Consider the following 118,927-nt stretch of genomic DNA (forward strand, 5'->3'; position numbering starts at 1 on the left):
TATCCGGGTGACTCCGGGTAACGGAGTCTTAGTGACCGGCTGATTCTCAATTTTCTGTTAAAATCCAAAACTTGTGAATTAGTTTATTAGGAAAATTCAACCACCGTCTTTCAAATGATTTGTTTTATAAAATTTACGGGTTGATACATTTCACACTAAAATAACAATTTGTTTAATCATTTACAGTATATTGGACTATATTATGATTTTATCATAAATCTATTACAGTAATATTTTCTTGGTCAGCACACACACAAAATGCTGAAGGAACCCAGCAGGTCAGGCAGATGGAGCTGAACAAAAGTCGATGTTTCGGACCGAGCCCCTTCTTCAGGACTGGAAAGGAAGAAGCCAGAATAAAAAGGGTGGGTGGGTGATGGGAAGGAGGACGAGCTAGAAGGATATAAGTGAAGCCAGGTGGGTGTGGGAAAGGTAACAGGCTGGAGAAGGAGGAATCTGACAGAAAAGGAGAGTGTTCTATGGAGGGGGGGCACCGGGGGAGGTGATAGGCAGGCGAGGAGAAGTGGTAAAATGTTGACTGGGGAATAAAAGAGGGAAAAAATTACCAAGAGAATTCGATGTTCATGCCATCAGGTTGCAGGCTACCTAGATTGAATATCAGATAATGCACTGAGAGTGGCCTCATCATGGCTGAAGAGGAGGCCATGGATGAATATATCAGAATGGAATTGGGGATAGGAATTAAGGTGCTTGGCCATTGGGGAAATTCTGCTTTAGTTGGATGGAGGGAATGTGCTCGACAAAGCGGTCCACAATTTACATTGCACTTCACTCACGTAGAGAAGGCTGCACCAGGAGAACTGGATCAAATAGTCAGCCCCAACAGATTTACAGGTGAAGTGTTGCCTCACATGGAGGGACTGTTTGGGGCTCTGAATAAAGGTGAATCAGCAGGTGTAGCATTTCTGTCACGTGCACAGGTGAGTGCCAAGAGGGAGATTAGTGGGAAGGGATGAATAGACAATGAAATCACAGAGCAAATTACCTTTGTCGAAAGCGGGCGGGGGGGGGAGGAGGTAAAGATGTGTTTGGTGGTAGGAACCCTTTGAAGATGGCAGAAGTTGTAGGGACTGATGTGTTGGATGCAGAGGCTCATGGGGTGGTAGGTAAGGATAAGAGGAACTCTATCTCTGTTATGACTGGGAAGATGGGGTGGGTGCTGATGTCCAGGAAATGGAGGAGATGCCAGTGAGGTGGAACAAAGGAAATCCCGTTCCTTGAAGAAGGAAGACATCTCTGATGTCCTGGAAAGGAAAGCCTCATCCTGGGAACAGATGTGGAGATAAAGGAACTGAGAAAAGGGAATAGCATTGTTAACAGGAGACAGGGTGGGAAGAGGTATCGTCATAATAGCAGCGGGAATTGGTAGGTTTATAAAGGACATCGGTAGACAATGTGTCTCCAGAGGTGGAGACAGAGAGATTGAGAAAGTGGAGAGAGGTGTCAGAAATGGACCAAAAGAATTTAAGGGCAGAGTGGATGTTGGAGGCAAAGTTGATGAAATTAATGAGCTTAGCACGGGTGCATGAAGCAGCACCAAAGCAGTCATCAATGTTGTGCAGGAGGAGTTGGGGAGCATTACCAGGGAAGGCTTGGAATATGGACTGTTCTCATAGCGAACAAAAAGGCAGGCATAGTGGGGGCCCATGGCTACCCCTTGAGTTTGGAGAAAATGGGAGAAATTGTTGAGGGTGAGGAGCAGGATCTGTCAGACGGAGGAGGGTGGTTGGGGCTTATGTCGAGAAAGAAGTGGAAGCTTCAAGGCCTTCTTGATGGAGGACAGAAAGGTAGAGACAGGCCAGCCATGGTGAAAATAAGGCGGTCAGGGGCAGGGAATTGTTGAGGAGCTCAAGAGCGTGTGCATTGTTGTGGATGTAGGTGGGAAGGGACTGAACCAAGGGGGATAGAATGGAGTTGAGGTTTGCAAACACGAGTTCACTAGGGCAGGAGTAACAGAGACAGTAGGTCTATCTGGACGGTCAGATTTGTGGATCTTGGGCAGGAGGTAGAAACGAGCAGTGTGGGGTGAGGGAACTCTGAGTTTGGTGGCAGTGGATGGGAGCTCTCGAGTGTTGGTGAGGTTAGTGATGGTAACTGAGACAATTTTCTGATGGTCTGGAGTGGGGTCCTTTTCAAGGGTTAAGTAAGAGGAAGTGACTGAGAGCTGCCGCCGGGCCTCAGCAAGTTAGAGGCCAGTCCGCCGCACAACAGCACCCCCTTTTATCCGGTGTTGGTTCAATTGAATATATGCATATTTTAACAGTACCATAACGATAAATGTAGCCACTTGAAAAGACTGTTTGTTTCTCTTGGGAAAGACAATAAACATACAATAACACAAGAAATAATTACATTAAATAAAACCAAATCTTGACATCACTTGCATAACTGTTAATGTGAGCTAGAAATTGTACTAGCCAAAGGAGCAAGCACTGATATGGTAATGTACTGCTTAAGGAGCTGATTTAAGAGATGTGTCCCAGGTTCAGCTGGGGAAGCTGGAGTTCTTTGATTTGGAGCAATGACATTCCAGGCAAGATTTGATTTGCGAGTTTAATACATCAGCCAAATAGGGCAGGTTTGAAGACAGGGGCCATAAACCTCTTTCTGTATACCGTCCCAACAAAGTACCTCAACATCCGCTGGACACGTAGCATACCTCAGGGCTGAATATTGTATTCAATAATTTCAGACAACCTGCTTTACCTGATTGTATCAGAAATGGCCAGTTCTGTTCTAAGGTTATCTATTTGTAACAACAATTCGCTTGTCTTCTTTCTCCACAGACAGGAGCCGACCTTCTGGACATTTTCAGTTTTCAACAACAGCCCTGATATGCACTTAGAAATTTTTTTACATTCCTCTGTTTTATTGCTTTCCAAAATCTCTTGTAACTTATTAGCATTTAGAGAATTTAGACTACCCTCTCATCACCCTAAGAAGTTCCCTTAACGTTCCTTTCTTACCTCCGCCATTGCTGTAACTTGTCTTCTCACTTCTGAAGAAAGATCTCTGACCTAAAATATTAACTCTTTTTATCCATAGACACTGCCTGATTGCCAAATGTGTTTACCATTTTAAATTTTGATTTACCACAGACAGAACTTTGGGCAAAAGGTGCAAAGGGGATGCAGGGTTCTGTGTACAGCATAGTCAGTGTCTATAAGGGCAGTGAAACAGAATTAATCTTAGCTTTCAACAGTGAATGGGATAGGTGTTTGAGAGAAGCTAACTTTCAGGCTTGTGGGGGAGGGAAAAAAAGCTCAATAAATCTGACAGATTACCTCTACTGAGCCAGCACAGTTTTTAAGGGCAAAATAGCCTTCTTCAGTGTCATAAAGATTCTATGATTCTCTGTAGATATTTAAATTGTACTTCATGTACATAGGTCAAATAGGTTTGTGTGTATCCAGTTTCTGAAATTCAGATCCTATATCAATAATCGTGATTATGGAACTATGGGATTGTCTTAAAAGTCGATCTGGTGCATTCATGGTGCTTAAGGAAAGCCTGCTTTTGAATGTGGAGCCATTTATGCAGCTGAGTTAATTGTCTCTGAATTGACAAGACATAGATGGCCAATATATGTTGGTTTTGCCAGGATGTACGCATCTAATAACTTAATAAATAAAACCTGCTTATTAGCTGTAACTTGTTGAAAAACTGTTCACTGTAAGAACCACTACAGGAAGTTCAGGTATAACTTCTCAATTATTGTAGAGTTATGACTGCATTGAGCAAAACACAAGGTGTTGCCTGATGGTCACCGTAGCATCTTGGTCAAAGAATTTAATTACCATAGGAAATAGGTCCCATGTGCCAGCAAGCCCAGGATGTTCAGAACTGATGGTTGTAGTTGTAGCAGCGAACAGGAGAGGGCGACTTTCCAGATGCAACAGCTCAGTTGCTTAGAGTTGGCTTGGTTGTCACAAAAGGAGGATATCTCAACTGAGCAAAATCTGGGTGCAACCACCACTTGGATAAGTTTTCCTGGCTTTGCCCCATCAACTCATATGATAACCATGACTACTGCTTTAGTGGATAAATCTAGGTTGTTGGTTATCCATGTTTCACATGGTGCTTTAAATTATTGCAGAAAATAGGTTTTAAAATGCTGATGTTATTTAATTGTGCAGATTTTGAAATGCTTGAGATATGGAAATTGTAGGGAATAAGTAATATAAACAGGCTGTAAGCAAAAATGTATGTTTCCCTTCATCCTCTCACACACCCAGTATTGAAAGATTAAAGCTGTTTCCAAAAATATTATTTATTTTTTAATATTAATATAACATTATAGTCTTCCACAGTCAACATTAAATTCAACGATTCAGCATATCAATTTAAAGCATTCATTTGCTTATCTTCTGAAAATTTCAGATTTTGTTCAATTTTTCTTATTTACATGCCCCTAAGGCATAAGCATTGTCATTCACTAGCCTTGATTTCCCCTTTCAGTCTACATCTTCACCATCATTTAATCTGACATGGTCTCCACCTCAGCACAGACCTTCCTATATTCTCCCTATTCACCCTCCTTTCCCAGTAATTTCATTTTTCCTTTAATTCTGACAGAATATCTTCAACTTGAAACATCAGCTCAGTTTCTCACACCACATATGATACTTGACCTGTTGAATATTTCCAACATTTTCTGCTTTTGGTTTCTGGTCAACCTCGACCTTGAAAATGTATCTCAATGAAAATGCCTGCCAGGGAATGAACAATGCATAGTCTGAGATTCTTGCAACGTTCTTCTGTTCTTCTCATTTTCTTGTTATACGAGAATTAGAATAGCAGGTTTCATCATTTTGCATTTCCTGAGTTCTTCAGAATATGCTTTTAAATGGCTTGTATTGAACCAGATGAATACAGTTACATACAAGGAATGAGATTAGTGAAAATTAATGTGAGTGTACAGAAATGGGAGAAATTGTGATGGAAAATAAATGGGAGATAATTGCAGTATTTTGTATCTGCCTTTATGGAAGCCACAGAAAACCTCAGAGTGATAAAGAATCAGTGTTTTCAGCCCATCATTTCCATTACTATCCTAAAGAACCCATCCATACCAATCCCATTTACCAGCGCTTGGTCCTTCGCCTTCTGTGATTGGGTGAATCAAGTGCTCATCCAGATACGTCTTAAATCGCCTAGACAGTACCTGACTCTATCGTTCTTCCCAACCTGGAAGCTGTAAACCAAAGGTCCAGCATGAGCACGGAGCTAAAAGAAACCAGCATTAGTTTAAAAAAAAATTGGAAAAAATTAATGGGACTGAAGGCTTATAAATACTCAGGACAAAGTTTTGAAAAAGTTGGCAATCTAGATACACTAAATACAATCTTTAAAAAATTGACAGATTCTAGAATAGAGTGGCATCTTTTTTAAGTATATAAAGGGTAAAAGAGAGTTGAGGGTAGATATAGGACCAATAGAAAATGATGCTGGAGATATTGTAATGAGACAGACAGAGATGGCAGAGGAACTGAATGCGTATTTTGCATCAGTTTTCACAGTGGAAGACTTCTGCAGTATACCGGACATTCAAGAGTGTCAGAGAGTATGTGCAGTGAAAATTACGACTGAGAAGGTGCTGAGGAAGCTTAATGGTCTGAGGGTGGATAAATCTCCTGGACCTGATGGAATGCACCCTCGGGTTTTGAAGGAAGTATCTGGAGAGATTGCGGAGGCATTAACAATGATCTTTCAAGAATCGCTAGATTCAGACATTGTACCAGATGACTGGAAAATTGCAAATGTTACTCTGCTGTTTAAGAAGGGTGGGAGGCAGCAGAAAGGAAACTATAGACCTGTTAGCTTGACATCAGTGGTTGGGAAGTTGTTGAAATCGATTGTTAGGGATGAGATTACGGATTACCTGGAGACACATGACAAGATAGGCAAAAGCCAGCATGGTTTCCTGAAAGGAAAATCCTGCCTGACTAACCTACTGCAATATTTTGAGGAAATTACAAGCAGGGTAGACAAAGGAGATGCAGTAGATGTGATGTACTTGGATCTTCAGAAGGCCTTTGACAAGGTGCCGCACATAAGGCTGCTTAACAAGGTAAGAGCCCATGGAACTACAGGGGAGTTACTAGCATGGATGGAGCATTGGCTGATCGGCAGAAAACAGAGAGTGGGAATAAAGGGATCCTATTCTGGCTGGCTGGCTGCCGGTTACTAGTGGAGTTCCACAGGGGTCCGTGTTGGGACCACTGCTTTTTACGATATATGTCAATATGGGATTGATGGATTTGTGGCTAAATTTGCTGATGATACAAAGATAGGTGAAGGAATGGGTAGTGTTGAGGAAACAGAGAGCCTGCAGAGAGACTTAGGTAGTTTAGAGGAATGAGCAAAGAAGTGGCAAATGAAATACAATGTTGGAAAGTGTATGATCATGAACTTTGGTGGAAGAAATAAACAGGCAGACTATTATTTAGATGGGAGATAATTCAAAATGCAGTGATGCAAAGGGACTTGGGAGTCCTCGTGCAGGATACCCGAAAGGTTAACCTCCAGGTTGAGTTGGTGGTGGTGAAGGCGAATGCAATGTTGGCATTCATTTCTAGAGGTGTAGAATATAAGAGCAGGGATGTGATGTTGAGGCTCTATAAGGCACTCATGAGACCATACGGAGTATTGTGTGCAGTTTTGGGCTCCTTGTTTTAGAAAGGGGATGGGAGAGGTTCCAGAGGATTGGAGGGCTGTGGATGTTGTTCCTTTATTCAAGAAAGGGAGTAGAGATAGCCCAGGAAATTACAGACCAGTGAGTCTTAATTCAGTGGTTGGTAAGTTGATGGGGAAAATCCTGAGAGGCAGGATTTATGAACATTTGGAGAGGTATAATATGATTAGGAATAGTCAGCATGGCTTTGTCAAGGACAGGTCATGGCTTCCGAGCCTGATTGAATGTTTTGAGGATGTGACTAAACACGTTGATGAAGAATGAGCAGTAGATGTAGTGTATATGGATTTCAGTAAAGCATTTGATAATGTACCCCATTCAAGGCTTATTGAGAAAGTGAGGAGGCATGGGATCCAAGGGGACATTGCTTTGTGGATCCAGAACTGGCTTGCCCACAGAAGGCAGAGTGGTTGTAGATGGGTCATTTTCTGCATGGAGGTCGGTGACCAGTGGTGTGCCTAAGGGATCTGTTCTGGGACCCTTACTCTTCGTGATTTTTATAAATGACCTGGATGAGGAAGTGGAGGGATGGGTTAGTAAGTTTGCTGATGACACAAAGGTTGGAGGTGTTGTGGATAGGTTGGAGGGCTGTCAGAGGTTACAGCGGGATATTGATAGGATGCAGAACTGGGCTGAGAGTGGCAGATGGAGTTCAAGCCAGATAAGTGTGAAGTGGTTCATTTTGGTAGGTCAAATATGATGGCAGAATATAGCGTTAATGGTAAGACTCCGGGCAGTGTGGAGGATCAGAGGGATCTTGGGGTCCGAGTCCATAGGACACTCAAAGCAGCTGCGCAGGTTGACTCTGTGGTTAAGAAGGCATATGGTGTATTGGCCTTCATCAATCATGGAATTGAATTTAGGAGGTGAGAGGTAATGATGCAGCTATATAGGACCCTGGTCAGACCCCACTTGGAGTATAGTACTGTGCTCAGTTCTGGTTGCCTCACTACAGGAAGGATGTGGAAACCATCGAAAGGGTGCAGAAGAGATTTACAAGGATGTTGCCTGGATTGGGGAGCATGCCTTATGAGAATAGGTTGAGTGAACTTGGCCTTTTCTCCTTGGAGCGACGGAGGATGAGAGGTGACCTGATAGAGGTGTATAAGATGATGAGAGGCATTGATCGTGTGGATAGTCAAGAGGCTTTTTTCTCAGGGCTGAAATTGTTGCCACAAGAAGACACAGGTTTAAGGGGCTGGGGAGTAGGTACAGAGGAGATGTCAGGGGTAAGTTTTTACTCAGAGAGTGGTGAGTGCATCAAATGGGTTGCCGGCAACAGTGGTGGAGGCAAATACAATAGGGTCTTTTAAGAGACTTTTAGATAGGTACATGAGCTTAGAAAAATAGAGGGCTATGGGTAAGCCTAGTAATTTCTAAGGTAGGGACATGTTTGGCACAACTTTGTGGGCCGAAGGGCTTGTACTGTGTTGTAGGTTTTCTATGTTTCTAAAGGATATACTGACATTGGAGAGGGTTCAGAGAAGATTCATGAGAACGATTCCAGGAATGAAAGGTTTACTTAATGAGGAACATCTGGCAGCTCTGGGGCTGTATTACCTGGAGTTCAGGAGAATGAGGCCTGAACAGATTAGATATGGCAAAGTTATTTCCCATGGTGGGGGAGTCCAGGACAAGAGGGCACGACTTCAGGATTGAAGGATGTCCATTTAGAACAGAGATGCGGAGAAATTACTTTAGTCAGAGGGTGGTAAATCTGTGGAATTTGTTGCCACAAGTGGCTATGGAGGCCAAGTCATTGGGTGCATTTAAGGCAGAGATAGCTAGATTCTTGATTAGCCAGGGCATCAAAGGGTATGGGGAGAAGGCAGGGGAGTGGGGATGACTGGAAGAATTGGATCAGCCCATGACTGAATAGTGGAGCAGACCCGATGGGCCGAATGGCCTGCTTCTGCTCCTATATCTTATAGTCTTAAACCCATTACCTCAGAAAGGAGGGATAGATAAATTGGAGAACAGCAGACCTATTAGCCCAGGTACAAATGATACAAAATGGCTGACCTGATGATGAAGCTAATTGCTTAATAATGAGTAATCAACAATAGCTGTGAATTTACAATTAAGTAATGAGATCCAGTAATTAGAGATAAACAAATCACACCAGGAAAGACATAACAAGACCACTTAGCCCTTCATCAAAGTGAGAAAAATTCTGGAATCAATTATTAAGGAAGTAGTAACTGGGCAGAAAATAATGTTAGGATTGGGTAGAGTCAATATGAAGTCATGAAAGAGGGAAAAAAGGTATCATAAGAGATTTTTGAGGTTGTAAATAACAGAATGAGGGGAAAAGCATTTCATGTGGTACTTTTGGAATTTAAAGCCTTCCCTAAGATGCAAAATAAGGTTATTAAAAATATTGGAGCACATGAGGTGAGGGTTAAAATATTGGATTGAAGGTTGGGTTAACAAAGAGAATAAATGGGTTATTTTTGAATGTTATATCACAAGCATATTCCAAGGGCCCCAATTATTCACAATCTATACGAATGATTTAGATGAGATCAAGTTTAACAAGTTTGTGGAAGTACAATGCTGGGTAGTGTTGGAAGTTGTGAGGATGATGCCAAGAGACCTCAGAAGGACATGGACATACTATGAAAGGGCAAAGAAATGCAGATGAAATAAGCAACAATGTGAGAGCAATTACTTTGACAAAAAAAGTAGAAAACCAGAGTATTGTTTGAATTGCAAAAAGTTGAAAGGTGTTGGTGTTCAGAGGAATTGTGCATCATTGTACACTATTATTTAAAGTTAATCTGGATGTAGTAAGCAGGAAGGGGAAGAGTATCTCCTTTCTTGGAAGATTTGGGTACAAGGGTAAAAATTTGGGTACAAGGATAAATGGTGCGCGCGGCCGTTCCGAATGAATATCGATATGTGTAACTAGGGGGGCCGTGTATCAATCCGGATTTGATGGGGACAGCCGTGAGAAGCGCAGAGGAACATCTGGAGTAACTTCTGAAATGCCTGCTTCACTGCCGCTGCTACTGTGCAATCGAAAATCTCTGGAGACGAAGGCCCCAAATCCTTGGCTTTGCGTATCGCCTGTTGCCGGGGCCAGGGTTGAAACGCTCAGCAGAGATGGTGCTCGGTGTTGAAGAGGTGGTCGGAGGCTCGGAGTTTTTCGGACGGACTTGGAGTCGGACTGTGCTCGGATGCTTCCGGGATGCTGCATCGGCAAGTTGGAGGTTTACTGTCTGCGTGAGATGATGGGACTTTCGAGAGACTTTGAGATTTTTACTGTGCCATGGTCTGTTCTTATCAAATTACGGTATTGCTTTTCACTGTTGTAACTATATGTTATAATTATGTGGTTTTTGTTAGCTTTTAAGTCGGTTTGTCATGTGTTTTCGTGATATCATTCTGGAAAAACATTTTTATCATTTCTTATTGCATGCATTACTAAATGACAATAAAAGGGGACTGCGTGTCCTCATAATCATAATCATATCATAAATGTCAACGTAATTTTAAAAAAAGCCTTGGGGCTGCATCTATCATGCTATGTACAGATCCAGTCTCCCTAACAATGAAAACATGTACTTGCTATCGTAGGACTGCAAATGTGGAGAGATTATGCAGGGCAGACCTAAACCTTACAGCATTCTTCAGGGTCATGAAGGGGAAATGCATAGATGATGTTTATGGCTCGTGTTTCCCAAATCAGGGATTACAGTTTCAGGATACAGTGTTACTTAAGACTGAGATGAGAAGGAACTTCTTCACCAGAGTTTACCGAATCTTTGAGGTTCTCTTTCAAAGATGGTTGTGAGGCTTTGTCATTAAGCACTTTCAAGATGGATCGACAGATTTCTGGAAATTAAAGAAATCATGGAATATGAGTTTTCTGTTTAAAAAAAAGTGATGCAGGGGTAAAAGATCCCTTGGGCGCCATGGTAATGTAGCGGTTCACGCAACACTACTGCATCTTGCAGTGACCCTGAATTTGGAGTTCAATTCTACTGCTGTTCTGTAAGGACTCTCGGGTACGTCCTCCCTGTGGAGTGTGTGGGTGTTCTGCAGGTGCTCCAGTTTCCTCCCATAGTCCAAAGATGTATGGGGTTGGTTAATGGACTTTGTAAATTGTCCTATGATTAGATTAGGGTTAATTGGGCTTGTGGGGTTGCTTGAAAGGCTGGAAGGGCCTACTCCACACTCTATCACTAAATAAATAAAATCAAACACAGGAGAGGAGATGGTGGCGCGACGCAGCGTGCAGCGGCTTTTCCGGTGAATGATATCTGTTATCTGTCAAGTAGGGTGCTGTGCACAATTCTGATTTGATGGAGACAGACTTGAGAGCACGGAGGAACATCTGGTGAAACTTCTGAAATGTCTGTTTCGCTGCCACTGCTACTGTGTGGTCCAGAATCTCCGGAGGGGAAGGCCCCAAGTCCTCGGCTTTGCTTGATGCTCGGCGGCTGGGGTGGGGTCAAAGTGCTCGGCAGAGATGGTGCTCGGTGTCGGAGGGTCGAAGTTTTTGGATGGACTCAGAGTCGGCTGGTGCTTCCAGGGTGCTGCATTGGCAAGTTTGCGGCGCTTTGGAGGTTCATGGCAGGGAGAGTTTCTTCCTTCTGCCGCCTGCGTGAGATGATGAGGCTTTTGGGACTTTGAGACTTTTTTTTTACCGTGCCCATGGTCTGCTCTTTATCAAATTACGGTATTGCTTTGCACTGTTGTAACTATATGTTATAATTATGTGGTTTTTGTCAGTTTTAGTCTTGGTCTGTCCTGTGTTTCTGTGATATCACACTGGAGGAACACTATCATTTCTTAATGCATGCATTTCTAAATGACAATAAACGAGGACTGAGTGTTCTCATAATCTAATCTAATCTATAATTGAATGGTGAAGTAGATACAAGGGGCTGAAAGACCAACTCTTTTTCTGTTTATGTTCTTGTATTTTAAAATTCCCATCTCCAGATGATACCAAGTGCAATTCTTGGAAATCATGTTTGTTTTTAAATAGAAACCATTGTCTCTACCACACCATTAGCCACACAGAGATCAAAATTGTAATATGTCTGAAAATCAATCTGTCGATAATGGGCCAATGATGACATGATTACAATGATTACAACGCATGACAAAAAATTATCACAGCAGATATTGAGAAATTTAAGATCAGGGAATGATGTGATAAATTCATTCACAAAACTCTGAAGGGTATGCATACCTGGATATCACACTCTTATTTAAATCTAGTTTTGTGACAAATCACAAAAGAAATTCAACTTAAAACATTATCCACTTTTAGGCAATCATTATTATTCTCGTTGCTGACTTAAGGTTGGCCTTTCATAATTCTCTCTACTCCTTCTGCAGCCGGTGCTAATAAGCTCTTTGTAACAGAAACTATAGATTGCTCAAGCATTCATTACCTTGGAGAAGAATGGTTGCAATGAAGTACAAGTATTTTTCCTATTTTATTAAGTGTGGCAATATGTTTATGGATTTTCTTTTTTTTAATTATTTCATACATTTAAAAATATTTACTTTTAGCTAAATGCAGAGCATGTCAAAATTTTTTTTTCATCCTTCTTGGGGGCAGAGTTTGTACAGTATTTCCAAGGATTGTAAGACATACTCTAAATATGATGCTGTATACAACAGCAAAAGCATGGTATGGAGTACAAAACTGCCCATGACAATGACAATGCTTACATTTTGAGACAATGAAAGGATACATCTTTAATGTTAGACAAAGATTCATGCAATTGTCAAGTAAATATGACAGAAAAGAAAACAACCTTCACACAACCTAAGGCCATTGTTCACTTTCATCCTATTAGCTGCTACTCCCAAAGCCACTGGTATATGAGGCTAACATTTTTTATCCAGTGAGCAGTGACTCTTGCCCTCTCTCTGAAAGAAGTGCATTGCTGATCAGGCTGGCCTTAATACAGATATTCCACCATACAGACTCTACAAGAATGTGTCCACATCTATTGCATCAATTCAATTTTCAGCTCTCAAATTCATTTGAATACATATTAAAAAGTGATGTGAGTGGAACACAAAGTTCCAGATAAGCATTTGGTTTTGGAGTGCAGATGGTTTACATGAAAAATATTTGTCTATTCTGGGAAACTCACATCCTTTTAAAGAGAAAAAAGAAGGGAGAAAGTCCTTGGTAAGGGAAGTGTAGCAACGCTTTTGACTCCCTCCTTGGAGATGGGTGGAGTAATTTAATGCAGTATCACAACTGGCATTTAGCTTAGATCATTTTGGGAACAGATGTTTTATGGCTTGGAAAAGGTTCAAATCTGCAAAATGTTGAGATATGATTTGTAAACATGGTTAGAAAATTGAAAAGAAACAAACACATACCACTCTATTTCTTTCACGTGTGTGATCATACAAACGGCCACCAACAATTTTGGTTTTCTTTTGAAGTGGGTGATCTGGTAACTTTTAAACAACCTCTGAAATAATAATAAATAAAACTATAATTCGACACAGATGCACGATGATTAACAGGGTAGGTTGTCGGGTTAAGAGTCCAGTTTACTGCTCAAAAGTCTGACGACAGGGTGATTGAAGCTGTCCTTGAGCCGTGTGGTATGTGCTTTCAGGATTTTATACTTTCTGCCAATGGGAGAGGGGAGAAAAGAAAATGTCCACGGTGGGTCGGTCTTTGATTGTGCTGGCTGCTTTACTGAGGCAGTGAGAAGTGTAGATAGAGTTCATCGATAGGAATCTGGTTTCTGTGATGCGTTGAACTGTGTTCACAAGTGTCTGAAGATTTTTATGGTCATGGGCAGAGCAGCTGCCACACCAAGCCATACTGCATCAGATCGGCGGCTTTGCATGGTGCGTCAATAAAAGGTGACAAGGATCAATGGGTCATGCCAGATTTCTTTAGCTTCCTGAGGAAGTACAGGCGTTGGTGAGCTCTCTTGGCCATGACATCAGCATGTATAATGATTAAACCAGCCATACATTGTTAGAACTAAACTTTGTTTGCAAATACTGCCCAGGTGATTGGTGGAAGATACAGTCAGCAGCTTGTGAATTAGGGCATCATTCTCTGCTTTGGTTCATTTGTGGAACAGTGGAATGTGTAAATTATATTTAGTTATATCTAACCCAGACACAAGATATTGGGCAAAACAATGGTACAGGCCCAAGCATGGACAAATTGCAATTTAATCAGTGAAAATATTTAATAATTGTTGCAGGTCATAGAGCACAAATGCCAAAACATCACAGTGAAAAATATATTTGATATACAGTATAGAATGCTAGAGTTATAAATAAGCCATACTTATTGATTGTTTTCATTTAGGTAAATATTGAAACTGTTTCTTGTAATTTATCTCTTAAAGTTGCAAGTTAACCAAATTGCTATATAACTGTCTTATTTACACAATACTCTTGATTGTATCTGACTTAATAATATCTTACATGTACACAGTAATACTTTTCACATACATATATAAAACAGACTACAAATTTATTATTTTATTGCCTTGCAGCTGACAACAGATGTATATCTGGCTGCCTTTTGTTAAATTCAAACTCTTGGGCTGCATCTGATGCTCTGCACAAGTGCTAGCAAGTTGACATTTGTATTTACACATGTGCTTTGTTCACTAGTAAAGGTTGATAAAAGTATTCTGGAGAACGGATGCTGCAATTTGGAAGCATCATTTTAAAAAAGCTGGTTCAAACTGCAGCTTGATTTTGTTCTACTGCAGTCACCTGAGTACCTTGTTCAGAAGAAATGCTGGTGTCGGTTTCAGCTGAGCTTTTCCAGAACTCATCATTCGTAAAAACTAAAAAAAAAGGAAAATTTAAAAAAAAATAAAAGAACTCTAACATTTATATCTAAGGACTAAGCAGTATTTACCTGGTTTCTACATTTTACTGCAACAACGATGAGACAGCATAGAGAGGACAGACAGCGGCTGGTAGAATAGTGCGAGCACAACAACTTGCATCTCAACATGGACAAGACCAAAGAGATGATTGTGGACATTAGGAATAAGCAGGCTGACCACTTCTCACCGCACTTAAATGGCTGCCCTGTGGAGAAACTTAGGAGCACCAAGTTTCTTGGAATGCACATAATGGACGATCTCACCTGGTCACTCAATACCATCTCTTCAGTCAAGAAAGCACAACGGTGTCTCCACTTCTTGAGAAGAATGAGGTGAGTGAGGCTCCCCCTCCCCCCACCTCTCACATCTTAACCAATTTTTACAGGAGCACCATTGATAACTTGAGTTGTAGAGTCCTTGAAAGCGAGTCCAAAGGTTGTGGAATCATAGTGTTGGTGTGAGTGAAGTTATCCCCTCTGGTTCAGGAGCTTGATGGCTAAAGTTAAAGTTAAAGTCTGTCCCGAGCCTTATAGGCCCACCAGGCCGGTGTTTATGCTGGTTTCCGTGGCGTGAAGCAACTGAGAGTACGAGACTCCCCCCGCCCCCCCCCCCGGATAGGACGCCAGTCTATCGCGAGGTTAACCCCCCAGCATTTTGCTGGTACTCATTTTCAGCTGGGTGAACTGGAGCAGTGTGTTGTTAAGTGCCTTGCTCAAGGACACAACATGCTGCCTCGGCTGGGGCTCAAACTTATGACCTTCAGATCGCTAGTCCAACGGCTTAACCACTTGGCCACGTGCCACACTGAGCCTGATGGTTGAAGGGTAATAACTGTTCCTGAACTTAGTAGTGTGGGACCTAAGACTCCTGGACCCCCTTCCCGATGGCAGCAGTGAGAAGAGAGCAAGGCCTAGATGGTGGGGATCCTTGGTGATGGACGCTGCTTTCCTATAGTCCTTGTTGCACTCAGTTTTAATCTTTTTTTTCCTCACTTATTCTCATAACTAAATTCGTTATCTATAATTTTTTTAATGAAAATTAGTGATATTCATCACAAAATACAAGGGACCTAACATATGCTGCAGAACCCCTACACTTAAATCAGGCACTGAAATTTCCAAGGAACATTTTTCACATTTGCTTAAATAGTTCTTTGTACTCTGCCATCTTTCCAGTCTTCCTCTTTAATATTAATATTCAGCATTGATTCCGTATTTAATATTCAGTATTGATTCCCTGTTTTGCAAAGACAGACACAAAATCAAACAGATCCATATTCATGTCTTTCACCTCTATATTCAAGATGTGTTTTAGTCTTTAGTACCCCTAATTTTTCTCTTTATATATTTATATAATTTCAGGGCATGTAATATGAGTGCATTGAGATACAGCACAGACTCCTGTTTATTTTTAAAGCAACACACAAACTATTCACTTTGAGATTTTAGTTTTTGTTCCAAACTGATTTTGGCAATTTTATGTTGGTAAAAATCAAGGATATTACATGACTCTTCTGATATAACTTGAACGTAAATGGACAAAGAAGATCAGAAAGATTTTGGTTACTGCCCCTTTTTAAAAGCAGCCTTTTGAATTCTCATCAAGAAATCTAATCCAGCATTGGGTTTCAATGCCTTTCTGACTTACTTACATTTTGGTGTTGAATCAACTTTTGAACTATTTGGTTTTGAATTTGAACTCAAGGAAATGTTTGTTTTTGTGTCAAATATGTCTGGATTATTTCAATTTGCGAGGTCTGTATCACATTCAATTCAGATGCCACTATCTATTAACTCAGACTTAGTTCATCTCAAGCAAGGATCATATACATATACAAGGATCATAACTCTTTTATCACTAATCAAATCCAATCCTTTCTGAGTTCCTACCTTATACAAAAGCACAACTTGTTAGTCAAGCTAAGAAAAAGAATGTGCTCATTTTGTCTTTAATGGCATTCTTTCTGATTGATGTCTTGGTGTATATGTTTGACACGTTTGCTTTGCTTCTCTTCAGTCCAAGTAATCTCATTTGTTTGACAAAGTCTCAAGTGTGTTCTCACCCTTGTTCATCAGATATATACCTGCAGTAGCTTGTGGTGTTAATCTATGCTTCAGCAAAAAAAAATGTTTCAAGTGATATTTCCCTTTGAATTTCGAGTCCCTTGCACCACTTCTGCAATCTCTGATGAAGCTTAAGAATACTCCAGGATTGTGGTGGGGAAGTTCTCATGATGCATCAGGCTAACTTACCGCTATAGCTCTCTCTGATCACTCTTGTTGGATTGGTCAGGAGGGTCAGCATGTTGGGCTTTCCTCATCTGGCCAGATGAAGAAAGATGGGTGGGAAGTATGGATGATGAGGTAAATCCAATTCAATTCAGCAAAATATTTAAATCTCTTTGCTCCTCAGTTTCTATATTTGAACATTAAGGAAACATTCCAATTTGACTTTGACTTTATTTTGAGTGGATAACTTCATGTGCGCTCACAATTAAATGCCATCTGTTACATATTTTTTCTACCAATTCGATATTCCTTCAATGGATTCAATACATTTCCTTTAATCCTTCAATACATTTTAGTCTAATTTTATACATTAATATCTTCAACAACAAAAAAAACTGTTGATGCTGGAAATCTAAAGTAAAAACAGAAAGTGCTGGAAATACTCAGGTCAGGCTATTTCTGTGGGAAAAGAAACAGAGTTAATTCAGATTGAAGACCCTTCACCAGTTCTAAATGTCCTCAACTCCTTTACAGGCTCCTGAGGAAAAACGCAACAGAACCAAATAATATCGCTCATCCAGTTGTATAAAGATGTTATTCTTGCATGCTTGAATTTACACTGGACTAATTATCTTAGAATCTGAAGACCTTTACTCATTGATTCATTAGTATTCAAAAGTCTTGTATTAAGAACCAATATTTCTTCCAACATCATTGGATGTTGTGTACATCTAATAAGTTCAAGAAGTGAACCCTGTTTTATAGTGCAGTAAAACTACACTCCAGTGTTCATCTAATGTAAACTGTAACCTTGGACAATAGCAATTTATAAAGGAACAGAAAATAATGGCTTACCTGAAGAAAGGATTCTTTAAGTCTAGCAGGTTCCCAGATTTGAACCCTGTTTGTTCTACCATTGCCATAATGTGAATATCATAACTTTGTCTGTAATTTGAAGGCAGAAGAAATCCTAAGTAAAACAAATGTATTTACTTTTTGAACAACAGTCAGAGAATAGGGGTTTATTACAACTGGGATATTGATGGAAATATAGAACTAATACCAGTAAGTTTTCATGAATAGTAATTTACTGTCAATTATCACCTCCTTTGAATACCTACTCATGGGTATAATGCACATTGAATCATTATGCCCATGTCTACATTATAAGACATCGCAATAAAGGACCCAAGTAATTCATGCCAACAATTTATTCCTCTCACAATGATGCAGTTAAAAATGTTGGATGATACATTCACTGCAAAGGAATTTTCATTATTACATAAAGGTCTGCATTTTTGTCACCCATTGATTAGTGGCCAAGATGTCCTCTCCATGAGCTCTCATGATTGTCAGGTAATGCACAATAAGCCCTTTCATACAGTTTCCCAAGACTGACCTAAATACTCTCTGGATCCATCACTTATTGAAAGAGGGAAATAACAACATTCTTGAAGGTAACATAATTGTTAAAGCCCTATCTAAATTGTAATTTTGTGCAAATCAATGATTAGGCCTTCAATTGAACATTTTGGTTTGAATTGTCAGAGTTGCAATCAGAAACTGGAGACTGGAATTGGGAACTGGAGTGCAATCAGGAAGCACTGCCAGAAGCCAGGGATGGAACATGGCTGCGATTGAGAAACAGACTGAAACACGGATGGAAATGTGAGCAGCTGTACCTAGAGAAAGCACCTCAAATGCAATGGCTACCCAATATTAAAAGAACCCACATCAGACAACATCCACTCTGGTGCTGCAAACCTCATTAGAATGTAAGAACATAAGAAATAGGAGTAGGAGTAGGCTGTCTGGCCTGTCAAGCCTGCTCCATCATTCAATAAGATCATTACTGACCTGGCCATGGACTCATCCCCACCTACCTGCCTTTCCCCCATTACCCTTAATTCCCCTACTATGCAAAAATCTATCCAACCTTGTCTTAAATACATTTACTGAGGTATCCTCCACTACTTCATTGGGCAGAGAATTCCACAGATTCACCACTCTCTGGGAAAAGCATCATCTCTGTCTTAAATCTTCACCCCCGAATCTCGAGGCTATGTCCCCTAGTTCTAGTCTCACCTACCAGTGGAAACAACTTTCCTGCCTCTATCTTATCTATCCCTTTCATAATTTTATATGTTTCCATAAGATCTCCTCTCATTCTTCTGAATTCCAGCGAGTACAGGCAACACAGTCTCTCCTCATCTCTGGAATCAACTTGGTGAACTTCCTCTGCACCGCCTCCAAAGCCAGTATATCTCTCCTCAAGTAAGGAGACCAGACTGCAGTCAAGACAAAAAAGTATATCTGTTCTTTTAATAAGGACCTTTAAAAGTACTTAAATTTTAAGGAAAAATGTATCAACTACTGACAATAAAAGCATAATTTATGAGAACTATGGAGAAATAGTTTCATTCTATTATCTCAGGTGATATCGTTAAGCATCTTTAAGCAAAATAATACACGAACACTGAACAAAGTAATTTTTTTTTGGTAAAGCAGGATACAGAAGATGAATACACTCATATGGTTCACAGGAGCTTGAAGACACACACTGAACGTTTCAGAACGGCTCCTTCCCTTACACCATCAGATTTCAGAACTGACAATGAACTCCGGAACACTACCTCATTGTTTTTACTCTCTTTTTGCACGACTTACTTAATTTATATATTTCTTATCATAATGTATGGTATATTTTATGTATTGAACTGTATTGCTGCTGCAAAACAAATAATTTAACATGTCAGAGATAATAATTCTGGTTCAGATGTCAAGAGAGATGGTGCTGTAATAGAACTGGGTAGACCAACTCTCTTGAGAATGTTTGGGATTTTTTTTGAGAACCATAATGAAAAGGAAAAATTAACCTACAGTCCTAATTTGCATATTAATCAGCTCATGTCAGATGAGAAAAATACTTGCTCATTTACAGGACCACTTGTAAATCACATCAGGCAAGCTTAGGCATCAAGATACATACAGTGGCCACTTTATTAGGTACATAAACTCGTTAATGCAAATATCTAATCAGCCAATCATGTGGTAGCAACTCAATGTATACGGTATAAGCATGCAGACATGGCCAAGAGGTTCAGACCAAACATTAGAATGAGGAAGAAATATGATATAAGTGACTTTGACTGTGGAATGATTATTGCTGCCAGATGGGGAGGTCAGAGAACCTCAGAAACATGTTGATCTCCTGGGATTTTCATGCACAACAGTCTCTAGAGTTTATAGAGAACGGTATGAAAGACAAAAAAAACATTGTGAGTGGCAGTCCTGTGGGTGAAAATACCTCATTAATGAGAGAGGTCAAGGAGAGTGGCCAGACTGGTTCAAACTGACAAAAAGGTGACAGTAACTCAAGTAACCACGTGGTACAATAATGGTGTGCAGAAGAATGCACAACACATTGAACCTTGAAGTGGATGGGCTACAGGAGCAAAGACAACAATGGACAGAAATACATTCAGTAGTCACATTATGGGGTACTTCCTGTACCTAATAAAATGGCCACTGAGTGTAAATTTCACTCCTTTGGCCAAGCTGAGGCAAACTCTCTTCCTGTCTACACTCCCCACTCCCTTCATTTCCCACATTTAAACTGATTATAACACATTTTTACCTCACTACTAGCTAAGATGAACACTTTTTCATTTGTTTCTTGTTCATCTTAAATTATGTTCTTACCAAATAGGAACGAGACACAAGGGAGTTATTAAAATCTGAAGCAGTTCAATTCTCACCGTTTATTTGCCACAAGTAAGACTTTCCCTGAGAACGTCTCGCCTTCTTTGGCAAACAGTGGGGTCTGTAGGAGACAGCGTACCTGGTACCAGTGTGTCAAAGGTTCAGCAGGAGAAGTTGATAGCCAGACTGTTTTTCTGGAAAAAAAAATCAGTTAGGAGTTTTTTGAAAATATGTTTTGAACATATATTTCCTGTTTGGTATCCTGATTGCAGAGAACACCAATGAATGAAATTTGGGAAAAGAGATAAAGGGCTTTAAAGAGCTTCATTTGAGGAGTTTACACAGACATCGGTAATTTAGTTGTATGATAGCTTTGTGTGTTATAATTTCCACATAAAGAATGAGAAAAAGGAGAATAAAAGAGATAAATGATAGGCCAAAGGTACAAGTGGGAGTTGACATAACATGGAAAGTGATGGACAGCATAGAGGAAAGTGTAGGAAGAGGAAATAAGTCCCTCCTTAGATTCTAATTTATTCGGATCTTTCTGTTCTTTGGAGTATAACTTTCATTCATTGGTTTTAAAAAAGACATGAGAAAAAAGTAAAACAAAATATGCAAATGTCAGATGGAGAGAAATAAATGCATAAAAGTGCCTTTTTGACCATAGACATGCCATACGATTTCACTGTTGAGTACATCTGAAGTGTAGCCACTGCCCAATCACAGGTTATTGATGAAGAGCATGGCTAATGTTCCTCAGCTCCAGCCAAATTGTAAGGAAATATTTTACTCAATTCATGCTTTGCACTAATGAATATAAATAAGGGCAAAACTTTACCACATCAGATTCTGCAAGTCCTTCAATATATTGTAACTTTCCATCTTTCCTGTACCTACATATCTGAAAATCCAATCAAGTTTTTATACATGGCATTGCATTAAATACCCATAAACAAGGTCATAAGTAACTATTGACTTTATCCTTCTTCACATCTGCAATCTTTGATGAATTATTCTGTTTTGACTTCTTCCAAATGTTTCCTTGTTATCCAAATTAATGGAATTTCCTTCGCATGTACAGGTGCACATTCCTTTATCCGAAATTCTGAAACCCAAAAAGCTCCAAAAACCGTTTTTTTTCCGCCAACAGCTGACGTCACTCAGGTGTGACGTGGCAGCACTAGCAGAGGCCGCCAGACATCAGTTGTGGCTCAGCGCTCGTACTGGTTACGTGTGCATTTGCTGTTCGCTGATGTCTTGTGTTCACTGTTGACTTTGTGTTGAATTTCACTGTGAAAGTGTCAAAAAGAGCTGCAGATACCCCTATGGGTAACAATGAGAAAAAGAGAAGGAAGCATCTATCGTTATCAATAACACAGAAAGTGGAGTTATTGCAGAAGCTTGATTGTGGTGTGTCTGTGCGGCGTCTTACTGAAGAAAATAATGCCGAAACTACCACTGTATATGATTTAAATAAACAGAAAGACAAGTTACTGAAGTTTTATAGTGACAGTGACGTTCTACATTTACTCCAATAGGTCATTTACCATGTGTTGGATTCGGTTCCTTTGAAGCTGTATATTTTTATGTTTTATTGAATGTTTTTGTTGGAAATAAAATGTTTTCTTGTCATTATTCCCTAAACAATACAGTATAACAACTATTCACATAGCATTTACATTGTATTAGGTATTATAAGTAACCTAGAGATGACTTAAAGTATACGGGAGGATATGCATAGGTTTGGTGTGCCCCGGGTCCTAAAGTCCACCGTACTAAGCCAGGTTAAATAAGAGACTTGAGCATATGTGTTTTTTGTTATCGGGGGTGGGGGTGGGGTCCGAAATCTGAAAAATTCTGAATTCCAAAATGCAACTGGCCCCAAGGATTTCGGATAAGGGATTGTGGACCTGTACTAATATCGATAAAACCTGAAACGATTGATCATGCCTTCTAATATTTTCTGCAAAGCCACTTGTTATGTTTTTTCTGAAGATATGAAGTGAATACTATTGTTATTAGAAAGAACTTTTAAGGTCCTCTCATAAATGATGCATTGAGAATAAATATAAGCTCCTTGGGATATAGGGAAAAGCAAAGTATACTTACTGTGAACCTACAAATGCCACATCAAACCAAAATGCCAAGCCATGGACCTGCCCAGACTGCAAAATTCGGAAGGCAAAGGGAATCTCCATTCTACATGGGCAAATTTAAAAATTGTTACCAGTGCTACGATAGAAACTTGTTTATTATGAATCTAATGACCTCAAGAAACATAGGTGAAATTTCTGCATTTTCATATCTCACACAGCATCAAAGAGTAAACTGATCATGGCTATTGAAAAAGGATCTACTGCTTTCCTGGCGTATATGATGAATAAACTCTTCTTGGGCTTCCAGCTGGGTACAGGTATCGATTTTAACTGATGTTTCAATGACAAACTCTGTTTGCAATCGAATTCCAGTTCTTACTTAAGAGTGAAACTGTACAAGGTGGGACAGCGGATGAGGACTAACCAATCAAGAGGGACAAATGATGGGAGTATAAATACCACTGGATTAGATACGCCTAGACATCATTCCTGATGACACTGGCAGAGTTTGTAATTGAAACATAGGTTAAAATTGATACTTGTACCTGGGCCGGAAGCCTGAGAGGAGTTTATTCATGATTATGGCTGGTTTTCCACTTCACCTTAAGTGTCTTTGGGCTCCAGGAGGAAAAACCTAAATTTCAGTTGTATGATATAAAGTGAATTTCTGGCCACTCACATAATGGCTTTTAAGTCTTCTGCAGCTTAGTTACAATTTCATCAAGACATGTCTGGCCAGAAGACTATCCACCGGAGAATATAACCATATTTAACAGGAGTTCAGTTTAAGACTGTGCAATTTCTCTTTGAAATTGCACAGTCTTGTACTTAATCCCTGGTTAGCATGGACTTGCAGAATAGAAAGGCTTATAAATGTCTTTAAACTGATAACCTCCCTCATACACAGGTATGGGTCATCAAGAATAGCAAGGTAAAAGGATCATGTTGCATCTAATATTAAATTTCGACAATAGCTGCAAATTATGGATAGCACCATTGATGAGATTATCTGTGAGGAAGACATCAAAATGATTTCTATCATCTAAACCTGGTAACTCACTCTCATGCATACAAATCTCTTATGCTCATTCTATCTCCGACTTTTCCTATGATTATGGCTAATTTCAACAAACACTGGAGAGCAAGTTAGAACTCCAACTATATTATCGACTCACCTATGCAAATCATTTTCTTTAGCTTCCAGAAAGTTCACAGTGTACTTGACAGATCGTGCCATCAAAATGACTACATCAAAGGTATCCTAAGATAGGAAAAATTAATAGACGTTAACCTGGTGGCCTGACATTTTATTCAAATCCTTTTGAGCATTTGAGAAAGCGCAATTTACTTCTGAAATCTACACGGTACTAAGTTTTTAGCAATTTGTAGTGTTCAGCAATCTAACTTCTGACTCAAAAATAATGATAGTGAATACAACTTATTAGGAAAGAAAGGCTAGCAGTGTGGGAAACACATGCTTCAGCGAACAGTCATGTGCACTGGCAGAAGGCTGTGAACTGTGTCCAGATGCAGTTGAGCATTCGAGTAAAAACAATCTATGCCCCTTCACAAGCACCGACCCCCCTCCCTCACAATATGGCAATTCTTTAGCAAATTAGTGCCATCACCACAACAACTTTCATTGCCCATTCATTTGCCCCTCTTTTATTAGATGCAGGCTAACTTCAAAGAGTACAAATTGTTTTGAAATGGTGCAAATCGCTCAAAATTCAGGCTTGATTTGACAGGCTAAAGCATACTATTGCATGGCTGGCTCTGGCTGCACTTCAAGAATCATTAAAATTAACTCAGATTTCAGGTCAAACTGATGACAAGATCCCTGGCTAATAACTTTAACTCACCCATACACTTTGGTTTTGTCAATGATTAATCCTATGTTTCCCAACGACAAATTTAATTCACACTTTAGCCAAAAACTGTTCAAAATTTCAGCGTACTTGATTTAAAAGAAATGCCTTACAACTGGCTACACTTACTACAATTGGCTGTCTGAAGTACTCGTCCATAGCTGCACTGGAAAGCCCAGTCAGATTAATTCCATGGAAACACTGCTGGTACCTGGAGTGAAGGCAGATCAATAGGTTAAAGAAAACACTGTTTTCAGTGTAATTCAGTGTACAGAAAAAACTGTAATTCAACCAGTAAATACACGCGTTCTCCCAGGAATTTAAAAATGTCCAACATACTTTGCTGAGGTGTTATGATAAAGGCATGCCTTGCAAGGTATTTTCATGACTGAGTTGAACCAGGTTTTGAGCTCAAATCTCACAAAGCAGCTCAGCATTCAGCATCTCAATTTGGCAATGAAGCAATAAGAACTGCAAAGCTGAAAATCATTTCCATGATAAGACATCCATTCAACCATTTATCCTCTTTTCTCAAAGTACTTTTCCATTTTCATATGATCTTTGCTTTAAGAGCCGGTACAGTCTTGAGCTGGATCATGTCCAGCAGACAATTCTGTGTGAAGAAGTAAGTCGTATGGTTTGTCCTTCATCCCTCAACAGCCATGAACTCAAGTGAGGCTGCTCTGGAATTTCTGATTGAATGGTCACTATTTCAATAAATCTTTGAGATACCTCCTTTCAAAGTTGAAAAGCCTTACAGATCTTTCTTTTTAAGAAGAATACCAACAACAACCCCAAAGCTCCTAGTGCAGCACCAATACTGTCCCCACTTGGATACAGTTCTCTTTGTGATGATCATAATTTTCACTCCCTTAGCTAGCTACAAATCCACATCCAAAGTTTTATACTCAATTCTCATTTGAAGTGCTTGAACTCACTTGGCCCAGTAATTATATTTTACTTGGTTCCCATGTCCTTTCCTAGTTCTCTCTCAGCACACCTAATCTCCTTATATACAATTTTCTGTCAGTTGTGTAGATAAACAAACCTTCATTTAGGCATTGTTTAATACCATTTCACCAATTGCTTCCAGCTTCACACAGAATCTTTCAATGCAATTGCAACCTGCACAGCACAAGCACATTTGCGAACAGTCGGCACATCATATAAAATATTAAAGATATGGGAGTTCTTTCCCCCAAAGTATTTTCATCACTTGACTTCAGACTCACAAAATACTAAAGCAGTTTTAAGTCATTCATAACTTCTCCATGAGTTCCTTTTACCATGTCCACCTCCTGTATGATTAGTGTGTATCTTATTACATTTTAACAAGAGACGGTGGAATGATTGGATCGTTTACATACCTATTGATTCACAACTTAGTCCTTGCTAAAGACTGCTAGAGGAAATTTTAACTCTGCACGGCAGAGTAAGTTTGGTGGAAGTCAGCCAGCAGCCTAGTTAATATCTTCCCCCAATCTTTTTTATTTCCATCATTTCTTTTACATTATTACTCTATGCATTTTGGACTTTTGAGATAGGAAGAATATCAGAACCCTTAGTGTTCTATAAAAGAGCAATAGTAATAGCTGGCCACGCATACACAGGATAAACTTCATTAGGGCAAAAATTGCTGGCAATGATGAAAATTCTCTTCTAAACAGATAATCTAAATGATAAGTTTGTTCTATTAGCATTTCTTAGTCATTTCTGTTGCCGATGACACCAATGAAGTTGATTCATTTTATTCCCAGGAATAACTTTAGAGAATGGCATCAGTGTTGAGCATTAAGTATGAACAATATCAATGATAATAAGATGAAAACTTATTTGGAATCTTGACAGTGCTGGAGATCTCTGCTCCAGTGGAAACAAGTGATGTGGAGCTTACAAAGCTCTGAATCAGAGAGAAACTGAATTCCTGTAATGGATTACTTACCCTGCTTCACTCTCATGCAGCCTTAGCAGTGTTGGCAACTTAGCAAAAGGAACAGTTTTTTTAGACAATTTATTATTTTATAGTCACATATCAGGCTTAGTGTTAGATGTTAGCATGTTAATAATAGATAAAATAAACTGTAACCTACATACCATGGGATTTAAATCACCTTTTACTTACAATGAGCAAAAGTCCGGATTTTCAACCCATTCCTTAAAGTAATGAAAATGTTCCTTTCATTAAAGAAAAATACCACCACCATTCACACTTCTTCTCTCTGTTTATCCCCCAGTTCTCACAAGCTGAGAGCTAACTTGACATTCCCTTCCCACAATGGTCCACAGAATAGGATTTGAAAAAAAAATGCTTATTCCTGTCTCCCATGTTGATGAATCCATCCCCTAGCACTGTCCTCAACAGATTTGTAACAGACAATGTGCCTTTTCCAATCTCTCTCCCACATGCAACCAAAGTATAAAGTACCTCACTCTAGTATTCTCCCTTCAAGAAAGCAAATTTCCTCTCCCCATGACGTTAATAAAATAAATGGAACTTAGCCTTTATACCACAGCTCCTATTCCCAATGATTGGAAAGGTATCTTTGCCCAGCAACGCTCCACTCTTTCCCACCTTGCGATGTTCTATCTTCACCCTTCACACCCTCTTCCTCAGACATTCTCCCCACCTCCGGCTGTAAACTAAAATAAAACATAGCCCAAAGCCATGCACCCAAAAAATTGCTGGAAATCCAAAATAAAACCAGAAAATGCTAGAAGCACAGGACAACTTGGGTGCATTGGTAGAATATCTGGTACATAAGCTTTGTTTCACTCTCCACATGTGCTGCCTGATCTACTGCATATTTCCACATTGTCTATTTTTATACCACCTTCTACATTTCCAGGCTATCCACCCTCTCCTTCTGAACTCTTATTCCTGTCCCCTCCCTCCATGTCCACCCTCTATCCTTCTTTTTGCTTCATCTGAATCCTGCTGTTCCACTGGTCTCGAATCCTTACAACTCGAATAGTCATTATGGTCTTCACTCCGTGTTTATAGTGCCACAGGACTATTAGTTCAGTTCGCTAAATATCTTGGTTCAATATGTGTCAGTTGTCAAATGTTTCTGGTTTAAGTGGTCAGAGCTTTCTGGTTGTGCAAGGAGGGCAGTTTCATGCAAAAAGTGAAAGCAAATCACATGGGAAACTAGTCAATATCATAGTATAGAGCAACTTCTAAATTATTCAGATTATTATGTTTTAAAAATATTTTTGTAAATACCAGATTCCAAAATAAAGCAAACTATAACATAGTCTGCTGAGTTGTGATGCTGGAAGGCCTCCTCAAGCCTGCTGTCACAAATGATCCACATTATAACGTGTCCTCATTAAAAAGACAAACAATAACTGCACCTTACCCTCCAGGACCATTACATTATACATTTGGGTGCAGTAGATTTAAAAAAGAACATTTTTCCATTTCTCTCCAGTAATCCATGAATATAGTAACTTTCCTTAGAAAACAAGTTGTACCCAAAAGGCTTATAGATGGTGATACCAACGATTGCCATAGTTTCTTGCGAGGACATACCAGAAATTTGCCCTCGTGTAGTGTTCCATGTAAAGCTGCTCATCAGAAAATGGAGCTAGATGAACATCACCAAAAGTAGGAAACATCATCCCTAAGAAAACATACACAGCAGTGGGGTAAACACACTGTCTTAAACAGGCCTATAATAGCGACATAATAAATAGTGCTTTACTTTAAAGGGATGGCTAATACTTTCATTATTTTCACTAAAGCGTAAAAGGTGTAGAAAAGCAGTCAGAATGTCTGACACTCCGATCCCTTATTATCCATGAGCAGGATGCTTGGCTTTTCTCCATGGCCATTACAAATGAAAGATGGAAGCATGGGTCCTGTTACTGAGTACTAATGTCTTGTACCACAGCAGGACTCATTCTAATTGAAAATAAAGAAATTTCACTTTCATTAAAACAGAATCCTTGATAAACAAGGATTTTATGTCCTGCAGAAAGTGGTTCACTTTTTGAAGAGTTGACTCTGAAGCTAGCATTGGTCAGAATATGCTACTTTCACCTGTGAGATTGATGCTTTAATGAAGTCAGGAATTAAATGACCTTTGCTATCCACTGTAAGGGTCCTAGATGAATTGAAATTTTATGACTTCAACAGTTTTAAAACTAGTAACTTTAAAATATGTGTATCTTTCTTTTGGCATGCATACCAGTGGCTGATAGGTAAGGAAACCACTGCAGGTTTCTTTCTTCTCAGCCATTAAAAAGATAGTTATTGTGACAAAACAGGAAACTTTGCAGCTAGCCTGAGTCCTGACATGATTTCAGAGCTCTTAACACTTGCAATGGGTGTTAAAAATACAATAACATTTTTCAACCAACATCCCTTGCTACTAAATAAAAACATGTCCCTTCAGAGTATTGCTGCGTTTCTCCATGATATGCAGACCATCACTTTTCTTGATTACAAGAGATAAGTTATTTTGATTATTCAACTCTCATTACCATTGGCAGTAACTTCATAGCAACTGATCTCAGATGCTACCCAAGACAGGATTGTGAAGTCTGACTACAAGCTGTATGCAGTTGCCTACCATTTGGCTTCAACCATTTCTTTGCGTGGAGGTAGCTTTCGAGCATCCTTTCATGAAATAGCAAATACCCCATCGGTTCTGAAACAATGATGTCCACTTTCTCAGGAATAGCAATTTCCTCAATTTTCCCTTCCAGGACCATGACCCGTTCCGAAAGATTGTTACTTTTCACTAGAATCTGAAGGTATAAACAGAAAGCAATACCTTAGCATAGAGATATCATAAACATTCTGGCTTCTTGTGGGTCACGTGACATTACAGTAAAAAAAACCCAGAAGAATAAAGTTAACTCATGCTACCTTAACACAACTGCAATCATTACTGAGCTACTTCATGCATTCCTCCTGCACTGCCACTGAACCCCCTGCTCACTTTTTTCAATTAAGTAAGAAACATTCCCATTACCTCGTTCAATGCTGCAAGGAAGTTTACTTTAATGGTATTTAGGTGGATCAGCTCGGCGGGGGGGGGGTGCTGGGAGCGAACAGTTGAAAGATGAGAAAGCTGGTGGCGAAAATAAGTCATTGAGGACGAAGTCTTTCTTCATCATGACATTCAATGCTAGCGGAGCCCAATGCCAAGGGATTACTCCTTATGGTCACCGCTTACCTGACTTAACCTCAGTCGAATCTATACGGCTGATATTTTTGCCGGGCTTGGTAGCCCCATTTTCAGGTGATGGGGCCCTAAGAAGGGTCATGGAGCCTGAATATAACGTTTTCACACTGAGGGACTGAATAAGTCCCAACTATGAAACTGCTCTAGAAACCTTGAACAGCCAGCAAAGCCTTGTCACCAGTTTGCCTGTTGTCAAAGCATTTTGTAAATGAGATAAAAAATTGTTTAAAAACAAACTTTAAAAATCAATTAAAACAATCAAAATATGAAAATTATTACAAACTTCGAATAAACACATAATTACAAAGAAAAATTTGCCTTTTTACCGTTTTTCCTACATCTACTGAAATCAACATCCTTGCAAACCCTGTGTTTGGTCTAATCTAGTTCAGAGGTTTAAAAACGGGTATCCCAATATAACTACTGGAGACTTAGCAAGTTTCAACCATTAAATTCAATATTAAGTTTAGACTTCTGCTGGGGACATAGCACTGGAAATGTGAGCATATACATTGATGTGTGCGTTCCCAGTGCCGTTTCTCAACACAAGAAGTGGAGGAATCCCACCATTATGATTATCTGCAACTGAAATTGTTGCTTTAAATTACAACTGGCTAGAAGCTTCAGTGGTTTACTTTAATAATCTTCACTTTTCTGTTTGCTTTAGATTAGCTTGACTTTGTCTGGTCTTACTGATGTGCTCTGATGTTAGCTGTTGTACTAAATGACACACTATTTTAAATATTAAAATTAAATGTTTCCAGTATCACTCCAAGAGAGTTTAACAGATAACATCTGTTACTGCCATACTCCCATCTCCTACACCTCTCCACCTCTCATGTTAACATTTCCCAATTTACAGTGGCCAACTAGCTTATCACTTGCACAACCTTAGATGCAAAATGGGTGCACTGGGTGAAAATCCATGCAAGCCCGTCACAGACAGTAAAGGTCATTACTGAATCCAGGTTGTCCATTTGAGGGAACAGTTTTACTGACTGCATCACTATGCCATCCAGGCTAATGCAACCTACTTTTGAAGGCTTGAGAGAGAGTCGACAGTCAATATAAAACCCAGACTCTTGTTACAAAAGGCTTACTATTCTCAGAGCATACTCCTAGCCTGGAACAATTTTTAACCAGGATAAAAACCTTCACCCTTGATCACTGTTATATAAGCATGCAGTGCACTCTGCTTTCAAAATTTGTTACACTGAATTTTGCAGAACCTTTTTTGAAAGGTCACTAACTGGAAACAAATGTTACCCGATCTGCTAGGAAATGTACAAAATGTTAAAGAAGAAAAATGAGAAAAAAATATGAATTTATATTATTCCAAAGGTTATAGGAATACTCTCTGTTTTGCTGGTTCAAAGATAACTTACCCACAACTCCATTTGTGTGTTTCTTCTCCATCCATGAGCTCTTGCTCTATTTTTAACTTTCTGCTTAGCTCAAAACCAGAGAGGAACTCAAGGTTCAAATAAATTCTACCTAGCCTACTGCAATTGATAAATGCTCAAGCACATCCTGGGCTTAACTCAATATCCTTTATTTTGCCATGGTTGGCCAGCATTCACTTGCAGCCTTGTATCTCTCTCATCAACCAACTTCCCAGTTCTTTACTTCACCTAGTAAGGAACTCTTCCCCCCTCCTGGTTTCACCTATCACCTTATGTTTCTCCCTCCCCCCCCACCTTCTAAATCTGGCTCCTCATCTTTTTTTCTCCAGTCCTGCTTAAGGGTCTTGGCCCGAAACGTCGACTGTCCACTTTTCCACAGATGCTGCCTGGCCTGCTGTGTTCCTACAGATTTCCAGCATCTGCAGATTTTCTCTTGTTACAGATTGGGTGATCACTTTGTGGATCATCTGCAGTCAGACAGAAGGGGTGAGCCTGAGCTTCCTGCTGCCTGTCACTAACCATCCATCCCACTCTCACTCAATCCTATCTGTCATATTACCATGCAGTGCAACACAAATTTCAGGGATAACACCCTCAGGAAAAATGCAGCTTTCCAAACACAATATCAAATTCTCCAGTCTTGGGTGACTGCATCTGTATTGTGGGCCGAAGGGTCTGTACCGTGCTGTCATCTTTTAAGTTCTAAGTATCAGAATTGGCCACTTATGCTGCAAGTCATCTACCTGTGAGATAAACTCAATTTTCTTTCTTCATTAGTATAGTATTAGCTGCTGGAGATGTTCTCCAGCCCTGCTATCAGCAAAGAATAACATAAACAAAGGAACATATTCTGTCTTTAACTGGCCCAGTACTGCAGTTGACTTAATATCCATCTATTACAGATATTCCCTTTGACATATCCATCCCTGCCACCACCTTCCCTGGAAATTCTTTTCCTCACTTCTGACAAAAGATTCAATCCTGAAACCGTTAGCTGTCCCTCTTTCTACAGATTTTTTTTTCCGTTTTTTGCTCTTTTTTTATCCCAGATTTATAGCATCTATATGTATCATTTGGGTAAATAAATCAAAAAAGATGGGATTATTGCTTGTGTAAAAGAATTATTCAAGGTCACAAGTAAATAAAGATGAATAATTTCTACTGGTAGTGACTCAAGGTGACTGAAAGATGAGCTGGAAAAAACCTTAACATATATGATCAGCAATTCATTACCTGACGATCATAGTTTTCAAAAAGAAATTGGATAATACAAGAGAAGCCTGTACCGCCACAGGGAAAGAGTCAACCAAATGAACTAACTGCCCTGCTCTTGCAGCAGACACCCTGCAGAACTTTCTGTAATGATTCTATGATATTTCTTTACTTTTAGCTGAAGAAAATTTCTAAACTTTGTTACCATTATATATACTTCAGATAAAGTTTATGTTGTTTTTATTTCTATGTCAGTAAATATCTCCTGGGCAGTCAGGTTAAACCTCACGTTTCCATTTCCTGTTTATTTCCATGCGTACGTTTTGTTCCGTGTAACTTGGCTCTTTCATGAATGCGATGATTCATAATACCAATTCATTCAAGCAGCACTTTTCAAGTCATGAGGAAAAGTATGGGGATAAAAGGAATCAGAAAATAAATACAAGCTGCTGGTATCTAGTAGGTGGGTCAGGATCAATCATAAGAAGCCATTGCTTGATGTCTAGTTCATTATTAATTGGAAGTCAACATCAATCATTTAAAGGTTTCCTTGTAATCCATGATAAACTGTTGCTTTTTTGTAAAAACCTGAATCTCTAAAGCAAATACTTTCTTTTCTAAAAAAGAAAATCACTGAAGCAAGTTCTTTAATTGACAGCAAAAATGGAACTGATTTTTTTTTACAGATATTGATTTTATTTTAATAAAATAATGTTTAAGAAAACATAGTTGCTTAGGTTATTAAACCCCATCTACTAGAAACTTGCAGTGAACTATTGAGATTCCATTTAATTGAATGAAGATACATCAGCATCCACAGATGATTGTTTATGTGTAACTACTGGACCAGCATCTAATCTTCACAAAGACAGTGAATGCAATTGCTACTCTCTGGGAGGTCTTAGAATTCAATATCTGCTTCAGATTGAAAAATAAGTCAATTTATAAGCCCAACACCCTGCACTCTATGTGGAATAAAATCGTTGTTCAGTAGTTTGCACTTTTACGATCCACTCTTTGAAATAATGCAATCTCCAACACATTGCAGCAGAGGGAGTGATTAGATTTCTGCACAGCATGTGCTTGGCAACAATTACTGGAAAATTGCACTAGTGAGCAGTCTGGTGAATGCACAAAATGTTACATTTCCTCCAAGAGGACCACAACCTTGTCGTAGGGGTTAGAGGCTTGCATGCCTCAAAGATCCAGAGAGCAATATCGGCTCAACCCAGGGCGTTATACTTTGGCTCTTGGTAGGGTCACCCATGCCAAACAGGTTAAAGGGTAGAAGCCAGACTATGAGTGGTCCACCGCTGCTCCAGGTTTGGGGCTTCAGCTCAGGGGTGACAACCCTGACTGATAAAACAAAATTGTTACAGAAACAGCAACGAAGTATCCCTCTACAACTGAGTGTGATAGTATTCCTGAGTCTCCAGCTGGGACTTGCATGACTGAGAATAGTGAAAACTGAGAGGAAGCTATTGACATGATGAAGAAAGCCATGAACACCGCCAGAGATAGGAGACATACATTGCCAGTGGTGTAACGGGCAGTAAGTCTTCCATGTGGTATCATGAAAAGAAAACAATATATCTTTCAAGAATGTCAAATTAGAACTTTAATAAAATGGATCTCTTGATTAGTTATTTTTCAGTATTTACGTTGTTTTATCTTCAGATTACATTATTTTATTGTTATCACACTCTACAAGACTGTGTTTTCTCTTCCATTTCACATTCCGAGCAGTTGTGTTTAGGATAGGGAATGGAATGGGCAATATTTATGGGCAGAATTTCATGTAGAGGAATATTTAAGGAAAATAAGACTGGAAGACATTCATGGCAGAATTTACACCATCACATATAAAAAATTGCTGGTGAACGCAGCAGGCCAGGCAGCATCTATAGGAAGAGGTACAGTTGATGTTTCCGGCCGAGACCCTTCGTCAGGACTAACTGAAAGAAGAGATAGTAAGAGATTTGAAAGTGGGAGGGGGAGGGGGAGATCCGAAATGATAGGAGAAGACAGGAGGGGGAGAGATGGGGCTAAGATGAATTCACACCATGCCTTGTTTTGACAGCTAGATCTTTTTTTACCCACTTGATGCCATCAACTTTCACTTCCCTCCCTGCACATTACCAAGAGTCCAACAGCTCTTTCTCTATCTGCTTTAACTTTATGGGTTGGTCCATCTGTAACACTCTGACATCTTCATATTACATACTGGACCACTTCTATTGTAAGCAGCTAATTAGTAATCCTATCTTAGTGAGATCATGGCTTCCATGATCCCAAACATCTATATCTTGTTGCCCAGAAAGAACTACAGTCTGCAAATCAGTGAATTCAGATGAATCAAGGACAGTAGGAGTAGATGAACCAGTTGTCTTTGTTTTTGCCATGAGCTTGAAGAAATATGGAGGTGGCCATTTTGTGAGACTGTCCTTGCAGCTCCAACTCTTTGAACTGATTTTTTAACTGGGATAATTTAATCAGAACAATTAAATGTGGACACGAGGAGTTTCAGTTAATAACCTGCTGAACCTGAAATCATTCTCAGATAAGTAGCTATGTAATAAGTAAAGTGGCAGGCTTGCTGGAGAAGCAATCTGTAATCTCGATAGACTCAGTGCCTGGGTCACCTAGTTTGACCGAGTTGAAAAAAGAACAAAGGCATAGGGCTGGGGCAGAGACCATAGAACAATGCTGCTTGTAGCCTTGGACCAGAGCCAATAAGGTGACCTTGAGCCAAAGGAATGGAGATGCATCATTTGAACTGATGGGGAACACCATTAAGAGTGAAGAGCTTCAAATACGAAGGAGTGGTATCTCTCCAGATACCAACCATCGTGGATGTAGAGGACCCCACAGACACAAGGAACGCCTGGCTAGCATAGACTCCTATCCCAGGTAATACCTTTTCTCTTCCTTTACTGTTCATAGAGAGTCAGGGAATCCTAGTGGTCGTGCACACACGTAGTTAGTCTGTGAACCGATGTGCTTTTTAGTTGAGACAATAAAGGTTACTTGTTGATAAATATAGATTCTCTCTGTGCCTCTCAGTTCATTATTACTAAGGGGTAGATCCTTGTAACAATCTCAAATTGCCTTACTATCCTTTAAAACACGATGCACAAGAAAGATGCCAACATAGTTGAAATGAGAACATTAGGATCTGAAAAGATCCCAGAGTAATGCAGTTGATTAAAATTGAAGGGTTTACAGTCACAGGGTTATTGATTCCAGTACATTCATTTAGCACACACCTTTTCTTTCCTGTTCAGAATTTCCAGGGTCTCTGAGCACTTATAAACTTACAGCCATGAACACTAAAGAACAGCTGTTTTCTATGTAGCTGAACGTTGCCAGCATTGATTTACCTGGTGGATTCACTTTACACTTCAGGCATCAAAGGAGCAGCTGTGAAACTAAGAACAGTTCACAAGAATGAAGCTATGCATTAGTGACAGGTTTTTTCAAAGCCTTGCTGTAATGTACACAATTTATTTGGAAAAAAAGCACATCCCAGCAACGTTTCAGCGGGAACTGTCCATTATTCTCCATCTGAAAAACAAACATATCACAACATAGCTTTCTATCCTTGGGCCATTTTTTCCAGTCTCTGCCACCATTGACGTCTTTTCCTGATGGTTCTTACCAATTATGCTCACCAGCTTTCTACATGCTCTCAAATGCTTTCTGAAAATCCATATGGATGACAAGTACTCCCTTTACTAATCTTCCCAGTTATCTCAACAAAATGTAAAGTGTGCAGCAAACCCTCTATCGGTGTACCTGTACATTAATAGATGCTTCTTCAGGGTTGACATCTATGTTTAGTACACATTCCTTAATTTCATTTAATGGCTACATTTCCCTTCTTGGATAATACTACAAATATAATGCCAAATCACAACTCCTGGAGACCTCCACAGCCCTCCAAACCGATTTTGTAAAGATTCCTCCTATCCACTGGTTAAAGGAAATTTTCAGCTCAGCCACTTTTTAAAAAAGGATATAGGCAAAAATCGGACAACTATAGGTCAGTTAGCTTAACATCTGTAGTCGGGAAAATCCTTGGAGCTGTCATTAAGGAAGAAATAGCGAAACATTTAGAAAGGAGTGGTTCCATTAGACAGTCGCAGCATGGATTCAAAATGGGCAGGTCCTGTTTGACAAATTTACTGGAGTTCTTTGAGGACATAATGAGTGCAGTGGATAGAGGGGACCAGGTTGATATCGTATACTTGGATTTCCAGAGGGCGTTCGAGAAGGTGCCGCACAAGAGACTTATAAATAAGATACGGATGCGTGGAGTCAGAGGAAGTGTATTGGCTTGGATGATGGATTGGTTAACCAATAGAAGGCAGAGAGTTGGTATAAATGGGTGTTTCTCTGGTTGGCAGTCAGTGGTGAGTGGGGTGCCGCAGGGGTCGGTGCTGGGCCCACAGCTGTTTACCATTTACATTGATGATTTGGTAGAGGGGACTGAGTGTAGCATAGCAAATTTTGCTGATGACACTAAACTGAGTGGAAAAGCAAATTGTACAGAAGATGTGGAGAGTCTGCAGAGGGATATAGGTAGGTAAAGTGAGTGGGCCAAGGTCTGGCAGACGGAATACAACGTTGGTAAATGCGAGATCATCCACTTTGGAAGGAATAATAGAAGAGCAGATTATTATTTAAATGGTGAAAGATTGCAGCATGCTGTTGTGAAGAGGGACTTGGGAGTGCTTGTATATGTATCACAAAAGGTTGGCTTGCAGGTACAACAGGTTATTAAGAAGGCGAACGGAACATTGGCCTTCATTGCTAGAGGGATTGAATTCAAGAACAGGGAGGCCACGCTGCAACTATACAGGGTACTGGTGAGGCCTCACCTGGAGTACTGTGTGCAGTTCTGGTCTCCATACTTAAGGAAGGATATATTGGCTTTGGAGGCAGTGCAGAGGAGGTTCACCAGGTTGATTCTAGGGACGAAGGGGTTAACCCATGAGGAGAGATTGAGTCGCCTGGGACTGTACTCTCTGGAGTTCAGAAGGATGAGGGGGGATCTTATAGAAACATCCAAAATTTTGAAAGGGATAGATAAGATAGAAGTAGGAAAGTTGTTTCCATTGTTAGGTGAGACTACAACTAGGGGACATTGCCTCAAGATTCAGGGGAGAAGATTTAGGACGGAAATGAGGAGAAACTGTTATTCCCAGGGAGTGGTGAATCTGTGGAATTCTCTGCCCAGGGAAGCAGTTGAGACTTCTTCACTAAATATATTTAAGAAACAGTTAGATAGGTTTTTACATAGTAAGGGAATTAAAGGTTATGGGGAAAAGGCAGGTAGATGGAGCTGAGTTTACTGACAGATCAGCCATGATCTTATTGAATGGCGGGGTAGGCTCGATGGGCCGGATGGCCTGCTCCTGCTCCTATATCTTGTGTTCTTGTGTGTAACAATGTGGATGCTTGATCCATTTTGACCAAATTTTCTTCAATGACATTGGCAGAAATACACGATGGCACATATCTGATCCTTCTTGGAAAGCTCCACAGTCATTCTCTGAAGTGCACTATTTATCTTCTCTTTTATTTGACTCTGGACAAGTTATTCACTTTAATTGGAGGGCATGACAGTAATGTACCCTGCTGTCACAAAACATCTCTGTACTTCCAATTACCTCAGTATTTTTTTCTCCAGACCTTGGGTAACCTAGCAATGCTCAGAAGCAGAGATCAGAACAAAGGTAATATAATGACTCATGCTTTGATCTAGTGAAGTTATACATTGAAAATAGTGCTTAATGGCTTTGGGCCTCTACTCGCTGGAGTTTAGAAGAATGAGGGTGGCTCTCATTGAAAGGCCTAGATAGAGTGGATGTGGAGAGCATGTTCCCTATGTACTCAGAATAGAAGGTCATCCTTTTAGAACTGAGATGAGGAGGAATTTCTTTAGCCAGAAGATGGTGAATCTGTGGAAGTCATTGTCACAGTCAGCTGTGGAGGCCAAGTCATTGAGTATATTTGAAATGGAGGTTGATAGGTTCTTGATTAGTAAGGTGTCAAAGTTTATGGGGACAATGGGATTGAGAGGGATAATAAATCAGCTATGATTCGAGCTGATTCGATGGGCCAAATGGTTTAATTCTGCTCCTATGCCCTTATGGTCTAAAAACCTTTTTTAAATTATATACTCTAAAAATACTTGGAACACTGGAGGCTTACTAGAGATGGCACATTGTCATCTTTGAGAAATTCCATGTACACACACACACACTAATAAATAGCTATTCAAAAGAAATCTTTATTTCTATGCATGTAAAATCAGCACCATTTTGTGCACTGTATGTCATTGCCTTTCCTGCATGAAACCAACTAGACTCGTTGTGAATCGGCGTTATATTTGTAGTATTATCCAAGGGGAAAGTGGCAATTGGATGAAATTAAAGAATGTGTACTAAACATAAAAAAAAAAGATGTGGTTCAAGCCTAGATTGGGCACAGGGTTCATACTACCCTGATTCAGAAATGAGAGATCATCATATGAGCCAATCTAATAAGTGCAAGGAAATTTGTAGAAATATTTCCATTAAAATACAAATCCTCTGTTAAATCTGCCTTTTGAAGACGATTACAAAATAGCAGTTAAATCATTAAAGTCAACTGCGCATCTATTAATACATAATCCATGTAGTATATCCGTACTGTACCTCTGCATACTTTGACATCGAGCTGGCTTCCACAGCATAGACCTTCCTAGCTCCTGCTTGAACTGCAAAGAATGAAAGTATTCCGGAGCCACAGCCAACATCAAGAACAACCTTTAAATAACAAAAGTCAGAACTCATTTTTTCCCCTATTGTTCGAAAGTTTAGTGTGTGCTGAATAAGTTCCAAACACCCTTTACAAAAGCTAATGCAATGTGAATAAGTCCTTCAGGATTAGTCAGATGGGTACATAATTACAGGTTTCGAGCTCAGCCAATGACTGACAAATAATACGGTTAAACTATGGGATTCTGCGGCAAGTTACAGTAGAAAAGACACAAAAGACATACACATCCACCAATGAGGAATGCAGTTAGGGAGAGCTTTATGGTAGAACTTACTTAATAGAATTAAAGTTATGTACTTTTATAAATATTAATATTTGGCATGAATAAACATGTACATGAAGAAACAGTTGCCTGTAAATTCATTGGACATAGAACAGAAAGGGATCTGTGTTTCTATTCCTAAAATTCCACTCCACTGAGCTCAAAAGAATCATTGTTCAACAGTGGAGTAAACCAGATGTTCGCTGGTATGGAATATACATGGAGCACTATGGAGCAGAGATTAATTTTTTGGACGGTTTGTTTAAATTATAGTTACACCATATTCCTTTAACATGTTAATCTTGCAGGAGGACATTTGTCAAGTTCTTGATTAGATTAATGGATAAAAGAAAACCTACAAAATTCCAAGTGATTTTTTTAATTCCCCTTTTACCACATCTAAATTAATCTTTATCTTGTCCTCCCTATTTTGCACTTTGCCTCTTTTCTCATATAATCCCTCTTGTAATCTGATATATTGCAGGAATTACTTTTATCCTCATCCCCTTTCACATTGAAGAAAGTCATTGCTTCAGCATCGATGAAAGTCATTGGCTTTGCTTCTAATTCCTGCAACAAAGTCCCAACATTTCAAGACATTCTGTGTTTGTTACTCAAGTATTATATATTTTTTCAGGTTGAAGTGGGGGAAAAGGATTATCTCCTTCAGGTAATGGGATGGATGAGAAATGGTTCTACATCCAAAGCCTGGAAATTCTATCACATAACGGTATAGTTATGAGCTCTAGTGGAAAACCACTGGCTGGAATGGCCAGATGTCTAATTTACGTTTCATAATGGTTGCCAAATTGCTCCCAGATCATCCACATGCATGGCAAGTGAACTGGTGGAAGTCCCAGAACTTCCTTCTTCCACAAAATCCACATGCAACTCAAGTTTGTCTATTTACTCTACATTGTCAGACCAAACAAACAAAGTCTCCATGTGCACTGAGTGCACAAGATCTGTTCAATGCCCATGAAGACTTGGGGCAACCACTTAAGGAAGGCTCACTTTTCGTAGTGTTTTACTGTTAAGATATGCTTATTGACTTCAAAATGTGCACGTTAAGATCTAAGTCAACCTGAATGCTCATGACCAGCATTTCAAATGGTGCGTATTGCATTTAAGACTATTAAGGCTAGAACAAGTCTTAGAATAAACATTAAAACAAATAGTATAATTACCTAAAGTAGCAAATTTGCAGAGCTGGGTTTTAGCAGAGGCTATTGCTCATTTGCAATTGTACTGTATCAGAATTTGAAAGTAAATTTAGGATTAGGAAAATTGTATTAGCCAATGATGAGAGATTCAGTCCTGTCCACTCCATCCAACTCTAACTTTTGAATACTCACCTTATCCTTAAAATCAACATGATTCTGCAGTATTGCTCTTTGATAAGTGGCAGTCCTTATATAATCCTGCATCATGTTCTGCTGTTGTGATAGGCTGCCATAAAACTGAATGGAAAACACAAACATTTGACTTTAGTGAAGAGCTGATGAATCCAGTATCCTATTTTTAAAAACAACGGGACTGCTGTGGTGTAATCTGGACACTGTGGTGAAATCACCTGTTTTCACCAAGTGTTGGCTTGATGCTGGATACAGATGCCAAGGAAAGCAATCAGGTCCTCAGCACATCATAAAACAAGGCAGCTCTCCTCTTACACTGCAGCACAACACTTGATCTGTTTAGGAATATTGCTGATAAAGGAGAGATGTAGATTTTCAGTTTTCAGTATGATGCATTTTTGTCTTGGGAAAGTGCTGAGAACAAGGATCATTTGAGCATTACAAAACATTCAGCATTGAATACAGCAAGCTTTTCCAGTAAAAGAGCTAACAAATTTGATTCCATATCACACCCACCGATGATCACAGAAATTTACTGTAAATGGTTTAACTTTCTGGAAAGCAAGTGCTTAAATTTTTGCTGCTTTAGGCTTCCAATCTCCACATGGAATTTAAAAGAAATGATTGTTATTTTCATTTCAAACCCTCAAGCATTTATTCTGCATTAAAGACAGCAGAATGAGCTGGGGAAACGTTTCTCCAGGGATGTAAAAGAAATATAATTATAGTTGGATATTGCAATCATATCCAGAACTTTGTCATAATCGTGTAAATGTTATAATTAGATCTAACAATCGGTAACATGGCTCTGCTTAAATAAAAATAGGAAACATCTTAAATATTCAGCAGTCCAGGTGGAAAGACAAACTGTTAACATTTCAGATCCTTATTCAGAATAGCTCCCAGATGCCTAACCCAATGTTACAAGAAACCACAAATTACAATGCTTTTCATGACATGCATTTGGCTTGGGCATTATGAACAGGGTGCAATGTGCATGAGATCATAAATCTGCCAAATTCATTGGTGTGCCAAATCTTATGTAGTGAACTGTGCAGCTTTAATTTTGCTTTTTTGGGCAACTTAAACACTGAACTTTTGATAATCCAGAACTTAATTTCTGCCCTACTCAAATCTCTGTGCTTCTCTTGGTAAATCAAGAGAGAGAACATTTAAAAGCTAAAACAAATATGCTGAAATAAAGTAGTCAAGCAGCATCAGTGGAAAGAGAAGCTAACCAACATTTCGGGTCAGGGACCCTTCCTGTTTGTTCAGATTCCAGGATCTGCAGTTTCATTTGTTATCCATTACAGGAGAAAACCCAGGCTGGAAGTAGAAGATAGCAGTTATGGTGAAATTAAGAATGGTATCAATTAAAAGGACACAGAAGTATCAAATTAAAAAGGATTTTGAATTTTGCACGGATTAATAATAAGTCAGACGACTGGGATATTTTTTAGTAATCAAAAGTATGAGTAAAAAATAACAGAAAGAAGATGAAGTATGAGTGTAAAGAAGCAAATGACATATAGCATTTAGCAAGAGCTTTTACAGTTAGGGAAGAAAGCTTAAAAAAAAACTCTGATCCCAGATGTGAATAATGGGAAAACTGGAAAATGTCTGAAATTCTAAGTATTAATTTGCAATTAGACTTCACAGTAGAAGCTGAATCCATCTCAATAATTATGGACAATTATGGGGATACATAAACAAACATGAATCACTGGAGAAAAAAAAGTACTAGGCAAACTAATGGTGCTGAAGATTGATGGGTCACTTGGACTTAATGGGCCACATCTGAGAGAAAATGGATGCACTAACAATAGAGTTATAATCAACCAAGATTCATTGGATTCTGGAGAAGTCACCTATTTTGTTACATAGGAAAAAAGAGCTGGAATAAATAGGCCCTTTGCAGGCTAGAAGGATTTAACTAGTGCGATATGCCAGGGATCAGTTCTTGACACTCCGTTGTTTATAACATACGTTAATGACTTGAATGAGGCAACAAAGTACAGGGAGTTTGCAAGTTTGAAAATGATAAGTGGAAGAGCACTTGTGACGAGGACATTGTGATTCTGCAATGGGATATATAGTTCGAATGAGAATAAGGGAAGAGTTAAATTTGATTCCTCCTTGGTATATGCTAAAATTTGTAACAAAAAAAAATAGAAGTTTGTGAGACAGAATGGTGTTAGCCTGTAATGTGGGCAAGTGCTGAAATCTATTATTGAGTTAAATGGCCGGATAATTAGGAAACTATAAAAACACCATACTGAGTTAACACAGTTTTACAAAGGGAAATTGTATTTGACAAATTTGCTGCATATGTTTAAAGATGCAACAAACAGGATGAAAATTTTTTAAAAAGCCGTCTCTCTTCGACAGCGTCAGCCTGACTTCAAAAGATTCAAGATTCAAAAAAATTTATTGTCATTCTAACCGTACATTAGCTCTGCAGGGCAGAATGAGACAGCGTTTCTCAGGAGCAGTGCAATCATAACATAACAAACGCAACACTAAATAATAAACATAACAATAAATAGTAAAACACAACAGCCACATGTCAGTTAAAATCAAGTTATAAGTGAAACTTGCAGAGCTTCCAGCGTTTTTGTCCTTATTTAAAATGAAACAAGGTATGAAACAAGGCCTGAAATTATTGATAAAGTATCACAAAAAAAAAGGTTGCTACATAAGGAATGTAGAGTTGATGTGGATAGAGGAGTGGCTAATTAACAGAACAGTTAAGATAGATACAGTGACATGCAAAAGTTTGGGCACCCCGGTCAAAATTTCTGTTACTGTGAATAGCTAAGCGAGTAAAAGATGACCTGATTTCCAAAAGGCATAAAGTTAAAGATGACACATTTCTTTAATATTTTAAGCAAGATTACTTTTTTATTTCCATCTTTTACAGTTTCAAAATAACAAAAAGGGAAAAGGGCCCAAAGCAAAAGTTTGGGCACCCCGCATGGCCAGTACTTAGTAACACCCCCTTTGGCAAGTATCACAGCTTGTAAACGTTTTCTGTAGCCAGCTAAGAGTCTTTCAATTCGTGTTTGGGGGATTTTCACCTATTCTTCCTTGCAAAAGGCTTCTAGTTCTGAGAGATTCTTGGGCCGTCTTGCGTGCACTGCTCTTTTGAGGTCTATCCACAGATTTTCAATGATGTTTAGGTTGGGGGACGGTGAGAGCCATGGCAAAACCTTCAGCTTGCACCTCTTGTGGATTTTGAGTGTGTTTAGGATCATTATCCTGTTGTAGAAGCCATCCTCTTTTCATCTTCAGCTTTTTTACAGACAGTGTGATGTTTGCTTCCAGAATCTGCTGGTATTTAATTGAATTCATTTTTCCCTCTACCAGTGAAATGTTCCCCGTGCCACTGGCTGCAACACAAGCCCAAAGCACGATCAATCCACCCTCATGCTTAACAGTTGAAGAGGTGTTCTTTTCATGAAATTCTGCACCCTTTTTTCTCCAAACATACCTTTGCTCATTGCGGCCAAAAAGTTCAATTTTAACTTCATCAGTCCACAGGACTTGTTTCCAAAATGCATCAGGCTTGTTTAGATGTTCCTTTGCAAACTTCTGCTGCTGAATTTTGTAGTGAGGACGCAGGAAAGGTTTTCTTCTGATGACTCTTCCATGAAGGTCATATTTGTGCAGGTGTCGCTGCACAGTAGAACAGTGCACCACCACTCCAGAATCTGCTAAATCTTCCTGAAGGTCTTTTGCAGTCAAAAGGGGGTTTTGATTTGCCTTTCTAGCAAACCTACAAGCAGCTCTCTCGGAAAATTTTCTTGGTCTTCCAGACCTGAACTTGACCTCCACTGTTCCTGTTAACTGCCATTTCTTAATTACATTATGAACTGAGGAAACAGCTACCTGAAAACGCTTTGCTATCTTCTTATAGCGTTCTCCTGGTTTGTGGGCATCATTTATTTTAATTTTCAGAGTGCTAGGCAGCTGCTTAGAGGAGCCCATGGCTGCTGATTGTTGGAACAAGGTTTGAGGAGTCAGGATATTTATAAAGCTTTGAAATTTGCATCACCTGGCCTTTCCCAGTGATGACTGTGAACAAGCCATAGCCCTAACAAGCTAATTAAGGTCTGAGACCTTGGTAAAAGTTATCTGAGAGCTCAAATCTCTTGGGGTGTCCAAACTTTTGCATGGTGCTCCTTTCCTTTTTTTCACTCTGAAATTGTACAAAACAAAAATAATACACTACTCTTGCTTAAAATGTTGAAAAGAATGTTTCATCCTTAACTTTATGACTTTTGGAGATCAGTTCATCTTCTACTCACTTAACTATTCACAGTAACAGAAATTTTGACCTGGGTGCCCAAACTTATGCATGTCACTGTAGATCATTTTCAGATTGATATCAATGGAATGCCATGGGAGTCAATGCTGTGGAGAGGTTGTTTATACGTGCGGAATAACCTAGAACTAATGGTCATTACTTAAAAGTAAGAGGTTGCCCCTTTAAAGCAGAGATGAAGCCAAGTACTCTCTCAGGCACTTGTGAATTTTTGAAATTCTCTCCCTCAAATATTTAAAGATTCTCCTTTCATTTTCTTTTATGAGCTAAAAGTAGATAAATATATGATAAGCAATGGTGAGAAATATGAATACAGATAGACAGGAGTGTCAGGGCCGATTTGAGAGGACAAGGGACCTACTCCCGCTCTTAAATAATGAATTTATATGTGGGATCATTCCGGCCTCATCCGCTTTTCTTTAAGGTAGTAAACTAATGTGATGCATGCAAAGTTTCCTTGCCTAGTAAATGGACACAATTGCACAAATTATACATACGTGTATAAAAATCGCTGCAAAAAGTGCACTCTGCACATGCTTTGAAGTGCTTGTAACCATTTGATCAGTTGCTTCCTGGGAAATTGGATGGGTTGTCTCCTGCTGCAATCTTACCCTAGGCAGGTGTGGAATCATTCTGCATTCATGCATGTGATACCTTTCTCAATGTGCAATGTGGCCTTTAATTAACTCCGACAAAAAAATTCATTTAAAAGATCAAGACCCATGATTTGCTTTTAATTTCTAAATAAAAAGTAATGAATTATCCTTGACATCCACTGGGCCATTATTTCCATCTGTTAAAGAACACCACCACCAATTCTGTCCCCCACACCGCCATTCCAATGTATTAAAGATGTCATTGCTGGCAGTTAACATAATTTGAATCATTGGTGTGCTTATCTTTTCATACCATGGACGATGAATTGTAACAATTGATACAGAGTGATCAGCTCACTCCGTGTGTTCGCAGACCTCCATCTGAGCGGCTATGGTATTAAGTTTCCCCCCAGGCTTTCACCTACTATTATTTTCTTTCATTTCCAAGTCAAATTTCTTAGGCATTTGAATGGAGTTTTAGCATTATTAAAATGGAAGAAATTATAAAGCAAACTTTATAAAGGATATCCAAGTTTATTTGGAATTTTGAAATTCCATTGGTCTTTTAGCGGTATTTGGATATGGAGTCAGGGCAAAACACAGCTCATTTAGCACACCAAGTACGAGTAAAATCAAATTCCTAGGCCTATGCTTTCCAATGCTTTTCTTCATTCACAGACCGAGTGTTTCAGTCACTGAGAAGGAATGATCAATGACGAAGCTGACTGGTTCATACCTGGAAGTACTGTGCTGCAGAAGCATCTTCTGTTCTTTGGCTGAAAGCTGAGGGAGCTTTATTGGAGCTTCTAAAGGTCTTTAAAGAATTGTAAAAGGTAAGGAACTCTGAAAACAAGATAATAAATGTGTCTGTGAAAATATGTTCGGACATTCTAAAAAAAGAAGAGATAAAAACCTTCCAAGCTAACAAAACACCCATATTCTTTGAAACACCCTCCTGACAGCGCTACATGACACAGCGTGACCCAAGTATTAATGGTGTTTCTGATCTAGATTAATGATGCACCAATCTTTACATTGTTTCCGTGAAAACTCATTTATAAGCAATTGTGGTGCGATTCAAATGAAGAAAACTACTCAGCTGGTCCTCAGATGTTTGCAATAATTTACTTATGCTGCTGAAATGATGTCTGAAACAGCAAATATTTAATATAAGTGAACATATGGTGCCTTGAAAAAATATTCAATCCCCACAACTATTTTCACATTTTACTGGCTCATTTTCTAATTTTAAAATGTATTGAGGTGGGATTTTTGAGCAAACTAAAAAACATTGTGCATCATGTCAAATCAAAAGAAAAATTCCAAAACCTGTCAACAATTTATGAAAAATTAAAAACCAAAATTGTGAGACTGAAAAAGTATTCATCCCCTTCGTAATTACTAAGCTAACTTTCCTCAGGTGCAATTACCTTACCAACCCACCCTATTTGTTGATGTAAAAAAAATGGAGTATCACCTGTTTTCAATGTCTTCATAAGAATAAATACCCCTTCTCTCTGTAAGGTCCAACAGTATGGTAGATTTTCTTCAGACCAAACCAAAATGAAGACAAAAGAGCATTCAAGACAAGTCAGAGAAATGATAAATGATAATAGAGAAGCACAAATCTGGGGAAGTTTGCAAGACCATCTCAAAGACACTAAACACACTGTACTTCAGAGCTCAGTACAGTTCATTGTGAAAAAGTGGAAAAAATATGAAACCACATCCATTTTGCCTAGGTCAGACCGCCTCTCTAAACTTAGCTGCCAGAGAAGAATGGCACTTGTAAGAGAGGCTTGTAAGAGATGCCAACAGTCACTCTGAGTGAGTTACAGAAGTCAGTGGCTCCAACTGGAGATGAAGTTGATGGCTCCAGAATCTCTAAGGCTTTGTAGAAAAAGGGTATTTTTGGAAGAGTGGCAAAGAATAAACCCCGGCTAGAAGGAAGCATATGCTTGCTGGTGAAGACTTTGTGAAGCATCACTTAAAAGATACTGTAAAGATGCGGAAGAAGCGTAAATCTAATACTGCACATCAGCCAGGTAACACCATTTCTGCTATAAAGTATGGTGAAGGTAGCATCATGCAATGGGGTGCTTTTCAGCAGCAGGGACTGGAAACCTGGTCAGGATTGATGGGAAGGTGAATGCTGCTAAATACAGAGAGATTCTGGATAAAAAACCTGCTGGCCTCTGCCAGAAAGCTTAAACTGGGAAGGAAGTTCATCTTTCAGCAGGACAATGGCCCAAAGAACACTGCCAGAGCAACCATGGAGTAGCTTAAAATGAGGAAAATCGATGTCATTGAGTGGCCCAGTCAGGATCCTGACCCTAACCCAATTGTAAATCTCTGGCAAAACTTCAAGACTGCTGTCCACCACCACTCCCTATCTAAACTGACACAGCTTGAGCAATTTTACAAGGAGAAATTGGCAAATCTTGCTCCTTCATGTTTTGCAAAGCTGATAGAGACTTATCTGGTAAGATGGTGGTGCGTTCAAACGCAGGGCCCCTTGTGGCCAATCCATGGTGCACTTTTCTTTTTAAAATGTGCTTTTTTTTATGGACTCCAAGAACAATGGGCACAGCCGGTCTACCGCATCAGTGATCGTGTTGTTGTTCGGAACCACCAGCCGGGGTGTTGAAGGAGCCGGCAGGCGGGCCAGGAGAAGAAGAAGCCAGCAGTCGGCTGGGAGAGGAGAAGCTGGTGCTCCACAGGCAGAAGGAAAAGGCCAGAGAGGGTTCGGAGGAACTGACCTGGGTGCAGACCGTGCTGCTGCTGGCTACTCGAAGACATTGGAATTAGTGTATGAAAGCAGCGTGCGGTGTAACCGTAAGTGACTATCTCGGACGTTTCTCTTGCAATCGCAAGACCATGTTGGACATTGATAAAGTAAGATGCTGCAGGCCTGTTTCCCTTGTTTGGTGGAAAGACAGGCGACGAGACAGCAGCGTGACCTCGGTTGAGGTGAGGACAAGGCCTCAAGTCAGCTTGCCTGTTGCTGCAGTCCAGGTAGGATGTCGCTGGAGGCAGTATAGCATGGAGTCTGTGCTCGGTTGGGAGTTGGCCTCTCCCATAAGTGCTGCCCTCCGGTGTTCAACAGGCAGAAGGACAGGCTGGATTGTCAGGAGCTGTACCATCAATCTGCATGTCGCTCAGGGACTTGGACTATACACGTGATTTCTTGCGTAACAATGTTTTTTTTTCTCTCACTATTTTGAATGTATGCTGTGCACCTGGGCCCCAGAGGAACACTGTCTCAAATGACTGTATCCATGTATGGTCTGAATGGTAATTAAACTTGATTTGATTTGATTTTGATCCAAAAAGACTACTGGCTGTAATATCTGCGAGAGGTGGTTCAACTCAGTACTAAGCAAAGGGGGATGAAAACTTTTGAACTGCTGACAGTTCAGTTTCTGAATTTTTAGTATTGCATGCTTACAATTTTCCCTGTATTTGGCCTCTATTGTGAAAAAAGAGGCAGCGTGTGATTTAAAAATCAAAATTCTCAGTTACAATTGATCAAAATCTTTGGTTGTGTTACTCATTCATGTGAACAAAGGGATGGGGGCTGAATACTTTTAGAAAGCACTAAATGGACAAAGTGGATAACTCAGGATGTCAAGAACTGGAAGATTTGAGCTGGAGTCACCAGAGCTGCAGAGATAAGGATTAGCATTGTACAGAACATTTAAAATCTGCATTGCACTATGATACTATTCTGGAAGAAAACTAATGAAGCATTTGAAAAGAAACCTGGCAAAACTGAAGGGAGTAGATAAGAAAAGCAGACTGGAGTGCATCTATTCTACCAAGGAGCACAAACAAAAATATGACAAAGATTCAGTGATTCAGTAAAATTTCTCTCATTAGCTAGAATAATAAGATCATGCAAAATGGTATAAAAGTATACCAACATTGCTCCTGATCAAAAAAATATAAATAATGCACCAGAAACAAGTATCAACAACTGGCCAACCTTGGTCGTGGAACTCTGTTGGCTGTTATACAGCATGGCACACAGACAAAACATGTCCTTCAGCCCATCTAGTCCGTGCCAAACTTTATTCTACCTTGTCCCACTGACCCTAACCTGGACCTGTTGCTCCAGGTGTTGTCCCATGTTTCTCTCCTAGCCACAAGTCCAATGAGGCCATAACTGCACTTCGGCAACTCTGATCACCTGGCTGTACATCTACTCCCAGGCTGAGGACCGCAGTATCGGTGGGGAGGACCATGAAGGTAAGGTAAGGAAAGGAAAGGAAGGCGGAGAAGTGCTGAAAGGGCTGCTCTGAATCCGGAGACTGGACAATATTCAGGGATTCCTCTTCAAATCTGAATGAATATGCCACAGTTTTCATTGATTTCATCAAGACCTTTGTCTGTGGATGAACCAAGAGATTTGCAGTCGCTGAGGGCTATATTTATGGTGTTCAAGACCGGCGATACAGAATGCCCGGATAAGTTCAACGCTTTTTATGCATACTTTGAAAGAAAGAATAAAACTATAGCTGTGTGAATCCCTGCAGCATCTGATGACCCCTGTGATCTCTATGTCGGAAGCCGGTGTCAGAACATCTTTCAAGAGGGTGAACCCTCACAGGCCCCAATTGTGTACTTGGAAGAGCACTGAAAACCTGTGCCAGCCAGCTGGCGGGAGTGTTCAAGGACTTCTTCAATCTCTCACTGCAGCAGTTGGATGTTCCCACCTGCTTCAAAATCATATCAGTGCAGGGTGAACTGTCCCAATGACGGTCGCCCAGTTGTGCTCACATCTACTGTGAGGAAGTGCATTGAGAGGTTGGTTATGGCCAGAATCAACTTCTGCCTGAGCAAGGATCTGGACAATCTGCAATTTGCCTACCACCACAATAGGTCTACAGTGGATGCAATCTCACTGGCTCTCCACTAGGCCTTGGACCACCTGGACAAAAGCAATACCTACATCAGGCTGCTATTTATTGATTATGGCTGGAGTTCAACACCATCATACCCTCAGTAACAACCAAAAAGCTTCATCACCTCTGTCCCTGTACATCCATCTGCAAATGGATCTTTGACTTCCTCAATGGGAGACCACAGTCAATGCGGATAGGAAATAACATCTCCTCCTCGCTGACAATCAACACCAGTGTACCCCAAGTCGTGTGATTAGTGCACTGCTCTACTCTTTCTAAACCCACAACTGTGTGGCTAGGCAGAGCTCCAATGCCATCTACGAATGCGTCAATGACACAGCTGTTGTTGGCAGAATCTCAGATAGTGAAGAGGAGGCATACTGGAGTGAGAGATCAGCTGGTTGAGTGGTGTCACTAAGTCCGTAAGACCACGAGGTTGCCTGTGGATTCCTGGAAGTGAAGTCAAGGGAACACACACCAGCCCTTAATGAAGGATCAACAGTGGAAAGGGTGAGGAGTTCAAGTTGCTGGGTGTCAACAGCTCTGAAGACCTATCCTGGGCCCAACATATTGTTGCAATTACAAAGAAGACATTACAGCAGCTATGTTTCATTAAGAGTTTGAGGAGATCTGGTATATCACCAAAGACTCCAGCAAATTTCTACAGATGTACCATAAGGAGCATTCTAACTGGTTGCATCACTGCCTGATATAGAGGGACAGGATCAGAAAAAGCTGCAGGAAGTTCTGATTCAGCCAGCTCCATCATGGGCACAAGCCTCCCCAGCGTAGAGGGCATCTTCAAAAGGCAAAGTCTCAAAGTTGGCATCCATCATTAAGGACCCCCATCAGCCAAGATATGCCCTCCTCGCTACCATCAGGGAGGAGGTGCAAGAGCCTGAAGTCACACACTCAATGTTTTTGGAACATGCATATACATACACACACACACACACACACACACACACACACACACACACATATATACATATATATAAAATGAAGGTGATATATTAAATAATAGACCAGTTTTCATCTAAAACTTTGATTACTTTGTAGGTACAGTATACAGCCCAGTGTACAATGAAACACAGATAACAAACAGGATGCTAATGATCAATGAACTAGTGAGTTGAATGAACTAATCTGATTAATTGAAACAGAAATGGGTGTAGAAGGACCCTGTACTGTAAAGTTTTGTGCTAACAACTATGCTACCGTGATATGGCTTTTAGGGTTTACTGCTCTTTATAGTAATTTTTTTGATATTTAAAACTTTAAAGCATCTTCACTTTATAAAAGTTTTTACATATGCCTAAAATTTTTACACCGTTGTGTGTGTGTGTGTGTGTGTGTGTGTGTGTGTGTGTGTGTGTATATTAATGTCTTATTGTAATTTATAGCTTTTAAAAAATGTATTGCACCATACCTCTGCTGCAAAACAAAAGAATTTGCGGCATATGGCAGTGGTATTAAACCTGATTCTGATTGCTGGTCAGGATTTATCCATTTATATTGAGGAGGAAACAATCTAAGAAGTCTGTACTGCTCTGCTTTTCAATTACAAATTGTTTTTGGGTCCCACGATTCCCCAAACTCCCACAGCATCAGCTGAAAGAGTCAAGCTTCAACCCAAACTGAGGATTTCATGGCAAATCCTAGAAGGGGTGCTGAACAATTTATAGAAAGTCATCCATTAGAAGGTACACAAGCTCTCCATTACATACTCACCATTAAGCAAGTTAAACTGAAGTAACACACTGGTGCATCCCACTGTGATGAGGAAGGCCTGTTTTCCCACCCGACAGCTCTCCGTCTCCCGGCTTATGGAACATTTGAACACACAAACACCATTTCCTGAAAGAAAGCAAGCTCATATCAGAACACCAACACCACTTCTCATTGGAACCTGTGACGTGACTCCAATCATCCACTGAAGTTCTTACTAATACACAATCTTAACAACAGTGCAAACTATTTCCTTTGCCTCCTCACAGCCAACTACAGTGTACAAATGCTCTCTTTGCCAACAACAATAGCTGTACTTCTGTAATCGTTTTCTCATGTAATTCTGATTTCATGGATGACTTGGGATGTTTATTTCCGTGCATGGGTTAGTACATCCTTACTCAGCAGATGTAGCTGCAGAGTCAAAACAATATTTGCAAATGCAAAAATAATCCTTGTGAGGTTTCGCAGTCAGCTTCAATTTAAGTACAAAATACATAATTGAGAAATTACTGCAAGGAGGAGAAGGTTCAGAGGCAGCTGAATAGAAGCCTCTGAGATTAGGAAATGGTGAGTAAAAATGAAAATGTTTCCTCTCAGGGAAATCAAATATAGTGGTGATAAATACAAAACAATCAGCTGTAAATCCAATGAAGGATTCAGCAGAAACTTTTTAATCCTGTATAGTTAGAATGTGGAATTCACTACTACAGAGTAACTGAAGAAAGAAAGCTCGTTAAACGAGACAGCACAGTGGCATAGTGGTTAGCACAATGCTCTACAGTACCAGTGACCCGGGTTCAATTTCCACTGCTGTCTGCAAGGAGTTTGTACGTTCTTCCCATGGCCACGTGGGTTTCCTCCCACAGTCCATAAAGATGTACTGGTTCGTAGGTTAATTGGTCATTGTAAATTGTCCCGTGATTAGGCTAGGATTAAATCGAGGATTGCTGGGTGCCATGGCTCGAAGGACCAAAAGGGCCTATTCTGTGCTATATCAAAATAAATATATAAATAAATTTGTCTACGAAGAAACCAAGTTAGCATGTGAGGAAGAAAGGAATGTATCAGATAAGGACTAATGTATCATGCACAAATATTACGTTACACCAATCGTGGACCTGCCTTGGTAAGGCAGAAAAAAACCCATAGATTCCAATTATCTTCTTAGAACTCCAAAACTTAGCTAATTAGGACAGAATAGCAAGAGTTAAAAAAATTCTCCACATGTGCACGGGCCCCTCTCACTGCAGCACACCCCTCATTCAATACGCAGTGCCGTTTGTGACAAGCCCATCGGCGACCGCTCTACTTTTGTACTATTTTCCACTGATAGAAAATGCTACAGTAACTGGACCAATTCATTAGCACCAGCTCAAAACAACGAACCAATCATCACTTGTCACCACTCTTCGTGAGTCCCAACCCTGTGTTCACCTAACTTTCATATTCTCACTGTTGTATTCCCACGGTTATAATCGAAGCTCCTGTAGCCAGTCACATATGCCCAAGGCCGTGGTGGTGAAGACATTCGACGCACACACACACACAAAGATTAATCCTTTACAATACAACTTACCACAATGTACCAGAATGTATAGTTAACGTAGCTTTATAACAGTATACCTAGTTCTCACTAATGCCACAGATGAACAAGAATGGAGACAATCCAGTTTCAGTAATACAAAAAGATCCTCAGCTATGTGCCACAGGGAAAGTCAACAGGTAGGTCCTCCTTCATCACTTGTCTCCAGTGACCAAAGAGCTACTCTTTGAATCACAATATAGATCTTATTCCTCAAAAGATTTTCATTGCATGATAACTCCCAAAAGAACAATGCAAGAAACAGGATTAACCTGTAAACACTGCCTTCTGTAATCTTACAAAAGCCTTTAACTCTATCAGTTGACAGAGACTGAAGAAATCTGCCTGTCATCAAACATTTATCTTTATTTTACTTCTGAAATATGGGTTCAGCATAAACCCAATCCCATACAGAACAGGGATAATCATTGTTCCAACTCACTAAATCTTTCTTGTCACAATATTACACATAATGACCATGAAGCTTTCTGATGGAATGAAGCCTTAGCGCTAATCTGGCTCCATGGCTAAGGCCTGCAGCCACTGGGCTCCTGGACCGGTTTCACTCGCCTCAGCACTAATCTGGCTCAGTGGCTGTGAGCTCACTTTCAGGGACTCTGTGGTTAATCTTTTGTGTGTTATTTGTTTACTTTTTAAAAATTGTTTGCACAATTTGTTCTTTTTCCCCCACATATTGAGGGTTTGGTGGTCCTTGGCGTGTAGGGTTTTTTAAAAATGGGTTCAAATATTTTTCTTTGTTTTGTGGCTATCTGCATGAAGGTGGATCTCAAGATTGTATACAGTATGCATACTTTGGTAATAAGTGTACTTTGAACTTTGAAACTGTTAAATAAATAGAACAACATTCAAGTTACATCCACTTAAAAATGTCTTGTTGACGCATCACGTCCAGCTCCATCAGTGAGCTGAAGAATGCAAACAGGGCAGGCATACCAAAGGCACAGAGCAAGCATGCAAACTCTACACAAACAGCTCCTGAGGTCAGGGTTCAGCACAGAGCAAGCATGCGAACTCCACACAAACAGCTCCTGGGGTCAGAGTTCAACCTGAATCCCTGACAGCAGCACCACCTACTGACAACATTGTGCCACTAACTGCTTCTGAACACTTTAAACCACTTTTTATAATGTTGTTTACATTGTAAATGTGTACATGCCGGTATTTATGCAGATTTTATTCCACATCTGTACCTCTGACTTTATTTTTATATAATTCTTTATTCTGTATAATTAGTGAACGTTGTTGTTTTTTGTTGCATGTAGCACCAATGTAACACAATACTTTCCTAATATTTGTAAATGTATATGGTGAAAAAAGTTACTCTTGATACTTGATCCTTAAAGAGAGAATGCTAATTTTTTGGCAATAGTCAAGAGAAAGTTTACTATAATAATACTTCAAAGTAGGTGTGGTTTTTTTTAATGAGAATAGTTTCCACAGGCTAGGTTTATAATCCAAATGAAGTTTAGAAGAGGGAGGAACTTGACTGATACATGCAAGATCCTGGAGGTTAGAGTCACAGAGCTGTATGCAATGGAAATAGGCCCTTTGTCACAACTCATCAATGCAAAGCTGCCAAATTGAGCTAGCCCTATTTGGCCCCATATCCTTCCAAATGTTTCCTCTCCATGTAACTGTCCAAATATATTTTAAGTATCATAACATACCCACCTCTACCACTTCCTCTGGCAGCCGCTTCCATGTACCCACCACACTTTGCTTGAAAAGTTGCCCCTCAGGTCCTTGCTAAATCTTTTTTCACTCACTTTAAACCTACGCCCTCTATTTTGCCTGTAGCTTTCTTATAAATACAATACTGGCCACTCTGCAGTATTCTGGCATCTCACCCATGGCTATCGAAGCTCCTTCTTTTCTCTTGTGATGGAGTCTAGAATTGGGAGGCATTGTTCAAAATGAGGGGTTTCCATTTAAGACATCCCAATCAAACATTAATTAAAGCCTGGCTTTATGAAGATGAAATTCTTCAAATAGATGATGCAGTGTATTGATGAAAGCAATGCAGTCTATTTGGACTCCAGCAAGGCCTTTGGCAAGATCATACATGACACACTGGTCCAAAAAGGTTAAAGCTCATGGAATAAATGGCAAGTTATTAAAATGTTTCCAAAATTGGTCTGGTAATCGGAGGCAGAGGATGATGTAAGACTGGAAATTACGGTGTACCACAGGAATTCCAAACTTATAACCTAACAATATGGACGTGAATGTAGTCAGTATAATTAGTACTTTGCAGCTGACACAAAAATTGATGATGCCATGGGGAGGCTGGTTTTAGTTACAGGATAATACTGAAGAATTGGTTATTTGGGCAGAGTGCTGGTTGATGGAACTTAATCCCCATAAGTACGAGGTAATGCATTTCAGGAGGACCAATAAAGCTGGAAAATGCACAATCAATGGTAGGGTCCTAGGGCATACTGAGGGACAAAGTGACTTTTGGTATATTATATTCAACTTTATTGTCATTGTGCCGAGTACAGATACAAAGCCAATAAAATGCATTTAGCATCTGACCAGAAATGCAAAGAATAGTGTTATTTACAAAATAACTGCATATAAAAAAAGTGCTACAGCACACAAATATAAAAGTACTGAGACAGTGCAATACAGATGCAATACCGCTTAGTGCTGTGATGAGAGGTTCAGCAGTGTCACAGCCTCAGGGAAGAAGCTCTTCCTGTGCCTGCTGGTGCGGGAGCGGAGGCTCCTGTAGCGCCTACCGGATGGGAGGAGAGTAAAAAGTTCATGGTTAGGGTGAGATGCATCCCTGATAATGCTTTTTGCCCTGCCCAGGTAGCGCTTATGGTAGATGTTCTCAATGGTGGGCAATTGGATCCCAAGGATATACTTCCAAGGATCCCAGAAGGTGACAGCACAGGAAGATAAATGGTTAAGAAGGTATATGGAATACCTGTCTTCAGAGAAGGCAAGAGCAGGGAAGTTATGATACAACCACAGAACACGATGATTAAGATGCAGCTTGGGTACTGCATGCAGGTCTGGTCGCAACCCTATCTGAAAGATGTGATTGCGCTGGAGAGTTTGCAGAGGAAATTCCCCTGGATGTCACCTGGGATAGAAATTTCGGTTATGAGGTGTGACTGGATTACTTTTCCATGCAGCAACGGAGGCTGAGCCATCTGCTCAAGGTTACAAAATTAGGAGGTGGTGCAGATTTGGAGAAACATTTCCCCTAAGAACAGAGGTGTATACAATCATAGGGCATAGGTTTAAGATAAGGGTGGGAGGCTTACAGGATTCTGAGGAAGAAATTTTTCACTCAGAAAATGGCAGTTCTCTGCAATTCATTGCTTGAGGGGTACTATTTAAGTATCAAGTCAAACACCTGAATCACGGGCCAACTATTGGAAAATGAGATTGGTATTCATGGATAATTGGTGGTCAGCAGCAAAGGCCTGTTTGGCTGTTATATGACTGATAAGAGTTCGGTGAGGGTTGTGACACAAACCAAGCTATACAAATTCCAGCTCATTATTACCAATTGACTAACCGCACAAATCATTGTACTGTCCAACGAAATGGATGCTGCTTCACAGTAATAGCTGTTAAGTTACCATTACAGTAACATAGTCAATCCTGCTTTAGACAATCCTGTATTTCAGAATTCCACTTCAAGAGCACTCCAATAACTTCCAAATGTATTCCAAAATAATCAATCAAAGCTTGCATTCAAACTAAGCAGGCATTTGTGACAGGCAACACACATACAAGTTGCTGGTGAACGCAGCAGGCCAGGCAGCATCTCTAGGAAGAAGTGCAGTCGACGTTTCAGGCCGAGACTGCACTTCTTCCTAGAGATGCTGCCTGGCCTGCTGCGTTCACCAGCAACTTGTATGTGTGTTGCTTGGATTTCCAGCATCTGCAGAATTCCTGTTATTTGTGACAGGCATATTTCCCTTCTGAGGTCAGCCTCTCTTTTATGGAGTTTCATCCCTCTTTGGTTTCTGTCCAAATGAAAGGGGGTAAAAATTCTGGACCACTTGAAAGGCCAAGCTCACAGGATAAATGTTACCCTTTCCTACCATGATGGATAAATTCAGAACTCCTGCCACTGATCTTCTCCTACTGTGGAAAATAATGATAAACTAGGGAGACTATCCCCTAGTTTCAAAGCTACGTCATTTTGATTGCACTCAGACTCCACAGTTACCCTTGGATGTATTGTTCTGACCGAATGAAGCAAATCCAATATCCTTGAATGAGTTTGCAAAATATATCATCCATTACAAATGGAGTTAGAAACTACCTCAGTTTAATTCTAATGAAATTAATATAGTGCATTTTGTTCTACAGAAAATAATTGAAAATCTTTAAATTGTTAATATCTATCTCTGTGGGTCTTACAACATATTGCATCATCACTTATTAAACCACAAGTACATTCAGGGACTGAATATTTTCATCAAAAATTTTGCTGACATTTTTAAAGTGTCCTTTTAGCATACTTTACTGAAGAAACCACCAAAGACATGAATAAGAAATAATATATCAATTAAGTTTATACATTTTAAAATTTATTTCCTTTTCAAACTTTAGCAATTTAATTATGTTCCTATCCTTCCTCTGAAGTTCTTGATCATATTACCGTGAGAATTACCTTAATGTGGTTAAACTTAAGGTTCAATTGCACATTGTCATTTAGCACAGAAAATTACTGGAAACTGGGGAAGTCACTGATAATTATAGCCAAGTTACACATTCTCAGGATTTACATATACAGACTGCCTCTGGGTATGGGTTCATTTTTACAGACATCCACAAATAATTTCTATCCATAGGGCAGAAAATACACAGAAGTCACTCAATATGATAACCATACTTCTGCAGTACTGTATTGAATATCACTGGAAGCACATAAGAATGACAAGAAGGAACCAACTACTAAAAGCAGAGGTAGGAAACAAGTTCCGTCGTTGGTAGGAATGAACTTGTGTACATACACTGGACTTTTGAATTTTATATTATGGAACTTGTTCATATGCAAAGCTGTCAATAAATCAGACATCTGTGAACATGGCGTGGCCTTTATACACAGCTGCGTCTTGACATTCTTGTCCACAAAACCACGTTACAGTCGAATGAGCAATGAATAAACAGAGCTGAGGGGAAGGCAGTGTGATTTTTTTTTACTCCTGGTATTTTGAAAATGTTCAAAGTAAATTTATTATCAAAGTACATAATTCACTGTATACTCCCCCGAGATTCGTTTCCTTGCGGGCATTCACACTAGATACAAAGACAATAAAATCATGAAAAACTACGCACAAAGGCAGATGATCAAACAATGTGCGTAAGACAAACTGTGCAATGTCAATAAATAAATAATATCAAGAACACAAGTTGTAGGGTCCTTGAAAGTCAGTCCATAGGTTGTGGAACAATTCAGTGTTGAAGTGAGTGAAGTTATCCATGCTGGTTCAGGAGTCTGATGGTCGAAGGGTAATAACTGTTCCTGAACCTGGTGGTTTTGGACCCAAGGCTTCTGTAGCTCCTTCCCAATGGCAGCAGTGAGAAGAGAGCATAGCCCGGATGGTAGGGGTCCTTGATGATAGATGCTGCTTTCCCGCGAATGTGTTCAATGGTGGGAAGGGCATTTCCTGTGACGGACTGGACTGTATTCACTACTTTTTGTAGGCTTTTTAATGGACATTTGCGTCTCCATACGAGGCCATGATGCAACTAGTCACAATACTCTCCAATGTGCATCTATAGAAGTTCATCAAAGTTTTACATGATATGATGAATTAGCACAAGTTTCTAAGAAAGTAGAGGCACTGCTGTGCCTTGTTTGTAATGGTATTTACATGCTGGTCTCAGGACAGAGTCTCTGAAATGATAACGCGGAAGAGTTTAAAGTTACTGACTCTCTACCTTCGATCTCTGGTGAGGACTGGCTCATGGACCTCTGGTTTCCTCTTCCCATAATCAGCTCTTCGGTTTTGCTTACACCAAATTTAAATTGCTGGGCTTGTGTTTAAAGGCCCAAAAATAACCTATAAATAAGTATTTTGATGAGCTTGACTAGAATTTTAAAAATTCAGGTAAAATGTTAAAACATTTTATGTTCCTTCCATTCTAACAGAAGGCAGGATATTTTTTGCAATGAGAACAAAAACAAGTGAGTTGACCCAAAAAGGTGGGTGAGATTTCTGACCATCATTCCTGAATTCTCAATTTTCCTGTTTTTCATAATCCTCAACAAGAGTAATATAACACATTTACAGCAAAATAATTTGAATTCACTTGAACAAAGGTGCACAGAAGCAATCATATCTCTTCTACTTTTCTTTATCAAATGGCTGAATTATAGCTTAACACTATTTACCCTCTTATTGTCCTCCCTTTCTCTTGAAGCATTCACCTAACAAACAATTCCAACTACAATATTCCGAAGAATTCAGAGCACACAACTATTTCAGTGGTACTAAATCAAAACATTTACTGATTTCATTTACAAATGGACAAGTTCCATTATTATTATTATTATGCCCTTCTGTTTAACCACATCTTGGTCTGTCAAATCCTTATACCACTTTAAATGCAATTAGGGTGAAGGTGTGAACTTGGTAGAACAATACAGCCATTTCTGTATTGTCTGACTCCATAACTCTCAGCTATCGTTACTGATTCAGCTTTCAATCTCTTAATACATCACAAATTTATTCTGTCTGTCTTTAAACTTTGAGCCTCCATACCTTGATATTTCTCTGATTATTCTGGTGAATACTCCAAGGTATAGTATTTTCTGTGAAAATTCTTTTTTTTAAAAAAAGCAGCAGATGCTAGAAATCCAAGCAAATACAGAAAATGCTAGAAATAGTCAGCAGGGCAGGCCATACTGTGGAAGGGGAAATGGCGTCAATGCTTCAACATGGAGACCATTCATCAGAACAGTCTTTATATCTTCATTTTGGCTTGATACCCAATTCTGAACTCCAGACAGAGTCTGACCATGGGTCTCTGCAATACTGGGTAGCCACGTTCTTTCTTTGTATCAGTTAGGTGAACATCAAATTCTTTCAACTTCCTCAGACTCGTATTTTCCAAAAAAAAATCCTATTTATTACTCTCAGACCAACTGAGTGGCCTTGACATCCCACATAATGAGCAATCACCCTGCTCATGGACTGCATGTCCCACTCCCATCATGGAAGGTGCTCAGAGCATCCACATCAGGACCACCAGAATCAAAAATAGTTATTTCCCCCATCAGATTGGTCAGCACCTTCACCCATTAACCCACCCCTCCACCACTACTTTATCACTTCCTGTCAATGTCACCTTATGTACAGATACTCCTGTACCGAGCAACACACACAAAGTGGTGGAGGAACCCAGCAGGCCAGGCAGCATCTATGGGAAAAAAGTACAGTCAACGTTTCGGACCCAGACATTTTGGCAGGACTGGAGAAAAAAAGATGAATAGATTTAAAAGATAGGGGAAGGGAGAGAGAAACCAGGAAGGGGGATGGATGAAGTAAAATGAAGTAAAGTGCTGGGAAGTTGATTGGTGAAAGAGATACAGGGCTGGAGAAGGGGGAGTCTGATAGGAGGGAACAGAAGGTCATGGAAGAAAGAAAAGGGGAGATGAGCACCAGAGGGAGGTGTTGGGCAGGCAAGGAGATAAGATGAGAGAGGGAAATGGTGGAGGGGGGTGGCATTACTGGAGAAATCGATGTTCATGCCATCAAGTTGGAGGCTACCCAGACTGAATATAAGGTGTTGTTCCTCCAACCTGAGTGTGGCTTCATCACGACAGCAGAGGAGGCCAGGGATTGACATATTGGAAAGCACCTTTTATGTACATACAATCAATCTATATATATAAATTAGTCTTACATAATTACTTTTATTGCATTCTTTATGCTAGATTCTATCTCACAACTCCAGAACTTTTCCCACTCGCATAGTTCCCCCGCAACTTCCTTCTCGCTTTCCTGCAACTCACTGTTCAATCATGCACATATAAATCTTTAGTCATAAATATATAATGATGAAAAGCCGAGGCTACATGAACCACTTTTCACACCCTCTGTTCGTGCCATCCTACTTTCCAAACACATTTAATAACATTACTACCAGCAGCTAAACTTTCATTGTTTGTAATTAATTTATTGTTTGACACCAGCACAAATGCATCCTGAAATTCCACGGAGCCCTTTTCATCATACGATCAGCCTCTGAAATAACTGTGTTAATCAGGCATGACCTATATTAATATACCCACGGCAGTAATCTTTAATCAGCTGACACCCACCTGTTGTGTGTGTGGGTGACGGGGAGGTGTGGAGCTGGTAATAAAGGAGCTCTAAAGCAGGATACCATAACTATATAGTTTATCGGTGGTAACAGTATTCAGAAGAAATCTTTTACTCAGTTCCACCATCTCACTCACTGCCACAGGGAGTAACTAGAAAGAACAGCAGTGAGTTAAACCAGATGAATTGATGACAGAGAAAGGAATAGAAGGATATTTTAATTGAGTGGCATGAAGGGAGGAGGGCTGTGCAGCAAAATCACTTTCTGGGTCAGTAGGTTCTATGTAGTATTGATTCTATTAAAAGTTAAGTGATCTCCAGCTATCAGCAAACACAGATTTGGCCAGGAACCTGATGTCAGCTTTATGCAAACAGCTTCATTTTTTTAAGCACGCGCCTTGGGATTTTGATTGATGAAGGAAAACTAACCATTGTGCAAAATAATTTATTGTACATACTGGCTGACATAAAGGTGAAGAATCTGAATAATATGGAAGTGGGTCATTCAGCTCTGTAAGTCTGTCCAATAGTAAATTAGATTATGGCTCATCTAGAATTTAGTTCCAGCTGCTGATCTTGTTTTAGTGAATTGTAACACCCTTCCATAACAAAACTACCATCAATCTCGAGACTGCAGCTTTCAATTGGTCTGAGGCCTTAACAGATTACTGAAGGTGAGGATGATTTTTCTCATTCTCCCAGGCATCATACATGAAGAGCTTGTCATTAGATTTAGATTTATGGTCTCTGGTCTGTCCACCAAAGGAATTGGTGTCTCTGTCAACTGTTTACATTTCACTAACTATCTCAACTAGATCACCCTTTAATCATCTGCATGGAGGATAGTCTGTGTAAGCTATATCTATGCCTTTAACTTGTTTAGCCCAGGTAACACTCTGGTGACTCTATATTTCATTCCCTCCTATACACCCTTGTGAGGTGTAATCCCCAGTCCTGGCCCCCGTGGCGCTTTATACAGCTTTGCACACTCTCCTCCCGTCCTGCTGAAGGGTTTCGGCCTGAAATGTCGACTGTACTTTTTTCCATAGATGCTGCCTGGCCTGCTGAGTTCCTCCAGCATTTTGTGCGTGTGTGTTGCTCCTCCTGTGTGTTCTAGTCCCCTTGTCTTAAATGTGAAAAGGCCACCAGCATTTTATACGTATTTGTATTAGTTTATAATGAAGGCTTTAATAATTTTCTGCTCATTACAAGCCCTTGGCTCCTCACTAACTACAAAATACTCTGATATGCCTTATGTCCAAACTCTAAGCATACTGTTCAAAAAGAGAAAAGGAAAAGCAGGCCAAAATAAACCAGTTAACCTGAAATCAGTCATCCAGAAACAGCTGCAATGTGTCAATAAGGAATTTGCTGCAGTGCATTCAGAAGATACATTGTAGGGTAGTAGCGAGTTGCATGGAGGATGGAGAATGGCTTCAAAGAGTAATAGACAGAACATGAGAAAGGATGAGAACATGGCAAATAGAATATAACAGAGAAAAGTGAGATCATTCACTTGGTAGAGAAAAAAAATTAAAAAGTGAATTTAAAAATGGTGAGAGAGTAAGGAGTGTTGTTCAGTGTGTCAATGGACAATAATTATTGGAAGTTAACATGTAGGTACTGGAAGCAAATAATACATTGGCCTTTACTGCAAGAGGTCTGGTGTGAGAGGTCAAATGGCCTCCTCCTATTTGCATTTCTCATATTCTTAAATTAGTAACCACATACTTCCTTCCCCCTTAGCTCTCCACCTTCTGTACCCTAATGAATATCACCCATTCATCTACTCACATAGCCTCTCAATATCTTTCTGGAACTTTCCATTCCTATCTATTTAGTTTATTTGGCCATTTAATTTGATGTCATTAGTAAACTTGACTATGTGGCTCTCAAGTCGCTCATCTGTTAGGAATTACTTCCCTCTTATTCTGCCCTCACTCAAGAGTATTCCCTGCTTTCTTAAACTGGACAGATAGACAACGCCAGTCCCGGCATAGCTGTAGCTGAAGACGGTTTTATTATTCCCCAAGACAGTACTTCCCAGTGCTATAACAAAAGGTAGGTTCAAACACTGATCACAACTTACAATGGCTTCTAACTGACTGAAACAAACAAACAACATAAAATGGCCAGCCTGATAACAAAAGCTAATTGCTTAACAATGTGATAATGTGCAAACAGCAGCTGTGAACTAAACAATTAGTAAGAACTGGTAATTAGAGACAAACCGCATCAGGGAAGACATAACACCATTCAGGTGTACATACAGTTGTCCTACTCTTATCTCCTAACCAAATACTTATCTGGTCAAACACTGCCTCTAATTTTAGGTAGAACATTACTGAATACATTCTAGAAGCCCGTGGAAACACTATCTTTTTGAGAAATTTCAAATATACTTCCCATTCTGTCAGATCAGAAGCCAAGGAGGAGTACAGAAAGGACACCACCACTGAAGTACTTCTCCGGGCAACATTAATTTTGGGAGTAGAGCTCCAAGACAGTATCTGTCTCTGGAGCTGTTCAGTAATATTAAATATAATTCCCTCATCTTAATCTGCTGTTGAAATCTTAATTCACACCAGCTGGATCCCACAACTCTATATCAATTATCTACTGGCCTGCCTCTCTCATTCATTTCTGAATAAATGTGAACTCCTCCAAAACTTCCCCAACAAAATGGGCATAATTTTAAGGTGACTGGAGGAAAGGATAGGGGGGATGTCAGAGTTCTTTACACAGAGAGTGGTGGGTGTATCCAAAGGCAGATATATTAGCGGTATTTAAGAACCTTTTAGAAAGGCACATGAATGATAGGAAAATGGAGGACTATATAGAAGGGAAGGATCAGAGTCAGGAACACCTTTTTTTTCTAGCAAGTCCACATCAAACATGTGGAGGGTGTTTAAAGATGAAAGTTCAATGAAAGGAATGTTCCTGTTAGAAGGAAGGACAGGGATAGAAAGATAGGAGAACCTTGGATACCCAGAGAGGGCATGAATTATTTAGTCAAGAAAAATAAGGAAAAGAATGTAAAGCTTTGAAAGTTTGGATCAAACAAAGCACATGAGGAGTTTAAAGAAGACAGAAAAGAACTAAAGAAGGAAACTAGGAAGGGGCCATGGCAAGTAGGATTAAGGTGAATCCCCAAGGCATTCAATACATACATCAAGAGTAAGAGGATAACTAGGGAGAGGGAAGGACAAGTCAAAGATAAGGGAGGGGGATATTTCCTTGGATGTGGAGAATGTGAGTGAGGTACTTAATGAGTACTTAGCTTCAGTATTTACCAAGGAAATGCATATGGAGAACTAGGATAAATACATCAGGGTGTTAAGGGGTTAAGGAAGAGGAAGTGTTAGGCCTCCTAATGAGTATTAATGTAGAAAAGTCCCCAGGGCCTGGTGGGATTTACCCCAGGTTATTGAAGGAGGCAAGAGATGAGATTGCTGGGGGCTTGACCAGTATTTTCTTGTCCTCTCTAGCCACAGGAGAGCCCCTGGAGGACTGACGAGTGCCTAAGGTTGGGAAGGGAAAAAGGGAAAATCCTGGAAACTATAGACCCACGAGTCTCACATCAGTTGTAGGTAAATTCTTAGGGATAGGATATATGAATATTTGGGAACCCATGGCCTAATTAGGGAGAGCCAGCATGGCTTTGTGCAGGTCAGGTCATGTCTTACCAGCTTGAATGAATTTTTTGACAAGGAGACAAGAGAGATTGATGAGAGCAGGGCAGTAGATGTTGGCTACATGGATTTTGGTAAGGTGTTTGTCAAAGTCCCTCATGGGAAACTAATCCAGAAGATTAAGAGGCATGAGATCTGTAGCAAAATGGTTGTTTGGATTCGGAACTGGCTTGCACATAGAAGACAGAGGGTAGTGGTTGAAGGGTCTTGTTTGAGCTGGAGGTCTGTAACTAGTGGTGTTCCACAGGGATCAGAGCTAGAACCTCTGCTGATTGTGATCTACATAAATGACCTGGTTGAAAATGTAGATGGGTGGATTAGTACGTTTGTGGATAATACCAAGATCGGCGGAGTTGTGGATAGTGCAGGAGACGGGCAAAGAATACAGTGCAATATAGATGAGTTGCAAATATGGGCAGACAAATGGCAGATAGAGTTTAACTCAGATAAATGTGAGGTGTTGCAGCTTGGTAGGGCAAATGCAACGAGACAGTAGCATTGGATTCAAAAGTCAAGAGGTTATGTTGCAACTTTATAAAACTCTAGTTCAGCCACATCTGGAGTATTATGCACATTTCTGATCATCCCACTATAGGAAGGATATTGAGGCTTCGGAGAGGGTGCAGAAGAGGTTTATCTGGATGCCGCCTGGTTTAGAGGCATGTGTGAATATGAAAGGCTGGATAAACTTGGGTTGTTTTCTCTGGAGTGACAGAGGCAGAGGGGAGATCTGATGGAGGTTTATAAGATTATGAGAGGCATAGATAGAGTAGACAGGGAGTATCTGTTTCCCAGGGTAGAAATGTCTCATATCCGAAGGCATGCATTGAAGGTGAGAGGGAGTAGGTTCAACAGGGATGCGAGGGCTAAGTTGTTTTACTCAGAGAGTCATGGATAACTGGAATGTGCTGCCTGGTATGGTGGTAGAGGCAAATACATTAGAGGCTTTTAAGAGATGTTTGGATAGGCACATGGATGTAAGGAAGATGGTGGGATATAGACATTGTGTAGGTAGGAGGATTAGTGTTTTGGACATTTTTCATTTGCTTTTTAGCTGGTTCAGCACAACATTATGGCCTGAATGGCCTGTTCCTGTGCTGTACCGCTCTATGTTCTAAATGGTTGGCATAATATCGTGTGCTGTAATGTTCTGTTCTATATCCTAATTCTCACCAGATCCACATAACAAATGTCTGCTTCCTGAATTATGATGGTCTTGGATTTAGAATGTTTCAATTTTTACCCATGTTTTTAAATCCTTCCATCGTATCTTCCCCTCCTACATCTACAACCGCACAGTCCTATCGCCCTTAGATTTCTGTTTCTATTCAGGACTCTTGTGCATTTCTAAAGTTAATTTTATCCCAACCGGTTAAGGAGCGAGTGACAAATAAGTGTATTTGTGCTTGTACTGAATGTAAGATTTTAGTGTTATAAACATAACTTTACCAGTGCCAATATTTCTGTATGACGCACTAGAGAAGTTCAAGAGAAAAAGATCAATACACCTCTAAGGTGGTATAACAGGAACAGTTGACATTTATTGGAAACCAGAGCATTTGAAACATGCAGGAGGTAAGACGAACATCAGAGGAAGTGAAAGCTTTAATTTGAAATTATACATGAAGAACAGGATCAATAAACTTGATGAAATTGAATCAAGTTTTGCTGAAATAATTCAGATTTCCAATGCAACAGTTATCTACAAGAGACATTTGAACAGAAATAAATTGGAGTTTGCGATGGATCATATAGACTGCTTTTAATTTATTCCGTGCAGACTCGAATAACTTTAATAATATCAAGAAGATTTTTCAAATATATACTTAGATAATTTAGATTGCAGATTACAGAATCTTATTTGCAATTTCAAAGTATTTTTGTGAATTATACAGAACTTGACATCAGTTATTTCTCTTGAGATTTGAGACGCCTTTACATTTAATTGGCAGCTATTAAAGGAAATGCCAACTATTGCGGATTAGTTCATACAATAAATCAGTGCAATAATAATCCAGCAGAGATGACATTATCAAGCATCGTAAGCACCTGGTAACTTAGAAGAATTCTCTGAGACAGCACTCCACAAGGTAAAAGGCACAATTGGATTGGATTGCGTAGAGAGAGAGAAAAAGAGTTTAAAAGAAACAAGTGGGGCAGTCGGCACATTTTGCACGCCACAGTTCCCAAGGAAACATTGGATTGGGCATAATTAGACACTTGGGAAAATCCAAAACGAAAGTTAGCTATAAGCAGAGTGGCCATTGTGCGAATGGGCCAGTATTAGAGTAGGGAGCTGAGGCTTTGGCTCATCGAGGTTTCAGCGAGGAGAAGCACAGGCAGTAGGTAATTTTTTTTCATTATTTATTCTTTATTTCCTTCTTGTTGCACGCCTACAGCAGTGGAGATGCCAGGCAGGATACTGGAATGTTCCTCTTGTGGGATGTGGGAAGGCAGGGAGACCTCGAGTCTCCCTCATGACTGCACTCGCAAGAAGTGCATCCAGCTGCAGCTTTTAACAGACTGTGTTAAGGAGTTAGAGCTGGAACTTGATAAACTCTGGATCATTCAGGAAGCCCAGGGGTTGATAGACAGGACATATATGGAGGTAGTTACACCTAAAGTGTAGGACCCAAGTAACTGGGTGACCGTCAGGAGGAGGGAATAGGGATAGGCAGTGCGGAATACTTCTGTGGCTGTTCCCTTCAAAAACAGGTATACTGCTGGGGGTGGGGGTGGGAATGACTTGAAAAGCCACAGTAGTCCAGCAGTCAGGTCTCTGGCACTGAGTTTGGGTCTGTGGGTCTGTGGCTCCGGGGGCCGGGGGGGGGGGAGGCGAAGAAGAGGTGAGCATTATTAAGTGGGAGGGTGAGCGGCCAGGGATCATCATCCGCATCAGTACGAATAATGACATGGGTAGGAGGGGTGACGAGGTCGTGCAAAGTGAGTTCAGGGAGTTAGGCGCTAAGTTAAAGGACAGGACACCCAAGGTTGTGATCACAGGATTGCTACCTGTGCCACGTGCTAGTGAGGGCACACACAGGATGGTCATACAGTTTAACACATGGCTAAGGAGATGGTGCAGGAGGGAGGGCTTCAGATTTTTAGATTACTGAGCTCTCTTCTAGGGAAGGTGGGGCCTGTACAGAAGGGATTGTTTGCACCTGAACTGCAGGGGGACTAATATTCTTACGGGAAGGTGTGTTAATGCTGCACTAGTGGGGGAGGAGGGTTTAAACTAGAGTTGCAGGGGGATGGGAACCAGAGCAAAAGGACAGATAGTAGAGTGGTTGTGGAGAAAGTTGTTGTTAAGCCTACGATCAAAGTTAGGAATCAAAGTGGGGCTAATGTTCTGAGCTGTGTATATTTCCATGCAAGGAGTATTGTCGGAAAGGCGGATGAGCTTAGGACATGGATCAGCCCTTGGAATTATGGCATTGTAGCCATTAGTGAGTCTTGGCTGCAGGAGGGGCAGGACTGGCAGCTCAGTGTTCTGGGGTTCTGTTGTTTTACACATGATAGAGTAGGAGGGATTAAAGGTGGACGGGTGGCATTACTGTCAGGGAAAATGTCGTGACAGTGCTCTTTCAACAGACTGAAGAGCTTGTCTAAGGAGGCTTTATGGGTAGAACTGAAGAATAAGAAAGACATGACTATGTTAATGGGCTATATTACAGGCCACCGGACAGTCTGTGGGAATTAGAGGAACAAATTTGTAGAGAGATCGCAGACAATTACAAGAAACATAAGGTTGTGATAGTAAGTGATTTTAATAACCCACATATTGACTGGGACTCCCATGATGTAAAAGGGCTGGATGGGAAAAAGTTTGTCAAATATGTTCAGGGGAAAGCCTCCTTAATGAGCATACAGAAGTCCCAATTCAACAGAGTGTGATGCCAGATCTCCAATTAGGGCAGGTGTCAGAAGTTGTAGGGGAACAACTTTGCATCTAGTGATCATAATGCCATTAGCTTCAACGTAATCATGGAAAAGGACAGATCTGGTCCTCTGGTTGAGATTCTAAATTGGAGGATGGCCAATGCTGATGGTATTAGAAAGGATCTGGCAAGTGTGTATTGAGACAGGTAGTTTTCTGGTAAAGCTGTACTTTTAAAGGAAGGCCTTTAAAAGTGGAATTTTGAGCGTTCAGAGTTTGTATGTTCCTGTCAGGATAAAAAGCGAGGGTGACAGGTTTAGGGAACCTTGGTTTTGAGAAATATTGAAAAAGGAGGAGGTGCATAGCAGGTATAGGCTGGTAGGAACAAATCAAGTACTTGAGGAATACAAGAAAAGCAACAGAATACTTAAGGAAATCAGGAGGGCAAAAAGAAGGCACGAGGTTACTCTAGCAGCCAAGGTGAAGGAGAATCCTTAGGGCTCCTACAGGTATACTAAGAGCAAAAGGAGAACAAGGGACAAAACTGGTCCTCTGGAAGATCAGTGTGGTAATCTATGCATGGAGCCAAAAGAGATGGGAGAGATATTAAATCAGGGGTTCCCAACCTGGGATCCACGGACCCCTCGGTTAATGGTAGGGCTCCATGACATAAAAAAAGGTTGGGAACCCCTGGCTTACATGTATTTTTTGCATCTGTATTTACTCATAAGATGGACACAGAGTGAGGCAAAGCAGCAGCTAGGTCATGGACCCTATATAGATTACAGAGGAAGTGTTTGCTGCCTTGAGGCAAATTAGGGTGGATAAATTCCCAGGGCCTGACAATGTGTTCCCTCGGACCCTATGCAAAGCTAGTGCAGAAATTCCAGGGGCTCTAGCAGAAATATTTAAGACATCCTTAGCCACGGGGTAGAAGCGGGAGGATTGGAAGATAGTTAATGTTGTTCTGTTATTTAAATAAGACTCTAAGAATAAGTCAGGAAATTATAAGCCGGTTAACCTGACATCAGTAGTAGAAAAGTTATGGATTCTAAGGGACTGCACATATAAGGATCTGGATGGACAGGGACTGATTAGGGAGTGTCAATATGGGTTTGACCATGGTAGGTCATGTCTACCCAATCTTATAGAGTTTTTCGAGGAAGTTACCAGGAAAGTTAATGAAAGCAAGGCAGTGAATGTTGTCTACATGGACTTTAGTAAGGCCTTTGACAAGATCCCACATGGGAAGCTGGTCAAGTTGTTTTAGTTGCTTGGCATTCAAGACGACGTAGTAAACTGGATTAGACGTAGGATTCGCCAGAGGAGCAGGGAGTGGTACCAGATGGTTGCCTCTCTGAACAGAGGCCTGTGACTAGTGGTGTGCCGCAGGAATCAGCGCTGGGACCGTTATTGTTTGTCATCTATATCAACAATCTAGAGGATGATGATAATGTGGTAAACTGGATCAGCAAATTTCCGGATGACACCATGATTGGAGGTGTAGAGGGCAGCGAGGAAGACCACCAGAGCTTGCAGTGGGATCTGGATCAGCTGGAAAAATGGGCTGAAAAATGGCAGATGGAATTTAATGTAGACAAGTGTGAGGTGTTGTACTTTGGGAGGTCCAACCATGGTTGGTCTTTCACTGTGAGCAGTAGGGCACTGAGGAGTGCAGTAGAACAGAGGGATCTGGGAAGACGGATCTATAAGTCCTTTAAAATGGCAGCACAGGTAGATAGTGTCATAAAGAAAGCTTTTGGCACATTGGCCTCCATAAATCAATGTATTGAGTACAGGAGTTGGGATGTTATGTCGAAATTGTATAAGATGTTGGTGAGGCCTAACTTGGAGCATTGTGTGCAGTTTTGGTCATCTACCTAAAGGAAAGATGTAAACAAGCTTGAAAGAGTAGAGAGAAAATTTACAAGGATGTTGCCAGGACTTGAGGACCTGAGTTATAGGGAAAGATTAAATAGATTAGGACTTCATTCCCTGGAATGTAGAACATCGAGGGGAGATTTGATAGAGTATACAAAATTATGAAGGGTATAGACAGGGCTTTTTCCACTGAGGTTGGGTGAGACTACAACCAGAGGTTATGGGTTAAGGGTGAAAGGTGAAATGTTTAAGGGGAACATCTTCATTCAGAAGGTGGTGAGAATGTGGAACAAGCTGCCACCGCAACTGGGGGATGTGGACTCAATTTTGACATTTAAGAGAAACTTTGATAAGTGCATGGATGTGAATGTTACGGAGAGCTATAGTTGGGTGCAGGCCGAAGGGACTAGACAGATTAACTGTTTGGTACAGACTAGATGGGCTGAAGAGCCTGTTTCTGTGTTGTAGTGTTCTTTGACTCTGATTATTAACCAATATTTTAAACATTTTCTACTACATAGAATATAAAGATTGGAACATGCTGAGTAAGACACATTGTAAAACACCCTTCAGCCACTGAGCTCAACCAACCATAAATCACCCACATTCCCATTAACTAACAACACCCCAATGGAATTTTACAGCTGTCAACTGACTTACACACATTGTTGGGATGAAAAGAGCACCTGGAAGAAGAAAACCAAGCTGACACACAAAAACATGCAAACACAGCACAGGCAGCATCCAAAGTCAGGGCACTGACTTCTCTAACTTCCGTTAATGCCCCACCTCCCCCTCATACCCCATCTGTTATTTATTTATTATTTTATATATCTATATTCTTTTTCCCTCTCTCTCCTTTTTCTCCCTCTGTCCCTCTCACTATATGCCTTGCCCATCCTCTGGGCTTCCCCCCTCCCCCTTTCTTTCTCCCTCGGCCTCCTGTCCCATGATCCTCTCATATCCCTTTTGCCAATAAACTGTCCAACTCTTGGCTCCATCCCTCCCCCTCCTGTCTTCTCCTATCATTTTGGATCTCATCCTCCCCCTCCCACTTTCAAATCTCTTACTATCTCTTCTTTCAGTTAGTCCTGACGAAGGGTCTCGGCCTGAAACGTCGACTGTATCTCTTCCTAGAGATGGTGCCTGGCCTGCTGCGTTCACCAGCAACTTTTATGTGCGTTGCTTGAAATTCCAGCATCTGCAGATTTCCTCCTGTTTGTGTTGCTAAATTGGTGTTACCCGATCTACAGGGTAGCAGCTCCACTAGCTGCACTACAGACCTATTGCAGTTGCCTTGGCAATGTACCCGGATCAATTTTTTCTGTAATCCAGTAAGTAGCCCACCATGGTGAAGCTCAGAGTAGAGTGCACCTTGACAGTCTGGTGTTAGGTGTGTGAATATTGTGGTCCACCCAGATGACCGTAATCTCAGTACTGGACATGGACCTTGACATGAATCAGTCTTTCCTGCCAGTGGACTTCAGGGATCTTGCAGAAGCAGTGCTGCTGATAATTTACCAGCGAGCAGAACTTGTGTGAATCCAAAACTCAGAATTACTTCCATTACCCAGACAAATAAAAGATCGTGTTTGAGAAAGTGGGCCACAGGTAAAACACGTTGGAGCCAAAATATAGGAGGTAGTTTACAGAACCAAGCAAGGATTTTACTTTTCGCTTTCCCCTGCTTTTTGAGTAAAATGTCTATTACTTGCCCTGTCCTCCCCAGCTCCTCAATTTCCTAATTACAGTCACAGTACAAGGTCAGATTCATGTAACTTTGGCATAGCTCATTCTCAGCTGTACCCTTGTTACCTGTGCACCTCAAAGCTATTATCTTTCATTTCTCATGTATTTCAACATCACACAAATGTCCCCAGTGCAAACGGCTGTTCTGCACTCTGGTAATCAAGAGAGAACATCCAAGCTGAAAAATAAAGGGCATTTACAATTCCAGGGGCGTAAAAGCAACATCTTGGAATTTAGTTGGGCTCCCTGGAGCTACTCCTCTCCATCAGTCTGGTTGTGTTGATAAGACCAAATATAATCACCAGGAAATAACTTCTTCACTACAGACCCCAACATATCATCCTCTCTACAAAGCACTGGAAGAACTCAGCAGGTCATGCAGCATCTGCAGTACTGATGCCGGGTTTTGATCTGAAATGTAACAATTTCTTTCTTCACACAGAAGCTGCCTGACCCACAGCGTTCCTCTGGCACATCATCTGTTGCTCCAGATTCCGGCATCTGCAATCTCTCAGTATGCTAGCTGAACGGTTGTATGTTGCGTGAAATTAAGGCAAAAATGAATTATATATTCTTATATTTAATTCATTTTAAAAGATTTACAATCCATTCAATTTTTAAATCATTCACTTTTGAACCATCAGATTCTTGAACCACCTTAATTCAACCTCAGCAATGGAGAACTGTGGACCGCTTCTTGCCTGATCATAGACTTGTCTCTCTGCCTTTTTTTTGCACTAATGTTTGTTTTTGAAGTCTTTTTCTCTTCTCATTGTCTTGCATAATTTATATTCTGTGTGTTGTCTCTACTTACATGTTTGTGATGCTACTTCAAGGTTTCTCCTTGTACCTGTATCAGTATACATGTGCACATGACAATAAACTCCACGACATCAAAGGAGTGTTACAAATTCCAAAGATTATTTTTTTAATTCAAGAGAGGTATTAAGCAGCAATGTTTTAGCATGCAATCATTACAGGAAGCTTAACCTGAGCATTTACAGTATCAGTACACAATTCTTGTGAAAATATTATATTATAAGGCTCCGGATCCTGGGCCTTAGTACTCAGATCTGCAGCTGGATCTTCAAGACAGGACCCAGGCTGTAAAAATAGGGGACAAGCTCTCCTCTACCATCACTCTGAGCACCGGTGCCCCACAAGGCTGTGTACTCAGCCCTCTGCTGTACTCACTGTACACCCATGATTGTGTAACCAAGTTTCCATCAAACTCAATATATAAGTTTGCTGATGACACAACAATTGTAGGCCGTATCTCTGGTAATGATGAGTTTGAGTACAGAGAGGAAATTAAGAACCTGGTGGCATGGTGCGAAGACAATAACCTATCCCTCAACGTCAACAAGATGAGGGAATTGGTTGTTGACTTCATAAGGAGTAGCGGACCGCACGACCCAATTTACATCGGTGGTGCGCAAGTGGAACAGGTCAAAAGCTTTAAGTTCCTCGGAGTCAATATCACAAATGACCTGACTTGGTCCAACCAAGCAGAGTTCACTGCCAAGAAGGCCCACCAGCACCTTTACTTCCTGAGAAAACTAAAGAAATTTGGCCTGTCCCATAAAACCCTCACTAATTTTTATAGATGCACCATAGAAAGCATTCTCCTAGGGTGCATCACAACCTGGTATGGAAGTTGTCCTGTCCAAGACCGAAAGAAGCTGCAGAAGATCGTGAACACGGCGCAGCACATCACACAAACCAATCTTCCGTCCTTGTACTCACTTTACACCGCACGCTGTCGGAGCAGTGCTGCCAGGATAATCAAGGACACGACCCACCCAGCCAACACACTCTTTGTCCCTCTTCCCTCGGGGAGAAGGCTCAGGAACTTGAAGACTCGTATGGCCAGATTTGGGAACAGCTTCTTTCCAACTGCAATAAGACTGCTGAATGGATCCTGACCCGGATCTTGTCCATACCCTCCAAATATCCGGACCTGCCTCTCGGTTTTTTTGCACTACCTTACTTTCCATTTTTCTATTTTCTATTTATGATTTATAATTTAAATTTTTAATATTTACGAATTTTTTTTACTATTTTTAATATTTAATATTTGTAATCCAGGGAGTGGGAAGCGCAGAATCAAATATTGCTGTGATGATTGTACGTTCTAGTATCAATTGTTTGGTGACAATAAAGTATGAAGTAGAAAGTATCTAAAGTTTGTATTTTAGAAAACAAATCCTGGAGGGACAGAATATTGGAAATCAGGTTTAATATCACTTGCATACGTCATGAGATTTGTTGTTTTATTGCAGCTGTACACTGCAATGCATAACAATAAAAACTATAAATTACAGTAAGAAATTACAGCACAAAAGGACAGCATAAGAAGAAAAAAATAGTGAGGTAGTATACATGGGTTCATTGTCCATTTGGAGGTCTGATAGGGGTGGGGAAGACACTATTCCTAAAATGTTGAGTGTCTCTCTTCAGGCTCCAGTACCTCCTCTTCCATTGTATCAGTGAGATGAGGGCATGTCCTGGGTAACGGGAGTTCTTTATAATGGATGCTGCCTTTTCCAGTCATCGCCTTTTGAAGGTGTCCTCGATGCTGGGGAGGCTAGTGCCCATGATGGAGCCTGCTGAATCTGCAACCTTCTGCAATATTGTGCAGTGGCTCCTCCAGGCCAGATGGTGATGCAACCAGTTAGAATGATCTCCATGGTACATCTCCAGAAATTTGCGAGAGTCTTTGGTGACATACCAAGACTCCTCAAATTCCTAATTAAATATAGCCACTGCCGTGCCTTCTCTGTAATTGTATCAATAAGTTGGGCCCAGGATAGATCCTCAGAAGTGTTGACACCCTGGAAATTGCAATTGCTCATCCACTGCACTACTGCTCCCTTGATGATGACTGGGGTGTGTTCCCTCAACTTCCCCTTTCTGAAGTCCACAATCAATTCCTTGGACTTACTGGCATTGAGTGCAAGATTGTTGAAATCAACAAATCAACCACTCAACCAACTGATCACCAAGTCAAGTCGCTTTTATTGTCATTTCAACCATAACTGCTGGTACAGTACACGGTAAAAACAAAACAACAATCCTCCAGGACCATGGTGCTACATGAAACAATACAGAACTACACTAGACTACGTGAAACAACACAAAACTTCATTAGGCTTCAGGCCTACACAGGACTACATAAAATGCACAAAACAGTGCAAGACAGTACAATAATTAATAAACAAGACAATAGGCACAGTAAAGGACAATTTACAATATAATAATAAATGATGTAAATGTAAAACAATGTTTTAGCAGGAATTGAGAAAGAAATGAGCAAAAATTGCAAAGGGAGTGGAGTGGTGTTTAGTGGTGTGTGTGTGTGTGTGTGTGTGTGTGTGTGTGTGTGTGTGTGTAGGTGCGTTGGTGTCAGACTAGACTCTGGGAATTGAGGAGTCTAATGGCTTGGGGGAAGAAACTGTTACACAGCCTGGTCGTGAAAGCCCGAATGCTTCGATACCTTTTGCCAGATAGCAGGAGGGAGAAAAGATTGTATGAGGGGTGCACAGGGTCTTTCACAATGCTGTTAGCTTTGCGGATGCAGTGTGTGGTGTAAATGTCTGTAATGGCGGCAAGACAGAAGAGTTGAGAGACCAGTTGAGTCACTGGCAAATTTACAGATGGCGTTTGAGTTGTGCCTTGCCACACAGTCACAGTCAGGGTGTAGAGAGAGTACAGCAGTGGGCAAAACACGCATCCTCGAGGTGCGTCAGTGTTGTCAGCGAGGATCACACTGACTGTGGTCTCTCAATGAGGAAGCGAAGAATCCAGTTGCAGGGAAAGGTACAGAGACCTAGGTTTCTGGAGCTTGTTGATTAATACTGAGGGTACAATGGTGTTGAAGGCTGAGCTGTAGTCAGTAAACAGCCTGATGTAGGTATTGCTATTGTCCAGGTGATCCAAGGGCCAGCGGAGAGTCAGTGACATTGCATTCGCTGAAGACTTACTGTGGTGGTAGGCAAATTGCAGTGTGTCCAGGTCCTTGCTTAGGCAGGAGTTGATTCTGTTCATGAGCAACCTCTCAGAGCTCTTCATCACAGTATATGTCAGTGCCACTGGATGATAGTGGTTGAGGCCACTCACGCTGCTCTTCTTGGGCATGGGTATGATTGTTGCTCTTTCGAAGCAGGTGGGAACCTCCGACAGCACCAGTGAGAGATCACAGGTGTCCTTGAACACTCCCACCAGTTGGTTGGCACAGGTTTTCAGTGCCTTACCAGGTACACCATCAGGGCCTGACCGCATGCAAGGGTTCGCCTTCTTGAAAGAACTTCAGAAGCTGCAAGTTACCACTCTACATAGAAGTTGTTGGCAGTTTCACTGCGTAAGACAAACACACGCTGGCAACACCTCGTGATTACAAACGTAAATTGCAACAGCTATTGTATCAGCAATTGTGGGTTGGATCTGCACAGACAAGGATTTGTAGCATGTTCATCACTACACGACGAATTGTCGTTGTTAGTCTCCTACTGACGTCATATTGTGAATTTCAAATCACAAAATTCGCAGTTACATTACCTCTGACTGTATATTTTAAAAACACGACGAAATACCTCACTAAGTGATTAAGTGCTCACAGAATGGTGTTAGATAACTCCAGATGAGTACCCAGGCAGAGATTGGCGACTATCAGCTACCGATCGAGAGTCTGAAATGTTCTGAAGTTAGGGGTGCGGTAAGACGCTTTCCTCACCCCTACAACCGGAAGATAATTTTGATATGGCATGAAATACTCAGACCTACTCTAAGTAATACGGGTGCTTAATAACCTTCCCAATAACTAAAGCAGGGCTGCGCCCGCCCATTTGCCTCCTGCCATTTAAAATACACACAATAGAGCCCGCACAGGATCTGCAGAAGGTCGCACGTTAGTGCAGGCTGGACGTCTACCTGCGGCGCATGGAGCACGCATTGGCAATTGCAGTGTACGAGGCAGAGGGAAGTAAACTGCCGGGAGCCTGTGATCCAGCTGCAGCTAAAGGCAGCAAAACTTACCGTCAATCACGCGCAGTTCCGCTCCCCCCTCCTCTGTTTCCACCAGCAGTTTCAGTGGCTGTTCACTCTGCAGCGAATTGGAGAAATGAACTCCCCCCTTCTGATCCTCCTGGACAAAGAACAACGAGACACTGTGCTGTTGCTGAGCCGAGCTGGCCATAACCAGGCGAGACACCGACGACAGCACTGAGGCGACTCCGAGAAACCGGCGACTGGAGGACGACGGAAACGCCAGCCTTGTTCGGAGAGATCCGCTGGACACCTTCCGTCCCCTGCTGGTGAGATCGGCCCACTGACGGCGCACAGTCCCGGCACCAGCACCAGCACCACCTCGCCCTGACACGGAGATTGCAACGCTAGGCGGGCAGTTCGGATCTGCAACCCGAGCAAACCTCGTCATAATGAATGGAATTGATCGTTTTAAATCCCAGCCAGTAAGGCACTGGAGCAAGAGCCTGGAGATCATTGTGGATTTAACCTCTTCCACCCTAGAAATGGAGTTGGGCAAACACTTGGTTAGGATGGAGATTGTAGATGCTGGAACCTGGAGCAATAAACAATCAGCTGGAAGAACCCAGCAGTTCCAGCAGGATCTGTGGGAGGAGAAGAAAAAAAACTCGTGAAGCAAGGTGCAGCTGTCTCCATCTTCACACTCCTTCCTTCACCTTGCTCCATCTGACCACACACACACACACTTTTCCTTTTTCCCTTTGTCAGTATCCATCTATCATTCACCTGTCACAGATTTCCATCTCCTATGCTGCTCACCTCTGCCATCCGGCACTACGTGCACCTCAGTCCACCAATCGCCAATCGCCTCAGAGTCCCTTCTCGCCTCTCCCATCCTCTTGTCCGCTGGCCATCTCGCCTCACCTCGCCACTCCACTCTCAGTCCCGAAGCAGGGTTTTAACTGAAAATGCTGACAATTCCTTTCCTCCCACAGATGCTGCTTGATCTGTGGAGTTCTCCCAGCAGATTTGTTTGTTCCTTGGTTGGGATGCATTGGGGAAAAATTAAATATCCTTGGTTTTAGGCTGATAACTTGTTCAAGGTGTTCTCACTGCAATGTTTTGAATGTTTATCTTCATTAATATTATTGGGTGCAATTGGAATTGACGTGGTTAATTTGCTGTTCGGAGACCAAATGATTCTGCCACTGAGTTGGATGAGAGATCTAGCAGATCAAGATATTACAGAGAGCAATAGCAGATGTACCGTATTCATTTTTTTAAAGAAACTTGTCTCGTTAAACTAAAACTTGACAATAATTTAAAGTGAAAATCACTTAAACAGTGTCTTTAACTGACCACAGAACCTTGTCTAGATCTTATCCCCATGGTCATTCTGTTTTTTTCCCTATCAAAGAAATTGTCACTAGCCCACCCTCTCTGCAATCTTAACAAGCTTCTCTTCTTCCCAGTTCTGCCAAAGGATCTTTGACCTGAAGCATTAACCCTTCACTGATGCAGCCTGACCTACAGAGCATTTCCAGCATTTTCTATTTTAACTTTAGATTTCCAGTATCTCAGGTTTTTGTAATGATCTTCACTTAAGTCCTTCCAACTGATGAACATTTCTATCTTCCTGTTGTCTTGACTTCAGCCTCTGACAAGGGTCTGTGACTCTATAATAGTTCCTGAGACAGGAGTTCTCACAAGATGTCAGAGCAGAGCAAAACCAACAGATGAGAGTTGATCACTCCATTTCCATTTCACCTGTAGGGAAATTTAAAGAGCTAATGCAGAGAGTGAACTGGTCTGCAGAACATATTAAAAAAAGAAAAACATGTTTTCAGTCTTCACCTGCGAATCTTCTGGGGTCATCTATTATGTCTGGTGCTCCTGATGTGGCCTCCTGTACATTGGCGAGAGCCATCATAAATTGGAGAACCGCTTCATTGAGCAGCTGTGTTCTAACTGCCAAAAGCAGATCTTCCTGGTGGCCAAACATTTTAATTCTGATTCACATTTCCATTCTGACATGTCAGTCCATGGTCTCTTCTACTCCCACAATGAGGCCGCTCCCAGCTTGGAGGAGCAACACCTTATGTACCATCTGGGTAGCCTCCAACCTGGTGACAGGAATATCGATTTCTCCTTAGATCCATAGAACCATAGAACATTACAGCACAGAAACAGGCCTTTTGGCCCTTCTTGGCTGTGCCGAACCATTTTTCTGCCTAGTCCCACTGACCTGCACCTGAACCATATCCCTCCATACACCTCTCATCCATGTACCTGTGCAAGTTTTTCTTAAATGTTAAAAGTGAGCCTGCATTTACCACTTCACCTGGCAGCTCATTCCACACTCCCACCACTCTCTGTGTGAAGAAGCCCCCCCCAATGTTCCCTTTAAACTTTTCCCCGTTCACCCTTAACCCATGTCTTCTGTTTTTTTTCTCCCCCAGCCTCAGTGGAAAAAGCCTGCTTGCATTCATTCTATCTATACCCATCATCATTTTATATACCTCTATCAAATCTCCCCTCATTCTTCTACGCTCCAGGGAATAAAGTCCTAATCTATTCAACCTTTCTCTGTAACTCAGTTTCTCAAGTCCCGGCAACATCCTTGTAAAAAAATTCTGGTAAAAAATCCTTCTGGTAAAAAAATGTTTTCCTCCCTCTTCTTCTATTCCCCACTCTGGCCACCTGCTTATCCCTTTGTCCTGGGTCCCCTCCTCCTTGCCTTTCTCCTATGGGCCACTCTCCTATCAGATTCCTTCTTCTCTAGCTCTTTACCTTTCCAACCCACTTGGTTTCATCTATCATCTTCTATCTATCCTCCTTCTCCCTCTTCCCCACCCCCCCACCACTTTTTAAATTCAGGCACCTCCCCCTTCCTTCTCAGTCCTGAAAACGTTGACAGTTTATTCATTTCCATAGATGCTGCTTAACCTGCTAAATTCCTCCAGCACTTTATGTGTGTGTGTTGCTTTGTGGTAGCTTCGTGTTTTTAATTTTCCCCAAAATATAGTGTAGGAATTACATGGCATTTCATTTTATTTCTTTTTAAAAATCAAATATATTTATTGCAACATGAAGTTAGCCTAATGTGACAAAAAAAAAAAATCCCTTGCCATAACTTTGCTGGAAGTCTGGAAGTGTGCCGGAAGGACTCATCAGGTGAAGACATGGTGGGATGAGGCACAGGGAACATCCAGAATGCCTGTTAAAGTGGGAGCTGGGAATCAGACAAAAGAAGACAGTCAGCTGTAAAAACCTAAAAACACTTGTAGGGGGATGTGAATCTTTGGCATTCATTATCCTGGAGAGTTGTGGATGTGGGATTCATTAAATATTTTCAAGGCTGGGAGGGATTATTGGATTATGCGGATCAGGCAGGGAAGTAGAGTTGAAACTAAAGATCAGATTTGCTGTGATTCTATTGAATGGAACAGCAATGGACCTTGTATATCTTTCTTAGTTGCATGCTCCATGCTCACATATAACTGCTAATTCCATGAGCTCTAACCTTGTTAACCTCTTTCCTGTTGGCAATTGAAACACATTATATTTGAAACAATTCTAACATTCTTATTGAAGGTTTTTTGAAAGTCCAAATGCACAGCCTCTAGCTGCCCTCATCTATTCTAATAGATTCATCCTTAAAGAACTTTGATAGATTAGTTAAAGTAATTTCACATTAACTCTGTTCAATCATATTATTTATTTTTTTTGTAATTTATTTTTTATTGAAATTCAGCATCACACAAACATTTCCATAAGATGTATTTTAGATACTGTATGTATATATCATATGTTCATGTTTGCCACAAATCTCCACATAGTATTTATCTGAGGTATACACTTATAGAAGAGAAAGAACAAACAAGAAGAAAACTGTGTACAAGTAGGGAGTGATCTCTTTTTTACAACATATTCATTGATTTGTGAGAATAATGTAGTTAAACCATTTTCCCCAGTATGAATCAAATTGTTCCAATTTATGATTGACAGATGCTGTTATCTTCTCCATTTTGTAAGTGTCCATTGTAATTTTCATCCATGTGTTTAAAGTTGGGCTCTCCTGTGATAACCATTTCCTGGTAAGAGTCTTTTTACCAGCCACCAACAGTATATTCATTAAATATTTATCTCTTTTCAACCATTTTTTAAATATATATATTTTTATTGAGTTTTCAAACTTGGTTACATGGAATAATAATATCTACCCCCCTCACCTTAACCCTTCCCCCCCCGATACATATCCCTACCTAAAAGGAAAGAAAGAAAAAGAAAAAAAAAAGAAAGAAAGGCTGCCTGGATATTGGAAGGTCTCCACATGCTCCATGGAATTCGAAATAAATTTAAGATATTTATTTGTTTCTTTCCCCAAAGGACCAACATCTTTATCATTGGAGCACCTATATATACAATCCTATCTTTTGTAAATAAGGGTGCCAAATATTCAAAGATGTATCATATTTATCTCTTAAGTTACAATTAATTTTTTCAAGTGGAATACAGCTAAAAATTTCATTATTCCAACAATCCATGCTTAAATACGAATCCGATTTCCAAGTAACTGCAATAGCCTTCTCGGCTACTGCCAATGCAATTTTTATAAATTCTTTCTGGTATTTATTCAATTTAAGTTTCGGTTTTATCCCTTCAATGTCACCTAATAGAAATAATATAGGGTTATGTGGAAGTTGAGTTCCAATAATTTGTTCCAATAAAATTCTTAAATTTATCCAAAAAGGTTGAACTTTGGAATAGGACCAAGTAGAATGTAAAAAAGTACCAATTTCTTGATTACACCGAAAACATTGATAAGATAAGTTTGAATTTAATCTATTTATTTTTTGCAGTGTAATATATAATTGGTGTAAAAAATTATATTGTACTAATCTGAGTCGAACATTTATTGTATTTGTCATACTGTCAAGACATAGTCTTGACCAATTTGTTTCATCAATATTAATATTCAAATCTGTTTCCCATTTTTGTCTCGACTTGTTTAAGTGTCTGTTTTTGAATCAGATTATACATGAAAGAAATAAATTTTTCAATTTTTCCTTTTTGAATTAAATATTTATCTCTTTTCAACCATTCTTGAGGTATATACCCAAAATATATGGTCTTACTTTCTAAGAGTATTTCACATTTAAAAAAATGTCTTGTAGGGCATTGTGTATCCCACTCCAATAGTCTTTGATAACGGGGCAATCCCAAAAAATATGGTAACGGTTTGCATTTTGATTTCCACAATTTCTCCAGCAAACAGGGAGGTTACTATCATAATGGGATTTCTGAAAGGGTATAATAAAATATCTTATCAGGTTTTTCCACCCAAACTCCCTCCGTTTCTGTGATCTGATAGACTTCCATTGATACCTCCATATTATTGTCCATTCTTCCTCAGATATGGTTATCCCGCCTTCCTTCTCCCATTTTGTTTTAATGTATGAATTCGAGTGTGTTTTACGATTTGGCAGACCCTTGTACATGCTTGAGATGATTCTACTACCATTATCTGAATTATATGCTTTTCTAAACAGTTCTATCAAACATGTACTTGCCTCAGTTACATTTTTCACCCTCCTATTAACATAATGTTGCATCTGCAAATACTGATTAAAAACAAACAACAGGAATTCTGCAGATGCTGGAAATTCAAGCAACACACATCAAAGTTGCTGGTGAACGCAGCAGGCCAGGCAGCATCTATAGGAAGAGGCGCAGTCGACGTTTCAGGCCGAGACCCTTCGTCAGGACTAACTGAAGGAAGAGTGAGTAAGGGATTTGAAAGCTGGAGGGGGAGGGGGAGATGCAAAATGATAGGAGAAGACAGGAGGGGGAGGGATAGAGCCGAGAGCTGGACAGGTGATAGGCAAAAGGGGATACGAGAGGATCATGGGACAGGAGGCCATTCGTCCCCCCCATCCCTCCCCACTGATCTCCCTCCTGGCACTTATCCGTGTAAGCGGAACAAGTGCTACACATGCCCTTACACTTCCTCCCTTACCACCATTCAGGGCCCCAAACAGTCCTTCCAGGTGAGGCATCACTTCACCTGTGAGTCGACTGGGGTGATATACTGCGTCCGGTGCTCCCGATGTGGCCTTTTATATATTGGTGAGACCCGATGCAGACTGGGAGACCGCTTTGCTGAACATCTACGCTCTGTCCGCCAGAGAAAGCAGGATCTCCCAGTGGCCACACATTTTAATTCCACATCCCATTCCCATTCTGACATGTCTATCCACGGCCTCCTCTACTGTAAAGATGAAGCCACACTCGGTTTGGAGGAACAACACCTTATATTCCGTCTGGGTAGCCTCCAACCTGATGGCATGAACATTGACTTCTCTAACTTCCGCTAGGCCCCACCTCCCCCTCGTACCCCAGCTGTTACTCATTTTTATGCACACATTCTTTCTCTCACTCTCCTTTTTCTCCCTCTGTCCCTCTGAATATACCTCTTGCCCATCCTCTGGGTCACCCCCCCCCCTGTCTTTCTTCCCGGACCTCCTGTCCCATGATCCTCTCGTATCCCCTTTTGCCTATCACCTGTCCAGCTCTCGGCTCTATCCCTCCCCCTCCTGTCTTCTCCTATCATTTTGCATCTCCCCCTCCCCCTCCAGCTTTCAAATCCCTTACTCACTCTTCCTTCAGTTAGTCCTGACGAAGGGTCTCGGCCTGAAACGTCGACTGCGCCTCTTCCTATAGATGCTGCCTGGCCTGCTGCGTTCACCAGCAACTTTGATGTGTGTTATTGATTAAAAATCTTGTTTTTCTAATAAGTATTTCTCTTTAAGCATTTCCAAATTGAACGGTGTTCCTTCTTTCATTATGTTGCATAGAACTGTTATTCCTTTAGCTGTCCAGTCCTTAAATCTAGCATCCAGTTTATTCAGCGTAAAATCCAAGTCATATACACACCCTTTAAGAATTACAATATCTCCCTCTAGTTTATATTCTTTTATAATAGTTTTCCATATTTTAATAGTCCATTTCACCCATGGGTTATCAATAGTATTTATATAACTTTATAGGTTGCTATCAGCCAAAATTGCCTGTATGGGCAAGCAGGTGGCCAGAGTGGGGAATAGAAGAAGAGGGAGGAAAACATTTGCCATTAGTTTCAATATAATTATGGAGAAGGATAGGACTGGACTCAGGGTTGAGATTTTTGATTGGAGAAAGGCTAACTTTGAGGAGATGCGAAAGGATTTAGAAGGAGTGGATTTGGACAATTTGTTTTATGGGAAGGATGTAATAGAGAAATGGAGGTCATTTAAAGGTGAAGTTTTGAGGGTACAGGATCTTTATGTTCCTGTTAGGTTGAAAGGAAAGGTTAAAAGTTTGAGAGAGCCATGGTTTTCAAGGGATACTGGAAACTTGGTTCGGAAAAAGAAGGATCTACAATAAATATAGGCAGCTTGGAGTTAATGAGGTGCTCGAGGAATATAAAGAATGTAAAAAGAATCTTAAGAAAGAAATTAGAAAAGCTAAAAGAAGATACAAGGCTACTTTGGCAAGTAAGGTAAAAATAAATCCAAAGGGTTTCTACAGTTATATTAATAGCAAAAGGATAGTGAGGGATAAAATTGGTCCCTTAGAGAATCAGAGTGGACGGCTATGTGCGGAGCCAAAAGAAATGGGGGAGATTTTGAACAATTTCTTTTCTTCGGTATTCACTAAGGAGAAGGATATTGAATTGTGTAAGGTAAAGAAAACAAGAAGGGTAGTTATGGAAAGTATGACGACTAAAGAAGAGGAAGTACTAGCGCTTTTAAGGAATATAAAAGTGGATAAGTCTCCGGGTCTGGACAAGATATTCCCTAGAATCTTGAGGGAAGTTAGTGTGGAAATAGCAGGGGCTTTGACAGAAATATTTCAAATGTCATTAGAAAAGGGGATGGTGCTGGAGGATTGGCGAATTGCTCATGTGGTTCCATTGTTTAAAAAGGGTTCTAAGAGTAAACCTAGCAATTATTGGCTTGTGAGTTTGACGTCAGTGGTGGGTAAATTGATGGAAAGTATTCTTAGAGATGGTATATATAATTATCTGGATAGACAGGGTCTGATTAGGAACAGTCAACATGGATTTGTGCGTGGAAGGTCATGTTTGACAAATCTTATTGAATTTTTTGAAGAGGTTACAAGGAAAGTTGACAAGGGTAAAGCGGTGGATGTTGTCTATATGGACTTCAGTAAGGCCTTTGACAAAGTTCCACCTGGAAGGTTAGTTAGGAAGGTTCAATCGTTAGGCATTAATATTGAAGAAGTAAAATGGATTCAGCAGTGGCTGGATGGGAGACGCCAGAGAGTAGTGGTGGATAACTGTGTGTCAGATTGGTGTCTAGCGGTGTGCCTCAAGAATCTGTACTGGGTCCAATGTTGTTTGTCATATATATTAATGATCTAGGTGGGGGGTGGTAAATTGGATTAGTAAGTATGCAGATGATACTAAGATAGGTGGAGTTGTGGATAATGAAGTAGGTTTTCAAAGCTTGCCGAGAGATATTAGGCCAGTTAGAAGAATGGGCTGAAAGATGGCAGATGGAGTTTAATGCTGGAAAATATGAGGGGCTACGTTTTGGTAGGGCTAATCAAAATAGGACATACATGGTAAATGGTAGGGCATTGAAGAATGCAGTAGAACAGAGGGATCTAGGAATAATGGTGCATAGTTCCCTGAAAGTGGAATCTCATGTGGATAGGGTGGTGAAGAAAGCTTTTGGTATACTGGCCTTTATTAATCAGAGCATTGAGTATAGGAGTTGGGATGTAATGTTGAAATTGTATAAGGCATTGGTGAGGCCAGATTTGGAGTATTGTATACAGTTCTGGTCACCGAATTATAGGAAAGATGTCAATAAAATTGAGAGTACAGAGGAGATTTACTAAAATGTTGCCTGGATTTCATCTCCTAAGTTACAGAGAAAGGTTGAACAAGTTAGGTCTTTATTCTTTGGAGCATAGAAGGTTGAGGGGGGACTTGATAGAGGTATTTAAAATTATGAGGGGGATAGATAGAGTTGACATACATTGGCTTTTTCCATTGAGAGTGGGGGAGATTCAAACAAGAGGACATGAGTTGAGAGTTAAAGTGCAAAAATTTAGGGATAACGTGAGGGGGAACTTCTTTACTCAGAGAGTGGTAGCTGTGTGGAATGAGCTTCTAGAAGAAGTAGTTGAGGCAGGTTCGATGTTGTCGTTTAAAGTTAAATTGGATAGATATATGGACAGGAAAGAAATGGAGGGTTATGGGCTGAGTGCAGGTCGGTGGGACTAGGTGAGAGTAAGAGTTTGGCATGGACCAGAAGGGTCGAGATGGGCTGTTTCTGTGCTGTAATTGTTATATGGTTATATGGTTACAAAATGTCATGTGCGTAATAGGCCAATTAAAGGGACAGAGCATAAATAGTAATTCCCCTGATATCTCCATTTGGTCTGATGTATTGAGCTAGTGGTTCCAGATATAATGCGAAGAGTAGCGGTGACCATGCACAACCCTGTCTCGTGCCCCTTTCTAGGGTAAAACTATTTGATAAATATCCATTGATTTTAATCCTAGCAGTGGGATTATCATATAGTGCCTGTATGGTTTTAATAACTGTGTCATGTAAACCAAATTTATGTAAAACTCTAAAGAAAATTCCAATTAACCGTATCAAATGCAATTTCAGCATCCACACTTATCACTATTGCTTTAATTTTATTTTTATGTATATGGTCCATAATGTGTAGTGTCCTTCGTATATTGTCTTGTGTTTGGTGTTGTATAAAACCTGTCTGATCATTATGTATCAGTGTGGGTAGAAACTCTTCTAATCATTTGGCCATGATTGGAGGTAAATAATCTATAATCTACATTAAGATTAAATGACCCACATTCCATTTTATCCTTGCCTTCTTTTGGTATAGCTGAGATTATCGCCTCCTTCCAGCTGGGTGGCATTTGTGCCTTTCTTAGGGCCCAGTTCAGTGTGGGGAGTAAAACAGGAATTAACTCATTTTTAACTTCTTCATACCACTCTGCCATATAACCATCTGATCCTGGTGACTTACTTAATTTAAGCCTACTAATTGAAATTTTTAGTTCAGCTTCAGTTATGTCAGCAATCATCGTTCTAGTTTGTTCTTCATTTAAAGTGGGTAATTCCAGAGAATTCAGGAAGGTGTCAATTTGGGTTATGCTTCCCCCTGGAACTTTAGAATATAGTTTTGTAAAACACTTCAAAAGCTTCCTGAATTTCACTTAGCTTATTTTTTATCACTTTTGTTCTTGGAGCTTTAAATCTATGAATTGTATTTTCTGCTATCTTTTTTTTCAGTTTCCACGCCAGTATTTTCATAGATTTAGATCCACTTTCATAGTGTCTCTGCTTCAGAAACATTAGATTTTTCCTGATTTCTTGTGTAGTCAAACGATTAATTTCATTCCTAATTTTTAAAATTTCCTCTAATGTATCCTGCGCCAAACTCAATTTGTGTTGTTTTTCTAGTTCCTTCAGCTTGTTTTGTAATTCCTCTAATGTTTTATTCCTTATTTTTTTCTTATATGAAGATATTGTTATAATTTTCCTTCTTAAGATAGCCTTCAGAGTATCCCATAGAATGGAAGGTGAAACCTCTCCATTATCATTGAATTCTAAGTAAAGACCAGTTTCTTTTTTAATTTGTTCCTTAAAATAGGGATGATTGAGTAGAATTTAGTTTCCATATAATATTCTTTGGTTGCAGGTCGAAATCAACTGATAAATATATAGGTGCATAGTCACTTAAATCTATTGTCCCAATTCCACAGGTGTTTATTTCGTCTTTATCTTTTCCAAATGTTATGAAATAGTCTATTCTTGTATATAAAGAATTGGGGGCAGAATAGTGAGTGTAATCCCTTCTGTCAGGGAAAAGGTCTCTCCATATATCAATTAGACCAACATCCTCAAAAAGTGTGTTAACTTTCTTATGTAATGACTTTGTTTCATGGGTTTTTCTACTGGAAGAGTCTAAGTTTGGTTGTAATTGTAAATTTAATTCTCCCCCACGTATCAAGAGACCTTCTGCTTCAGTTACCATAATATTAGTGATTTTCTGGAAGAAACTAATATCACTTCCTGGGAGTGCGTATATATTCAGCAGAGTAACTGAATTCCCGTCTATATTCCCCCTTACGAGAATATATCCGCCTCCTTATCTCCCATTTCGAAGACTTTTTCAACATTTAGCTTGATATTATTTTCTAATTCTCTTGGCATCACATTAAAGATGAGTCTTTACAAGGGATCTCGGCCTGAAATGTCAACCATTTATTCCTCCCCCCACCCCCCCCCAATAGATGCTGCTTGACCTGATGAGTTCTTCCAGCATTTTGTGCGTTGTCCAAAATCCCAACATTGGTCCTATTACTGATAGCAGGCTGACAGTTCAATAATTCTTGTTTTCTTTCTCCCACTTATCTACAAAATAGTGGGGTCATATTTTCTATGTTCACATTGGCAGGAACCATTCTATAATCTATGAAATTTTGGACTTTGATAATCAGAGCATCCATTATCTTCACAGTCACCTCTTTCAGAACTCTGGGTTGTAAATCTTCAGGCCGTGGAAGTTTGTCAATATTCAGGTTCATTAACTTGTTTACTTATTTCTTTCACTTGCCCATTTAAATTAAATCTTTAGTTCTCCAGGATCTCAGGAGATTTTTTTTGGGTCTTCTATAGGGACAAACTCAAAGTATTTAATTTTATACTATAATCAATTTCTTTTGTAATCTATGATTGAAACACTTTTCAGGGTTTTCTGCCTTTTCAGAATGTATATTTGTTACAGGTCCACTTGTCATCATTTTTCATTTTTATTTTTAAATTTTTTAATTAATTATTATTGAAAATCAACAACAAAAAATTGAAGTAATCAAGTCAACATATCAATATGTACAATAAGAGTTAAACTATCAACTAAGCTAAACAATATATCAATAATAATAGGAAAAAACAAAATGTTAAAGCTATTTTTTTTTGGAAAAAAGAAAGAAGGAAAAAGAACCCCTACTAACTAAAACAAAAAAACCCCTGCTGACAAAAAAAACCCTGAAAAAAAAACAACCCATTTGGAGTACAAACCCGGAGCTACAGGCCATACAAGCTTCCATAAATCATCATTTTTAATGTAGTTTCTGTCTTCCCGTTGACAAAATGTTCAGCTTTTCTGTGTCAGCCTTGGTTCCTCCATTCTACCATCCTTGTCCTACCTCAATGAAACAAACCTATCCAAAACCCCATGCAAGTGCTCCCTAAACAACACACACAAAGTGCTGGAGGAAGTCAGCAGGTCAGGCAGCATCTATGGAGAGGAATGAACAGGTGACTTTTCCTGCCGAGACCCTTTATCAGGACTGGAAAGGAAGGGTGAAGAAGCCAGAATAAGAAGGTGGGTGGGAGAAGGGGATGATGTGAGAAGCTGGGAGGTGATAGGCAGAAGAAGGAGGAATGTGTTAAAGGACAGTGGACTATGGGAGAAGTGAAAGGAGGATGGGCACCAGAGGGAGATGGTGGGCAGATGAGAAGATAAGTGGTAAGAGGGGAACTAAAGTGGGGAATAGAAAAAGAGGGAAAGAAGAGGGGAGAGAAATTCCAGAAGTTAGAGAAATCAATGTTCATGTCATCAGGCTGGGGGCTGCCCAGATGGAAAATGAGCCTGGGAGTAGCCTCTTTGTGACAGTAGAAGAGACCATGGATAGACTTGTTGGAATGAGAATGGGAATTGAACAGGGTGGCTACCAGTAAATCCTACCTTCTGTGGCAGATTTGTGAAGGTGCTCAACAAAATAATCCCCTAAACTACGTCAGGACCAACTGATGTAAAGGAGGCTGCATGGGGAACACTGGATACAGTAGGCATCTCCAACAGTCTCATAGGTGAAGTGTCGCCTCACCTGGATTGTGGTGAGAGCAGAGGTATAGGGGCAGGTGTAGCGCTTGTCCGGCTTGCAAGGATAAGTACCAGGAGGGAGATCAGTGGGGAGGAATGAGTGGATAGCAGAGTCAAATGGAAAGTAATCCCTATGGAAAGTGGCAAGTGGGGTGAGTGAAAGATGTGTTTAGTAGTAGAATCCTATTGAAGAGGGCAGAAGTATTGGGGAACGTATCTCCCTAACATCCTCCACATTTTCATTGTACCTTACACTCAGTAGATCTGTTTCCAATTTTCTGTATGCTCCCAAATTCCTGCCTGATAGCATTATAATTTGTCCTCCCAATTAAATACCTTCCCATACCATCTACTCTTATCCCTGTCCAAGACCATGCTAAAGGTCTGGGAGTTGTGGTTGCTATCTCCGAAATGTTCAACTACTGATGGCCTTGCCTCTAGTTGAGTGGTCCATATATTGTGTTAGGAATCCTTCCTGGAAACACCTAACGAATTCTGAATTCTGCTCCATAGAAACTTTTTGCACTAAGGAGGTGCCAATCAATTGTAAGATAGTTGCAGTCATCCATGATAACAATATTGTTGTTTTTGCACCTTTCCACGATCTGCTCCTCAGTGATTCTGGTGCTATTGTGGTGGTGGTGGTGGTGTGTGTGTGTGTGTGTGTGTGTGTGTGTGTGTGTGTGTGTGTGGGGGGGGGGGGGGTCGATTGAATACTTCCAATAGAGTGATTGCTCCCTTCCTGTTTCTGACTTCCACCAACACTGACTCAGACAATCTCTCCCCAACATCCTCCCTTTCTGCAGCTGTAATACCATCCACGTCACTCCTTCATATCTTTTACCTCCCTCCCTATCTCTCTTGAAACATCTAAACCCTTCAGCAGCCATTCCTGTCATTGTGACAGCCATAATGCCATTGTTCCACGTACTGATCCATGTTCTAAGTTCATCACCCTCGATCCTGATACTTTTCACATTAAACTAAGCACATTTCAACAGACTCAGCAGACTTAATTTATGCCCTATCCACTGCCTATCCTTCCTCACAATCTCTCTACACATTGCATCAACCTGTCTCTGGTTCCATCCCCACCAACCTAGTTTAAACCCAACGGCTCCAGCAAACCTGCCCCCAAGGACATGAGTTCAGGTGCAACCCTTCCATTTTGTACATGTCTTACCTTTGCTCGAAGAGATCCCAGTGAACCACAAAGCTGAAACACTGCCCACTGCTCCAATTCTTCAGCCGTACATTTATCTGCCACATCATTCTATTCCTACCCCGTTAGTGCTTGGCACAGGCAGCAATCCAGAGATTATTATCCTTGAGGTCCTGCTTTTAGTTTCCTACCGAGCTCTCTGTATTCGCTTTTCAGGATCTCATCCCGTTTCCTACATACACTCACTGGCCACTTTGTTAGGTATACCTGTACACGTGCTGATTAATGCAAGTATGTAACCAGCCAATCACATGTAGCAACTCAATGCATAAAAGCATGCAGACAACGTGGTCAACAGGTTCAATTGTTGTTCAGACCAAACATCAGATGGGGAGAAATGTGATCTAAGTGACTTTGACTGACTTTGTTGGTACCGGACGGGGTGGTTTAAGTATCTCAGAATCTGCTGATCTCTTCAGATTTTAACGTACAAGTCTCTAGAGATTACGGAGAATACACCAAACGAAGTAAATATAAAAACATCCAGTGAGTGACAGTCTGTTCTCTAGCATGCCTTGTTAATGAGAGAGGTCAGAGGAGAATTGTTCAAGCTGGCAGGAAGGCGACAGTAACTCAGGTAACCATGCATTACGACAGTGGTTTGCAGAATAGCATCTCTGAGCACACAACATTGAACCTTTAAGTAGATGGGCTACGGCAGAAGTTCATGAACGTACACTCAGTGGCCACTAAGGTACCAAATAAAGCAGCCACTAAGTGTATATTGTTGGTACCAATGTGTACCATGACCTTTGGCTACTCTCCTTCCCTATTGCTATGGACCTGATCTGAGACATCCCAGTCCCTGGCACCTGGGAGGAAACACATCATCCAAGAGTTTCTCTCATGTCCCCAGATTCTCCTATCCATTCCCCTGACTACTGGATTCGGTATCGCCACTGTTCTTGTCTTCTCCCCTCTTCCCTTCTGAGCCATATTCTGCACTATCTGCCTATTCTACTTCACTTTCACCCAGTTATCTGCCTCCTGCATCTCAGCTGTGACTGCCTCTCTGTGGCTGCTACCTGTCAACTCCTCATTTTTCTGCATGATCTGTAGGCCATCCAGCTCCAGCTCCTGTTCCCTAAAGTCATCTGTATATTTATTCGAAGTCCTTTAGACAGCTTCACCAATAGTTTATGCACCCTGTTATTGCTTACTCCATCCAAGCTGAATCTAATATCTGCTGAACCAAGATCCATTCCAACCTCTGTACAGGTATGATTCCTCACTGACAGAACGACCCATGTCCTTTTCCTTTTTGTCTGTCTTTGTTAAATGTTCAATATTCTGGAAAGTTGAGTTTCCAGCATTGGTTACTCTATCGACTAATTGCTGTATTGCCATTTAGAGCATTCCCATTTATGACTGTCCATACTGTTAATTCATTCACCTTCATTTAGATTTAACATGTATTTAAATACAATGCTTTTAAACTAGTCATTTAATTTTTTTCACATTCTCACCCTATCTACTTCCTCCTCTCTTCTTCTGTTCGCCACTATGGCTTCTTACGTCTTCTTATCCTTCTGTCACCTCTCCCTGGTGCCCTTCCTTCTTCCCTTTCTCCTATGGTCCATTCTCCTCTACTATCAGATTCCCTCCTCTCCCTTTACCTTTCCTACCCAGCTGGCTTCACCTACAGTAGTGTTAGAAAGTTAGTAAACTTTGTAGAATTTCCTCTATTTCTGCATGAATATGACCTAAAATGTGATCGGATCCTCATGTAAGTCCTAAAACTCACCTGCTGAGTTCCTCCAGCATTTTGTGTGTGTTACTTTGGCTTTCCAGCATCTGCAGAATTTCTTGTGTTTTTGAGTATGTTGCTTTGTCTTACTCAGTCTGCCATCTTACTCTTCTTCCACCATCCTAAGCAACAGTCCTTTAAGGGGCCATCACTCTATTCTATATCCAAAAGATCTGTTACCTATCTTCTCTTTTTAGTCCATCAACCCATTTCCGACATTTTTTCCACTGGCTCTTCCCTCCCTCCCCTATCTGGTTCCAGTTCAGCCCACTTGACCACCTGCCTATATTAATCCCATTTTCCATTCTCCTTTAGGTGAGCATCTCCACTTCCATGCTGCCTCCTCCACCTTCTCAGGCAGTGTTTTAAATTTCAACCGAGAGGCGACCGGCGCGGCGGGCTCTGAGGTAGAAACCGCTGGATTCACCGCCGGGGGGAGGGGAAAAGAAGTGTTTTTTAATAACATAAAAGAAAAGTAAAAATTAAAAAAAAAAAAAAAAAATTTCAACCAACCTCTGGTGGAAAAAAAATTTCCTCAAATCCTCTCGTAATCTCTTAATGCAAACCTATACTTTCTGATCATAGACCCTCTGCTAGGGGATAAAGATTCTCATTATTAGCTCTATAACTTTATATATTTCAACCAGGCACCTCCTCCTCCCAGCTCTTGGCCTTTTCTACTCTAAGCAAAACAAACAACCCAATTCAGTCCCTTCTGGGAACTGGAATGTTCCATCCCATGCAACAATTTGGTAAGTCTCCTCTGCATCCTCTCCAGTGTAATTGTTCAAATGACACACATCAAAGTTGCTGGTGAATGCAGCAGGCCAGGCAGCATCTCTAGGAAGAGGTACAGTCGACGTTTCAGGCCGAGACCCTTCATCAGGACTAACAGAAGGAAGAGTGAGTAAGGGATTTGAAAGTTGGAGGGGGAGGGGGAGATCCAAAATGATAGGAGAAGACAGGAGGGGGAGGGACGGAGCCAAGAGCTGGACAGGTGATAGGCAAAAGGGGATACGAAAGGATCATGGGACAGGAGGTCCGGGAAGAAAGACAGGGGGGGAGGGAACCCAGAGGATGGGCAAGAGGTATATTCAGAGGGACAGAGGGAGAAAAAGGAGAGTGAGAGAAAGAATGTGTGCATAAAAATAAGTAACAGATGGGGTACGAGGGGGAGGTGGGGCCTTAGCGGAAGTTAGAGAAGTCGATGTTCATGCCATCAAGTTGGAGGCTACCCAGACGGAATATAAGGTATTATTCCTCCAACCTGAGTGTGGCTTCATCTTTACAGTAGAGGAGGCCGTGGATAGACATGTCAGAATGGGAATGGGATGTGGAATTAAAATGTGTGGCCACTGGGAGATCCTGCTTTCTCTGGCGGACAGAGCGTAGATGTTCAGCAAAGCGGTCTCCCAGTCTGCGTCGGGTCTCGCCAATATATAAAAGGCCACATCGGGAGCACCGGATGCAGTATATCACCCCAGCCGACTCACAGGTGAAGTGATGCCTCACCTGGAAGGACTGTTTGGGGCCCTGAATGGTGGTAAGGGAGGAAGTGTAAGGGCATGTGTAGCACTTGTTCCGCTTACACGGATAAGTGCCAGGAGGGAGATCAGTGGGGAGGGATGGGGAGGACGAATGGGCAAGGGAGTTGTGTAGGGAGCGATCCCTGCGGAATGCAGAGAGAGGGGGGGAGGGAAAGATGTGCTTAGTGGTGGGATCCCGTTGGAGGTGGCGCAAGTTACGGAGAATAATATGTTGGACCCGGAGGCTGGTGGGGTGGTAGGTGAGGACCAGTGGAACCCTATTCCTAGTGGGGTGGCGGGAGGATGGAGTGAGAGCAGATGTACGTGAAATGGGGGAGATGCGTTTAAGAGCAGAGTTGATAGTGGAGGAAGGGAAGCACCTTTCTTTAAAAAAGGAAGACATCTCCCTCGTCCTAGAATGAAAAGCCTCATTCTGAGAGCAGATGCGGCGGAGATGGAGGAATTGCGTGAAGGGGATGGCGTTTTTGCAGGGTGAGAAGAGGAATAGTCCAGATAGCTGTGAGAGTCAGTAGGCTTATAGTAGACATCAGTGGATAAGCTGTCTCCAGAGACAGAGACAGAAAGATCTAGAAAGGGGAGGGAGGTGTCAGAAATGGACCAGGTAAACTTGAGGGCAGGGTGAAAGTTGGAGGCAAAGTTAATAAAGTCAACGAGTTCTGCATGCGTGCAGGAAGCAGCGCCAATGCAGTCGTCGATGTAGCGAAGGAAAAGTGGGGGACAGATACCAGAATAGGCACGGAACATAGATTGTTCCACAAACCCAACAAAAAGGCAGGCATAGCTAGGACCCATACGGGTGCCCATATCTACACCTTTAGTTTGGAGGAAGTGGGAGGAGCCAAAGGAGAAATTATTAAGAGTAAGGACTAATTCCGCTAGACGGAGCAGAGTGGTGGTAGAGGGGAACTGATATGATTACACTATTACGAGGGAGATGTCTTCCTTTTTTAAAGAAAGGGGCTTCCCTTCCTCCACTATCACGAGGGAGATGTCTTCCTTTTTTAAAGAAAGGGGCTTCCCTTCCTCCACTATCACGAGGGAGATGTCTTCCTTTTTTAAAGAAAGGGGCTTCCCTTCCTCCACTATCACGAGGGAGATGTCTTCCTTTTTTAAAGAAAGGGGCTTCCCTTCCTCCACTATCACAAGGGAGATGTCTTCCTTTTTTAAAGAAAGGGGCTTCCCTTCCTCCACTATCACGAGGGAGATGTCTTCCTTTTTTAAAGAAAAGGGCTTCCCTTCCTCCACTATCAACTCTGCTCTTAAACGCATCTCCCCCATTTCACGTACGTCTGCTTTCACTCCATCCTCCCATCACCCCACTAGGAATAGGGTTCCCCTGGTCCTCACCTACCACCCCACCAGCCACCTCCAACGGGATCCCACCACTAAGCACATCTTTCCCTCCCTCCCCCCCTGCATTCCGCAGGGATCGCTCCCTACGCAACTCCCTTGTCCATTCGTCCTCCCCATCCCTCCCCACTGATCTCCCTCCTGGCACTTATCCATGTAAGCGGAACAAGTGCTACACATGCCCTTACACTTCCTCCCTTACCACCATTCAGGGCCCCAAACAGTCCTTCCAGGTGAGGCAACACTTCACCTGTGAGTCGACTGGGGTGATATACTGCGTCCGGTGCTCCCGATATGGCCTTTTATATAATGGCGAGACCCGACGCAGACTGGGAGACCGCTTTGCTGAACATCTACGCTCTGTCCGCCAGAGAAAGCAGGATCTCCCAGTGGCCACACATTTTAATTCCACATCCTATTCCCATTCTGACATGTCTATCCACGGCCTCCCCTACTGTAAAGATGAAGCCACACTCAGGTTGGAGGAACAACACCTTATATTCCGTCTGGGTAGCCTCCAACTTGATGGCATGAACATCGACTTCTCTAACTTCTGCTAAGGCCCCACCTCCCCCTCGTACCCCATCTGTTACTCATTTTTATGCACACATTCTTTCTCTCACTCTCCTTTTTCTCCCTCTGTCCCTCTGAATATACCTCTTGCCCATCCTCTGGGTCCCCCCCCCCCTTGTCTTTCTTCCGGACCTCCTGTCCCATGATCCTCTCGTATCCCCTTTTGTCTATCACCTGTCCAGCTCTTGGCTCTATCCCTACCCCTCCTGTCTTCTCCTATCATTTTGGATCTCCCCCTCCCCCTCCAACTTTCAAATCCCTTACTCACTCTTCCTTCAGTTAGTCCTGACAAAGTGTCTCGGCCTGAAACGTCGATTGTACCTCTTCCTACAGATGCTGCTTGGCCTGCTGCGTTCACCAGCAACTTTGATGTGTGTTGCTTGAATTTCCAGCATCTGCAGAATTCCTGTTGTTTTTGTTTTTAATTGTTCAAATGATTACTTTTGCATTTGTGCTTCTCACACTGCTTTTGGAACGCTTGTATCTGTGCAGTGCTGAGGTACAGTGCTTCTTCTCGTCATTTCAAATGGATTTTATCTATAATTCAGTAAATATAGCTGAATAATGACAATAATAAGTAGACAGTACATTGACCCACTTCATCACAGCCTGGTATGGAAATATAAATGCCCTTGAAAGTAAAATCTTACAAAAAATAGTGGATATGGCCCAGTCTATCATGGGCAAAGCCCTCCCAACCATTGAGCATATCTACATGATACACTGTCACAGGAAAACAGCATCTGTCATCGGACCACACCACCCAGGACCTGCAGTCTTCTCACAGCTGCCATCTGGAAGAAGGTACAAGAGCCTCAAGGCTCACACCACCAGTTTCAGGAAGAGTTATTACCCCTCAACCATCAGGCTCTCGAACAAAAGGGGATCACTTCACTCAGCTTCGCTTGCCTCCCCATTGAAATGTTCCCACAACCAGTGGACTCACTTTCAAGGACTCTTCATCTCATGTTCTCGATATTTATTGCTTGCTTGCTTGCTTGCTTATTAATTAATTTCTTATTTTCTATTTGCACGGTTTGTTGTCTTCTGCTCTCTGGTTGAATGCCCTAGTTGAACACTCTTTCACTGATTCCATTATGATTATTATTCTAAAGATTTATTGAGTATGTACACAAGAAAATGGATCTCAGGGTTGTATAAGGTGACATATATGTACTTTGATAATAAAAGGAACTTTGAACTTTAATAAAGTAACTGGCAGTGTCAAATGAGCTTGCTAAGTTTGCCAATTTCCCTATTAAAAGAATGTGAATCTTTTTCCTGCGTTCAAATACCAAGGACTTTGGCAAGGACTCTACTGTAACTACCACAGGAAACACATATTTGCTGAAATATTGTGTTATGACTAGGAGAAATATTTTTTAATTTTTGGCTGACTTCAACCAGAAATTGTATGTACTGTATCCAGAGATGCTGGGGGAAAAAAAAACAAGTTTATCAGCAACTGAATGGAGCACTTACAATGCAATTTCTCATGCAATATAATGCCAATTATACCTTGTCATTCAAAGTAATTGGTTAAAAAGTACAATAACTTTGATTCCAGAAATCTCATTTTCAATATATTTAAAAGTTTCTGAACAAGTTCCTTATGTGTCTTTTCTAAATTATTTTCTGCAAATTCCTCACTGTAAATGAGACACAGGAGCTTGGCATAGTCTGAGTTCGTGCCGTTGATGATACGGGCTAATGCCACTGACTCAGTCGTTCTGGTTGGAAGCGCTTCACACTCGTCCCTAACTAGTCCATAGTCGAAGTGTCAATCGCTGCGACTCGGAAGCTTTCCCGGAGCATAGAGGCGTCAGTAAAGGGAAGTCAAAAGGAAGGCACCAACAATAAAGAACTACAGGTGTGCGCTGCTTAACGTCCATTCGGACAATATCCGATCGCATGTACGTCCGTAGCCCCGATCGGAGAACATGACGTACGGACGTAACCAGTCTCGTGTATCGCGCATCTCTTGAGTGTAGTAGAGTTATCTCTCTGTTTAATTTTCTTTCAAAAATATTACCGTAAAGTGCATCATGGCTTCCAAACGCAGGTTATTCGACCTGAAACTCTTCCAGTGGAACACTATGAGGAAGTTGAGACCAGTGATGTGGATGATCCTGATCATCTTTGATAAACTGTGTGTGATACAGGCTAAGAAAGTGTTTACATAAAAGTTTAAAAAGTGAAAAAAAATTAAAAAGGTTAAAATGAAATAAAAAATTATAGCCGCAAACACGTGGAAATCTGCAGATGCTGGAATAAAAGGGTCTCGGCCCGAAACGTCGACTGTACCTCTTCCTAGAGATGCTGCCTGGGCTGCTGTGTTCACCAGCAACTTTTCTGTGTGTTGCTAAAAAATTATAGTGTATGTATGTATTATAATGTACAGTATACGGTTTTAGTGTTAGTTTTTGGCTATTTAATCAATATGGGTACGTTACAGTACTCCATATAGGTTTGCTAAGTATATAATATGGTGTTCGCACAACGGCCGATTTCACAGAACGTATCCTGGACGTTAAGCGACGCATACCGTATTAAAGTGAACATAAATTATTTGTATTGTCTTTATGATAAGTAAAGGTAAACATACTGAAACCAAATGTAATTAGAAACATTAAATGGAACAACTCAAATGGGTCTCAGGCCGTGCACCAGGTTTACATCTGGCGCGGAATAGGTGATTTCCCGAGGAGAGGGAAAGCCGAGTTAGTTGCCGGCGAGGTCGGCCGAGGAGCAATTGTCGGTGGCTGGATGGAACCGCGCTGTGTTCTGGGCTCTCGGCGAGAGTGATGAGGGCTGGCGGTTTGCACCACCTGTAATGTGACTGCAGGACATTCATATGGGGAATTAGGATAGTTTGGAATGGATTTTGGCAAGAAATAAAAGGAAAGTGAGTGGGGGGGGGGAGGGGTGGCGGGTTTGGAAGAGAAAGGTCGCCCATGAGGGGTTTTAGGACTGGCGTAGAAGATGTCGTCGATTTCAAGATAATGACTACGTTCATATCGAATTGTGATTTAAAAAATCTTCACCCGGTTAGATTGACGAAGGTTATTCAGAATGATATTGGTAAAGTAACGTCAGTAAATTGTGGAATAGTAGAGCGTTGGTTACATGTGCTGATTTAAAAGAACAGGGAGAAAATACTAAAAATGAAGACTCTGAACAGGAGTAAAATTGTTAGGACATTTGTAGGAGGGAAAACAAAGGTTCGGGTGATATTTTGCGTGTACTTCTGTGAGTATCTAAGGATATCTAGGGATAGCCTGAGAGGAGTTAAGCTTGTTTGGGCTAAGAGATTACAGACTTGGAGAGAAGAGAAAAATGTGATAGTTTGTTCTGTTGTGTTTTTCTGATGAAGAGCGACCGTTAAGTCTATTTATTCTGTCAGAATGTATGACCTTCCACCACTGCATGTAAAATGCCAACGAGTGGGGCATGTTGCTGCTTCCTACGACGTGCAAAATGCAGAGGTGAACATGAATACTATATGCGAATTGTGAAGATGGCGCCGAGGGAAGATTCTCCAAGTGTGGGACTGCTAATAGAACCACTTGTTTAGGTTGCCCTATTTTACAAAAGGCTTGGGAAATTCAGAAGGGAAAAATAGCGCCATCAGATGGAGGAAGATGATGGAGTGAAGTTGTATAGGCGGGAGTGGGGGAGGTGAAGCATCTAGTGAGGTATTGATTCTTTAAAGCATAGATTTTCTTGCATTTCTATGTTCTGTGGTTAATGGAACAGTACAGGTGGGAAAGAAATCTGATAAGACTCAGAATAGTGGTGGATGTAGCATCAAGGAATTTGGGTTTAGTGGGAATTAAGATTAGGAATGCTAGAAGTGTGGCTTGGAGGGCATTTTGCTCATCATTTGGGAGGGAAACTGGTCTGATAGTGGTGTGGAGAATGCTGAAGAAAATGAATGGTGTCAGAGGTTATAACTAGATTCCAGTGTTAGTCGAGAATGGAAATTTGGCTACAATAGATAAAGGAAAGGCAGAATGTCTGGGAAACAGGTTTGCAAAGATACGTGGACTAGACAGTTTAGGGGATGAGTATATTAAGAGACGACAGCATATTTTGATGGACAGTGGGAAGATTTGTGATAAGCAAGCGATGTTTGAGAGTGCCATAGATAATGACATTATGTTGGCTGAACTGAAATTTGCTGTCAATAGTACAAGTACTACAGCCCCAGGACGAGATATGGTTAGGTATCATATGCTCCAGCATCTGCCTGAGGCAGCCCTAAAGAAATTTCTCGAGTTTTAAAATAAGGTCTGAAAGCAAGGAATGCTCCCAGGAGACTGGAAAGGGCTTTGGTGCTGCCTATTGTTAAACCTGGGAAGGATCCGACACTGCCAGGTAGCTACAGGTCAGTGTTCCCTCTAATTTGTAATGACCAGAGTGCGCAAAAATCTTGTGCTGTGCAACTTTTTGCCCAGTGACAGCAACATGTGCGCACTGAATTTTAGCATTCATTTTAACAGTTAGCAAAACACTGTCTATAAGAAGTTTAATCTCCTCTGGGTTTGATTGTTTTCGCTTGTTCATCTGCACTCTCACAAAACCTACACCACAATTTCTGCTGTTTCATTAAGCTATTCCACTTTGTGAATTAACAGGTTTTTATTGCACTTCATGCCTTCTGCTTCTTCGAAACTTATTCAATAAAAACCGTCTAAATAAGCCAGTTCTAAAATTTGCAGACAAATCAGCACAAACTCCACGTTGTCAACACCGTCTGCATCAGAAACCGGAAGAGGAAATATGGTTGTGTTTGATTGTGAAATATACTTAACATGCCAACGAGGTAGAGGGTGACAACCTTTTGTGCACAGTTTAAATTCCTTTGTGTGCTAGTAGCAAAAGAGGTGTGTGTGTGTGTGTGTGTGTGTGTGTGTGTGTGTGTGTGTGTGTGCACATGTATACACGTTAGAGGGAACATTGCCACAGATTTATTGCTGTCACTTCTTCATTATGTAAAATAATGGAAAATGATAGTAATAAGGCTGATGTTTGTCTTGGAGAAGAGAGAATTACTTAGTTGCTACTAATGTGGGTTTTCTAAAGGGAGATCTACATTTGATGTCCCTGTATGATGTTCAGAAAGCTTTTACAGTGAAAGAACCAGTAGTTGCAGTGTTTTCAGCCATTGAAAAAGGTTATGATAAGTTATGGAGGGAGGGGCTTCTGATTAAATGCAGTAAACTTGTTATGGATGGTAGGTTTTACAACTGGTATTTTTGTTCAAAGGTTTATTTGTTATCAAGGTATGTATATAGTATATAACTCTGAGATTCTTCTTCTCCAGATAGTCATGAAACAAAGAAAAACCATGGAAGTCAGCTCAGAGAGAAACAGAAAACCCTCCCCATCCCACACAAAAAAGAATGGCAACATGCTCATCAACCCCTAAACCCCACTTCCCCTGCATGAAACGCAATAAGAACATCGACTCCCAAATCCCCCTCTCCCCGCCCAAAAGCCTAACAAAAACATAGCAAGAACATAGAACCCAAAACCACTCCATGAATGAAATGAAACAAGAACATTGACCCCCTCCCAGACTCCCACTCCCCACACAAAAAAACGAGAAAGAACAGGTGAAAACACAATATAAAAACTGTAAGACTGAAAAATATGTTCATAGTCCAAATCTATAGACACAGAAAAGTTTGGTAACATACTCTAACATCTTGAAAGAGAGAGACTCAGAGGCCTACCATCTGGGCACAGGCATAGGCCACACAGTCTCCCTGTCCAGCAGCAGAGTGATCCCACCAGCCATCAGAAGGCAGACAGTGTCCCTCCTCATTTGCCTCTATTTCAATCTCCCTTGTTGCTTTAATCGGTGAAGAATGGAAGCCTTAATCAGTGAAATGGAGTTGAACATCAGCTCGCAGCCCATTCCGCAGCCTCCTCGTCTCAAGTCTCATGCTCACTGTCTCCTGGAATCCTCTCGGAGACAGCAAAGCGCTGGATCACCCAAACAATCTCCAAGCTGCAAATTGCAGGCACCAACGGTTCCAGAAACTCATTCAAGATGAAAAACAGATGTAAAAGAGATGAAATAAATAGGCTCATTGTCTATCCAGAAGATGTTGGCCGAGGGAGCATTGTACACTGATGCCTCCCTGACTGGAAGAGGGATTAATTTCATCATTGGGATACCCACACACCCAGATACAAAATAAAGATCAGTGTAAACTTAAAGTAGAAAAGTTACATCTTAATTTGAGATGAAGCCTCAAAAGATTCTACAGCTCAAATAGTCAAAATGAAACCAAACAATGAGGTCTAAAATACCCAAACCCTTGAAGCGACATGCCTTTCGTTATCTTGGTCCATTGGAAAAACAAAAGCTGGGTCTAATCAGACCTTAGCTGGGTCACCATAGGTGAGGGTGTCTAATGTCTAATGAAACAGCAAAAGACCCCGTGTTGTATTACTGATGATGTGTCCCGGTGCACACCAGGTTAGTAAAACCAAGTAGTGTTGGGCCAGGTTAATGAAAGGTGTGGGCCAGATCAAAGTGCCAGGGTCAAGTGACACTGAATCACCTGTATTGAGATCAAGAAACACAAGAGGGGTAATTTTCCTGCCACCCACATAATTACAGCCTTACCCTAACCCTGGCCTTCACACTCCAAGCAACCCTTGCCGACCGTTTAGAGCAGCCTTTCTCAACATTTTTGGCCTAGAGGAACCCTTGAAATAATTTTCAGGTCTCGGAACCCCTGCTTAAAAATGATTATATCTAGAGCTCATGGTATGTTAGTGTGATCAGTAAATTGTAGATAGAATAATCCAAAAATAATTGTCAATGGTCTTTTGAGTAGAGAATGAATTTGTAGCCAACCTTTCTTGAAAAAAATGGTTAAGCTTAGCTTACCTTTCTTGAAATTACTCTTTTTCTCTTTCATAAATTTAAAAAACTCTCAAGGCAAACATAATAAATTTCTCAATTCTAGGTTGAACTTGAGATAATCTTGAGATAAGATTTCACCTTCAACTGAAATGAGGCAATTTCTATCATTGCTCTTGATGCTTGTTAAACAAGAAAAAGCTTGCTCACACATGTAAGAAGTTGAAAACTGCGGCAAAATGTTCATTGCTTTCCTATGAATGGCAGGATACTCTTCTTTCACAGAAGTCCAGAACTTGTCCAGGGGCAGGTCAGTATATCTCATCTTGAGTGCATAATCAGAGTGCAGCTCACAAAGTTCTTCCTCTTCTCTCAAAGTCAAGTTCTTAGGTTGAACAGAAGATTCAGGAAAAGGGCCCCACACCAAGTCTTACCGTTGTGTTGAAAGGGAGGCAAAATACTGTTCAATTTTGTTCTGCAGTTCTTCCAGGTGGTTTTCACTAAGACTTGAGACTTTCTGATATCCTTCCTCACTCTCAAGCCCAAGCAGCAGTGGAAACATTTCAAAATTTCCTTTTGCAGCATTACTTTTCCAAAGATTCAGTTTCCTTTTAAATCCAAAAACCTTGTCACCTGAAGTCAAAATATTTTCTCCAGAGACTTGTTCAACTGATTCATATGATGAAAAATGTCTGTTAGGTAGGCTAGTTTCTGCAGCCATTCTTCATCTTCAAAGCACTTAACAAAATCTGGCACACTATTTTCTTGAAAGTCCTCCTGCAATTCAGCTCTGAGATGGCATGCGCTGGTGACGCACTTTCTCTGCAGGAGAGCACGCGGCTTCCAGGAGACAGCATCAGCCATGCTGCTTTGAGAGAGCTGCCTTGCTTTTGCCGAGAGCTGTTAAGGTATGGGGTCTAACCTCATCCAGACCGGGTGCTCTAGCTGTGAGGGGGACTGGTCCCCATCCTATCACGGTGGGTGACAGGAGGGTTCAGGGAAGTAGAGGGCCAGAAGTGTTCTTTGGACCTAGGTGGGTGACAAGGGGGTTTCAAGGAAGTGGATGGGCCAGAAGTGCTCTTTGGACCCAGGCCTCAGGATACCAAGCGGGAGAGGGTCCCACACAACATGAGCCATCTCTCAGGGATGCCCACCATGTCCTTCCGTGATGCTCCAAATCGTTTCTTGTACAGGCTGCTCTTGCACACCTTTCCTTGCCTTTGTCTGCGGACCAGACTCGTCTTGCATATAGCAGCGGAGTAGGTCTCCAGTGGAAATCTCTTTAAGCAGGAGTCCTTCCCCTGTACATTGGGGACCTGGGGTGCAAGGTGTTGCACAGGGCAGGTTCACTGACACCCCATCCACCTGTCCATTCTGTGTCCGGGAGGAGTCAGTGTACCAGGATTATATGGCGTGTGAAAGGTTGCAGTCCCTGTTTGAGTATCTGAAGAGTCTATTGCTCAGGTTCTAGTTGCACTTTGGCCCCGCGCTCCTCATATACGGACACCCAATACGGAAGGGGGTGGGTCACGAGGAGAATCCACTTGTGGGCTTGCTCCTGGGCCTGGCCAAGATGGCCATTCACGGGTCCAGGTGGCAGAAAGTCGAGGGCTCTGCCAGGGCAACAGCCTGCCCCTCTTCTGGGGATTCGTGCCCAGCTGTTCTTGGAGAAGGAGCATGTGGTCACATTGGGGGATTTCTGGGAGCAGTGCCCCCCCCCAGGTAACTGACCATTTTATAGACAGTAGTAATCATATTTAAATTTGAATTTATGCACTGTCCTGTAAATACTTAATGTTTGTACTTTGTGTATTTGTTGTGTAAATAAACTGTTACAGTTTTGTTTAAAAAAAGACAGACTTTTTTGTGCCTGTTGTTGCACTAGTGCAGTGAAATGACTCAGAACATTGTAATTCTTCATCGCTCACCTTATCAGAATTGTCTGTAGGCCTAGAATTCTCCTCTTCCATCTCACACCTCCTCTTCAAAAATCACCACACTGGACTGTCTGTAGAATGAAAATTTCCCTTACTCACTCTTCCTTCAGTTAGTCCTGACGAAGGGTCTCGGCCTGAAACGTCGACTGCACCTCTTCCTACAGATGCTGCCTGGCCTGCTGCGTTCACCAGCAACTTTGATGTGTGTTGCTACTACACTGGTAGTTTGTTCGCTCCATAGGTTAGTTGGTGGCTTGAAAAGGGAAGTGGATTGGGTGGATAATTAGGGAATATGTGCAGGAGTATGGTCTTGGGGACTTGCGGATTAGCCTAACAGTGGCCTGGCCAAGAGCTCTCCACCTTGGAAACTTCCAGATGTGGCAATAGATTTGATGTTACTGGGAGATAGACGTGATGAGAAGTTGTCAGCAGTGTCTTTCCTTTTTGCTTATTTTTACAGATGGTTCTAAAGACTCTGTTAATAACTGGTGGGTTCTGCGATATTTATCCCCTGGTTTAATGTTGAGGTGGGGAAAAGGCTGACAGATGGGTTGTCTGTCTATGCAGCAGAATTTATGGCCATTATCATTAGCTTGCTATGGGTTGTACAAGTTAAGCTAAATAGACTTGAAATCTACTCAGATTCTTCCTTGGTATTGCAGAGTTTGGAATCAAAGCATTCAAGTAGACTTGATCTATTGATGGAAGTGTATTGTAATTTATATGTTCTGGAGAATAGTTGTACAGTTTTGTTGTGTAGCTACACGTGAGCGTGTAACGGGTAATGAAAGGGCAGATGATACAGCAAAACAGGCACTTACTACTTTAGAGGTAGATATTATAGTCAATATAGGAAAGTATGAAGCCAAAACTTGTATTACGTTGAGTGGAATTGGAAAATGGCAGAAATTGTGGCATAGGAGTGGGACAGGGAGTGGGATTACAATTTATTTCCATCAGTTTAGGGCAGGCACCTTTGGGAAGGAATAGGAGGGAAGATATGTGGTTGGCAAGACTGAGGTTTAGACATATGGGTTTGCACTCCACTTTGGCACTTGTTGGTAAGTATGGGAATGGGTGGTGTGTTTTTTATAAGGCTGGTCCCAGAGGTAATGGAAGATGTGATCATGGTGTGCCATAGATTTTCGTTGGAATGGAGGAAACTGTTTGGGAGTTATTGGGTAGATCTGGGGTGCCTAGTTTGCAAGATATTCTGACACCTGAGGCAGGGATGATTAAGTCGTGTGGGGCCCCGGTGAACTTTTTAACTAAAACAGGTTTGGGAGGCAGGATCTCATGTCGGGAGGCAGGATCTGATGTCTGTCATGGCTCCCGTCACACTCCATTACAGTAGGAGGCGGTAATGCACCCCCCCCATTAGCACAAAAGAAGAAGAAGAGGTGATTTTCCAATTATCGACAGTTCCTCTCCCCTTACCGAGTTCCTCCAGCATATTGTTACTGCTTGCAGGGTAGGTTAAACTCAACATTTGCAGTTTCTGTAACGTAAAAACTCTGCTCAGGGCACGAAAGTTTCAGTTACTTGTAAAGAATCTCCTGTGCCTCTATCCTCCTCCCCCCACAACTGTTCATGCTGGCCTTTGCTGCATAGCGACCAAGGAACTCTATAGATAAGTCATTCATCCTAACTTTAAACAGTTGTAAGTTATTTCAAACTCCAAAGGAAATATGTTTAAATGGATTACAGCACCTGTTGTTTCTGAAGTGGGACACAGTCAAATAAGTTTACTTTATTTATTCTGTGAAGAATAAGGACTGGGAGTTAACAGATTATTTAATCCTTATGGTATTATCAGCGCAGTGTTCTTTTTGAATAACTCAGTTCAGTAATTGGCAGACCTATCTTTTACACTACGCAGCACAATGGAGTGTGCAAGTCGTCTATGTTTGGAGTGAGTTCCGGAGAGTTCTTACTAAGAGACTGCCTACAACAAATTTCGGATTGTTTATTTAACTGAATAAGCAACTTTCAGCAAAAGTTTTGTTGTGTAAAGGTGTCTTTAAGTACATCACGTATCCATATATCATGTGGTATGAATTTTGATGCATTGTGGAACCAGATACTGCCTTCAATAATGCAGTGACACCCAGTGGAGACCATGCAAGCGCTGTTATTCTGAGGAAATGAAACAATATCTGAAGACTGGGCAACTGGCAATAGCAAAAGGGCAATGGGAAATGCAGCAGTTAGAGAAATCTTACTAAATGTACCCAGGAAAGTGTGGACAAAAACCGTGGGTGTGTGGAAGTGATACTTGAGGAAAATATAGCTGGATTTAGATTAGGATAAAGTTCAAAACATCAACTATTTAAGATGAAATAGAGTTTAGAAAAAAAAGTAACTGTGTATGACTGCTCTGGCTGTGCTCTGTCTGTACTCTGTCAGTAAATCAGATGATCCTAGTATAAGCAGTATTTGGTGCCATTTTCAAGTTAGATCATGCCATTTGGGAAGGTAAGCTACACACTTCTTCTTGTGAGTCATCTTCTTTATGGTGACACAACTTCAGTACAAAGACAGAGAGGATGATGTCAGTTCCTGTGTAATATTCTTCTTGGAGCTCTGCGGGGGAGTTATGACGACGTCATCTGGGACACTTGGGATGCCTGCAGTGGGAGGCTTGCAAGATTATTGAAATCCTTGCCGTCACTAAAGCTCTCTGTCTCATTGTCTCCAACCTGGAACCACTAGCTTCTATTTAACGAGTACCTGACCAAATCCCTGAACAATGCTGGATAAACCTGTGATGTATCCCTCTCCGCCATTGCTGCTTTTTTCCTACCTTTCTCCCTCCTTCCACACACACCTGGAAACTAGCCATGCTCCTGATATTGCCCTCAGTCACCACTGAGCTTTGTCACAGTGGGATGCTGACAAATATGGCCATTGATCAATGCATCCAGGCCAGCCAAGCACTGGACTTTCATGACAACCCTCTGATGGTGTACTCTGAGGATGCACTGTGTTGCTGAAAATCTTAGAATGAGAGGGGATGGGATGGAAGGTCATCTTGGCATTGCAGATTGTATTTTCTTCAAATGTGTTTCATTTCAGCTTCCGCGTAGAACTTCTGCAGGAAGCTTATAGGCAATAAGGGAAGGAAGAGTTTCATTTGAGGTGGAGGATTGCACTGGCCAATACAACAAGATTGATGGAAATACTGATTACAGAGCTAAGTCTGGAAACCAAGAACTCTTGGGCACCTGGGAAGCTCTGCCCCAGAAAGATTGACACCCCACATCACATTTCCAATGGCACATGAATGAGGACATTACTCCATCACAACCTGTCACATGGGCTTCTACACCTGCCTCAGCACTGAGGAAATTTGAACCAATTGTACAAACAACATCCTTTGTGAGACTCACCATTTCTTGACTTTCTCTTTATGGTCTTCGCATGTTTTAACAGGTCATCCTTCTTAAAATTTGGCCCCACTGTCCAACATCCTGAATCTAATGTTCTATACTGTTTGTTTTTGTCTTTAAGAGTGCTTTCTTGTTGTCAGTAGAATGGATTGGCCTATCCCTTCTTTACAGGATTTTATATTCAATATCTGCAAAGTCTCTACCTGTGCTGATGTTTCAGGCTGAGCTCCGTCCGAGATCCTGATGAAGGGTCTCAGCCTAAATGTTCTCTCTGTAGATGTTGGCTGACCTGCTGAGTTCCTCCAGCATTTTGTGTGTGTTGCTCCCATTGAAGTTAGTCATCAAGGTGATTCAGTTTTGCTCTGAGTGTGCCAGTCCAGATTTTGGCTCTCAGAAGAAAAGAATGTTTGAAGATTACGGCCTTAAACCCAGCATAAATCTCCTGGTTTGCTGGGCAGCAGTGGTTCCTGCCATCCTGTATGCTTCTGAGGCATGGACTAGTTCAGTAAGCACCTTAAAGAAAACTAGAGAAACTCAATAAACATGGACTCTATAAAAATTGTGCAAGTCCCTGTTAAAACAGGTGAGTGGGAAGGCCATAAGGGGCCGTGAAATTTCCTTGGCAAATGGGATCAAGGAGACTCCCAAGGCATTTTATACCCATATTAAGAAAAGAAGGATAACTAAGGAGAGGGTAGGTCCACGCAATGATAAAGGAGGGAATTTGTGCTTGGAGTCAGAGCAAGTATTAAATGAATACATTGTTTTAGCATTCACAGAGAGGATTTTGAGGTTAGTGAGGACAGAGTTGGGCATGGTAATGTGCTGGGACGTTTTGAGATTAAGGAGAAGATAGTGTGGGTCGCCTGAAAAACATTAAGGGCCTGATAGCATATTGAAAGGAGCAACTGCGGAGATTGCTGGGGCTTAAACAAAGATCTTTATGTCTTCTGTAGTAACAGGTAAGGACCTAGAGGACTGGAGAGTAGCCAACATTGATTCAAGAAAGGACGTAGGGATAATCCAGGTAATTATAGGCTAGAGAGCCTCATGTGAGTGGGAGGGAAGAATTTAGAGGATACTGAGAGATAGGATTTATGTGCATTTGGAAAGGCATGGCTTGCTTAGGGACAGTCAGCATGGCTTTATCCGTGGAATTTTCTGCCCAAGGAAGCAGTGGAGGCTACCTCGGTAAATACACCTAAGATAAGGTTAGGTATATTTTTGCACAGTAGGAGAATTAAGGGTTATGGGGAAAAGGCAGGTAGGTGGAGATGAGCCCATGGCCAGATCTGCCATGATCTTATTGAATGGTGGAGCAGGCTCAACGGGCCAGATGGCCAACTCCTGCTCCTATTTCTTATGTCCTTAAGTGTAGGGCAGGTCATGGCTTACAAGCTTGATCAAGTCTTCTTGACGAGGTGACCAAGGAATTCGATGTATGTATGGAGTGGAAGTTGTCTACATGGAGTTTAGTAAGGTATTTTATAAGGTCCTTCGTGGTAGGTTGTTTCAGAAGGCACAGTAAATATGCATGGGATTTAGGGAGACTTGCAAGTTTGGATTTGGAACTGGCTTGCCCATAGAAGTCAGAAAGGAGGGGGGGGGAAGGTTGTTTTTTTGGCAAGGGGTCTGTGATCAGTGGTGTCCTGCAAGGATTGGTGACAGGAACCACTTTTGTTTGTGATATATATCATGATATGGATGAAAATGTAGATGGACGAATTAGCAAGCTTTTTTTAGATTATGAGGACACTCAGTTCTCGTTTATTGTCATTTAGAAATGCATGCATTAAAAAATGATACAATGTTCCATGGTATGATATCACAGAAACGCAAGACAGACCAAGACTAAACTGACAAAAATCACATAATTACAACATATAGTTACAACAGTGAAAAGCAATACTGTAATCTGATAAGAGCAGACCATGGGCACGGTAAAAAAAAGTCTCAAAGTCCCGATAGCCCCAACATCTCACACAGATGGTAGAAGGGAGAAACTCTCCCTACCATGAGCTTCCAGCGCTGCAAACTTGCTGATGCAGCATCCTGGAAGCACCCAACCACAGTCCGACTCTGAGTCCGTCCGAAAACTTCAAGCCTCTGACTAGTCCTCCGAAACCGAGCACCGAGCACCATCTCTGCCGAGCGCTTCGACCCCACCCCGGCCTCCGAGCAACAGGCAAAGCCGAGGATTCGAGGCCTTCCCCTCCAGAGATTTCGGATCACACAGTAGCGGCGGCAGTGATAAAGGCATTTCAGAAGTTTCACCAGATGTTCCTCCGTGCTCTCACGTCTGCCTCCATCAAATCAGAATTGTGCATGGCATTCTACTTGACAGATTACAGATATTCATCACCGGAGAGGAGGCCGCGTGTACTGCATCGCGCCATCTTCTCCTCTCGCCTATTTTGCAGATGACACCAAGATAGATAGGGTTGTGGACAGGATAAAGGATTATTAAATGGCAGAATATAGGTCAGTTGGCCCCTTAAGGTTGTTATAGCCAGGGGTGGTAATGGGGACAAGCTCCCACTACCTATTAATTGCTCTCAGTGGCGTGCACTTCAAATAGCCTCTGACAACCAAGTCCAGCTCCTGGCCTTCATGTGTGGCTTAGCTACTAAGCCTGGCGGAACCATCTCTACTGACAGGAAAAGGGGCAAAAGCATCCACCTCCACAATGAAGGGAAATTCCAGGTTAGGTGCAACCAAAATGGGAACTGTTGTGAACCACTGTTTGAGCTCTGTGAAAGCAGCCTCTGCTTAGGTAGTCCAAACAAAAGGGCCAATGGATCTCTTGGTTAGAGCTGTCAGTGGAGCCACCACTGAGCTGAAGTTTCTGATGAACTTTCGGCAAAAGTTGGCAAATCCCAGGAATTATTGGACTTGTTTCACACTGATTGGTTGCAGTCAATCTCCGACTACCTGCTAGATTCTTAATAGGGTCTATCTTAGACTGCCATTAGAGATGATGAAGCCCAACAATGAAATGGTGGTTATGTGAAATTCAGACTTCTCCAGCTTGATTTAATTCCACGATCGAGAAGCTTCTTTAGGATATCACTGACTTGAGTGAGGTGGTCCTACATGAACTTCGAAAAAATTAGGATGTCATCCAAGTAGACGAAGGTGAACTTATGGAGAGCAGCCTGGAGCACATCCTTTATAAAGGCCTGGAAAACTGTTGGCACACTCACAAGGCCAAAGGGCATGACCAGGTACTCATAGTGCCCTGTTGGTGTGTTGAATGCCGCCTTCCATTCATTACCCTCCCTTACGTGAACCAGGTTGTGCACACTTCACAAGTGTAGCTTTGAGAATACTCTTGCCCCTTGGAGAATCTCAAAGGCAGTGTTCATGAGAGGAAGGGAGCGGGGAGAAGATGGCGGCGTGACAGCAGTGCGTGCGGCCACTTCAGTGATGATATCTGTTATCTGTCGAGTAGGAGACCGTGCACAATTCTGATTTGATGGAGACAGACATGAGAGCACGGAGGAACATCTGGAAAACTTCTGAAATGCCCGCTTTGCTGCCGCTGCTACTGTGTGGTAACCAGAATCTCCGGAGCTGAAGGCCCCGAAATCCTTGGCTTTGCGTGTTTCAGTGGCTGGGGAGAGGTCGAAGGTGCTCGGCAGAGGATGGTGCTCGGGAGGCTGCATCGGAGAGGCTGGTTGGAAGCTCGAAGTTTTCGGACGGATAGACTCAGTGTCGGCTGCTTCCAAGGTATCGGCAAGTTGACGGTGCCTGGAGGTTTATGGCAGGAAGTTTCTCCCTTTTGCCGCCTGCTGCTGGGGACTCGGGACTTTGAGACTTTTTTTACTGTGCCCGTGGTCTGCTCTTCATCAAATTATGGTATTGCTTTGCACTGCTGTAACTATATGTTATAATTATGTGGTTCTGTTAGTGTTAGTCTTTGATCTGTCCTGTTTTCTGTGATATCACTCCGGAGAAACATTGTATCATTTCTTAATGCATGTATGCATTTCTAAATGACAATAAAAGAGGACTGAGTGTTCTCATAATCTAATCTAAAAAGGGGTAACAAATCTTGACCGATTCAGCCCTCTATAATCAATGCAAGGCCACAGGCTCCCATCCCTCTTCTACACGAAGCAGAAGCCAGCACTGGCTGGAGAGGTGAAGGCCTGAATGAATCCCTCGGCAAGAGCCTCCTTAATATACTCCTCCATAGCGCTTCTCTCTGGGTCTGAAAGTGCGTATAATAGACCCCGTGGAAGACAAGTACCAGGCAGTAGATAGTAGATAGTAGAAGGATTGGTGCGGTGGAAGAGTCAAGGCCTTTATCTTACTGAAGACCTCTTCCAAACCCTTGATAGCGGAAGAGATTTCTACCAACTTGGGTGCTGCAATTACCCACAAACCTTCCTCTGAGGATGTCTCCTGAGACTCTGTCAGTAGCAGGGGCGATTCGGCAGACCTCAGAGTCTCCCCCATAGATCCATAAGAGTCTTGAGTCTTTAGTGAAAACCTAGGCCAAATCACAGCCCAAGCCTTCGTCTGTCTCCTCAGACATCAGCAACGAGGTGCAGCAAATGTCCCTGTGCTCCTGGGACTAGGTTCCAAGGATCTCTGTCTTCACCTTAAATGGGACATGGCAACTGGAGCCCTTTGGCTTTGCTGCTAGTGTTCCATACTACTTGGGCATCTCCTAGGATTGCTCGGTTTGTCTCCTGAATAGCCAGGTGCGCCAGACAAGCCTCAGCTGTTTAGCCAGACTTTGGGTTCTTGAGCTCGATGAGCCATTGCAATGTGTGCATGAGGCTGTGTGCTCTACAGCGTGGTGACAGCACAGTCACAGAATTCCGATGCATAGTTCATGGAAGGATGTTCCATGAAATAGGAAGAGGGACACAGTGCAGCTTTCCTCCTGAGTTCTAACACTCTCAGGTCAGTTTTCAGTATTCAATATACAAGCAGATGAAGATGACTCAGGGGAGTGCAGTCAGAAGCATGTCCATGCAACACAGTGACTGCAAACAACGTAACTTAATATAAGGAGTTTGCACAAATGTTTCTGCAGATGGCAAAGGCAGTCTTGTATGAACTGTTATTTTCCTAGGGCTAAGTCAAAGACATCCTAAACAGAAACAGTGGTGATGGAGGCTGAAATTATTTTGCCATCTATGCTGGGAATATGAGTAGGAAATGTGTTAAGATCTCACTGATGGATTTTGCAGGAATTATAGAGAAATTTAAAAGGCACGGTAGGAACAACTCGTACTCATTGACATAGAAGTAAGGTTAACATGGGGCTGGAGAAGGAGGCTTGAGATTCCTAGACTGGATCTCCCTCAGTACGAATTGGTATAAGACTTGCATCTAACCCACTAATCTCACCAAATTGGTCCATAGCCCCTACACACTGATCTTGTTCCCTTTGAAACCCTGATTTCATGAACCAACTCCCTCTCTAACATCCTGATTCCGCAAATAGCCTAAATCTAGCCTGGAATTCCCATTCTGGGAACCTAACCTCTCAACTGGATCTTGCACCCCCCACACACCTTCTGCAACCAACATCTGGTACATTCTCTCTCAGGATGTCAATCCTAGTCTTGCCCAAGAACTTTAAAGTCATAGAATACATAAACAGGCTTTTTGGCCCATCTAAGCAGCCTACTCCCATCGACTTGCCCTACCATCTACGTACCTATTCAAACCTCCCTTAAGTGTTGCAATCAAACTCGCATGCATCACTTGTGCTGGCAGCTCATTCCACACTCTCATGACCCTCTGAGTTAAGTTTCCCCTCATGTTCCCCTTAAACACCTCCGATCTTGGTGTCATCCGCAAATTTGTTGACCCAGTTAACCACATTATCATCCAGAATGTTAATATGGATGACAAACATCAAAGAACACAGCACCAATCCCTGCTGCACTCCACTAGTCAGAGGCATCCAGTCAGAGAGGCAACCATCTACTACTTCTCTCTGGCCAGTGTCCAATCTAATTTACTACCTCATCTTGAATGCTGAGTGAAACTTGATGACCAACCTCCCAATGCGGGACCTTATCAGATGCCTGACTGAAGTCCATGTAGACAACATTCATGACCTTGTCTTATTAACATTCTGAGTAACTTCCTCAGAAAACTCTAAAAGTTTTGTTACACATTACCTACCACGCACAAAACCATGCTGACTATCTCTAATCAGTCCATGTCTATCCAAATACTTATATATCCGGTCCCTCAGAATACCTTCCAATAACTTTCCCTCTACCGATATCAGATTCACCAGACCATAATCTTTTTGGTTTATTTTTAGAGCCTTTCTTGAACAGCAGAACAACACTGGCTATCCTCCAATCCTCTGGTCCCTCACCTGTCGCTAAGGATGATTTAAATATCTCTGCTTGGGACTCAGCAATTTCTGCTCTTGCCTCCCTGTCAGGCCCTGGGAATTTATCTACCCTAATTTTCGTCTGGACTGCAAATACCTCTTCCTCTGTAATCTGTATAGGGTTCATGAAATTGATGCTGTTTTGCCTCACTTAGAAACATAGAAAACGTACAGCACAATACAGGCTGTTCGGCCCACAAAGTTGTGCCGAACATGTCCCTAAGTCTCTTAAAAGACCCTATCGTATCTGCCTCCACCACTGTTGCTGGCAGTCCATTCCACGCACTCACCACTCTACGTAAAAAACTTGCCCCTGATATCTCCTCTATACCTACTCCCAAGCACCTTAAACCTGTGCCCTCCTCATGCGAGCCATTTCAGCTCTGGGGTAAAGCCTTTGACTATCCACACGATCGATGCCTCTCATCATCTTATACACCTCTATCAGGTCACCTCTCATCCTCCGTTGCTCCAAGAGAAAAGGCCAAGTTCACTCAACCTGTTTTTATAAGACATGCTCCCCAATCCAGGCAACTTCTATTTACTCTGTGTCCATCTCCTGAGTAAATAAAGCTACAAAAAAATTATTTGAGACCTTAAATTTAAGATCCAAGTTGAGTGAGCAGTTTCAAGTTCCTGTGTGTCAAGATCTCTGAGGATCTATTCTGGTCCCAACATATCGATGCAACCATAAAGAAGGCAAGACAGTGGCTGTATTTCACTAGGAGTTGGAGGAGATTTAGTTTGTCATCTAAAATACTTGAAAACTTCTACTGATGTACCATGGAGAGCATTCTGACAGGCTGCATCACTGGTTTGGGGTGGGGCTACAGCACAGGATTGAAAGAAGCTACAAAAGGTTGTAAAATCAATCAGCTCTATCATGGGTATTAGCCTCGGTAGTATCCAAGACATCTTGAGGGAGCGGTGCCTCAGAAAGACGGCATCTGTTATTAAGGACTCCCCCCCCCCCCATCACCCAGGACATGCCCTCTTCTCATTGTTATCGTCAGGAAGGAGGTACAGAAGCCTGAAGGCACACAGTCAGTGATTCAGGAACAGCTTCTTCCCCTTTGCTATCCGATTTCTAAATGGACATTGAACCCATGAACACTACCTAACTTTATTAAATTATTTCTGTTTTTGCACTATTTTCAATTTAACCATCTAATATACATATATATGCTTACTGTAATTGATTATTTCTATATTTATCGTGTGTTTCATCGTACTGCTGCCAATTAGTTAACAAACATATGACATATGCTGGTGATATTAAACCTGATTCTGACTCCCCATCTCTTTTGGCTTGGATTACCATTCCAATCTTCCAGAGGACCAATTTTGTCTCTTGCAATTCTTTTGCTCTTAACTTATCTGTAGAATCCCTTAGGATTCTCCTTCACCTTGTCTGCTAGGGCAACCTCATGCCACCTTTTAGCCTTCCTGATTTCTTTCTTAAGTGTTGTCTTGCATTTTTTTTGTAATTTATTTTTTATTGAAGTTCATCATCAAACAAACATTTCCATAAAATGTATTTCAGATATTTTACATATATATCATATAATCATATTTGCCACAAATCTCCACATAATATTTACCTGAGGTATACACCTATAGATAAGAGAGGAAAGAAAGAACAAGCGAAAGGAGAAAACTATGTACAAGTAGGGAGTGATCTTTTTTTTAACAACATATTCATTGGTTTGTGAGAATAAAATCAGGCCTATGAGGTGTTATGTAGTTAATCCATTTTTCCCAGTATGAATAAAATTGTTCCACTTTATGATTGACAGATGCTGTTATCTTCTCCATTTTGTAAATGTCCCTTGTAATTTCCATCCATGTGTTTAAAGTTGGGCTCTCCTGTGATAACCATTTCCCGGTAAGAGTCTTTTTACCAGCCACCAGCAGTATATTCATTAAATATTTATCTCTTTTCAACCATTCTTGAGGTATATACCCAAAATATATGGTCTAAGGGTATTTCACATTTAAAGATAGGGCATTGTGTATCCCACTCCAATAGGCTTTGATAACAGGGCGATCCCAGAAAATATGGTAATAGTTTTTACATTTTGATTTCCACAATTTCTCCAGCAAACAGGGAGGTTACTATCATAATGGGATTTTTGAGAGGGTGTAATAAAATATCTTATCAAGTTTTTCCACCCAAACTCCCTCCATTTCTGTGAACTGGTACACTTCCATTGATACCTTCTTATTATTGTCCATTCTTCCTCAGATATAATTATCCCTCCTTCCTTCTCCCATTTTGTTTTAATGTATGAAGTCGAATGTGTTTTAAGATTTGACAAACCCTTATACACACTTGAAATGACTCTGCTACCATTACCTGAATTATATGCTTTTCTAAATAGTTCTATCAAACATGTACTTGCCTTGGTTACATTTTTAACCCTCCTATTAACATACTGTTGCATCTGTAGATACTGATAAAAGTCTTGTTTTTCTAATGTGTTTCTCTTTAAGCATTTCAAAACTGAACAGTGTTCCTTCTTTCATTATATTGCAAAGAACTGTTATCCCTTTAGCTGTCCAGTCCTTTAATCTAGCAACCAGTTTACTTGGCGTAAAATCCGAGTCATATGCACGCCATTG

The 118,927-nt window shown here is 41.1% G+C and overlaps 1 protein-coding gene across 1 annotated transcript; it reads right to left on the reverse strand.

The window, feature by feature from the left end:
* Nucleotides 1-12,282: 12,282 nt before the first annotated feature.
* On the reverse strand, nt 12,283-78,820 carry carm1l (coactivator-associated arginine methyltransferase 1, like). Its single transcript, XM_063068985.1, has 13 exons — nt 78,406-78,820; nt 52,267-52,392; nt 46,368-46,474; nt 40,712-40,816; nt 38,971-39,081; nt 29,037-29,214; nt 27,995-28,085; nt 24,592-24,673; nt 23,770-23,855; nt 22,608-22,697; nt 20,552-20,689; nt 17,649-17,738; nt 12,283-14,520 (listed from the first exon to the last, which is right to left on the reverse strand). The coding sequence occupies exons 1-13, from the start codon at nt 78,803-78,805 to the stop codon at nt 14,508-14,510; spliced, it is 1,617 nt and encodes a 538-aa protein (XP_062925055.1). The 5' UTR covers nt 78,806-78,820; the 3' UTR covers nt 12,283-14,507.
* Between the last annotated feature and the right edge of the window lie 40,107 nt (nt 78,821-118,927).

Source organism: Mobula hypostoma, chromosome 16, assembly GCF_963921235.1.
Source record: "Mobula hypostoma chromosome 16, sMobHyp1.1, whole genome shotgun sequence".
Classification (NCBI taxonomy): domain Eukaryota; kingdom Metazoa; phylum Chordata; class Chondrichthyes; order Myliobatiformes; family Myliobatidae; genus Mobula; species Mobula hypostoma.

Coding starts and splice junctions, on each gene's coding strand:
- carm1l (XM_063068985.1), bottom strand. CDS start 78,805: ATGACGAGGTTTGCTCGGGTTGCAGATCCGAACTGCCCGCCTAGCGTT. Junction 46,475..52,266: donor TCAGTTTAACTTGCTTAATG/GTGAGTATGTAA, acceptor TCTTGTTTTCAG/AGTTCCTTACCTTTTACAAT. Junction 20,690..22,607: donor GTGGCATTTGTAGGTTCACA/GTAAGTATACTT, acceptor TTTTTTTTCCAG/AAAAACAGTCTGGCTATCAA.